This window comes from Perna viridis, chromosome 7 (genome assembly GCF_037379345.1).
Source record: "Perna viridis isolate PV_CMFRI_1.1 ecotype Kerala chromosome 7, ASM3737934v1, whole genome shotgun sequence".
NCBI classification, from domain to species: Eukaryota; Metazoa; Mollusca; class Bivalvia; order Mytilida; family Mytilidae; genus Perna; species Perna viridis.
In genome coordinates, this window is record NC_142451.1 from 44135932 (window position 1) to 44280110 (window position 144179).

Sequence of the window (144179 nt, forward strand, 5' to 3'; positions counted from 1 at the left end):
TTGAGGATTGAATTTTTGTATGTGTCTTTTGATTGGCATGGGTCACAAAGCAATTTCAGGAATGACAAAATGTGTCAGAATATAAAGAATATTGGTCAGGGCAGTTTCAGAAGTAAAAATAAAGGGGGGGTCTGTGACCCAGTAATCAAGATAAAGAAAGGTAGGGTGGTTTCCAGGCTATTAGTTTCTCAACTTTGCCTCAATTTTGCAATTTTTTTTTTTAAATTAAAAATTTCCCATAAAGTGGGGTTTAAGTCATGGAAACCTCCCCTAGATTCCCCACTGTGGGTGTTCTCAGGTATAAGGATGAATTGTCATCCTCATATGAAATAAAATGGACAGAAACTGCTTAAGAATAAGGCATTTATGGAACATTAATTGATACCCCGCCACTTTATGGTGAAACAAAAGGCTCCCAGGAGCCTGAATCGCTCATCAAGTTGAATTTTGACTTTCAAAGGCAATATATAAAACAAGAAGTTGTCCAACAATTTTGACTCAAAAGACTTTGGTAGGACTATCATAAGGATCATTTCAGCAGTTGAAAGTTTCTTTCTATGTATCATAGTTTTGAAGATATTGGCTGAAAACTACAAAAAAATGTCATTTTTCCCTATTCAAAGCAATAACTCTTACAAAGAGTCGTCTGACAACTTTTATCCCTGAAGGCTTTTGTAGTCCTAATAAAAAGGATCATTTCAGCTGTAAAAGAATTTGGCTAAACCTAACCGTTTTGGAGATATATGCGAAAAACTACTGTCTGACCACTATGTTCTATTTTTAGTAACAGTGGCCATGTTTTTCAATGGATCAAAAATCTATGCATAATACAACAAGTCGCATTCATACCAAATTTGGTTCCCATTGGTCAAGTAGTGTCAGAGGAGAAGATTTTTGAAAGAAATAACATTAAAAATAGTTAAAAAAAAACACCAAAAGGGGCAATAACTCCTACATGGCTCAATGGAGTAAATGAAATTTGACCACAGATAGATCTCATCATGCTAAACACTTTTCCAATTGGTCAAGTAGTGTCAGAGGAGAAGAGTTTTCAAAAATTGATAACGATGACAGACACAAAGTGATGGCAATAGCTCATAAGGGGAATGGCAAAATATTCAAAATGGTCTATCACGAAAACTACTTTGGGGAAGGACAGACGGACCGAAATGCCACTATTCTGAAGGTATTATATAATACCTTGAAACTTTGTGTGGTGAGATATAAAAACAACCATAACATGTTTAAAATATAACATTTTTTAATTTGCTTTACTGTATTGCACTGTTATAAATTAAAATAAAAATATTTGAGTATTTCAACAATATACTATTGCACCAAATATACGTGTATATATGCAATTATTGCACAATAATTCTCTAAATACAACATCACATAAATATGAATAATGTAACAAATGCTGCAAAAAATGGTCTCCTCATAGTAAGTCTTGTCACATGACTTTGAGATTTTATGGACCTCTAAATCTTATTCAAAAGCTGTTTATAGAATACAGACTACAATCCTATCAACAAAAACCTCTAATCTAGGACTTACCACTGGAATAGGTATCATTTTCCTGCTTGCAAATATGTGAATAAGTGGGGGAAACAAACATAATAATATGGTAAGTCCATAAAGTTTACATTACAAATTATATGGAACATCCTTGTCCTATCATCTTATGTAATTATTTTTGTACTTGTAGAATAAATGCATGACAAATATGGTTTTTATATGTCCTAGTGTATCATAATCAAGGGAACATTCCTTATATACATAAAATTAGGTCACAAAAGGTCTTAATTTTTTCAAAAGCAAAATATATGAATAGGGTGGGGTTACAAAATCCCAGCAGCACCCTCTATCAAATGACCATTACAGTGGCCATCCCTTGAGAATGTACCCAGAATCCCAGCAGCACCTTCTATCAAATGACCATTCTGTGTATGAATCAGGCAATGGGTGGCACATCATATTTCCTAATTTGGTCTTTTTTTGCCACAAATATACTCAATACATCTAGAAAACAACTGACAAGCTATTTAAGTTTACCCTGAAGCAACTGTGACATAGATATTTTTTGACTGCTTATATAAGGAAAAAGTGTGGGAAAATTTTCCCACCATTTTTCCATAATGCATTTCAACTAAATTTGACCTATCAATATCTTAAAACGGCAAACTTTACAAAGACTTTGATAGCTATTTCTGGAGGTTATCAGGTATGAATACTTGATTAATGCAATAAAATCTTTATGTGCCACACCTTATATACATTTTGCCTGATTCTTAGGCAGAGAAGTACTTAAAATTTAATTGTAAATATCAAAATCTGAAACATATTGTCTTCCACAACTATAAATTTGGAGTTCCTCTTCAAATATCAATGATAATACATGTAGATGTTTATGAAATATGACACTTATGAACACATGACACAAGAAACAGGTATGAAATACAGTATTGGTCAATAGATAAGCACTTTCATAAATACAGCAGCACACCTGTTCACTTCCTAGAACTCTACAATCACAATGGCAGTCAAGAGTTTAATGTCAAAATGCATCCTAAAAATGCTAATATCATTCAAATTGCCAGCTTTCCTTCTACCCATCTGTGGCAGTATTGTCAATATTCACTCTCTCGTTTCCTTTTGAATATAAGGCATTGTCAAATCCTCCTCCTCCCAATGATGGCGAGGGGTTCCGTTTCTTCCAATACAGAATGCCAATCATGCCAAGCACGCCGATGACGGCTACGACAGTTATTAAAACACCAACTAGTGCACCTCCACTTAAGCTATTTTTATCTGTAAAATGAAATTTGAAGATGATACAAAAGCACGTTTTTACCTCCTTCTTTTTTCTCTTTTTGTCAGAGAGAACTTCACACTTCTGAAGAACTGAGATATCATTTCAATCTAATAGAGAAACTGGGTAACTTACGAAAACAACTTTGTCATTGACAGGAAGACAGATAGGCCAAACAATATGTTTCTCTGTACAAGAAAAATAATAATTTTTAATACCTTTAGTGCCACTACCAGTATCTTTGAATCAGGCAGTGGGTGGATAATGGCTGAAAAAATAAGCTTCGAAAAAAAAAATAGTTGTAATGTACTGCATAAGATCACAAGACAAAAAAACTAGAGGCTCAAGAGAGCCTGAATTGCTCACCTGGTTAACCATTTGCTTATTTGAAAAACTTGAGGAATGAGACAGGCTAAGTTAAAATCAACTTAATTGTCAAATGCAGGAAATGCTTTTCATGACCTGAACCAGAATTCTGCTAAAGGCAACAATTTTTGAATTTTTTTCAAAAACCTGTCTTATGACCCTGAAGTTCCATTTTTAGTATAGGCAGCCATATCTATTCATGGATTAAAAATCACAAGTCATTTTAAGCACAATACACTAAAGAACTTTTAGGCTTATTTTCATTCAGTGATCTTAAATGGTTTTAGAGAAGAAGATTTTCAAAGTTGTACATGTGAAAAAAAACAACAAAAAAACTGTTTCAGGGGTCGTAACTCCTACATTAGTCAATGAATGGTTTTGAAAATTTCGGCATAGGTCCTTCTCATGATGCTTAACAATTTTACCCATGCAAGAAATTTGGTTAAGGCAACAGTTTTTGAGTTATTTGCAAAAAACTGCCATCTGACTCCTATGTTATAGTTTTAGTAACGGCGGCCATGTTTTTTCATGAATCAACAATCCCAACGGTCATTTTGTGTGGGATACCCTAAGGAACATAAATGTTAACTTTCATTGAATTCTGTGAAATGGATTTTGAGAAGAAGATTTTCAAAGTTGCACATGCGAAAAATGCAAAAAAAAACTGTTTCAGTGGCCATAACTCCTACATCAGTTGACCAATCGTTTTGAAAATTTTGGCGTAGGTCCAGCTCATGATGCTAAACAATTTTACCCAGCCAGAAATTTCCTGAAGGCAACGGTTTTTGAGTTATTTGCAAAAAACTGCAATCTGACCCCTATGTTCTATTTTTAGTAACAGTGGCCATGTTTTTTCATGGATCAAAAATCCCAATGGTCATTTTGTGCAGAACACCATAAGAAACAATCATGCCAAGTTTAAAACCTGTCAGTCCAGTAGTTTCAGAGGAGAAGATTTTTTTTAAAATTTGTCCATGACGACAACCACAACGATGACCACGATGACGGATGCCAAGTGATGGCATAAGCTCACATTGCCTTTGGCCTGGTGAGCTAAAAATAAGATCATAAGACCCTCCCCCCCCCCTAAAAAAAAAATATAGGGAGGCAGTTGTAATTTGAAAATTAAAATCAAAGATTATGTACTCACTGTTAACAACCCTAGTCCTAGCCTGGGGAGCATTAGGGCCATTAAGGGCTCCATTTGCCCTTGGAACTGTCACTACTTGTGGTGGTTTGTTGGTGACAGGGTTGATATTGGGCAGTGTTGGAATTGTTTGTCTTCCAGGATAAGGTGTAACCGGTTTAACTGTAATCCTTTTTGTTGTTGCTGGCTTCAAAGTATTTGGGTTGACTGGTCCCTGAGTTGGGTTAGTTGGCACTGTTGGGTTACCTGGTCCCTGAGTGGGTGGCCCTTGTGTAGGAGCTTGAGTGATTTGCGCCGCTCCTAGAACTAAAAATCAAAAGAAAAATGTACCGTAATCCCTCTAAATTTAAAAAAAAAATCCTATGATTGAGTAAATGATTGATTTCAAAAAAAGAATATATCACCTAAAATGATAGGTACTCATTTATTGGCAAATGAACTAATTAGTTTGTACTAATTGTGATAGATTTGATCAAAAACCATATAGCGAGTTTTTAGGGCGATGTAAAATTTGGTGATTTTGAAGCAAAAAGGTACACCAAAAAATTATTGGCGTTTCTTATTTTGGCCGATGATAAGTGTTGCACTTAAAGTACTTAAGCCCAGAGCCTGTTTTGCAGATTGACCATTAAAATGCACTAAAATAATCACCCTGAGTGCTAAACTAACCTGCTGTATGGTACGAGATCTACAATTGTATTAGATCGGAATGTGGTACAACATTTTTTTGTAGTTTTTTGTAATAAGATCCTGTTAGTATGAGTTTATGAAAAATAACCTACTAGTATCTTGTTCAGATGAGAAATAAACAACCACGCTAAAATTATTATGAAAAAATGTAAATTAAAAAAATAAATAACAGAAAATTTAATTAACTTTCTGACATGTTGAAATCAGGTGGTTTACAGTTTTACAAGAATACAAATGTTCAGAATGGCAGGAACATGCATTATTGGCATTTGTAACTCACCACTTATGATGTTGTGGATATGTATCCATGTTATTTTGAATCCTTAGTATCTGAATGTCAAACTGTACAGATGTAGTTTCTTCAAGTAAAAACTAAACCATAAACACAACAGGGAGTACTCAGATCAAACCTTTACAACATTTTAACCTCCAAAAGACTTGTCATTAACTCTATAAATTTATTTGATCAAAGGATTTTTCAAACTTAATCTGTACCTCATCTAAATATGTTAAGACAAACCTAATATCAAGTCAATGTCTAAAAACACTTCATAATGACTCCATAATATAGTGAAACAAAATAATGACCCTACAGATAAAATCTAAATCTGTCTTCACAATAAATGACATTCACATTCACTTGCTCCTGGAAAAGTTCTTAACTCATATTGAGGTCAACTGGGGTCAACAGGTGTCAGATCAGAGACTTTGCAATGAGAGGGAATAGGTAATAGAACTGATCACTACAAAGAATTTTTAAATGATGCATATATCATATAAGCATTTCAGATATTTTAATGTTCAGAATGCGTATTTCCACATAACTTTAACTGTATTTGTACCCTACAAATCCAATATCCATTCTTTGTCCAACATGATACCATTAACTAGTTTCCACCAGATTTGACATTAATGGGGGAATGTGAAAGTCGTCTATACATCCATTGTCTTACCTGCTCTTCCTTTACTGATAAATGACATAGTTTGATTACAGGGTATATCAGTCAATTGGGGATGTGAAAGTCGTCTATACATCCATTGTCTTACCTGCTCTTCCTTTACTGATAAATGACTTAGTTTGATTACAGGGTATATCAGTCAATGGGGAATGTGAAAGTCGTCTATACATCCATTGTCTTACCTGCCCTTCCTTTACTGATAAATGACTTAGTTTGATTACAGGGTATATCAGTCAATGGGGAATGTGAAAGTCGTTTATACATCCATTGTCTTATCTGCCCTTCTTCACAGACATTTGACTTAGTCTGAGTACAGGGTATATCAGTCAACAGGGAATAAGAAAGTTGTCTATACATCCATTGTCTTACCTGCCCTTCCTTTACAGGCATATGACTTAGTTTGATTACAGGGTATATCAGTCAATTGGGGATGTGAAAGTTGTCTATACATCCATTGTCTTACCTGCCCTTCCTTTACAGACATATGACTTAGTTTGAGTACAGGGTATATCAGTCAATTGGGGATGTGAAAGTTGTCTATACATCCATTGTCTTACCTGCCCTTCCTTTACAGACATATGACTTAGTTTGAGTACAGGGTATATCAGTCAATTGGGGATGTGAAAGTTGTCTATACATTCACTGTCTTACCTGCCCTTCCTTTACAGACATATGACTTAGTTTGAGTACAGGGTATATCAGTCAATTGGTGATGTGAAAGTTGTCTATACATTCACTGTCTTACCTGCCCTAGCTTTACAGACATATGACTTAGTTTGAGTACAGGGTATATCAGTCAATTGGGGATGTGAAAGTTGTCTATACATTCACTGTCTTACCTGCCCTTCCTTTACAGACATATGACTTAGTTTGAGTACAGGGTATATCAGTCAATTGGTGATGTGAAAGTTGTCTATACATTCACTGTCTTACCTGCCCTTCCTTTACAGACATATGACTTTGTTTGAGTACAGGGTATATCAGTCAATTGGGGATGTGAAAGTTGTCTATACATTCACTGTCTTACCTGCCCTTCCTTTACAGACATATGACTTTGTTTGAGTACAGGGTATATCAGTCAATTGGGGATGTGAAAGTTGTCTATACATTCACTGTCTTACCTGCCCTTCCTTTACAGACATATGACTTTGTTTGAGTACAGGGTATATCATTCCACTTAGAGCTGTCCCTGTACATTTCCACACATTCTTCATTAGTAGCATTAATTGGATCTGATGGCTCTCCTTGATTCCAGTATGTGTAACTAAATGCTGTAGTGTCTGACCACAAGAAACCACCTTCAGAAAAGGAAACAAAATTTGTTATTCCAGGAGTTAAAATTAGGAAATACAAGCTGGTCGCTAAGATCATATTTTTGAATAATATTTTCTATATGTTCAACTTAATTTTATCAAAAGTTTGGTACCCTAGCCAAACATCTAGTAGCCAAGCGCGACAGCTAATTTTTGTCCATGTACAATTTCATGGAAATGGGAAAAGAGATGGTGGAACTGTCCATGTGAGATCCTACAGGACTTTAAGAATCTCAACAAGCAATGGGTGGTGGAGCTGTCCACAACAAATCCTCTAAGACTAATAATCTATACATGCAGGATTCTTGTGGACTTTAATGATCCCAACAAGCAAGGGGTATTGGAATTGTCCTTTAGGACATTAACAATCCTCACAAGCTAGAAGCAAGGGAACTATCCATCATACAGGGTTCTTTATGACATTAACAATCCCCACAAGCTAGAAGCAAGGGAACTATCCCTCATACAGGTTCCTTCAGGACATTAACAATCCCCACAAGCTAGAAGCAAGGGAACTATCCATCATACAGGGTCCTTTAGGACATTAACAATACCCACAAGCTAAAAGCAAGGAAACTATCAATCATACAGAGTGCTTTAGGACATTAGCAACCCCCACAAGCTAGAAGCAAGGGAACTATCCATCATACAGAGTCCTTTAGGACATTAACAATGCCCATAAGCTAGGAACTGTCAAGTGGGATCTTTAAGAACATTTAAATAATCTCCACAAGTAATGGGTGGTCAAACTGTCAGTGACAGATCCTCTAGAACTTAAACAATCCTCACAAACTAGGGACATTGAAACTGACTCCATCATGCAGGATTCTTGTGGACTTTAACAATGCCAACAAGCTAGGGGCATTGGAACTGTCTATCATTCAGGATTCTTGTGGAGTTTAGCAATCCCCACAAGTTAGAGGCATTGAAACAGTCCACCATGTAGGATTCTTTAGGACATTAATAATCCCAACAAGTTAGGGGCATTAAAACAGTCCACCATGTAGGATTCTTGTGGACTTTAACAATACCCACAATTTAGAAACATTGATACAGTCCACCATGCAGAATTCTTGTGGATTTTAGCAATCCCCACAAGTTAGGGGCATTGAAACAGTCCACCATGTAGGATTCTTTAGGACATTAATAATCCCCAAAACAACGGGTGGTAAAACTGTCCACAACAGATCCTGGAGGACTGTCGACAACAGATCCTGGAGAACTTTTACAATCTCTAAATGCCAGGATGACGGACCTATCAATGAAAGATCCTCTAAAACATAAATAATACCCACAAACAAAGTGTAATAGAACTGTCATATGAGATCATCTAGGTTGTTAACTATGCCCATTTGAACATTTTAAGTTAACAATATGTAAAATATACCAAAAACAACCACAATAGCTACAGTCAGCTTCACAAATATCAGTAAGCACAAAATTCATCAAATGTTTTGACATCACATGTTCATTTATTGTAGTGACAAAAAGATGAAATCCAATACTGAATCATAATATGATCCAAATATCTGAAGCTACATGCATGTATACTGGTATATTCAGACAATAAAAACTTTTGTTTCCCTAACTTACTATTGATTCCTTTAGTAAGGCCAATCCAAATATTGTGAGCTGTTCTCTGTCCACTGGAATCACGACTGTTCATCATGACACTCCAGACCCATAGTCTTTCTTCATCTGATGTTATACTGACCAGATCCATCTGTCGTTTATTACAGTTAAATCTTGCCATTGGCCATGACTGGTAATTGAATGGACTAAAGAAATAGCAATAGTCTCCGTTGATGACTTCATCAGGGTTACGGCAGTGACCAAGTGGGGCAGGTGTGACTGGTGGAGGCTGGACTGTTCAAGAAAAAAGCACCATTTCTTTTTTATTTATGCTTCAGAATTTTTGATTATTTTTTTTGCCTCCAATTATCTAATGTTAAATTTCAGTCAATATTTTTTTGTATATAAATAAGTGTGATTAATTTCACAATCCCATCTGTTTATTAGAAATGTGCTAAATGTTTCAAGCTATAAAAATAGTCCATGCTTACTATAAACCAGAAAAACTGTGAGAAAAGCTAAAAAAGAAAACCCTGCTCCCCCCTCCTGGTTACCATATGGTCAAAATATTAACTAAATTGTCAAACAGAAAGATGATATCTCTAAAGCCTGAAATCAACTACTACAATATGACAAACTATAGTTTTTAGCTTAAACAGTATTTAAGTACCATTCTGTGTAAGAATCAGGCAATGGGTGGCACATCATTTTTGCCTAAAATATATTTAGCACATCTAGAAAACAACCAAAAAGCTTCTTAATTTTATCCTGAAGCATTTGTGACATAGATATTTTTTGACTGCTTACATAGGGAAAGAGTGTGGGAAAATTTTCCCGCCACTTTTTCATAGTGCATTTCAACTGAATTTGACATATCAGTATCAAAAAGGTAAATTTTAGTAACACTTTGATGGTTATTTCTGGTGGTTATCAGGGATAAATACTTGGTTAATGCAATAAAATCTCTGTGTTTTTTTTTCCTTCATGTGCCACACCTTATATACATTTTGCCCGATTCTTAGATGGAGAAGTACTTAAAACATAATTACATAAGTGATGCAAACTAGTATACATTAAATTCCAAGAAGGATTCAGAAACAAGTTTTGGAAGAACTTAAATAAATCTGTCTCCTGAAATATGTACAGATAACAGACAAATGGAGAAATGAACAGAGTGATACCATGAATACCTCCAGCAAAGCAAGGAAAACTCTAATTAGTAAACATACTTTTAAAAGTCTAAATTCTTAAGTGAAAGTTTTTGTAAGAATCAGGCAAATTGGGAAAAACCAGAAAACTGACCATTTGACAATATAATTTCACTCAAGGAAGCTTTCTCTATTTGAAAATACCTCTGTTCAACATAATGTAAGAAAAATGAGGTTTTTGACAGTTATCTGCCTTTAAAATGCTTATTTGCAGTGCATTTCAGTGAAATTAAAACCCAATTTACCTTTTTCCTTGATTCTGATGGTGCAAATAGTCAAATTAAATTTTCAAACACAGAGTTTTTTTTCATACCACGTTTCATCCACCACTTGATTCTTACAAAGACTGCTACCAGTATTTAAAATATCTTCAATCAAATTCTTTAAATTTCATGATCTTTATGAATTTTCCAAGACACCTAATTTTTCAAGTTCTGTGGTGCCAGACTATAACCTTACCAGAATTTATTTCACAAACATATCCTAGTGCCAAAGTGCATTGTGTGTTATCCCAGTTCCCATTTGTCATCTTGACACACATGTCATTAGGTCCTGTACTTGGCTCAGCTGATCCCCAACGTGTGAATAATACTGGCCAACTCTGTGGCCATGCAAATGCCTTAGAATACTGAAATAAAATAAAAATAATATTAAAATGGCTGAACAGCCTGAACAATGAAAACTGAATGTTTAGAAAAATAACATGAACTTATAGATCAGTGAGATGTGGTGAAACAATTTGTTTGATTATAGAGAAAATCCCTGAAAATCACTATAGCAACCAGAATTTCTGGATCCACCACAGCAAATACAAATAGTACAATATACTGGTACAATGTAATTTTCTTATGGACAAATCATCCTTTACCGGCTTGGTCCAGAATGAGTATACAAATTATTACCTTATAAATACATGCAATGGTTAAAACTGCTTTTTTCACGAAGTTTCTTAAAAACAATCATTGTGTTTTGGGATAAAAACTCCTACCCTTCACATGAAGGGAGTTTCAGTTATTAATTAATACTCCCAAATATGAGTGTAGTTTTTCATGCTTAAAAGAACTCAACCAAATTTCTTTTTAAAATACAAGGATGAAATTTCAGCCAAACCATGACTCGTACCCAGGCTTAGAAATCTTTACAATCTTGTGGTAAATTTACAATAAAGTACCAGTCTTCATAAATAACAGGCCAGAGGTGATACATGCATCTAAAAATCCTACAAATATTCTCTTTTATTTCTACTTCAGAAACAGATACAGACCACAAAACAATTTCTAGTTAGTCATTTGGTTGTTGCACTTTAGAGACATATCATATAGATTGTATACTGAATTGTCACATTGCAAGAGTTTATGATCGTCCTTGATTAAGTAAATTTGTGTGGGATATGGTTTTCTCCAATATACTGACCTGTATACATAAATCTGTAAAATTATGGAGTAAGTAGACTTTAAAAAAAGCATCGTTTGTTTGATGGGTTTTTCTGTATCACTTCTACCATTGGTATTGTCTGAATTTTAAAAGGAATGGTACTTAAAGGGTATTCATAGAGGATTGCAGAATTTTATTTAAACAAAATATACCATGTTATACTGCAGACCAATCCAGTAATCAAAATTTGGTCCCATCTGTGACTCAACGAAATAGTTTTCAGCATTGGAGTTCACGATAACAAGTGTTCCACCATCACCTTGACAAAGATTATTTGCCATCTGCCAATTTTGTCCTGGTGTCTTGACAAACTTGTAGCAGCTAGTTCCATGGGAAACATAGCCTGGCTTACAATTACCCTGAGGAGATGGAGTCTGTTTACCCTGACCTATAAAATACATTTCTTACCATAAGATTAAAAAACAAGTTTCCTCAATGGAAAGAAATAAAAAAATATAAACAAATTTACAATATATGAATAAACTCTAATAGGGGGTGCCTCACACTCCTACTGGTATGACATCTATGGCAACATCCAACCTGTCCAGCCTAGACATATATTTATATAGAAAAGGCATGACCTTCATCTAAACTGACAAAGAAGTATGTGACTTTGATATGTGTATTGCAAATTTGTATCATGTATCGGTAGAAATAATTTTTTTACCTCTTTACCATTCAATATGAAAAAACATTGAATTCTTCTTATTATGCAGCATGGTCTTTATATACCCATTTACCATGTGAAATGAAAAATCATTTTTACCTATCTTACCATATAGTATCAATTAATCTTTTGCATGTTTATACATTTAATACAAATCAAGTTTTGGCTTGCTTTACCTTGACATTTAAAGGTGTTAGCATGTTTTACCAGGCAATTTGATTCAAAAATGTCCTTCTGGTACATAGAACAGAGTTTTTTGTTTTGTTCAAATAGATCTTCAGGCTAAATATCATATCATTGTACTGTGACATTCATACAACCTTACAATTTTCTAATTGGATGATTCTTTACTATGTCTAGAAAGTTCAAGATAGATTACTGGTCATGGACTTCCTTTTTTAAGTCGCTAATAGTGTTAGCGACTTCTTGCACTCATAATTTCTGTATTTAATATTCGCATAAGATTGCATTAATGTGTAGTTATACACCACATAATCCAACAGATCTTCGCCATGTTCACTGCCACAGTGTCATAGTTCTAGCTTCATATGAGATAAAAATGTACCTCTTAAATATCATACACGTGTGTTCTATGTGTGTTTCTTGCTTGTATGAGAACGGGAAGTTTACATTAGCATGCCCTGATATTTATGAATATTCACTGCCAGCTGCTAAATCTGGTTCATAAACTGGTTCCCTGTCAATATCATAAGCGACCCAAAGATCGCTACAACGTACATTTTTAAAACATATCATACACATGTCTATGCATGTTTTTTGCTGGTATTAGAACAGGAATTTACATTAAAAGATAAAATGATTGGTTAGAATTGAATTTATGTAATATTACCCAGTTTCCGTTCAAACACAGGCATTTGTTACAATTGATTATATAAAGGTCATATATATTACCAGGACACCAATATCTATACATAGCCATTTGGGTCATAATGGTTACGAAAGAGTACGCAATAATATAAAGGGAACCAAGATTTTAGCGGAAGATCATATTGCATTCGTATCATTTCGGATGTTTAAAGTATGTCAAAATCAGTGACAGTGAATATTTGACGATTGGCGACTTTGAAGACTTCAGTCTTTGATGAATCCATTGCTGCTTTTTAACAGAGAAATGTTTCATTTAACAACTAAAAGGAAACAAGACATGTCCTTAAATCGATGCCTGTCAAACCCAGACAAAAAAGGACTAAGGTTCAAATTAGTGGTGGTCCAGGCCCTTCAATTTGCTGACCCAGGACCTTTAAAATTCATAATCCTGGACCTTCAACCAAATTCACTAACATTATATTGTGGACTTTTGGTGCTTCCCCTATGGTCCATTGATTTTAAACTTGGAAAAGTCTGACCCCTTTCTCTATTGAAAGTAAATTCAGACCCCTGATTAAATGGAAATTACTTTTGGGTCCTTGGCAAATGACATTCCTTGGTGTATTACATCTGAGGTCATTCCAGGCTCCAGTGGCAATACCCTTGGCATACATCTCCACACAATCTTCCTATAATAGGTAAAATTTTAAATTATTATTTTTATCGATGTTGTGTTCACGTCTCTGAAATTTCAATTAAATCAAAATGAAGTGTGGCCAATCAGTACCAAAAAGCAAGAAAACACATTATCAGATAGATAGTAGTGTTCTACCGAATTTTCCCTTTGTCAAAGTTTTTCGATAATTCACACCGTGAAATAAATTTGGTAATTTCATTTACAGACTTTCTCCAATCAAAACATCACAACAGGAATATCAATCTGCTGTTAACAAAATTTAAAATTAAGGTTGAAAATAGCAAACAATAATGAAGAAAATCTATGTAATATATAGGCTAATTATTTGCTTATTGTGAATTACACTGAAATATAATCACACGGATTATAATCTCATTACTGGAAAAAAGGGAGGCATTCAATCCATCCAAATCCTCTGCTTACAATACCAGTATTTACGTCTAAACATATATCAACAGCTTTGTGTTTGTTCAGAAAATAAAAAAAAAATCTCCCAAAATAAATGAAAAATTTAGAATTTCACACATAATCATGTAAGATATGTGGAAGGTTTTTGGTTTAAATTACTATGTTTTCTGTGAAAAATACTAAAAGATTGAATTTTTACATAAAAAAATTGCTTTTACATAAATGTCTTCCACATGAAGACAATGTAAATAGGAATGAATCTTCCACATAAACTGAAAGGTAAAAGGTATCAACAACCAATTTTTGTGAAGTCAGATATCAATTTGATTTTACTACATCAATTTTCACAACTAACACTCGATCTGTTTTACATGTATTCTATAATGAAAAGACTTATTTACAGATTTTTTTCTTGCTCCTAAAACTACCAAAAAAAAGATGGTTTACTGGCTGTACATTTCAAGACTGTAAATAGGAAAACTTACAGTACTTCCGCCTCCCTGTTGTGATCTGCCGTTAGGTTCTCCAGTATTCCAGTTTGTGTAGAGGAATGGTGAATTATCTTGCCAAACAAATCTACTATGATGTCTTACATTGTTTAATCCTATCCAAACATCACTGGAGAAACCTGCGATTAAGGAGGCGGTAAATGCTGAAAAAATTAAGAAAATATATTGACTACCTGTTTTTTTTACTTTTATACTGCAACATTCACTGACTGCATATTTACAAAATATGGACAAAAAAATATAAACCTAAGCATCTGCAGTGGGATAATTCAAATATACTAAAACATGGCCTGTGAGATCTGATGATGTCACGATCACCTCAATGTTTTGACAGATAATTTTGAATATCTTGTCTTGGGGAAAAAGTAAAGATTTCGAGTATTGTTTATATTAAGCCCTTTCCGCACTTCATTGGAGAAACACTGAATTAAAAATTGGAGTCAAATTTAAAAGTAAATGCTGATAATAATTAGAAAACCTTGATAAAAATTGATGGCATTTTGAAATCATATAAAAGTTTGTTTTGATATTAAAATGTAAGTCTCCCATCTATTTGGCTGAAAATTCAATTCCAAGAAAAGATTAGCATAAGAAAACTACAGTAAAACCTGCCTAAACCAATCTCCACCGGGACTTGGATTGTTTTATACAGGTGTCTGGTTTACTTATGTTTAAAATACTGGTACATTTGAATTAATACAATGGGACTTTATTGTAAGTGTCTGGTTAAGACAGGATTTTGGATTATTCAGGGTTTGGTTTAGAACGGTTTCACTGAATAGGCAAATGTTGTGGTGGACAGACAGACAGATGCACACACAGACACACATATAGGCAGGCAGGCAGGCTTACCCTGTTCCATTTCATTATTGATAGCAGCAATATCATATCCAGTACCAAAATTTGTACAGTATTTGCGAGCTGACTGCCAGTCCATTGGGTTGGTACTGTTACTGGCAAAGAAACATTTATTGCCTGAAAAAATACAAAACATTATAACAAGAGGTTTCATATATTCATGTGATGAGAATTTAAAAGTCAGTATGCGTGAGAATCAAATAGTAGGTATGACAAGGTATGAAAAACCCCATCATTCTGAAAGTTGAATTTGACAATTTGTACCATCAGAATCAAGGAAAAAGATACAAGATTTTCCATATCACTTTGGTAAAATGAATAATAATTTCATTGAAATATACTGAAAATGAATGTTTCAAGGACAACTCAGTCAAAGCCTCATTTTTCTAACAATCTATAGAAAAATTTTGGAGCAAATCCAGTGATGCAGAGTTAAAGAAATTGTCTTTTAAATAGAAAAAGCCACTTTGAGTGAAATAACATCGTCAGATTGATGGGTTTATGACATTGTTTGTTTCTGATTGTTCCCATTCTGCCTCATTCTTACAAATACTTACACTTAAGGATGGAAGGACAGACTGACATCATTACATGTATATTCATTTACCACTCTGCTTCTGAGCAGAATATATTCAAAGATTAATATAGAACATGTTTCTCATTGTGCTTGTTATTAGTCAAAGACTCTGATAATGGCCCAAAAGCCTAAGCCAAAATTATGATACCAGTTCAGGTTTCAGTGATATTTCAATAAGTTGGTGATAAACTGCAATAAATCAAACTTACAACCTATCATATCAAAGCTACAAATATACAATATTCTTGTTGTAAGTTTGAATTAGAAAGACATTACCAATTTTTTATCAAACAAATGGACAAGTAATGTTGTATAGCCCCCTATACTGAAAGTGGAACAAAGTTTTTCTGTTGATAACCTTTATTACTTTTTTCATCTGTTATTTCAGACTTACTGTTAACATATTCTAAATAAATATGTGACATTTGTAATACCCCATGAACCAAAATACAGAGCATCTATGTATCTTCTTCAAAAAATTCTTACCATAAGGATCTGGAGAGAATCCTGCTACTGCACAACCACCCGATATGAGCTGCGGAGGTTGAGGAGTAACTGGCCCTGCTGAACCTATGATTTTCTTACAAATAAATCCTAATGCCTCATTGCAGTTGTCATCATTCCAATTTCCTGTAAAAAAAGAGGAAATATTCTAGTTCTATTTCATTAATTCTAATACCCACCATTATGTTTCAGTCTATGTAAGAAATTGTCAATGAAGAGGAGGCACGGTCAATAAAACCTCAAAATCTCATATTTTTGCAACTTGATGATTATTTGAGGTGTAAAAATTCAAACCATCGATATAAATTGATTCAGTACTTTGATAAACATATTTGTACGAGTACGTAAATGACAATGTTTGAAAGTTTTCCATGTATTTGTATATGTTTATAAATGACCTTGTCTTAAAATTTTTAATGTATTTGTGTAAGTATATAAATGTGTTCCATGTATTTGAAATGACTTTGACTGAAAGTTTTCAATGAATTGTATTTCTATATAAATGACAACAAACCATTAAATGAAAGTATTCCTCCACATCTTTCTCCACCGAAAGCATCATTTGGTTCATTGCCATTCCAACTTGTAAAATCTAACACTGACCCATCTGTCCATCTAAAATACACACAGATATTACATACACATTTTGGTACTTAGATGGAGAAAGCAAGAGGGGAAGATGCATGGAATATGTTGCACTCTCACCCACTCCTCTTAGGAAACTTCTAATTCATTCCGAGCATGTGTATAAAACGCAGGTAGAAGTCACATGAAAAAAAATAGCGGCTTATACACCGGAATATACGGTAGTTTCAAAAGAAACTTTAACATCTAATGGCTTTATTCAATTTCAGCATCATAACAAATAAATTAATAACTTTAGTTGATAATTTGTGATTTTCAAATTTCTTTCATTATGAAACCTATTGTACACTTACTTGTATTTCCCTGGCTTCTGCAGTTCATTGAGACCAATCCAGAACTCATTTCTGTTCAATTTACTGACCTAAGAAAAAACTTTTAACATTAATGTAATATACATCATATGGAAATACACATTATGGGAATACACATCAAGGTAATACACATCATGGCCATACACATGGTAATACACATCATGGCAATACACATTATGGATAATACACATCATGGCAATACATATCATGACAAATCACAATAGGTATCAATATGAGAAAGGCCCTACCTTAAATTAGTTGAAAGATAAAAAAAAATAGCATAAAAAATTCAAATTAAAATCAGTGTTTGCATTGTGATAAAATTGAAATTTTATAGAGTAGGGCATATCTTTTGTAACTTTTGATAAAACAAGACATACCATACTAAGTAGAAGATTATTCTCATCTCGACTGTGTATACTAGCCAGGTTAGCACCATTAGTGATACAGTACTGCTGAGCTTGGTACCATGACAGAGAGGAATTAGCACCATAGGTTGGGCTTATCAAATAGCATGCATTGTTATACAAGATCCAGTTACCAGCTCCACACTGAGTTGCTAAAGTCATAGTAAAAAGGGAAATTTACTGCAACTGCTACTATTACCAAACTAGTTTCTGAAAATTCCACTAGTTATTAAAAAAAGTATTTAATAGACAATGTGACAAAATAATGACATCCTCTACTCCGTTTAAACTCTAAATATGGAAATCCTTGCAGTTGAATATTGCTAGCATCATATAATACATATCTTCCTTCGTGCACATCTAGATTTGATACCCAGTGTTTATCTAAAATTCCATTGAAATCCTTTGAATTGTTTAAACTGAGTTTTTTTTTTAAGATTAGTAAATCAATGGATGGACAGACAGCTACAGACACAATGATGTCTTCATGTCCAAGAATGTTTTTACAATGTCGACAAAAGTTTATTAATGACTGACAGACAGACAGACTGACTAATCGACACAAGAGATACCTGTATACCTACCAAAATTGTGTTAACAGGCACCATATAACAAGTTATTATGGCAGGTGAAAAATTTGGTGACTATGAAACAAAAAGGTAATTGATGTTTCTTATTTTGGCATATGATAAGTGGTGCATTAAGTACTTAAGGAGATAGACCTAGGGTAAGGGACACAACTCTTAAAAATCATTGGAATGTTTGTATTCAGCATTTTATATCAATCTTATGTAAGCATCAAATTAACTTGGATTCATTTTATTCTGTTTCAAACAAAAGCTTGAGTGGCTTTGGTGAAATTGAATATAATACAAACATATCACTGATTTCATGAGTGATGTTCCTTACCCTATTTCTACCTCCTTAAGCTAAGATATTTGCCAGAATTTTTTTTGGCCTTTTAAGACGCACCACTAAAATATGCCAAAATTAGCACCCCACAAAAATTACCCACTTTACAGCATATCAAAACAGCTTTGAATCAGAACATACATAGAGAGGCAGTCTGACAAGACACAGTCTAATTATAGTAAGACCCTACAATTTTTATTTGTTTTCCTTGTAAATAGAAAAAAAAAAACACAAGGTCTGGTTTTAATTAGACTAGACAATACAAAAATGGCTGGAAGTATGTATTAACTTACTAGCTTGTCCAGTAACTGGTGCTGGTGTTGTAATCAGTGCAGTCCCTACAAACATAAAATATGTAGTATAAAATTATATCTGTATTTGTTGGGAGAGGATACTAGTCCTGTACACAGAAAAAATTGCAACATATGTTTTTTTTTTGTACGTTTTGAAAAAAAAAGCATGAAAATATACATGAACATTTGTCATATGTTTAGGATCGTCATGACAAACATATGTTAGGACTGCCCTGACATACATATGTTAGAATCACCATGACAAACATATGTTAGAATTGCCATGACAAACACATGTTAGGACCGCCATGACAAACATATATTAGGACCACCCTGACAAACATATGTTAGGACTGCCCTGACATACGCATGTTAGAATCACCATGACAAACATATGTTAGAATTGCCATGACAAACACATGTTAGGACCGCCATGACAAACATATATTAGGACCACCCTGACAAACATTTGCTAGAACCCCCATGACAAACATATGTCAGGATGCCATGTCAAACATATGTTAGGACCACCCTGTCAAACATATGTTAGGACCACCCTGACAAGCATATGTTAGAATCGCCATGACAGACATATGTTAGGACTGCCATGACAAACATATGTTAGGATCACCATGACAAATATTTGTTAGGATTGCCATGACAAACAGATGTTAGGACCTCCATGACAAACGTGTTAGAAAAGCAATGACAGACATATGTTAGGACCACCCAGACAAATATATGTTCAAACCGCCATGATAAACTTATGTTAGGACTGCCATGACAAACATATATTAGGACCACCCTGACAAACATTTGCTAGAACCCCCATGACAAACATATGTCAGGATGCCATGTCAAACATGTTAGGACCACCCTGACAAGCATATGTTAGAATCGCCATGACAGACATATGTTAGGACTGCCATGACAAACATATGTTAGGATCACCATGACAAATATTTGTTAGGATTGCCATGACAAACTTATGTTACAACTGCCATGACAAAAATTTGTTAGGACTGCCATGACAAAACATGTTAGAATCGCCATGACAAACATTTGTTAGGATCACCATGACAAACATTTGTTAGGACCACCCTGACAAACATATGTTAGTACTGCCATGACAAACATTTGTTAGGATCACCATGACAAACATATGTTAGGACCACCCTGACAAACATATGATAGGACCGCCATGACAAACATATGTTAGAATCGACATGACAGACATTTGTTAGGATCACCCTGACAAACATGTGTTAAGACTGCTCTGAAAAACATATGTTAGGATCACCATGACAAACATATGTTAGGACCACCCTGACAAACATATGTTAGGACTGCCACGACATACATTTGTTAGGATCACCATGACAAACATATGTTAGGACCACCCTGACAAACATATGTTAGTACTGCCATGACAAACATTTGTTAGGATCACCATGACAAACATATGTTAGGACCACCCTGACAAACATATGATAGGACCGCCATGACAAACATATGTTAGAATCGACATGACAGACATGACAGACATTTGTTAGGATCACCATGACAAACATATGTTATGACTGCCAAGACAAACATATTTTAGGACCATCATGACAGACATATGTTAGGACTGCCATGACAAACATATGTTAGGAATGTCATGAAACAGATCAGCCCGAAACAGAATTAAAACATGAAAACATATGTTGATTTTTTCCCTATGAACCTGTGTTTGTTTTTTAACAGAGCTTTTGCTTCATCTGTTTATAAATAGATTCTCCTTCAGTAATCAGTGGTTGAGCCAATTTTACCATCATTTAAAATCAAGAAGTTAGTTTCCCCTAGGAAATCTACAGAAAATGTAAATTGGTGGGAAAACTCTCATACAAATTTAATCATATCCCAGTAGTTAAAAGTCACCTACATTAGTAGTCACTAGATTGAGAGAGAAAGAATGAACTTCACAACACTTTTATCCTTTGATGTTGACTGATGATGTCAATCTACAGATCACAAAATTTTAAAAATTACTTTCAGGAAATAGACCTAGAGTAAGGGACATAACTCTTTAAATCAGTGATATGTTTGTATCATATTCAATTTCAACAAAGTCTATCAAACTTTCATTTGAAACAGACTAAAATCAGGCCAAGTTACTTTGATGCTTACATGAGATTGATGTAAAATGATGAATACAAACATTTCAATGATTTGTAAGAGTTGTGCCCCTTAGCCTAGGACTACCTCCTTAAAATAACAAGAAAAAATTAAGTGAAACCTATCTAAACTTAACCTCTTTTAGACTTTAAAACTGGTTCAGTTCAGACAGGCATTTGGTTTAGACAGGTGTTTGGTTTCAACAGGTGTCTGGTTTAGACAGGTGTCTGGTTTCAACAGGTATTTGATTTAGACAGGTGTTTGGTTTTACAAGGTTCAAAATACATTGAATTGATATAAAGGGACTATACAGTGTCCAGTTTAGACAGGTGTTTGGGTTATTCAGGGTTCAGTTTAGACAGCTTTCACTGTATCATAAAAAGGGTAATTAAGTGGTTATCATAAATAATTCAAATATAATGATGACTGTTTAAGAACACAGATATATTGAGTGCACATAAAAAGAAATTCAGAAATGCTTTACCTCTCTGTATTTTACAGATATAAGGAAGAGAGAGGAAACAGTTGTTATCATTCCACTTTCCCTTGATAGAAGGATTTCCAATGATCTGTACACAATCTTCATTGTTATAGTTGTTTGGCTCATTCGGAGCCCATGCGGTGAAATCTAAACCATTCTGGTCACTCCACACATATCCTGTCTCGTTAACACGGTCATTGAGTCCAATCCAATAATTTGTGTCATCGCTAAAATGTAAATGAGAAAGAACTGTTACACAGTGTTGTGAATAAAACACAAAATTAATTGGACTTATAAATAACATATATGTTGTCTCTTTAGAAAAACATATGTTGTGACAATTGTAACATTTTGAACTTCTAAGTTGATTATATAACATTAATGTTTTACAAAACCATTAAAATGCCCCCAAACCCATCCCCCCTTTTCAGAATAAAGTTCCATAACATGAAAAAGAATATGAATGGTCAAGGGTATATCATAATATTTCCCGTATACAAAAACAGCTCACACAAAAAAAAGAGCGCAAACTTTAAATGGAGTAAATACATATTAACGTTTAGCTTCAAAACATCAGATAAAGAAAAAAATATGTTTCTTCTTACGTTAAAAGGGTTGTCTTGACATAATTTAACTCATTGTTGTCATGGATACTGAGTAAATCACCACCTATACCACGACAGAAGTCTCTAGACTGTTCCCATGTCAACTTCTGGCTACTGCTTGAGTATTTCTACAATCAATAATGCAATATTAGGTTCAACAACATCTTGTGAATTTGTCTACCGTTGACATGACATTTTATGAGCAACTCAGTGGGTGTTTCTAGAAAATCAGAGGGACTTACCCTACCGGTGCACCAGGTCCATGCTCCCAGTTTTTAGTGGAGTCCAAGTTGACTCATTTACTTTTGTTTCTTTGTATGTATTATTTTGGTTATTTTATATCCTTTGTTGTGTGTGTCTGTTTTCCCTGTCTAGTCTTTTTTTTTATTTCTTCTTCAATCTTTGTGAGAACTTTCATAGTTTAAACATTAATAAAATATCATTCTTATTATGGTTAATTTTTTGTTGCTGTTTTAATTCCATTGATAATTTGTTTCCATAAACTAAACAAAACTTAATTCTTAACAGAGAATTTTGCCTTTACAGTAACAAAATATGTATTTCACAATACCTTATAGCAGTATGATAAATATTGATTCCAGCCAGTAGGACATGGTACATTGGGCGGTATCGTAGATGGGGGATTAGTGAACCCAGTCCTTGCTGACTCACAGATAAAGTTGTGTGTAGAGGTACATGGTTGGTTTTCCCATAATCCTATTGGGTGTGACGTTCTCATGGCCACACAGGTGTGGTTCTCATTACCTACGAAAAAAAATCCAATTTGATAATTAAAGTCAATGTGCTCTAAAGTGATGAAGAAAGTTAGAATTTTATTCATCTTCTGATTTCAATAGTGCATACATTGTCTTTGAAGAAGAGTTTTCAATATCTTCTAAAGTAATCATCTGAAACCATTGGTGGATGGACAGACAGGAAGACAGATAGACAGATAGACACGTAACTTTCAGAAAGGTATCACATAATACCTTGCCACTTTCTGCGGCAGGGTATATTAAAAAGCTTTATGGAGTGAAGCAGGATACAACTGCAGTGGTTCAACCCTGAACAGTAAGAGCAAGTGTGGACACAATATTAATATTTTTAAAGCAATTGTATGTGCTAATATTCAGTAATTTTTTTTGATAACGAAGAAATTCTTATTCATGAATCTATATAACAAATATGAAAGTATATGACTGCTTGAGATGGGCACAAATGATCTCAGCATCATGAACTATTTGCTAAATAATTATCCAGTAAAAATCCTACCCGAATGTGTAAAATACCAATTAGTATAATAATCTGCCTGACCACTAGCCCAGCTGTATGTCCCTGGTGTTTGTTTATCACTCAATCCAATCCAAAAATAATCCTTTCTATGGTTGATATAGCTAGCGAGAAATGCCTGGACATATCTTAAAATAGAATAAAAAATGCTTGAACACATCTAAAAATAGAATAACATACTTCTAGCGATAAATGCCTGGAGATATCAAAAAATAGAATAACACACTTCCAGTAGGGAATGTCTGGACATATCTAAAAACAGAATAACATACTGGTTAGATTTACCCTATGTAAAATGAAAGAAATGCCTCAACAAAGCTAAAAAAACAAAGAATACCTGTAACAAAGTCTAATACCTTCAAACTTTTCATGTGTTTCCAATCTATTCATGTAATAAATTCAGGCGTGGAATCTAAAGATATACAAGTAGATAAAATAACTTAACCTTAATTTCTTGTTGTGGAAACAAGGCTAAACATACTAAATGACTTTAAAGTACACATCCTCGGCTTTTTTCAGCACAAAAATTATCCTCTTTCAATGCAAAGATCTAGGTTCGGTGTGTTTTTGGTACTATATAAGGGGTGGCCATTTGACCATGAAGTGGTAAGTGAGAACTAAGAACACTTTCCCACCAATTATCTCCCCTTAGAAAGAAATTTTCTGCCAATAATCTCCATTTGAAAGAGGGTTTTTACAAATAATGTTTTTAATTTTACTATTCTAATCTTTATGTAATAAAATCATTTGAAATAATTTAAATAAATAATTTTTACATCATTTAAAACACTGTTAATTAATACAAAATAGATGTCTGTATGATTTTGCAAGATGACAGAAAAGAATGCTATGTGTAATAGGTATGATCTTCCTTAGAGCCCAAAACAATAAAATGATAAAGATTAACAAAAGTTTTAAACAGTAATATAGAATAACTTAATGAAAAAAATTATTCTATCACTTTTTACATTATCTGAAAACCATAAAAAAGGGGAATATCAATTGTACAACACAACATAATGAAAATTACAAATGGGATAGTGAAGAAAATCCAACTTTATCGTATACAATGTTATACAAAACAAATATACAAAGTTTAAGGATGTAGACCTAGGACAACGGACATAACTTGAAATCAGTGATGTGTTTGTATCATATACAATTCCCCAAAGTCTATTAAGCTTTCATTTGAAACAGAATGAAACCAGTTCAAGTTACTTTGATGCTTACATGAAATTGATGTAAAATGCAGAATACAAATGTTCCAATGATTTGTAAGAGTTGTGTCCCATATCCTAGGTCTATCTCCTTAAATAAAATATTTGAATAATGTGAAAGAGCTGAAGAAGTTTGTCTGGTACCTATTCTGGTGGATTTTGTTGTTCTGTCAAACAATGAATAAGAATTCCTTTGAAATCTAGAATTAAAATTGAAACCTTAGATCCATGAGTTAATTTTTTCTAAGAAATAATGAAACTTTATTGAACCTAAATGGTAACATGATTATTAATAACTTCACAGTTCCTTCAGATGCAACAATTATTTTGAAAATATACAAAACAGCCATTAAAAAGAATGGCAATCTACTGCTGGGGAAGGAATTGTATAATTTTTAAGTGCAATAACTCACCTGCTATTGACAGTAGCCAATTGACCTTTGTATCTTGATTGGCACATGTTCTGTGCGTTCTGCCAAGTTTGGGCAGGTGTGTTGGAATACTGAGTATCAATAATAGCATAACAGTAGCCTTGGAATCCAATACCCCTCCACTATAATATAAAATAATAAAGATACATTACAGGTATGTATTGCTTCCAACCTGTCTGGACTCCCTATCACAATATTGTATTGTATGTAAGTGTCATTCACTGTAAAAATCAGGCAGTGGGTGAAACATGGCATGAAAAAACTCACCATTTTGGATGTGTAATTTATCTATATGCACTACCAGAATCAATTAAGGAAAAAGAGACAAAAATTGAGTTATTTCATTTAAATGCATTGAAAATGAACATTTCAAGGTCATATAACTCTGTTAAAAACCTCATTCTATTGAAAAATTTCTGAGCAAATCCAGTGATGCAGAGATGTAATAATGGTATTTTCAAATAGAGAAAGCATCCTTGAATGAAATAATATTGTCAGATTGGTGGGGTTTTCAGATGCACATTTCTGATTTTTTTTCCATTTTGCCTGATTCTTATAAAAACTTACACTTAATATTACCATACATGGGTCTAAGAAGCAGTACTGTTGTAACTGCTCAAATTGCACCAAAAATCAATGTAACAGTACAAACATATTGTATATGATGTATATAAAATAAAGTATTTTTCTGAAAATTTACTGTTTGTTCATACCAATAATAAAATTGGTCCTACCCCAGTGCCATATGAAAATTTCTTTAAAAAAATATTTCAAAATAATAGCAAGATACACCTGAGACTCTAGAGGGCCTGAATTGCTCATCTAAACCTCATTTCTTCACCTTATGAATATTTGGTGCCTTGAATAGAAAAAATCTTCCAGCACATAAACCTTATCCCTATCTGCTACAGTTCTTAAGATATATACCCTAAAGACTTCAAAAACCTTATGACACTATATACTTACTGGATTTCTACATCCCTGTAGCAGTGGATCTTGTCCTGTAGACGCAACAACCTGCAATCCTTTACGACAGACAAAACCTTGAGCAGCTGTATCACAATTAGCATCATTCCAACCTCTTGTCTGACAAAAGATAATCAAATATGTACCAGATAAATAACGTAGCTGTCTTTGTAAGAATCATGCAAAATCTGAAATATGTGATACATCCCAAAAAAGGCAACATATTTTAATTTTTGAAATTAAGTTGTTTTATGGATCTATACAATGAAATGTGTAATTATTCATTCAAACCTGCCTGCTCTTAGGAGATAATCAACATAGATAGATTCTTTTGTAATTGAGTGTCATTTACAGAATTTTCTCCCTAAATTTTTAAATCTACAATGCATTCTATATAATTTTCATCTCCTAAGAACATAGGTTATGTGAAAAACTGAATGATATTTTTTTGTTTACTATGGCAATTCAAACAAAATATAAAAATAAAAATATGTAGTTTTTTTTAATCCATGAATTACATTTTGCGTGATTCTTAGCTGGAGTGCTACTTAAAAATATTTTACAAAAATGTTCAGTATCAAGTACTATAAGGACTGGATGAACGAAGAGAGATATTGTTGGCCTTTTTCAAAACTTCCTCATCCTTTTTTTTTTATTGGAAAAATTTAAATTAAGAAATTTGGAATAGCAGTACAAAATCTTAAATTTGTAGTTAAAATAATTAATTCTATAGAGGATGTCAAGTAAGAGATAAGTTATAAACAATTACTCAGTGTTGTTTTTGAACAGAAAATCATAGTGCTGAGGCACTGAGTCAAGGAAGACCTCAAAGTAATCAAAAATATTCATGTAACAAAATTGTAAGCTAAATAAACCGATCAAAACTTTGTCCTTCAAAAGAATAACCATCTGTTTTCATGCAGCGTATATTTAAACAGTCCGTTTATCAAAATATATTTTGGATTTTCTTTTGTATTTTTGCTTTTGGTATTCCTGGCTGTACACGTATGTTGATGTCCTCAAATTTCCTAACACTTAAATCAGCATTTCTTACAAAATATGAGAATCACTGACTATCAATATTTGATGAATTTTTAAAGTAAGAATGGTTCAACACCTTGAAATTTCGGTTTGGAGATGCATGTAGTAGAAATGAATTCTGCAGACTGTAAGAAGTTCAACAAAGGCCTAATCACAAGGGAGAAATGAACAAAAAACTTTTCCTTGTTTGTGCTCACTTTGATGTACCGGTAGTATTTTTTTGTAATAAATTTTGTCCTTGTCATAGTTGTCTAGATTAGGCTATGGGTTTAACTCGTTGTAGCTGTGCATGTATTTACAATAAATGATTACCTTTTTAGGAACTTTTCAGTTCAAACAAGGATAAAAACTCTTGTTGTGAAAATTACTATTCAATTTATTTAAATATCATTAAACTAAAAACAAATTTGTAACTCATAGATTTCAGCAATTTAAGATTCCAATTAAGTTGGAAAGTCAATGGTAAAGAAATATGGTGAATACAGGGAATATGATGTCTTTATCACAAATGCACTTTGAGTATAAATCCATCTTTTTTTTTCTCTCCAAAACAAAAGTTACTAGTGAACCCATACCCCATGAGTACCACCTTTTTATGATGAATCACTATTGCTGAGTGTTTTATACCTGTCTGCCATTAATAATGTATGTGCATTTCTTTTACTTTTTTCTGCATGATTATTTCACTAATATGTATAAATTACAATACAAGTATCTCTTATGTTTTGCAAATATATATGTGCTTAGAAGTCAGGCTTCATGTTTGTATAGTTATTTATTAAGAGATGTTGACACACACATTTACAGCTGCTTCATGCTACACATACATGTACCAACACTTGAGAATCATGAACTTTCTTTCATGCTTAAATAGTATCCCAGTACAGAAATGGTCTGTATTACTTTTGCCTTCTTCTCACTTCATCTAGTGAAACTTCTAAGTGATAACCACTGAAAAGAAATCAAGGAAAAAAATCATAACAGTGTATGATATATGCAAAATGTTACATGTATTTTAACCATGATATGGAGAAACCTCCTCTTGTTGGGAAATACTGTTACATGTACATATAATTTCATGCAATCAGGCAAAAATAAAGGTTTGGTGGTTATAACAGTCCCAGGTTTTACTGGTTTTTAAACCACCTGGTCAATATTCCCACAGTGATCAATAATAGTCAATTTAAATTATGCAAACAATATTTCTGTCATTATTCATAGTTTTTGTCCTATATTAAAAATTTTTCATATAGTATAAATCTACTATATTTCAGTGTTCTAAGGTTTTCTTCTTTTAATATCTCTATCAGCTGTATCTATTAAAAAAATAAACATTTCCTTCTCTAAAATAATTCAAATTCATCTGAAATAACATAACAAACTTTACAAAAATGTAGTACAGTGTATTTCATGAGCACATCTTTGTTTCAATAACTATTAATAACAGGTAACATAAGTAAGAGTGGAACAGGTTACTTTTCACCTGTCATTGTTAAAACAACATACCCTCATAACCAGATAGATCATAAAAAGTGGTTTGAAGTGATGAGATTAAAACAATAAATTAAAGTCATTTCATTTACCAGACAAAATCATTCTAAATACAGAAAATGGAAAGCTTGCTAAGGATATTGCTTTAGGGCTTCTTCCATGTATGATTTTAGCTACCTGCTGATTTATAATAATGTTTGGACCCCCACTTCAAAATCTCTGGATCAATACCTGAATGTTGATTAACTATGAGCAATTAATGTCACATTGTAAAGTAGAAAACAAATTAGATACATGTACTACTATATTACCAATATCATAATTTCATGTATGAAATTGATACTGAACTGCATATGCCAGTAACCATAGTTCGAGTACATGCACATGCATGTTTGTAGTTTTCAGTGTGAATTTCTTGCTCACAGACATACTAATATAAATTGCAAATTTTGCTAAGAAATATGACTACACTGTTCTACACTAGTAGTTAAAACAGTATACCTATCACTAGTTTTGAAAATTTTAAATACCTGTGTACATACAAAGTATATGAATAAATAATGTATACCTTCAACACTTACCTAGTACATTGTACATGTAAGAGTGTCCATGAAAATCAGCTCTTAGAAAAGGTCAACCTTTGGTAGACTAGATATCCAACACATTTTCCATGCACTTTCATGGACACAGAATTTCTAACATAACAGTGTCTTTCTTGTGTCATGGAAATCCTGTTTCTTACTTTCTTACTGCATTCTAAATACATCTATCTGGTATATCTTGACAATGTACTAAAAAGAACCATATTGATAATCAGTTATGACTTAAATGGATATAAGACACATGTACTTTGTATTACTATTTCTTTAAATTCCATTCTGAATAGTACATGCCAATAGTACATACATATGTACCACAAGCAGTATCAACAGGAGACTCCTATATCAACTGAAGGGCCACTGGCCCGCTGTGTGATATAGGTTGAGGGTTGATACTGCATATCAAACAGATTTTTGCATGTCATGCTCATTCTTTCTTATATCTAATCTATACAAAATGTACTTCAATTGTGTTCTGTACAAGGTGTGATATATGATATGCAATATATGTCTAGGGGTGTGATATAGGGTATGTCACATAGGTCTATGGGTGTGATTTAGAGAATGCGATTTAGGTCCATGAGTGTGATATACAGTATGCGATATAGGTCTAGGTGTGTGATATAAGGTATGCAATATATGTCTGTGGGTGTGATATATAGGGTACTTGAAATGGGTTTAGGGTTTTGATATATGTCTAGGGGTGCGCAATATAAGTCTAGGGGTGTGATATACAGAAGGTAATAAAGGTCTAAGGGTGTGATATAGAATGCAATATAGGTCTAGAGGTGTAATATAGAATGCAATATAGGTCTAGGGATGTGATATACGGTATGAGATATGTCAGTCTAGGGGTGTGTTATATACGATATGTGATACAGGTCTAGAGGTGTGATACAGGGTATGTGATAAAGGTCTATGATCGGTGTGGAAGTTTGGAATTTAGAAACATGTACATGTGCACATGTATGTGTAATTTCATGGCTGATGTGTCCACTCGCGTCCCAAGGACATTACTTTACTTCACTGGATACCCCCCCCTTTTTGATAGTTCAAGATTATCTACTGAATGTGATGAATATACCACATGACCTCCTTTCATCCTGACCGTTGAAACTGAGACATTGTTTATGTCTCTGCTATGAAATCATAATAATTTAACAATTCTGTTTATTTTCTATTTTAAATACTTTGTTGTTTGCTACATGTATGTACATGTGTGTTTACCATTTTATTTATTTACGTACATGTAGTAATTAACACAGTATATGTACACAGTGCATGCATTTTATGTACAGAAGTTAAATTCCTGGGATCAAATTAATCACATATGAAATTTTCCACTAAAAAGGAGGGGTTGGCAACCCCATGTACCCTCCCCTGGATACTCCACTGTAATCTATACTTACTATACAAAAAGTGTACCTTGCAGCTCCCAAAATCCATCATTAGAAGCTCCTGACATCTTTATTAAAAGGGTCAGATCCAGAGAAATAAATTGGCAAATCTCGCTTAAGCTTTCCTCCCTACGAATGTTTGGGTCAATTTGACAAAATAGTCCAGTTCTCTGCGTCAAAGTTTCAATAGTTAATATCACTGAAATCTTGCAGCTCTACACATATTAAATAGCCGTAATATCGTTACACGCCCATGTCGTACACAAAGTAAACAGCACATATTTGACATCGAGTATGATCGGCGGCGAAGCGATATCTTAAAGCACTCTTTGCAAGAAGAATAACCTGCGGAGTGTTATTTTGGTAGTTATATGTTGAAATGTCTACCTTGGTTACGTAATTTGATTGCCAACGATCTCTAAGTCAAGTTCAGTCTATAAATAGACTTCCTTGACAAAAAGCCATATCATACTCTCTGACTACTAATTTGGAAATAGTTTATCTTATTTAGGATTAATTATGAGTCATTTTTTGACAAACTGGAAAAGTTCCATCTGGGGATACAGCCTTACTTTAGAGACAATTTAAGGCAGAGAAAAACACTAGCAAAATCTTATAAAAAGTCTACTGAAATTAAAGGTACTAACTCCTTTCATTAGAAAATGTAATACAATGTCAAGGTTTGTATGGGATGTATCATCCACTGGCTCAAAGAGGGTCAAAGACCCTTCTCTCACTTTTATAATTTGTAAAAAAAAGAAAAAAAAAATTTGAAATCTGTTTAAATACCTTTAACCATATTCCAACACAATCTTCATTTCTCTTTCTGTAATTGTTGGGTTCATTCTGGTTCCAGTTTGTAAATAGAACTGGCCTTCCCTCATCCCAAACAAAGGAATTTTCTGATACACGATCACTGAGACCAATCCAGTAGCTTCCTCCATTGTACGGACCTTTTATTGCTATATACAACAAATTAGAATGAGAGAAAACAACAATAGCTTAATTCACAGTAAAAATATGATAAACCATTGTTAACTATACCAATAGTATGATTAAAAATAAGGTTTCATAATGAGCTAAAGCTATGTATTGCAAAATAACAACCCAAGTTAATTAATTTCAACATCACAACAGTCTAGATGAGCTAATAGTGCTTATATGGTTACATTTCTACTATACTTCCTGGCAATATTGATAACAGGAACATTTATTTGACCTTGAGGTCACAGTTCAAGGTAAAAGGGCACTGCTACAGATAAACAATCCATAACAGAAAGGTAAGGACCAACATTAAGAAACAACCTTTTGGGAAGAGGTTGTTTGAAAGTATTATGGCAAATGATTACTTCTGAAGAAAAGAAATAGGAAGAATAGTGGTGACTTACGTCTTGGTAAATTGGCATTTATGAAATTTTGCTCAGATCTGCTGTTTACAGTTGCTAAGTAACCACCCATCCTTTGACACTGGGATCTTGCTGCAGTGGCAGTGAAATTTTTGCGATAAAATACCCAACAGGAGTCTCCAAACTTTTTCCAATAGGTTGGGCAACCATAGAACATTCCAGCTACAAATATATATAAACAGATGTGTAGGCCATAGGTCATTATTGTCAATTACTACTGCACTAAGAAACATCATATACAAACTACAGATTTCAGTATTGTTCATGTATTACCTAAACTATAGATTTCAGTATTGTACATGTATTACCTAAACTATAGATTTCAGTATTGTACATGTATTACCTAAACTATAGATTTCAGTTTTGTACATGTATTACCTAAACTATAGATTTCAGTTTTGTGCATGTAATACCAGGACACAGAATGTACATTTCAGTACTGTACTTGTATTACACAGACTATTGATTTTAGCTTTGGATATGTATTACTGGTACACAGAATGTAGATTTCAGCATTGTAGAGATATTTCACAGACTGTAGATTTCAGACTTGCACATGTATTACACAGACTGTAGATTTCAGACTTGCACATGTATTTCACAGAATGTAGATTTCAGCTTTGTTCATGTATTACACAGACTGTAGATTTCAGTCTTAAATTGTCATATAGAAACCAAATATAGAAAAATAGCTAAATACAAATAAACATAGATTCTAGAAAAAAAATTAAATGACAGACACACAAACAGATTCAAAATCAAGTTACATTGATGAAAAAGAGTTTATTCATTAATACTGGACTTACAAGGTTTCTGTGGAGTAACCCTGGGAGGAAATGTTGTCTGTGGTCCCCCTATACAACAAAGATAAAAATGTTAACATATATAAGTTACCGGTTTATCTATTTATCGGTGGTTACAAAATGTTTTTGTTCTGAAGTTGTTTTCACTAGTCACCACAAAAGTACATGTATTAAAACTTATGTGTGATGAAAATAATTTCATTCATTTATATGTGTGAGTAACAGTATTTCTTTGAACTTTATCTGAATTGTACCAGTGGTCCCTTTTAATTTAGTATTAAATTTTAAAAAAAATCCATAATTGAAAATAATTCAAGATCTAACTAAAAAGTGTTTGTAGAAATTTAAAATTAATCCCAAATCATTTAAGTACTAGTCCATATAAAATCCAGACATTGCCAATAGTAAAACAATTCATGGTGTACAAAAACCCACCAAACAAATGATGCTTTTTCAGTCTATATATGCTATATATTTATGTAACAATAGCCCTTTCTGTGTTCAGATTTGTATTTTTGAGAAAATTAAACATTTATCTCCCACTATAACAAACCACATCTGACCAAATCAAGAAAGATAACTCTTGCCTATTTCATACATAATCTGTATAACTTTTTTTCTCAAAAGTACAAGAACCAAATGAAAAACTAAAATCAACCAAATGAAACCAAATAAAGAACCATAACTCTTGCAAAATGACAATTTCATGTACAATCTAAAATTTTTTTTCTCTCAAAAGCGCAACAACCAATTGACAAACTAAGACTGGTTATGTGATCAGTATCTGTTTCTGTACAAGAAATAAAAGTGAATTTGGTGGGTTTTTGACATGCATGAATCACCTGCTGTCTGATTTTTTATAAAGACTGTTACATAAGAATACAATTCATTCTGTATTCTCAATACCCAATAATTGTGTACTTACAATGTTTTTTACAGATGAATCCATTTCTGTTGTTACATGGGAAATCGTTCCAGGTGTAAGCTCTACCCACATAGTACCCCATACAGTCCTCTCTATGTCTGTAATCATTTGGTTCACCTAGGAATCATCCAAGAAGTTTTAAGTACCAATCCATATAAAATTCAGACAATGTCAATGGGTGATTGGTGGTTTAGAAAAACCTACCAAAGCTTTTTCATTCTACAAATGCCATATTTTTACATAACTGAAACCCTTTTTGCATGCATATCTGTATTATTGTTTAGAAAAGCATACATTCATCTCCCACTTCATTAATCAACCAAACCAAGAATGATAACTCTTGCAAAGTGCCAATATCAAACACGATCTAAATTTGATCACAAAAGTGCCACAACTGGATGACAAACTAGGACTTGTATTTGTATGTAACTGCTCCTGAATTAAAAATAAAAATGAAATTGGTGGGTTGTTTACATGTATCACCTCCTGCCTGAAACTTCAGCTTTGTTGTAACCACAAGAGGCACATGTACAATGAATATCATTAAGAGTACCTACCTAATTTGTTAAATTTATTTATTATACTTCATGTCAATTTGCTGAATTTTGATTGGTTCAATACAAGGATAATGTTCTGCTCTATTGCATGGCTTAAAGGGATTCTAAGTCGCTAATAATGTAATAATTGTACTCATATTTCTGTACTGTAAATTCGTATATGATTTGCATAATTATATATTACTATACCACCATATGCTGCTGATTGGTGCCATAGAAGTGTGTATTACGGCTTCATACGAGATCAAAATGTACCTCTTAAATACCATACATATACATGTGTTCTACGTGTGTTTCAGAGTAAGGGAAGTTTACATTAAAAGATGAAATGATCCAATAGCATTGAACGTTCTGTAAAATAGCTGTCAGAGAAATGCCTAGTCTCCAAGTTGTTTTGATTGAGAAACATTTGGAACATTCTTAAATGTCAAATAAATTTTCCAAAAAGGAATACACTTATTTTGCTAGTAATGTACAAATGTATGATATGTCAAAAGATGTGAAATAGAAAAGAACATGAATGTATATTATCAATCAACCTAAAATCTTAAAGTTACAGCTCGCTAAAATTTGTGATTTTTTAAATTCTGAACCAAGTCCATACATATATCTACGCCAAGGTGGTGAAAATGAGAAAATCACTGAATGATCGGGAGTTAAGTTCAGTAGAGCATTGAATACAGCTGGATATTGAAAGCAAGCAAAAAATCAGTGGCATAGAATATTTAATGATTAGTGACTTCAAAGACTTCAGTCTTTGACTTTGTCTATTACGCTCTCCTGAAAAGCTACACCGGTTCTGGTAAAATTGAGAAGTCCATATCAATAACTGATGTAACGTTTAGACACAATAGACACAATTATTTTTTTTTTGAACTTATGATGCCAAATCTAATACGAATCTGTCCCCAAACTTTTCATATTGTATTTTCAAATTAAAAAGTGACTGAGGCTGAAACTGGAAAAGAAAGTGTTCAAATGAAAATACATGTCATAGTTGTTAAATGCCCATACACTGCATTCTTGACCTTTTTTTTATTTTTGTTAAGACCCATGGTAACAGTTGGATAAAATAACTATATACCCAGGTACAAGAAAACAGAAAAAAAAACCATCTTCTTGACATTTATATTTGTGAGAAGGAAAAAGGTCCACATCCAATGCATTAAATAAAGGCCACAAAAAGGGGTGTGAACCACAATTGACGTTTACAGTTTCAGATGAATGCAAACTTAAAAGAAAATAAAACAATTATAATGAAGAAAATAAAGACAATAGACAAACATATAAAACTGATTTTTAGGGCTTACTTCGAAAAAGAATGACAATGGAACATTAGGTATAATAATATAAATAACATATGACTTAGAGGGTGATAAAAAGTTTGTTACCCCTTGAAAATACATTGCCACCTTCGGCAAAGCCTCAGGGTAATAACAATTTTCCCAGGGTAACAAACTGCTCTATCACCCATTTGGCTATATGTTATTTATATAATGTCACCTTTTCAAATAAATCATTCTGCCTAATTGCCTTAAAAACATTATGTATATAAAGAATGCTTTGAAACTACTAAGAACAAAATTTGGCTAATTCAGATTTTCCTACAAAATCTGAACCCTTTCATCTGTTCTTGTTACCATTGACAACACATACCTGGTTGCCAGTTAACATAGTTGAATGGTGTACCATCACTCCATGTCCATCCCCCTTCTCTAGATCTATCTGTACCTCCAAGCCATAGAGCCACTGAATTCATCATTGCAGATCGTGCTAAAGTAATATGATATAGGTTAACAATTCTATATTTCTATACAAGACAATACCAATATTTATATAAATATACCTTGACTCCCTGTCAAAGAACTCACTGATGCAGATTGTGCTTAAGAAATGTTAAATGTAATGCAGTTCTTGTAAAAGTAGCATAGATTCTGTATATTAAGGTCAAGACAATTCTACCATTAGGGTTAGAAACAGTAGCAATTGAACAGGGAATACAAGTACAGGAATAATATAAGGATACATGTCTTAAAACACATACTATTCTCATAGATTGCCATTATTTTCAATGCTATATACTGTAAACGTATTATTTTCCAGGTTGCTAATTTTCGCGGATTCTGTCAAGTGAACATATCTCCAGATATTAATTTTCGCAGTTTCAAAAAAATAATAAGTGTTATATGGTGTTAAAAATCAATTTTGCATCATATACAGTATCAAATTTCAAATTTCAAGAAATGAGCCATGCCCAACTATATTTCACTGCTGGATTCATGTGGGACCAAATTTTTGCACAGATATTAAAACTTGTATCTTCATCTGATTTGGTTTGAGGCCAATCTATTGGACTAAAGATCTCTGTCCATTCTTCTACATGTACATAGTCCAATGTGCCACACATGAGAATAATATGGTCTGCAACATAAGGTAATTATATGAAAAGAATGTCATATGATAGTCATATGCTTCAGTTATCATATGATTATTGCATGAGTATCATGATAATCATATGTTTTTCACTAACAATATGATTATCATATGTTTCCAAGCCAAAATTTACATAACAAAATCATATGGTAATCATACGACTATCATATGACTGTCATATGTAAATAATCATATGGGATTACCGTATAGCAGGACATTTTCGCAGGGTGCTAATTTTGGCATATTTTAGTGGCCTGTTTAAAAACACTGAAATAAATTCTGTGAAATATTCACTCTGAGTTTAGGTATTAAGGGCATAATTTAGCTTCCGCCAAAATTAGAATTGCTAAAATGTTTGTTATAACTTTTTGCCTTAAAATCGCCAAATTATAAACCCGCAAAAATAACTGGCTAAAGAGTATTATATGAATTAAGCACCATATAGTTACCGTAAGTGGCACATTTGGCTGTGTAATTCTACACTGGATACTTACGAATAATATATTTATTTCTGTTTTATACTCAGCTCAACCAGTGAACCCCGCTTAAAAAATATCTTCTAATGATAAACCAGCACCCTCATCATAATATGGTTGGTATTACATACTTACTGTTGATGTAGACCTGCTCCTCTCTATTGTGTACACTGGCCAGATCTCCACCCATTCTCCTACAAGACAGCCTGGCGTCCATCCATGCTAACTGGTCATCATGGAACTGGTAACAGTAGTGTGAAGAAGGATCCTCTTCCCAGCCCACACCACATCTCAAACTAAATGGCCCTACATCATATAATGTTTCAATGTTTAGAATATCAGAAAACAAAATAATAGAATATTTTATGAAAAGTAGTCATTCTATTTTTGGCAGAAAGTAGTAAACTAGTAGTAGTCTTATAGGTCCTGTTGAAAAGACAAAAAAAATCTAAAACAAGACCATGTATGGTCATTTATGGCTCTACTCCTAAACTGGTTTTGGGGAAATAAAGCTGAGAGTATTTTCATGACACTACACCTTAGTTAATAGTTCCAATGATTCAATAAATATTTTGGACATATTTATCACAATACTATCTAAATTTTATACGTTTCCCAAGTATCTCAAAAATACAAAAGTCCTGCATTTTTTTTCAGGTGTATCACCCCTGCCTGATTATTAAAGAAACTGGTAATACAGTCACTTACTAGGAGTTGTAGTCATTGGTGCTCCAGTTGGTACACTTTCTGTAACACAAAGAAAATGAAGTGTAAAATACAAAGCTATCATTCTAATTTTGTATTCAAATTGGTATATTGATAAAAGATCAATTAACCTATCTAAAACATCATCAAAAAGGAAAAAAAGCATTATAATAAAAAAAAACATAACAAAACAAAACAAACAAAATATACAAAAAAATGAGAAATATGTTTTTAAAATCATTAAAAATCCTTTAAAGTAAGAAGTATAATTTCATGCTTGAAAATGAAAATGATTACAAATGTTAAATTAAATATTTATCAAGAATTAAGCCATGATATAAAGGTCAATGAATAGGATAAATCCAGATTATGAACATAGATTTATTAGTATGGTTGAGTCTAAAGTAATCATTATACTGTAAGCTTAACATTTTCTGCAGTGTACTAATTTTCTTTTTCTTCCATCGGTAGGCAAATAATTTTGAAAAAATTGGTATCTTTATAAATATATTTTCCATACAATTAAACACATATCATTATCACAAAACTCCATTTGAACGAAGTACCGAAAAAATTAGTAACCACAAAAAATGAATGCCTTAACAGAATAAACATTAATGACATGAGGTAAAGCAATAGTTAAGATGTGCAACTGTATCACTTACAATATTACCCACAATACTAATATTGTATTTTTTTTTTTTGCTTTGTACTAGTTTGCCACAACATGAGCCAGAATTTTATCGTCCTAGTTCACAGAAGTACCGTAACAGCCTGCAGGTAGGCATGTCATCCCATTCTACCACATTATTTTGACTATGATCCAGTCAGTCATCCCTCTATCTCCTACACACTGTGTGCTTGGAGGAAAATCACTGACTGCAAAGTTATTGATATCTCTGCCAGGGATTGAACCCAAAAACCTCCCATATTCAAGGCAAGCATGCTATCCCAAGACCATTGAATCAGTTCTTAGAAATGAAAAAAACATGCAAGGACAGTACAACATTATAAAGATTTTTTTTCTCTCAAACTAGTAATAATAGAACAAAATTTTAGAAATAATATGTCCAATAAATCTCAATGAATCAATTTGATCTAAAATACATTTTGCACATCTTTGATATGAGTAATAGTATGAGTATGATATAATGGTCAGTAGACAAACCTTTGAAGTATATGGCTATAATAACTTTAATAATCACACAAAATTAGAAATTCAAAAAATACTAAAAGTTAATGAACAAATGAGTTTTCTCCCATGTAATATATTTTCTTTTTTCTCCGCTTTCAATACAAAACCTATTAACCATAACTAAGAATAAATAATCAATAAAATATTCCTCTCCTTAAACAGAATAGCAGTCTTGACTTACACAGAAAACAAATGCACCACATGTGTTCATATGTTTTAAAACATGAGGAAACATATGTTTAGGACCAGTATGGAAATTTATATTTTTCTTCCTTCAAAAACACATTAAAATAAAAATTTTTATTCCTGTATTCCATACACTAATTCGTATGGACATAAAATTACTATATGTTTCATGGTGGTCCTAAACATATGAGAAACATATGTTGCAGTTTTTCATGTGTAGATATAGGAAATAGTTGTATAGTGATTCTATTTGTAATTCTAATGCTGTATGATTATTGGTAAGATGACTACTTTGCACAAAAATATGAGGGTTCCAAAGACTCTAAATAGCTGACCAAGAAGGAGTAGGATTTTAATAAAACAAGATTTTTTTTCATGCCACTGACACAACAGGATTCTACATTCATATACACTTGCGGGAGATGGGGCTCATATACACACAAATATATTATATATATTAACACACACATATTATATACATAACATACAAATATATAAGGGATAAATATATCATGTCACCAGGAGACACTTTACAGAAAAGGAGGGGGCAGTATACATATGGAAGTTTTATCAATGAATACTTGGCGGCTTTTGACAAATAAATTTTCTCGGATCACTACAACGTTGGTCATTCCAACATCTATTTTTATATTCGCCACAGTTTTCAGCGCCTGCATTATCATTAGGTTCTCTTGGACACCATTTAGTAAGTCTACCCTAAAAATGTTGAATGAATATGATGATATGTGAATTATGATAGTAGCAATATACAAACAGCATTTTAGTGTTAACCAGTGGTACATTTAATTTTAAATGATGCATAAGTACTTCTCATTAAGTATAATCATGTATAAAACTTAAATAAGTAAATTCAAATCTCAAATTGCAGTGATATTGATGCAAAGAGAAAAAGTGTTTTTCCTATATATATATTTGGAAGAAAATTTTACTACAAAAATGTAAATTACATGTAAATGAAAATGCAAACATTAAAGAATATTCTGCATTTTATGGAATGGAAATATTAGTAAGTGTTTTCCATTAAAAAATAAAAAACTTTAAATTACTGATTAAGAAAAAGCAAAATTTTTCAAATATTAAATTAGAGTTGAATGTTTAACTGTATAACTGAAAAATGAGAAGTCAAATAAATGCTGAATGCAAGGATCCCATTTTTAGATTGTTGATTGATTGACTGATTGATCTTTCAATTCTAAAATTGTAAGTTACCACTGAAAAACACATTCATTATAGGAAGAAAATGTTGAGCTCAATGTAAATGTGAGACACAAAATGCCACAACATACTTGGTGGTTTTTGACAAACAAATTTTAATCCAGTAGTACACGCTTTGTCATTCCAACATCTATTCTTGTATTCAATACAATTTTCAGTACCCTGATCGTTAGGTTCATGAGGGCACCATTTTGTTGGTCTTTTCTGAAATGTCAGATTTTCATACCTTGTCACATTATGTATAAGCCTTTTTCCCTAAATAAAACAGAGGCACTATTTCTGTCTATATCAACGAGGATGCCAGATTCTTCTAATAATTAAGTATATCCTAGGTTCATCAAAATCCATTGAAGGACATGGTATTTTCACAAAACACAGACAAAACATTTCACATTATCATATAGATAGCAGCGATTTACTGAATTTTCCATGTGTAAAAAATTTCGATAATTCACACTGTTCAATAAATTCAGGAATTTCACTTTCATACTATCTCCTGCCAAAACATCACCACATATCACAACACAAATATCTATTGGTCACAAAATTAAAAATCTATGTTGAAAATAGCAACCAATAACAGAGTAAATCTATATAATAAACAGGATAATTAATTGGCCTTTGTGAATAACCAAAATATAATCACTTGTGCCAAGAATGCAACAAGTTCCAACTCATTAAATCTAAGTATTCATCTGCACTCTTGATCATAATTTGGTTATTCACTCTTTCCAATTTATTATCCTAATATGGGGTAGGCATTGCCTAAACCAGCGAGCACCGTGAGCATTACTGTATATGTACCGTCTGCAAGACACGCAAAAATAATAATGGACATTACAAAGGGGGGGGGGGGCAACACGGAAGAAAATTTTTGCTTCGCAAGTGCAATATTTTTATTTATATTTAACCAGCAATATGTCTTGTTAATTGATGGGGTAGTTTTTTTTTCAATAAATGGATAACTTGAAAATTTTTTTCACCAAAATTCTAACCCCATACCCCCCTTTCCCCTCGCTCTCAAAATGGTCAGTAACTTTATAGCACTTCACAATGCTTTACATTTTTTATCCCTTAAGGGCATCTCCAGCAACATCCATTTTAGTTATGGCCTGTCAGATCAATTTGTACAGATACTGGAAATATTACAGTTCTCCATGGATGGTGGGAATATTTTACACATATCATGTGATGTAAACAAAAGTCAGACGACAGTTGAAAGTTCCAAACAAGAAAACGATTGCCTTTTCTATCTTAGAAATGCTATGCTTCGATTTTGATAAAATAATCAGTTATATTTTTTTCCGAGGTGGGCTAGGTTCTTGACAACAGCAACAGTGGAAGAGCGGAGATACACGTACGTACATCCATGTGGTTTTTCCTGAAGTTTATTTAAACATAACATTCACTTCTTTAAATGAGTAAAACAAATTAGAAAAGACTTGAAAACTATCAGAAAAGATGAATCTATTTTTACTGAAACATAATCTTAACCTATATTTTATTTGTTTGACTGAAGGAAATGATGAATTTTCTCTGTAAGGACAGTCACTTTTTGTTACTTCCGGAACATTACTTTTTTTTCGTTAGCATATTGGGAAACCTTAAGGGAAATTTAGAATATACACGTAATAACGGTAGAGCTCACACCGCTTCACAGTGCTCACTATTATTATTTGTTTCAAGTGTTCATGTAAAATTCATGTGATTTTCATGTGAATCATGTCATCTAGCAAATTTCATGTGAACTTTAGACATGAAATTCGTGCTAAGAAAATTTTACACAACTATCACACAATTTGTATTAAGTTCATGTGATTTTCATGTGAATCTTAATTCACATGAATCTCCTGTTAACAAAATTAGCTTATGTACATAATAACAGACAGACACAGATAGTTAAATATTCAATTTTAAATCACTTTACATTTTTTTAATTTTAAAGTTTAAGTGCCTTGAATATAGAAATTTCTTTAAACATTGGATCAAGTGTAACATGCTACATGTATATACTACAACTGAAACAGTGAATGGCTGTAAATTTTAATTATATCAAATTTTCATTATTGTCAAAAATGCAACAGGGTTATAAATGCACTACAGGCGTGGATCCAAGGACTGGTGTGCTGGGCGTACACCCCCCCTAAATCCGTAAGAAAAAAAATTTTCACCTCAATTTTAATCCCATAATACTTTTTTGCCTTGCTTTGCACGGCATTAATTTCAATTAATGCCCCCCCCCATAAACTCAAATCCTGGATCCGCCCCTGCACTAATTAAAACTTGTATCTTAATTATTTTACTTGAATGCATTGCATTGTATCTTAAGACCAATCAGCTCAAAATATCTTACTAACAAAACTAGACAGGGAGCAACAAAATACATATATTATAAAAGAAAAAGGAAAAAACCTGACTGTCTGAATGTGACTTACCAGTGCTGAACCATCAGCAGACCAAACAAATTTACGATTTTGTGTTCTATCGTTCAGACCTATCCAATACTCTGCTGTCCTTATACGACCTAAAAATATACAAATAGTTAACCAAAAAGTACAATGTGTATATAATATAAATCACTGTTGAAATGACAGTAAATCAGGAATTTTTTTATGTTGTCTTTTTTTTTGCAGTTTGTGCAATCAATCTACTTTCACACAGTTTTAAATTTGTGATATCTCCTAAAATATTCTTTTAACGTTCTTTACAAAAAATATTCAAGACAGTTTACATTTTTGTGCTACACGCCGTACCCCAAAATGGCAATAATATGGACGGAGCATCAGTGATGTCCTATATATGTAGAAAGTATGACCAGAACTGCTAATGGCAAAAAAATGTTCTGACAAAATTTGTCAACATGGAAGTAAAGGATAGTGCAAGAGCAGAGGTGCTGTTTTGTCTTTTAATACATCCATAAATATGATTTTCTACATATTTATTTAAATGTATGTTTAAACTGTTAATTCACAGCAAACAATTTGAAAATAGTGACAGAAAGGCAACCAAAATATAATGAGTACAGCTGAAGGTATTTTGAGGGCACACATTGAGCTCCGTCTATCTTAGGCATAGCCTAAAATCATAATAATACTGCTGTGAAAAATTTCACATTTTTACAGTGTGATTGTCTTTGTAGAATTATGTTGCACCACTTATCTCAAAATGTAAGCATAAATGTAATTCATAAAACTTAAAAAAATATCTTTAATATAATTAGATAGACATTGTCATGTCACTAGGTTATCCACTAATTGTAAGATTGCATGGTAAGGTCTACCACTGGCAAGAAAACACCAAGGTAATTCCTTCATGGGCCTCATTTTATAAATACTATAGGTAAATAGTGTTTTATCACTTCCCTGCATTTTGACATGTTAAAAAAATTGTATTGTGTGAACACAGAACAATTATTCAAAACCTGTTGTAAAAATAATTGATATATTATACAGATTACCAAACTTGCTGGAAGTGTGACATCCAAAAATTACTGGTAGACAAACAATCAGGTCACACTCGAACAGGGGAGGTAATTGTGTATACATGCCACTGAAGACAAGAGAAATACAGAATAACAGTGATGTCATTGTTGATTTGACACAATGTTATCGTTGGAAATTGCCAATATTTTTTTTAAAGTATTACTGTAGTAGCTGGAGAATGACAGGCAGTAAGAACAATGGAAAAACAAAAAAGTTGATACTAATAAGGTGAAATCAACAAGAGTTGTGTATAATAGGTTCCCGATTATGATTGGGAATCTAGTGTTAATACTTATTAAAGATTTTTACCAGTGGAGCACAGCAGAATGAGTGAAAAGACAATGAATTTCTCTCATAAGAGGAAGAAATTCAAGAGATTCCTTGCATGACACTATCTTCATGGCCTGTCTGCAGTGCAATTAACCCTTACCCTGAAGGTCAAAATTCAGGTTGTAAAATGAACTTACTGATGATGAAGGTGTGTATATCATTACTGCTAACTGTGGCTAGTTGTCCCCCTTGTCTCTGACAAATGGCTTGAGCTCCTTCCCAGTTCCTCCTTGTATCATTAAACTGGTAACAATTTCCACTTTTCAGGATCCAATGTGCATCACATCTCAGAGAAGCTATAGAAATAGTTATGAGTAATTTAATTTTGTGTTAAAACTGTTCAGGTACAAAAAGTATAACTTATATACGATGTTTGAAATAGAACCTTAATATATCTATGACATTGCATAACAGGAGAGCATAATTTGCCTCACAAAATTATACCTCCACCACCAAGGATCATACCTTAGACCCATAGGTAACAAACCAGTGACAAACCAATTTGACTCATGAATTAACCAATTATCCAAGTTAATTAACTGGCTAATTAAATCTTGCTACCTACAACAATGCAAGTTGGCCATACTACAACACCTGGTCATATGTTTACTACCAGGTTTTACCATGGATGTGGACATTTGAAGGACATCATACATATATTGTAAACCTGTACATATTCTACCAGTCTTTTTGTTTCTAATTTTTGTGATCAATCTACTTTCATACAGTTTTATAGTATAATGTACTTCTAAAAAAATATTCACTACACTTTTATTTTTACCCTACAGCTCTTATCCCGAACTCCCACTATAATTCCACAGTACACAGTATTAAAATCACTGATCTACACATTAAATTTTGAATTAAGAATTGAATAAAAAAGAATTTTATTTTCATCTATAAAAAATAACCTCAATGTTCTGAAAGTAATTTAATGTGTACTAAGTCACTGAGATTATTTCTTCATACCATGAAAAATATTACAATCATAACTTAAATAAAATTTGATAAAGGAGAATTAACAAACATTAAATTTATTATACATATCTGTCATTACTTAATATGATTTAAAACACCAATTGTGCAATTACACTTGACACTGTCTAAACAGAACCCAGAATAATAAGAAAACCTGTCCAAACCAGACACTTCTTAAAGTCGTTTTATCCCAGTTTAGATATATTTTGAACCTGTAAAAACAGAAAAATGGCTGAAATTGAGCAAATTACTCAATCCAAAGGTGATTCTGTTAATACAGGTGTGACTGTGATATGGTGGTAGAGAAATGCTTTAAACTGGAAGCTTGGGTAATATTATCGTTCCACAAGTTTTTCTAAAATATAACCCTGGGTCATCGGTTATGTCTTATGTCTTTTGATTGGTTGAATGAATATGACATTATTTTATGTATCTTTATATGTTGTAATATTCAAATTTAAAAAAAAAGAATACGTCAAAATTTTTTAAAAATTATTTATATTATCTTTTTCCATATAAATGCACAATGATTATGTTAATTTAGATAATCTCATTTTTGTTTTTATATTATTTTATAAGCAGCAATTTACTCATATATTGTACAAATTCGTCACTGGTGACCAGAGTGTAAATTTTTAGGAACTGATAATGTCCAAATTCTTATGAATGACTATCAAAAAGGGAAATTGGTTTTAATGGCCTACTACCTCCAGTATACATGAATTACTAATGAATGATTTCAAAGATTTAACATCACAGCAAGATAAGCAGAACTTCTTTACCTACTTAATGATTTTCACTAGCCTTCCAAATTTGTAATTGTACTTGAAAGACCTAAATATTCAATAGAAAGTTGGTCTTTTGCAGATAAATTCCTGACTAACAATAAAATTACCATCAAACCTGCTTTAAAATTACTTATAAAAGCGAAAACCTGTTTAATCAAGCCATGAACTGTTCTAAAGAATTTCCACAACAATGATTTCTATTTAAATCTCAACTGAAATATGTTTTTTTTTCTTAACCCAAGAGAGACATTTCATTCATACTGAATTATTTCTATTTGAGCAACCAAAATGCATTGACAGTATATTTATAGATGGTATATGGTCACTGACAATATATTTATTGATTGTATATGGTCACTGATAGTATATTTATTGATTGTATATGGTCACTGACAGTATATAACTTTTATGGAAAAAAATGCAATTAACATGTTATATCCAATTAAACTTGATTGATAAAATGATTGCAGTATAAAAACAAACAAAATATAGACTTGAAATAAAATCTATATACAAAAATTTGGAATGAATCAGAAAAAACACTAAATGAAGCCTTGTGTGCTAACCAAGATTCTGAGCCTCATCCAAATTTTGTTTTTATTTCAAGTCAATACACTGTAGTTTTTCTTTATATTAACAGGTTTGACTGTATTACTGTAAACATTTTAATTTTTGCAGTGTACCAAATTTTGCTATTTTTCACAGTGGACAGAAACCTGCAAAAAATAGTACCCGTGAAATGAATTTTATAACCATATAGCACTACAAATTTTTTTGAAACTGTGAAAATTGATACCTATTAATATGTTCATTTGACAGAATCCTCGAAAATTACCAACTGCAAAAATTACCAACTGCGAAAATTATCAACTGCGAACATTACCAACTGCAAAAATTAATATGTTTACAGTATACCCCTTTTACAATATACTGACGTCTTGGTGTAGCTCTCATTGGTTTTGGTTGATGACCAAAATCTATAGTACATATAAAAGCCTTCTTCACGCCACAGGCTCTTGTTGGCCGCCATAATCCTCTTCTGTCATCTAGAAAACACAGGTATTATTGGTAAATACAACTCCGTATAAAAATCATGCAAAAGCTGAGAGTAAGTTATTCATGTATATCTTAACATATGAACACTTGGAAAGGAATACCAGCAGAGGGAATAAAAACAATGTTTTCTTTCAGCCCTAAGAGTGCCAGAGAAAGTTGAGTTAAGTATATAATTCCTATCAAATTCTAGTTAATTTTATCAACTCTGAAAAAGTACAGGAATATTTTAAGCTAATATGTAACTGTTTTACACAACAACCAGTCAGAAATATCTTAAAAAAGTACAGCCTTCCTTAGACAGCAGACTTTGCTGGAATCATTTACAGGGTCTTATTAAGCTACTTGGACAAAATATTCTCTAAAATGGTGAAGCCTCATCAGAGAACTTGAAATTATACCTTGGGCTGAAGAAAATCTGTTTTGCACTCTCAGCAGTACTAGATTCTTAATGTCAGGATATTATAAGTTACAAGATGCACATCAGCCATTCATGATTGTTTGTAAAGGAGTGAAATAGTTACAAGTTTATTCATCAATCTCAGTATTCCCAAAATGTTTGACTAAATACTATTTTTTTTTTTGGATTTAAAGGTTCTCAGAGTATGCTGTGGAATGATATAAAACTTCAACACAAACTGGAAACTATTTTTTAGACCTCATTCATCAGGCTTGTCTTTTGAACTGGCTTACTTCTGTCTTAATGTAGTTGTAACACTTAAAAGTATTGATACACACACAGTCTGGTAAGTTTGCTGTATTTGGGGATGGGTTATGTACCCAGGGTTGGTAATTGTAATACTCACACGTATTGATAAACACACAGTCTTGTCTGTTAGCTGTATTCGGGGGTGGGTTAAGTACCCAATGTTGGTAATTGTAATACTCACACGTATTGATAAACACACAGTCTTGTCTGTTAGCTGTATTCGAGGGTGGGTTATGTACCCAATGTTGGTACTTGATAGCCGCCCCAATAGACCACTTATAGGTAGTACTATTATTATCTGAAAAGGTAAACAATCTTTTTAGAAAAGTAATAACTCCAAAAAATTCATTTTACCATATGCTCTTTGTCATTTTTACAGTACTAAATGTCAGCCAAATATACCGAGGAGTCAATGGACAATTCAGGAATAAGAAAATCTAAGTACATAGCCTGAACGTGAAATCAGGCACTAAAAACAATCAACATGTAGCGAAACAGAATCAAATACAATTACAATAAAAAACAAAAAGTAAGGACACTACACAAATATAAATTCCCACAAATAATGGGCAGTGATACTAGGCGCTCTGGAAGGGTAAACATGTCCTGGTCTGACAGCAGCACCCACCACATTACAAGAAAGTATAATCTAGTAAGAGACTACAATAATGTAGTTTGACAAAATCACTAAATCATGTTACAACACGTACAGGGGAGGATCCAGGATTTCTGGTTGGGGGGAGGTGGGGTATTAGAAATAACTGCCTGTTCAATAAATTTTTAAGGGTAGAAAAACCAATATTTCATGCAAATAAATCTTTTTTTCCCCAATTTTAGAGGGGGCATGCACCTGGTGTGGCCCTGCTTTAATCCATCCCTGATGTATAATTACAGCAAAACTTCTTATTTTTGTAGATACTTTTTTTCTGGCTTAAGGATGTCTACTTGATTTTGCTATACCTATCACTAAAACGAATATCACTCTATCTAACAATAAATGGACATGTTCAAGATGGTTTTACTTCATGGTTTATCTTTCCACACGAAATGTGTAAAAAAATATGTTGGCTTACAGTGAAAAAATTAAGGCCAATTCATAAGCCTGTCAAATAAGAATAATAGTTCACTCCAATAATTTAGTTGGTTGTGACTGAGATACACAATAAATCAGACTGATTTCTATTACCAGTGGCTCCAATCCAAAAGGAGTTGATTCCAGCGGATCTTAACTCATCCAAATACGAGTTCAGAAAGTTGGTGGCTGTAGTACTGAAATGAAAGAGGGGATGAAAACTGAAATTAGATTTCATTAATAAACCATGTAAGTATTAATCATTACATAATAACTGCCCAATTAAATACCCTTTATGTAATCATTACATAATAACCGCCCAATTAAATACCCTTTATGATTTTTGTAATAAAAAAACAAGTCATATCTTTTGTGGTAATAAAAAAAAGAAAAAAAGTTGCAATAATACAATATAGCAGGTAGCTTACACGGGTGCCCAATTTTGTGATTTGCACTTTGAGTTGGGGTATTAAATTTTTGCAGTCTTTACTTTTGGCATCTTCAGCTTTAGTGGAATGCTAATTATATGTAAAATATCTGGACATTAATTTAGCAAACTTATTTTCGCATATCTCAAAACCTCAAGTATACAGTGAAAATTAGAACCTTACGAAAATTTCCTGCTTTATGGTACATCAATAATAAAACAATATAATAAAGAAAAAGAGCTTCGCTGAGCACAGCATAGTACGACCACAGTATGTTAAACTATGTTCACTTAGGACAAGTGTGGACACACTTAAGCATAGGGACTTATGGACCCACCACTGGTTTGAACACAATATAGCATGAAATTTGAAATCAATTAAAGGTGAAAAAAGTACTACTTTAAGGATTTGAATCAAAGATCTTTGCTTGTAATCCCTTGGCCCTTTATAACTTGAAAAGTGTAATTTCTGGAATCTTATTGAAAAAATCAGGCAGTTATTTTCATAAGGAATCCACAAAAAAAAATTTCAAAATTTGACCAAAAATAAAAAAGTCAATTTTTATGGGTGTGGCCCTTTTTGCCTTTTTTTAGGTGAACTAGTTAGTGTTTTATTTTGCATAGTGTTTTTTTTTAATACTTGATTTTTAATTTGTTATGTTTCGTCAGTGTGTAATACATGCGGATGAAACATCAAAAATGAGTTGACCGTTTGCACATTTTTGACATAAAGCCCAAGTGCTTCATTGAATATGTGCTATGGTCAATGCTATTATACACCAATAAAACATCTACTGGTAAAACTAAACTTCAATTATTTAAAAAACACTACATAAGATAAACACTGAAGTGTGGGTTACAAACTACATAATTAAAGCATATATTACAATAATTAAAGCATATACTACGACAAATATTGTGCATCAGATAAAATTTCAAATAATATATATACATGTATGACAAATTTGTCCATAATTCAAACTGCACATTTTCAATATGTATATAAGCACTGTGCCAAGTTTGAATACTTTTGAATGAATACTCTTTGAGTTACAGAATATACAAAATATGTACCATCAACAATATGATGTGACAAAAAAAGTTAAGCATGCTAAAACTGTAGGGAAACATTTGTTAAATTTCTCCATGTCTTCAATATGTATATAAACACTTGCAAAAATTTAATAATATTTGTTCAATACTTCTTGAGTTACTGTTTACACAAAGTAGGTACCCCCTCTGCATGCTAAGAAAACCAAAGTCATGAATATGAAAAAGGACTATTAGTGTTGTAAAGCCTCAGTATAAATACAATAAACACACCCATAAGATTCTACCATCCGTGCACCTTGCCTTTGACAAAAAGCTTTAGATTGTTGCCATGACAACAAGAACTTGGTATTGAACTGGTAACATCTATTTTGATGAGCAACCCATCCTGGTTGACAGGAACCTTAAACAAAAAAAGGTTAAACTCTGTGATATTATAACAACAAAACTATAACTACAATGATCAAAAAAATTTGCAATTAACAGCAAAATCTTATTCTGAATATAGTGTTTAAAAAGCTACACATTTTTTTTTATTAAGTTGCTTTATAGGTCTATATGATTAAATGTATTAGTCATTCCACTCTGTCTACTCTTGGGAGAAAACCCACATTAAAAATCCAACAGTTTCTTTTGTATTTCAATGTCATTTACAGAGTTATCTCCCTTAATTTGGTCTTCTATAGTGCACTCTATATAATTATTATCTTTTAAAAACAAGGCTTATATGGAAAGCCAAATGTTAATTTCTTTTTAGTATAACATTTTAAACAAGATATCAAAAATAAAAATATGTAGGCTTTCCAACCATTCAACAGAAGTGTGCATAACTGTGCTTCAGAAATAAGTTTAGCAATTCCATCAATTGAAAATACTTATTGCAAAATGATTATTAAAAAATGGCCTATTTCTTAATTCTGACAATGCAGTGCATTTAAAGTGTCGAGTGATGGACCTCTGATGACCATGTTCCACTACATAATCAGTAATACGTTTATGATAAATATTCAACAAAGCCTTACAATGAAGAAAAATAAAGAGTTCTCACCGGTAGTTTGCTTTGTAAAAATCTAATTGAGACAGTGACCTTGACTTTTGTCCTCTGTTTTAAAATAAATATCTGTCTTGTCAGCTTTCATAAAATTTCATTTAAGTAGCTCTTCAGCTAAGAATCATGCAAAATATGATTTTTGATATTTTATCTAAAATGCTTACAGTAAGTAAACAGAAAATATCATGTGGTTTTTCATAGAAACTGTGTTCTTAGGAGATAAAAATTATATAGAATGCACTATAGAATACAAAATGAAGGGAAATAACTCTGTAAATGACACTAAAATTCAACAGAAACTGTTGTGTTTTTCATGTGGATTATCTCCTTCGAGCATATAGACCTACAAAGAAACAAAAGAACAAAAATAAAAATTTGTAGCCTTTTTTGGGTGTATTAAAAAATTACAGAATTTGCATGATTCTTGAAAAGACTGATAATTAAGAACATCAATACAAACTAAAGTTTTAAGGTAGAAACCAATTACTGACATAGAATGTAGGTAGAATGAAGGAAGGAAGAACTGATTGAAAGTCTAAAAGGCAAAATTATTACACATAGTTTTTACATGAATTGAGCAAATTGAATTTGTGTCAGAGTTCACATTATTTATGTGAATCATGTGAATTAAGTCTTAATGAGAAGTTCATGTCATGTGAATTTCACTCGAAAATCATATGTAGTTTTCATGAATGATTAACATGAATTTCTTATGAACAATACCTGCCTGTGTAATTCAATGAAAAGGGGAAGGAAACAATTTTTACAGACAAAGGTCAATACAATATCTTCTCACCTTCAGCTTTTTTTACAGACAAAAGTTAAAATAATACCTTCTTACCTTCAGCCTTTTTACAGACAAAGCTTAATATAATATCTTCTCACCTTCAGCATTTTTACAGACAAAGGTTAATATAATATCTTCTCACCTTCAGCATTTTTTACAGACAAAGGTTAATATAATATCTTCTCACCTTCAGCCTTTTTACAGACAATGGTTAAAATAGTATCTTCTTAGCTTCAGCCTTTCTACAGACAAAGGTTAATGTAATATCTACCCACCTTCAGCATTTTTACAGACAAAGGTTAATATAATATCTTCTCACCTTCAGCCTTTTTACAGACAATGGTTAAAATAGTATCTTCTTACCTTCAGCCTTTTTACAGACAAAGGTTAATATAATATCTTCTCACCTTCAGCATTTTTTACAGACAAAGGTTAATATAATATCTTCTCACCTTCAGCCTTTTTACAGACAATGGTTAAAATAGTATCTTCTTAGCTTCAGCCTTTCTACAGACAAAGGTTAATGTAATATCTTCCCACCTTCAGCATTTTTACAGACAAAAGTTAAAATAATATCTTCTTACCTTCAGCCTTTTTACAGACAAAGGTAAATATAATATCTTCTTACCTTCAGCCTTTTCACAGACAAAGCTTAATATAATATCTTCTCACCTTCAGCATTTTTACAGACAAAGGTTAATATAATATCTTCTCACCTTCAGCATTTTTTACAGTTAAAGGTTAATATAATATCTTCTCACCTTCAGCTTTTTTACAGACAAAGGTTAATTTAATATCTTCTCACCTTCAGCATTTTTACAGACAAAGCTTAATATAATATCTTCTCACCTTCAGCATTTTTACAGACAAAGGTTAATATAATATCTTCTCACCTTCAGCCTTTTTACAGACAAAGGTTAATTTAATATCTTCTCACCTTCAGCATTTTTACAGACAAAGCTTAATATAATATCTTCTCACCTTCAGCATTTTTACAGACAAAGGTTAATATAATATCTTCTCACCTTCAGCATTTTATAGACAAAGGTTAATATAATATCTTTTCACCTTCAGCCTTTTTACAGACATTGGTTAAAATAGTATCTTCTTAGCTTCAGCCTTTCTACAGACAAAAGTTAATGTAATATCTTCCCACCTTCAGCATTTTTACAGACAAAGGTTAATATAATATCTTCTCACCTTCAGCATTTTTTACAGACAAAGGTTAATATAATATCTTCTTACCTTCAGCCTTTTACAGACAAAGGTTAATATTATATCTTCTTAACTTCAACCTTTTTACAGACAAAGGTTAATATAATATTTTCTCACCTTCAGCATTTTTACAGACAATGATTAAAATAGTATCTCCTTAGCTTCAGCCTTTCTACCGACAAAGGTTAATGTAATATCTTCTCACCTTCAGCATTTTATAGACAAAGGTTAATATAATATCTTTTCACCTTCAGCCTTTTTACAGACATTGGTTAAAATAGTATCTTCTTAGCTTCAGCCTTTCTACAGACAAAAGTTAATGTAATATCTTCCCACCTTCAGCATTTTTACAGACAAAGGTTAATATAATATCTTCTCACCTTCAGCATTTTTTACAGACAAAGGTTAATATAATATCTTCTTACCTTCAGCCTTTTACAGACAAAGGTTAATATTATATCTTCTTAACTTCAACCTTTTTACAGACAAAGGTTAATATAATATTTTCTCACCTTCAGCATTTTTACAGACAATGATTAAAATAGTATCTCCTTAGCTTCAGCCTTTCTACCGACAAAGGTTAATGTAATATCTTCTCACCTTCAGCATTTTTTACAGATAAAGGTTAATATAATATCTTCTTACCTTCAGCCTTTTTACAGACAAAGGTTAATATTATATCTTCTTACCTTATGCCTTTTTACAGACAAAGGTTAATATAATATCTTCTCACCTTCAGCATTTTTACAGACAATGGTTAAAATAGTATCTTCTTAGCTTCAGCCTTTCTACAGACAAAGGTTAATGTAATATCTTCTTAGCTTCAGCATTTTTACAGACAAAGGTTAATATAATATCTTCTCACCTTCAGCATTTTTTACAGACAAAGGTTAATATAATATCTTCTCACCTTCAGCTTTTTTACAAACAAAGTTCATTCTTCTAGTGCAAGGAATAGCTTGCCATGCAATAGAGGGTGAATTTCTTGAGTACAACACAACAGCACATGTTTTGTTGTACTGAGCTCTGAAAATGTGAATATCAGAACAATAGAATGAATAGACTTTAGATTGACAGATGGATTGTATCACTAACATCCTTATTTTCAATGCACAGTGAAACCTGTCTAAATCAAACATCTTTTGGACTGTAGAATTTGTGTGATTAAGACAGATGTTTGGTTTGACCAGGTTCATTATTAAGTACTTCTCCAGCTAAGAACCAGGCAAAATGTGTATAAGGTGTGGCACATAAAGGAAAAAACCCGATTTTATTGCATTAACCAAGAAGTTATACCTGATAACATCCAGAAATAACCATCAAAGTGTTTGTAAAATTTGCCTTTTTAAGATATTGACGGGTCAAATTTAGTTGAAATGCACTATGGAAAAATGGCGGAAAAATATATATATATATATATATATATATATATATATATATATATATATATATATATATCATACTTTTTTAGTCCTAAAAGTTATAACTAACAATTCATCTCACTTTAATAAATACTGAAACATATCAGATACAGTAAGACAAAAATTAAACTTCATGCCTGAGACTTAGACAAATTTCACTGATTTTTCACTGGTACTTAGACTCTTGAGTACCAGTGAAAAATCAGTGAAATTTACAACATGGGAAAAAACACATCTTGCTCAATTTTTTACGAAAGATAATGCATTTGTGTTAGGACTGAAAAATCTTTCAATATTGAAGCCCTTGATTATGAAATGATGTTACTTACAACCAATTAAGGAGGTAGACCTAGGGTAAGTGACATAACTCTTACAAATCATTGGAATGTTTGTATTCACCATATCACATCAATCTCATGTAAGCATCAAAGTAACTTGGACTGATTTCATTCTGTTTCAAAGGAAAGCTTGAAAGGCTTTGGTGAAATTTAATATGATACAAACATATCACAGATTTCAAGAGTTATGTTCCCTACTCTAGGTCTACCTCCTTAAACAATCTATCACAGATCTGTTTATGCTACTTTATGACCTATCATATTTTATGCCGTATTTTAAGAATACAATCTGTTAAATCCTGAAATTAGTGACTTTTTAATATAGATAATTTGGAGGGACTCACAATCTGTACAGTGTAATTTGCAGTCAAAGTTCGAGGAAAATACTGACATCTCAGCCTTCATCATTTCTCATATTAGAGACCACATTTTCATTAGAATATTTGACATCATTTCTCACATTGAAGAGAATGACACATTCATTTGAACTCTAAACCTTCCAACATTTCTCACATTTGAGAGGAGGACACATACATTGGAACTCTAAATCTGCCATCATTTCTCACAATTGAGAGGAGGACACATTCATTAGAACTCTAAATCTGCCATCATTTCTCACAATTGAGAAGACCACATTTTCATTAGAATTCTAAACCTGCTATCATACCTCACATCTGAGAACCCACATTTCCATTAGAACACATACATTTTAAGATGAAAATAAATAAACACTTTATAGGTACAGACCTTTGAACTGTTGGTTTTCTTGCCCAGTATGACAAGCTTGGATCTAGAACTGTGTTGTTTGGTACAGTCAACCAGGCATATGAACTTCCCTGCAGAAAAAAGAGAAATGTAATGTACCTTGCCCAAAACTTCAATTTCTAAGGGAGATTTAACTTTCATAATAAACATTTGTAAACTTGTCAAAGAGTTTCAAAGCAGTGACCTTTGGCATAATTTTTTATCAAAATCTGTTGAGTAGGTATGATAGCTTGGACAGACAGACACAATGAAACTGATGGGGACACATGCACAACCAGATGGATTCACAGCATTTTTAAGTTCTGTGTCAAATTGCACCACCAGTAAGAGCAAGATAAATATGTAAGTTGTGATTTTGTATACTGGCACATTTTATTCTATGAATTCATAATTTCAGCTTAATCCAAGTATAGGTACAGTTAAGTAGTAGTCTTTGCACAATCTGAAAAATGTGATACACCCCAAAAAAAGGCTACATACTTTTATTTTTGTAATTAAGTTGTTTTATGGGTCTATATAATGAAATGTGTAATTATTCATTCCAATCTGTCTGCTCTGGGAAGATAACCAACATTGAAAATCCAATAAATTCTATTGTATTTGAGTGTCATTTACAGAGTTATCTCCCTTAATTTTGAAATCTACAGTGAATTCTATTTAATTTTTATCTTCTATGAAAAACTGAATGTTAATTTCTGTTTACTATGCCAATTTAAACATAATATCAAAAATAAAAATATGTAGCTTTTCGCCCATAAATCACATCTTGCATGATTCTTAGCTGGAGTGCTACTTAATTACCTCACAAAAATGTAACCTTGCCAGAATTTGACACCAACTTTTCATGTTAGGTAGCTCACAAGACTTTCTGATAATTTTATTAAATTAGGTAGTCCTCAAAATTATCTTGTGGTCCAGTCCCTAGGACTAATAAAATTTGAGAGTTATTAAGATAGCCCAAAGGACTACCAGTTAAGACTTCAAGGTAGTCTTCTCTCAAATTAGGTAGGCACAGGACTACCAGACTTAATGTAAAACCCTGGACATGCTTCACCAAACATTCACAATATAAAATACCTTAAGTTTGATTATGCCCTTGTAGGCATTTAACTTCATACAAGCTAGATGATGATGTACAATATGACTTCATTTATTATTGAATAATGACCCAAAATGATTGTCTCATTTGACATGAACTGTGATTAAGTTACAATCAAAAACAAAATGTCATTTATTCCAGATCTATTTCAAATTTGATTGTATTCCCCCAAATGGAAGCTGGACACAACCAAAAACTTCCATCATGTAACAATGAAAGAACATAAAATTCAAGTGCACCCTTTTTATGAGTGCAGATTTATTACCTGTTGGTAAGCCTTGACACCAATCCAGTAGTTCTTCTGTGTATTTTTAGAGAAGTCATGTATGATTTGTTCTTCACCTGGTTTTTGTACAGTAAACAGGTTACCACCTTGTTGGTCACATATCTTTCTGTAAAAGCCATTATTTCATATCAGAGAAGAATAACTTTTTCTAAAAAAAGGAATAAAACATGTGGTATTAATTATTGTGTGTCAGGAAGCAATCTTTGTAAGAATCAGGCAAAATGTGAAAAATCAGAAACTTGCATATAAAAACTCCATGGATCTGACACTGTAATATCACTCAAGGATACGTTTTCTATTTGAAAAGACCATTATTTGATCTCATTTGCATCATTGACTTTCTTCAGAAATTATTCAGAAGAATGTTAGGAAAATTAGGTTTTGACGGAGTTATCTACCCTTGAAATATTCATTTTCAGTGCATTTCAATGAAGTTATAACTCAATGGTCCAGTATGATATGGAAAGTCTGGGTCTGTTTTCCTTTATTCTGATGGTGCAAATAGTCAATTACGTAATCAAAATGATGTATTTTTCATACCATGTTTCACCCACTGCCTGATTCTTACAGAGACTGACACTTAAAATGCCAAGAGGTCAGTGGATAATGACCTGGGTATTACATGTGATAAAGCTGCTTCATTTCTTCAATGAAATAGTCACCAAAGTTGTTTATGTAGATGGCGTTATTGATAAATGATCTGCCTTTGTGAAGTGATATGGTATTCAACATAAATAATGCCCTCACATATTTCAGGCAATATCACTGTTCTTTGGGCAGTCAAACTTATCATGACAAAGCCTCCACATAAGAAACTATTGTATAAGGAAGCAACAAATTATCATTAACAGAATGTTGTTCAATCATCATGTGATGTTTTTTTTTCATTCAAAAGTTTAAATTAAAATCACACATGGATTTACCGGTATATGCAGTACATACTATAAAAAAACCCTTGTGCAAATTACAAGAACAAGAAAAAAATTAGAATTATAAGCTTAACCTGGTCCCAAAACAAGTGTATAGAATAAAAACAAGTGAGCACTGGCCCTGGTTTTAACAGATAAGAGTGTTTACTGAGCACCTACTCAGGTGTTAACAGATTAGTGTACTTACTGAGCACTTTCCCAGGTGTTCACAGATTACTGTACTTACTGAGCATCTGCTCAGGTGTTAATAGATTAGTGTACTTACTGACCAATTGCCCAGGTGTTAACAGATTAGTGTACTTACTGAGCACCTGCCCAGGTGTTAACAGATTAGTGTACTTACTGAGCACTTGCCCACGTGTTAACAGATTAGTGTACTTACTGAGCACTTTCCCAGGTGTTCACAGATTACTGTACTTACTGAGCACCTGCTCAGGTGTTAACAGATTAGTGTACTTACTGACCAATTGCCCAGGTGTTAACAGATTAGTGTACTTACTGAGCACCTGCCCAGGTGTTAACAGATTAGTGTACTTACTGAGCACTTGCCCACGTGTTAACAGATTAGTGTACTTACTGAGCACTTTCCCAGGTGTTCACAGATTACTGTACTTACTGAGCACCTGCTCAGGTGTTAACAGATTAGTGTACTTACTGACCAATTGCCCAGGTGTTAACAGATTAGTGTACTTACTGAGCATCTGCCCAGGTGTTAACAGATTAGTGTACTTACTGAGCACCTGCCCAGGTGTTAACAGATTGGTGTACTTACTGAGCACTTGCCCAGGTGTAAACAGATTAGTGTACTTACTGAGCACTTGCCCAGGTGTTAACAGATTAGCGTACTTACTGAGCACCTGCCCAGGTGTTAACTGCTCTTGTATCATAGTAAACTTTATAACAGTACCCACTAAAAGACTGCCAACCAGAATCTCTATTACACGTCAAAGGTATTCCTTATATAAAAGAAATGGTTTATTAATCTGATCACTATATTAATATGTTGATTTATGACCAATACTACTGTACTTAACAGTCTATTCATGCTCCTTTACCACAAACTCAATATTTCAATTATTTTCTATACAATTCAAGAAAGTTGAAGGCTTTGAACAGCACTGTATATTAATTGACTTTTAAACAAGTGGCTTCATTACTGAAACTGTGAATCTGTTGAACTGTACTGATAAAAAAGTACTAATTTACTTCAGCTTTTGAAAGGATAGAGTAATCTAGGTAAAAAATGGCACTCTAGCATGTTAGAGACAAATTTGAAGAAACATTATGCACATATAAAAATAAATTATTATTAATTTATAAAAAATAAAAATGACTTAAAAGTGCTGGGGATGACACCCTCCAAAACTATCTGTAGGGAGCATTATCATAGAGACAGGAGTTATACAAGTTTTTGATGGTTCCCTAATGATCACTTCTTCCCACTAATTAATCAATAATTAAAATATATTTAAAAAAATATATAAAAACTTTTCAATATATCTGCATGCTTACCTATATGTCGTTCACAAATGTATCCATATTTAGTGTTGCAGTTCACATTCATCAGTTGATTCCCCTCTACTTTAACACAGTGGTTTGATGTACTTGGATAAATTTTTTGACCTTGTCTGAAAAGGAATACATGTATTACAAATATGAAGTAGCATGCATTGTTATACTAGGTAAGGTTCAGACGCTTAGCACCCAAATCTCAATTGGTACGGCAGTGATAAACAAAAGGCGCCCAGGAGCCTGAATCACTCACCTGGTTAAATTTTGCCTTTCAATGGCAATAAACTTAACAAGATGTTGTCCAACAATTTTGACATGAGAAGACTTTGGTAGGACTTATACTAAGGATCATTTCAGCAACTGAAAGTTTCTTTCTACTTATCATAGTTTCAAGAAATTGGCTGAAAACTGTAAAAAAAACGTCATTTTTCAACTTTCTAGAGCAATAACTCTTACAAGGAGTCATCTAACAACTTTTATCCCTGGAGACTATTGAAGGCCTTATAATAAGGATCATTTCAGCAACTGAAAGAATTTGGCTGAACCATTTAAACAGTTTTGGAGATATAATATGTGAAAAACTTCTGTCTGACCCAAATGTTCTATTTTTAGTAATGGAAGCCACATTTTTCAACAGATCAGAAATCCCAACATCAGTTCTATGCAGGATACCACAAGGAACATTCATACCAAGTTTGGTTCCAATTGGTCAAGTGGTGTCAGAGAAGATTTTTTTTGGAAATAACATTAAAAGTGACCCAAATTTGTTAGGGGGGTTAGAGGGCATGCCCGCAAAGAAAATTTTGAAATATTAAACCTCAAATCCTACATTGTGAGGGTATCTTGAACAAAGTTTTAAAAATTGCAATTATCAAAGGGGCGGCCTGGGCATCAATATGATGTATCTTTCATTGGTCCATTGAAGTATAATGCCTACATTTTATACTTCCATGGTCACATTAATTGTTGGCTGTATTAAAATGAACATTTTTTGTTGGTTTAAATTATCCATATTCTATTTGTGAAATACTGAGAAGTTACTTAAATCCTCCTGGGTATCAATTTCATAGAAGGTCAAAATTTTATTTCAAACTTTTAACAGAAATTTTACATTATGTTGAGAATTTTAATTTATGGCTTGCCTCAATTTAAACAAGAACTAAGATATATGGTATCCTCATGAGTCTTAAATTGAAATTATTTTTGTTTGCCATTTGCCTACTTGCCCTGAACAAATTGCTCAACCCCCCCCCCCCAAAAAAAAAAAAAAAATTACTCTCATCTTTCAGGTATTTTTTTTTATCTCTGAAAAGATATAAAAGACTAACATTGATTGTTTTAAACCTAATTTAGGATTCAGAATCCTTAAATAATAACAGGATAGTTAATTAGAAGAAGTGGCAAAAATGCTTAGATTTAATGAGTTGCAGAACTCCACGCAGGAGTTAAACCTTCAAGCCTTCTTGGCACAAGTAATTATCTTTTGGATATTCACAATAACTAATTAATTATTCTGCTGTTTATATCAATTTTCTCCACATTTTCAATATGAAGTCTGAATTTCGTACTGGCAGATTGAGATTTGAGGTATGACATTTTGACAGGAGAAAGTCTGAGTAAAATAACTGAATTTATTTCACATGTGATTTATAATTTATTACTAAGGAAACATTTGATAAATTACTGCGATCCATATAATAAAATCATTTCTCTGCATACCAATAGTGAACATCATGAGTTGGGAGGGAGCAAACAAACATAATTTCAATTTAAGGAGGTAGACCTAAGGTAAGGGACACAACTCTTACAAACCATTGGAATGTTTGTATTCAGCATTTGACATCAATCTCATGTATGCATCAAAGTAACTTGGATTGACTTCATTCTGTTTCAAATGAAAGCTTGATAGGCTTTGGTGAAATTGAATATGATACAAACATAAAACTGATTTCAAGAGATATGTCCCTTATTCTATGTCTACCTCCTTAAGTCTGAACTAAAATTCTTCCACTTTAATGTAACCTACGTGATCCTGGGGTCAACACTAGACCCATCTGCCCAAGTGTATGACGATGTATTGTAGTTACTCAGTCCTGTCCAGAAACGTAGTCTTGGCTGATGAACTTGTGTTATGATTTTGCCAATTCTGGTCATCATCCAATTCTAAAAATATATAAACTGATTTTGACAAAAAAACTCAATTTAAGGCTATAGGATGTACATCAGAAACAAAACTTGATTCATCGATAAAATTCTGAAAAACTTAAGTCAAGAAATTAAGAAAATTTGCTAAAGACTGAATATTGTAAGTGCCTTATATGATATTATATGGACAGGTAGCTATATCAAAGAAAGAGAACAAAGAAAGATATAAAAATATTAAAATATAAAATTTACCCTTTCATTAGTATTTTCAAACTTGACCAGATGGGCTTGCTGTTGTTTACAATAATTCTCTGCATCATTCCATGACATAAGATTTCTGTATCTGTATCTGTAACATATACTTCCACGCTGTTCCCAATACAAAGGGCATTTCTGTCCTGAAACTAATAAGCAAGTCGAGTCATTTTTTTTAATCAAATACACGATTTCATAATCAGGGGTTCAAATAATCAGTGGTGTTCTGAAGTCCAGTAACCTCAATTTCTGATCTTGGACTTTTTAATTTTCATTTATACTGGTGTTCGACCTTGTGATTAAATGTCACTTTATTGTGGACTTATGATTTTCTTCAAGTGTACCTTTGATTTACCTTCCAGTCTTGAAAGTTAATTTGAGCCCTTGTCAAAATACTGAAATATGAAAGGGGTCAAATTAACTAAAAGAGTTTTTTTACACCGTATTTTAAGGAATTTTGGATTTTCTCATGAAATATGCAATTCATATTACTTTAATTTTATTGCTTCTCACAGATGATATAAAAGCTTTAAAAGCAACTCTATTGCATAAATCATCCTACTTCCAGGTATATATGACCAAGTGTGCAGTTTACAAGATGGCATTTAGGGAGTGAAAAGTTGAGTGATGGAAGAATGGAATATCAACCTCTTGTGTCATAGGAAAAAGTAAGAAATTCTTCCTTAGTTTTATGATCCTTGTGAATAAAATAGAAAATATGAGGTAATACCAGCACAGATCTAAAAACCAGAATTTTGAAAGAAAATAGAATCTTTACATCATGGGCATTGAACATGATTTGAGATTTTATATTAAAAGTGAACTTTTATGTTTTGTAAAACCTTATTCAAGCTATATCAATCTAGGGAGAAAGGAGAAAAAATAAGTTGCTAGCCCTAACCAAACAGAAATGTTTGCTGTAAGCTTGTGGCATACATGCCACAAATATGTGGCAAACAATTTTGTTTGCCACGTTCGTGGCTTGCAGCAAACATTCCACTAACATCACAGCTTTTAGCGATTTATAAACTGTGAGTTAGTCATAATTCATAGTCACCATTCATGTTAGCGGTAACTTTGCCAGAAACTTAGTCAATGTTTTGTTAGCCAAATTGTCTAAACTTCTGGCGATGTTTCGGTGAACATTTATTGAAAGATCACCAGAACTTTCAAATTCTTTTGAGCATGCTCAGTACTATTATGAATTTGAATCATAGAGGAAATTAAGCATCTGAGCATTTTATTTACCATTCTGTGTATTAATTACCATATTATGAACGCAGTATATAAGCAAACAGATTTTACATGTACTAGTTACAAGTAGAATTATCTGTATTGCTATAGAATAGTTATGGTAAAATTTAGATTCATTATTACAAGCAGTTATATATTTCCAAGTGAGGTTTTTTGTCTTACTTATTTGCTACAAACCTATAGATTTGACTGTATGCATTATACTGGTAGTATAATTGCAAATTAATGTAATCAGAAGCATTTTTTATCTAAAATCTGAAAGCATGAAACCTACATTTCAAAATTTAAAAAGTGTTTCAGCAAAAAATTAGTACACAAATGTATCAATTAAGGCTACATTAATCAAGTAATTAACTCAGTATTATCTATAGAGATATATTTTGCATTAATCTGTCTCTTGAAATTAGGAGATATTAACATTTTTAAAATAATGTAAACCAAAATTTGGCACAATTGCAATGGTAAATTTTAGATTGTTTTAGTAATGATTACTGGATATCTAGCTAGTACATGAGCGTATACCTTTATTGATTAGTGATAATTGCCGTAACATTGCAGCAACCCAAATAAGGCCAATGGTGTTCGCCATGAAATTGCAGCGAACCTCATTTGCATAACAATACATTTTGAAGTAATGATTTTCGCCAAAACGTTGCAGCTTTCCATGGTAGGCTATGGAGTATTTGCCCCAAGATTGCGGTAGTAAACCAGGGACGGATCCAGGATTTTAGATTAGGGTGGGGCACACAGTTAAAATTTTTTAGGTTAAATTTTTGAAATATTCTTCTAGAGTGGGTGCAATGTTGATATCTTTTGATGTAAAATTAGCGAGAAATTAAAGTTTCAACCTAAAACCGCCTAATTTTTCTCCTGACAACCCAAGCTTTGCAAAATTTTAGGGGGCGCACACCTGTCACGCCCCCGCCTGTATCCGCCCCTGTAAACTTCATTTGCATGGTAAATTGTTTGCAACAAACTGGCAGCGAATATTTGCTGAAAGTTTATGGTAAACTTCATTTGCATGGTAAATTGTGTGCAGCTAACTCGCAGCAAATATTTGCTGAAAGTTTGTGGTAAAGTTGTCATATATTTGCAGCAAATGTTTGCCAGTGAGCCATATTTTCAGTAAGGGTGAGCATTCATGTTGATTCTGTAACATTTACAAATTTAAGACACAAAATTCCAATATTTTGTTTTTTTATTATTGTTAAATTAAGCTACATACAGTTTACTTTCCATTTCTTAAACTGTTATATTCAGGGGCAGATCCACACACTTTGAAAAGGAGGGATGCCAGCCGGGGTTCCTCAGAAAAAGGGGGTACTAGGACAATATTTGCCAATTCTTTCAATTTTTTTCACATGAAAATGACAAATTTTCCAAAGAAAAAGAGGGGTACCAACCTCTGCACCCCCACTGGATTTCTCACTGATATTATATTTTATATATAGAGTTTTCAAGTATATACAAAACATCCGCAAAACTGAACTTGACTCGAACAAGACAATTCAAAGACGGGTGCATATGGAAATCAAGTGGCGATCTTTCACCAAAAAAGTAAATGATACTTAACAGCCTTGCTTTAAAGGATGACAAAGTCATGACAATTTGTCAAAGTTTCTGTTCACGGTTTACATTCACTGCAAATAAAAAATGTCTAGGTAAATTCCTGGGCATTACAAGGGAGTGAAACGTCAGATGTTGTACATGCCATAGATACTGACTATTCAGACCATGCAAATACAAAAAATATTTCATCCAACATAAAACAAACAAACAAAAATAAACTATCACAAAGTACAATATATACAGACCTATGTGGCAAGCCAAAGTGGACAAAAATGAGCATTTTCTAATAATAAAAAATGATTTTTTTTTATATTACAAATTCATTTTCTAATATTACAAAATATTGATTTTTGTCCACTTCGGCTTGCCATAGATCTATATCAACAACAAAACAAAGTGGTGTTTTAGTAAATTGCCTTAATAAATTAAAAATCATTTAAAAAAAAAACTAGTTGATGACATTTTAAATAAATCGGACAGAAAATTAATCTACAGTTTAAAAAAAAATAAACCAAACAATAAGAATTCATTTTAATTGTTATACAAACAAACCTAATACTTAATTAGATGTTACACGCGTTCGCATTTCGCCTTAGTTCACTAAAAACCAATAAGGCGAAATGGGAATAATTTCATTTATCAAATTTAACAGCTAAGGCGAAATGGGAACAAGCCAACAACTCCACCTAGATGAAAATGGCAGCCCAAGACCATCCATTGGTCTCCACTGAACGAGAAACCCTAACATCACAGGGAGCTGGGCCCAAAACATCTATCATTATACACAGGTACTGCGAAAGAGTTGCCCCTATATACGCAAGTAACATAAATATAAACATAAGGTGAAAATTAAATAAAACACACAGAGGCCAAAAATTTCTGACTTGGGACAGACGCAAAAAAATGTGGCGGGGTTAAAATACTTTGGCGTGGTCATATTCATGTAACCCCCTGGCTACAACTTTCAAAAGCTTGGTCTGCTATCGCTCCTACTCTCAAATATGCAGCCCAACTATTATTTTAATTCGTCTTCATATACTAGTTCGACTGCATATTGGATAGTGAGAGCAAATCCCCTGTGATCCATCCCTGAGATCTAAACTGTAACCAGTCCTGTAAAATCCGACATGTTTCATCAGACCTAATCATGGTATTCAATAGCGTCAACAGTCAATACTGCATTCTAATCAAATATGTTCAAAATAAATATAACGAGAATAGGTATGGTGTAAACTTCAAAAAGACAACAACCCCTCCTCGATGAAAATATCAACCCATGCCCGCCTATTGTTCTTCAATGAAGACCACAGGGCAGGCTGCAGCTGGCCCAAAAACATCATTGCACAGGTACATACTCAAGTAAATAAAAAAACAAACTAAAGGTGAAAACGAAACAAGACATAGAGGCCAGAAATTCCTGACTTGGGATAGGCGCAAAAAATGCTGCGCAGTTAAAGTACTAAGGCGTGATCAATAAGTATCTAGCTTTGAATCTAGCTTTTCGATAGTGTATTTATATGCAGGTAAGCAAGACATTTATAGTCCTTTTTTATCAATTTAGATCGAAGATCAGAATTGATATAGCAGTCAGCAGAGCCTTTAGATTTATAAGACCTGATAGCATCTGCAAATATCTTACACTACCGCATGAAAATAGTCCCATTGGCATTACCCGTTCAGATTCAAATGCAGATAGTAAGGTCCACTTTGTAGGTATTTCTAATATACCATATTTATTTCTATGTTATTCACGCCAATAAACAAGTCCAATGAACAACTTTTATTGCGAACTAGATGTGCTGATTAATTTGGTTTGTATTAACAACGATCCAATTAAATGTAGTTGACCTCTAACCTCTTATCAGTACTGTACCTGTTTATTTCTATGCATTTACCCGATTAAACCAGTCGTTTAGTGTCGATATATTCAAGTTGTTTATATTTAGACGCATAATAAACTATTTGGTGACTAGCTAGAAATGAAGTGCGAGATCATAAATATTGAAGTATAAAGAGGAATGCTGAATACCAACTGGAAGAGCTGTCTTCAAGTATTTTAAGCAGGCCCCGGTGCATGGTTCCGCGATAAAAAAAATCTTGTATGAAGAAAGGGCTTTCAGGCTATTACTTGCCTTCATCGTCTGGCCATTTTTTTTTTACAAAAGGTAGCTTAACCACCGAAACCATCCTGACAGTATCACCCACAGTATTGTGTATTTTTATTACGGTTACCGCCTCGTGATATCGGAAGCCTGCAGATAACAAAAGTGAAACTTCGCATAGGCGATGGCATATAATTTCGATAATGCATTTCTGGGAAAATGTGTCATTTATGGGTCTGGTGTTATAGCTTTTTGCAATAATCATTCTATTTGGCTATTCTGGACATTTGTATGTTATGTTATTATGATAGAGATGTAGGTGGTCAAGGGCTTAAAAGTGCATGGCTATAATGTTTCTTGCGCCAGACACGATTGGTTAAATCATATCATAAGAGGTTATCGTTTATGTTAATGTACATGTCTCTGGAGCTAGGTGCGCAGAAACTAAGCGCTTTCACATAACACATAAATGTCTATGGAATAACTTGTAACACTTGAGCTATAAATCTTACCAACTGAGAAATATAACTAGTTGAGAGAGCATGTATCTAAGGATATGATTAATTTCAATGATTGTGGACTAAGTTTGAATGGTTTAACAGACTGTTTCGACCTAGCTGATTTTTTTTAAAACTAGAAATGCCCAGGTACTAGTTAATTGTATCTCAATCATGCATTATGTCCGAGAATTTTGTATTCATTCATCAAGATGTTCCATATAAGCCGATATAAAACCTGAATATTACCCAAACTGGCGCATTGCTACGATGCATAACGCATTTGTGTGTGTGTGTGTGTCGTACTCAGAATAGTTAATAAAAAAAAAATAATAAAATAGTTCAATATTTAACACGTACATTTATAATAACATTACTCTTCTGTTAAGATGCGTTTGAATTCGATCCTGTATTTTCCATTTTATCACATTTTTTTGCAGATTGCCGATTATTTTAGGCATAAAAATTCAAACGATCGATGTAAATTGATTCAGTATATGATTACTTTAATTTTATTATTTAAATCAACTACACATAAAGCATGAGCAACTTTGAAAATTGCAATTGTGTTGATGTCACCCCTACTCCACCCCCACCCCCCCCAAAAAAATACATATTAATTGATAAATCGATAGCCATTTAACCTAATATTTTTAAGTAGACTCAAACAAAAACAAATGCTTAATTAATGCACCTTGACGTAAGGCTGTTACCTTAAATAGGATATACAACTCTAGAAATCGTTCTAGTTTCATTTTCTGTACCGGAATTTCCGATGTAGAACGTATTGAAAACCGAAGACCGATCTGCATTTTATTGTTTACTTCCGGGTACTCGAAACGCGGTATAACATTGCAAAATCTTCCATTTTATGTTTTATCTGAATACCTTTATCATGTAGAAATAGATATTTGTCATTTTTTATCGGTATTTTTTTTTACACAAAAAGATGTTTTGTCCTTAACACTTAACTCAATGCTCTCTAAATGACAAATCTCCATGCTTTTGAATGATAGACTAGGACCCATTCTCGTGAAATCACAGGGTCACATGACTAGATTTACAAACGCTATTCATAAGTAAACCTTTCTTCCAGTTCACTGTAATCCATTTCCTGTTTCAGAAATGAAAACTGCTGCAGACAAAACTATGATCTAATAGGACAAATCGAATTAACGAATGAAAATCTTCAACATTAGTGAGACTTTACGTTATAACATAAAACCATTGAGAATGATTTTGACGAAACTACATGCGGAAGAACACCGAGACAAACTATAAACATTGAAGGAGATATTACCAGGAGACAATACGAAAGCATTGATATACTTCGTGCACCTTCAGGGGACCCGGATGCCATACCAAACATGTCATCTTGCCACAAGGCACTACGAAAGTCGATTTCCGAAGAAAAAGTGAAAGCTGTAGTAGACCCAGCAACACAAACCGATACACTTTCGGACAAAGGAAACGTTTCGTTATACGAGATTACATTTGAAGAACACAAGAATTTGGGTGCAAAACCTAAGCTTTCATCTGGACTGAGGAAAGCAAAATATGGAGATTTTTACGATGATACCAAGCAAGAGGAAGACCGTCAGACATAAGTCCAACATGAGAACAATACCAAATAAATTGGAGGTGAAAAAACAGTGGCATTGTTATTGAATCCGTCATAAAACCCGAAGATGATTATGACTATCCACTATGGGCAGTCCGTCCTCTGTTGCCAATTCCCGAAGAGCATCAACACTAGTTGAGATGGGCTTAGTCTTTGCAAGAGATATCGAAATGAATATATTTCTATCGCATGAAAAGATCAAACAAGAGGTTTTCCGAGTTCTCGACAGAAAAGCAATGAAATACGAACAAGAAATATTTAGATTTTCAAGTCTTCACCGATTTCGTGAATGACTCAGAAGAATTCCCATGATGGTTGCCAATCCACAGGAAAAAGAAGGAGAAATTTATATTCCAGATAAAGTCGCATAACAATACGTATCAACGGATTCATGTGGAAATCAATGACTGGAAAAAAATCCAGCACCAGTCCAATCATTTCCTGGATGTTTGATTCCTGTAAGAAAAACAACACTTCAAGGAGAGGAGTACACGACTCGAAAATGACAAAACGGAACAAAACAAAATTCCAAAATATCAAGGAATCAGTCGTGAACAAAGAGGTATGAGAACTGCCTTTTCACGAGTCAGTCGTTGTTGATTCTTATGAGAATGGGCATGTACAGTCGCAGGAAAAGGTCGAAAGAAACACAATCACTACAACAACTAAGAAGAAAGGTAAACGAAACCGCAATGAAAACGGTATCGAATCAAAGAAAATTTGGAACCTCAAAACAGTTTTCCAAAACCCGTACAATTACCCCCAATTGGAAATACCAGCCCACCAGAAAAGCTATTAAATCACAAAAAAATGTTAGTTTTTCGCCACCATCTGCACCACTGGCTGTACTTTGATTAGTCCACACTGGCTCGCCACGTTGGCGACATCAATTAGCCGTCCCACCGTGAGTTGTCCAGCACCATTGACTAGTTACCCAATACTTCTTCCGACAGGTGGCATTGGTATGGGGTGAGCAGCAAGTAAAACAGCACTTCCTACAAACATCAGTGGTCCAGTTTCTGCTGCTGGATATGCAAAGTTACCACCCATTTCAACAATAAAATGAACTTTCGTTATATATTTTATATATATATTTTTATCTCATCTCATTTTATTTAGTTTCCTGTGTAAGTATTGTACGTATTATGTTAATTAAATACATTATATTTTGAAAAACTTAGTTCTTAATTCCTGAAATATCACTTAGCATCTGGCTTTCTTTGTGTCTAAATATGTTCGGTTTCTATTCATAAATTTCAGCAATGTATAAAACCATATTGGTATCTTCTTAATACGAAATAAAATCTTGGGTTGTTGAATTTCGATGTTAGCATTAAGGAATTTAACCCAATACAGTGTTTACATTAGAAAACGGATTTCGATTGATTGATTGATTGTTTGGATTTATGCCCGAGCAGCAATATTTCAGCTATATTCAGGCGATGAACATGAAAGGGATGATAAAATGAACAAGAAATGATGATGAAAAGAAAAAAGGGTTGGAACACAAGGAAAATAGGGTCGACAAATTTTGATTGCCACAAGAAAAAGGGAGGGATGGGTAGGGTCGGACAATTTAGCCTCCTGTGGTGGAGCAATATGGTTCCTACTCCGGGAGAATACCACCATAGGGTTCTTTAACGTGCGAGGAACGTGGCATCTTTCCCAACACGGTGCACCACTATGGTTTGCGGTCAGGTTTCCCGTATTACAGCCTGACAACCCCAGCATGTAACACGCCATAGGTGCCCATTCTACCACCTGGGGCACACAACCCAGTTGCTCTGTGGGCAGAGCGCCCTAGCCCCCGGCTAGGGTTCTGAGCACTATTTAGTCGCCTATTTTTTTGACACCCGCACCTACACGGGGCAACGGAAATAGTTGATAAAATTCATTGTGAGAAGAAATTCACTGATACTCATACCGGTATAATATAGTATAAAAATAGGAAATGTGGGATGATTGCCAATGATATAATCATCCACAAAATGCCAAGCAACGAACAATTAAACTATCAAGTTTCATTAATTCCTCTTTTAAATTTTACTCCTATGCTCTATATATTTTCTAAAATTGAATTGGGAAATTGAAAACGTAGTAAGGTGATCAGTTTGCAGACACAACATCCACAATAGGCCTACATGTAGTCACCGGGTTAGGTCACTCTAAACTGTTTTTTTTCCATTCTGTTAAGTGAACTGACCTATCGTAAAACCGTCAATTTTCATGGCAATCAAAATGTGATTCAATCTTTTCTCGGAAAATTGTGGTAACCATACGATCATCTGTATAATACTGCACTGTTGAGTGTGCTTATTTCTTCTTGGCTGCATATTTTTTATTCTTATTTTACTAATTCAGCATACTGACTCACCTGCAGTTATACATATAAAGAAAAAAGTGATTAATATCCATGGAGATGACGACCAATTAAGAACAGACATCATTACATCCTACGGAACACCAAGTGGCAGTAGATGTGAACCAAGACTGCGATTAAATTTTAGACAGAAATTTAATGAAAGGGGCACTTTAAATAATTGGGGACCGTTATTATGAAATGAAATATAACATTTTAATCGGACTTCGAAAAAGATTTATGTTGTTCAGCCTGGGCTATCAATCTCGGAACATATTGGTTAAGTTGTCTTTGGATTTTCAGACAATTTGTACCCTGAAATATTCAACGCCCCTAAAAAGACCTCATGAAAAGCACTTCTGATGATAAAGATACAAAGTTTAAAGTATGATATAAGATTGTTTGATATTGATGATATCTGGTCGTCCACTGATTGTTAGTTTATCATCTATTTGTATTGATACAGGATACTATGAACGGATTGTTACAGAATACGTTGCAAAATATTTCAATTCATATAAGACGCACTGAAAAAAAAAACACAGCGAAATTAAAACAAAAAACAACAGATAAGATTGATGGACCGTCACTGATATACATTTTGGATTTTAGTAAGAGAGCAAAAACCGGGATCATCTGCGTTTATGTGAATTGCATTAAATAATCCAAGACTGAAAGCATATTTATTTTCACAAATCAATAAAAACAAATTTCGCAATTACAAATTTTCCGTATTTACATATATCATCTAAGAATTACAATGAAGTGCGAATTCTGTTACTCCCGTTACATGTGAAGCCAAAGATTGTTATAGTGGACTGTAGAATATTATAGTTGTCCTTGACAAAACAAACAAACAAAGAAACAAAAACAAAATGTTTGCTTATACCCGTGTCTTTTCGAAACTGTAATTTAGTATACAAGTATTTCATATGTTCGGGTTCAGTATTTTGTTCATTATTACATAATGTACTAAGTGTCTTGACATTGCTATTTAGTCTCTATAGAAATTGCTTCAAAACAACGAGAAGTAGGGGCTAATGAACGATCGGATTAATTATCAAATTGAGACGTCGTACCGGGGTTGTTGGTTGGGGATTGACAGTTTGACAACAGGGAGTATAGACTAGGTGCACCGGTAGGGTAATTGTTCTCTGTTTTTCTAGAATTACACGGTCCACGGTAGAAGAAAGAGGAAAGAAAAATGATATGGTGAACAAATCTGTTCTCGCGTTGCAGGTTGATAAACCATAACCACCCACGAGTTCATGACGACAACCATAGAACTTCTGTAATCTTGTTGCAACATAACCCTGTTCCAGAGACGTATTGGTAGGAAGTCTAGTCTAATCATTATATTGTGTACATAAATAGGTAACTCAAGAAATACAATTTCTGTATCTTGTTATAATCGTTATTATTTTCTAACACTATGTAATGTCTGATATAGAAAAAAAACTGCGCTCTTTATACTAGTTTTTCTGCCGTTAAGACTTATATATCTGAGGGATCGGGCAACTAAGGAGAATATGTTGAAAGTGAAGCACAGGGTATCGATAGTGTGCTCCCACCAACTTTTCCATCGATAGTGTGCTTCCACCAACTTTTCCGTACTGAATCAACGTAAGTGCCCAGCATGGGTGCAGAGATTCTGAAAAGGCGGTTGGGACTATTTTGCTTATTTTTACTAAAATTTTGTACGAAACTTACAATTTTTTCCAACAAAATGGGGTTTCAAAATTTGGACCCCCTAGATACTAGATCCGCTACTGAGAACAATCTCTCACTGAGAACCATCTGGTCCTACACCTATGTATGTAATTTGTTTTTATTCAATCATTAGTGGTGTTGTTTGTATTTAGAAGTACATGTAAATATGTTTATATATACATGTATGTATCGGTCAAAATTTTCTCACCTGTCCACGGTGGACCGGAATGATAGCAATAGATATACATTTTGACATTTCAGAAGCGTTCGCTTACTTATAGTTGTGGTCAATATGTGAATTATTTATCAATACAAATATAGGCTACTGGTACTTAATTTAAATCAAAGTTTATACACTATCTCGCCCCGACATGATCCAAATTGATAACTAAATATTTGATAGGTTTAAGGATGATACATTTGAAGTCAAGATATCATATATGTTGCAATAAAACTATCTTACTGTCATGTATATTCCATAAACTGCACACTGTTTATACAAATTGATTTGGTGTATAATAATAAACTGTTTTTTTTTTCTTGCTTTTTTTTACAAATGTTCAGGCTTAACCTTAATTTAACATAGATTATTAAAGAAAACACCCAATTTCATTTTTTAAAAAATACCTGAAAAAAAAAAACGAGAATCAAGCATTTTAAACAAATATTAAGCAAACTGTTGAGCAGATCAATACAAATTAGAAACATTCGTGTGTAATAATTAAGCGCCATTACGAAATTGAAAATAATACATATATCCATGCAGGGAATGTATTCATATGTGATATTAAGTCCCTGATATCTTGCATTAATTATAATGATGGCACGTGTCAAAGAACATATATGGAACAACTCGCTGACCGACGAATAAAAAAAAACCCTTGAAAGTTAAATGAAATATCATTCTTCATTTACATTGTTTAGCAAACGGCTCTGAAATAATTTAACAGCTAGCGTAAATCACAATAAAATCTAAATAAATAATACCGGCATTTCAATTGTCAAGTTATTTAAAGTGCCCATACATTATTTAACCACAACAAAGACCCCCAAGATAAGACTAAGGTTTGAAAAAATTACACTTTTCTGCGTATTTGAGTAATTTGAAAGTCTATATATATATATATATATATACATATACATATACAAAGTCTCAGAATGTGACGACTCTATTCGCTACACTGCTCCATCGGATCAAATTGATACAGGGAAGACAACGTAAACTTATAGAAGGGTCTGAAAAATTCCCAACGATGTTAGAACTGTCAAATTTGCGAAGCAAATGTTTGGTCGTTCCCTCCGCGGGACTCGAACTCGTACCGCTGTGACATCTATGGCAACACCGCCTGCACTAAGTCCAGCGCCCTAGACCACTCGGCCAGCTAGGCTATAAAATATAGCTTTCGCTGGCCGGGTCATTCCTCCTCGTATGATTAATCTAGGGCTGTAACTTAGTACACGATGTATGCCAGTCGGGGTTTCGCAGAAAAAGGGGGTGCTAGGACATTTTTGTCAATTTTACACATGAAAATGACAACTTTTTCAGTGAAAAGGAGGGTTGCCAAGCCCCTGCATCCCCGGGATCCGCCACTGAAAGGGACTTCGTTTCATTATTTTTCTATAAAACCTGCGTAAAATCAAGGAGTTAAATATAGATTTAACTATACAACTCCTTGGTATAGCGCTCACGAATACATATTTTTACTCAGTACATTCGCATGCACGGAGTCTGGGATTAAATATTACCAATGTTGTTTTACTAGTCCCAGATAGAGTCGAGCAAGTCTTCTCCGCTTGGTTGACTAGTATTCCAGATTTTCATCCATTCCAGTTCGTTTTTTTACTACTACTCCAGATACTGGTATCCAGTTCAGTCCCGGTTTTAGCATATATACTAAATAAACTCAACAATAGCACAGAGTAAACATAGCTTACAAAACTATCAAATTTTACACTTATTGGTAAAATGGTTCTAAGATATTTGCTACAGTTCTAAAGAGGAGATTTTGTTCATTTTACGATCGTCAGTGTGGTCCATATAGAGCACTTCCGGTTTTTCAGTGCGGGATTGTCAACTTGCGCATGGAGGGCAGAAGTGGCACGTTTAGCCCGTTAAACTACGTATTTGCGTATTTCCTAGGAGATTTTCATCTGTCAAGAAAAAAGAAACCTGCACAGAATGGAGGACTCAAGTCTGGATGACTTTTTTGCTAAAAAAGACAAAACCAAAAAGAAAAACAAGTCAAAACTAACCCCAAGTGAGCTACTTGCTCAACAGGAAGCCGGTACTAAGAAAGGCAAAAAGAAAAAAGACAAAGAAAATGAAGCGCAGTCAGAGGAGAGAAAAGCCACTAATGTAATCTTAAATGAGGTCAATATTTACTAACAATTGGTATCATTTCACCAACATTTTGCTTGTTACAGATCTTTATTGTAGTCTAGCATATGTTGACGGTGCCACACTTAATTTGCATAACCAGTAACAGGTGTTCATCTACTCCAGCAATGCTAGAAGTTGTCTGGCAAGCTATTTTGTGACTTGGTGCCATCCTAACCTCTAGCAGCTGACATGTCGAAAGCCACTGCAAATGTTAATTTGCTAAACACATTTTAAAATACTTTAAAAGAAGTTTAACCTACCGGAAATCGTAAGATAAAAATCCTAAATATTTGTTGAATACCTAGAAAACATTTGTAATGAAGACAGTTGTCGAAATGACCAGCAATTTTGAATTAGGTCACTAATTTTACGGAATACAATATATTTTTGACAAAACGAACTTAAAATTTGTAAAGGCAATTGGTGGTTAATTTGATATGTTCGTTTCTCAAATTTTAAAATCCGTAATTTTATCAACCGGAATTACACAATCAAAGGCTAAAAACCAAATACGAAGTTCCTTTTCACTGCTTTTACAAAGGATTTCCAGGATTGCTGGATTTCTCATCAGGTAGGTCATTGTTTTTCTTTAGTATAGTCACCTTCTCCTGTGGAATGATAAAGAAACTGTATAAAACGTTTTAAATGAAAAATAGTTTACTGTAATTCTGCCGATTTCAAGGAACTTCGAAACAAGCGTTATGCAATATGGTGCTCAGAAGTAAGAGGTTGGGGTATGGAGGAACGGAATTCCAATCTCTTACGTTGTAGGAGTAGTGTTCAGCATGCTTCTGTTTATTTGGTTTTCTTTTGATATTATTTTGATTTGACCAAATATGTTTTAATATGGGGAAGGCATTCATAGTTCTCCATGATCTCTTTTGCATGGCGCTGGGCCATGTATTATTTTCTTTGCATGAGTTCAAAACAAGTGCCATTTGTTCATTTGGTGTGTGCCATGTATTTAAAGTTGCATCATGCATTGTAAACTGGCACTATTTCCCAATTTCTCTTCCCTATATATTACTAATACCTGTCATATATCAATATGATTGAGGCATGTGTTTATTCTAACAGTAATACAATGTTTTTGATTGGTAATGTCCAGGAGATTAATGTGTCAGGTAGTGAAACTTGTATGTAAACAAATCTTAGATCTGTCAAATTGGTGTTTATCACTGGCTAAGTCAATAAGATTCAATAGGATGAATGATTTCAACTGTTTTATTCAATTAATAAAATTTAATAACTTTTTTTTTTTAATTAAATATAGAATAGAAAGTTTCGGGAGTAGAATTCAATTTAGCTAAGATCCATGTGATTGTAGGGAGAGGAAGACATTCTTAAATTCATTCAACCATGTTTTAACAATCTTGGCATTTATCTGACACAAAAGCAATCTAATTTGCTTAACTTTTTTGAAAGGGTGATGGATCGACTACCAAAAACTCCAAATGAATGTTTAATGACACAGATCTGGACAAAAACTATGTATGGCTGTCTAAGCACCTTTGGCTAAATTATAAAGAACTTGTTTAATTGTATCAACACAATAACCACCTGTCAGTGATTTTAACTTTTCTAGGGCTGTGGACCTACATGTACATTTATGGCAAAGCCTGGGGAAGGAAAAACTTTACCTTGGAATAATTGAGTTACTGGAAGACGATACAGATAGAAAGATTTACCATTGTTGATTGTTAATTTCTATGTTGTAGCTTTTGCTACTCGGTATATTTATTAAATATGCCTCATTCAACCATATCAAACTTTCTTTGACAATTTATCTTTGCGCGAAAGGACATGTGCCACAATGAAAACTTGTCCAAACTGAGAGTGAGCCATTTGTTCATTTTGATCCATGGAGATCCCTGGGCATTTGCCTTCAAGTGCAAGTGTAGCATTTAGTAGGTTTCCTTTTCAGGGCTTCAGCTAGAAATTAAAAAGGGCAGGGCACCAGTGGAGGAAAGGGCACTTATTTGCATTGAAATTTTTCAAGTTGTGCCCACATTTTGTATTTGAGGTTTTTTTTCATATTTTCTCTTCCTCATTTTGTATTCAATGCTTCTAGTATCTTGTAAACATTTATGTTAACTTGGTAAACATCTTGTAAAGTCTGTATACTAAATACCCAGTATGTCTTTACATTTTTTTCATCAATGCTAATTTAGCAACTACATATTCTTGTTCATTGATTTGAAACACAGTAAATTTTCAGGTTTTGGTACAGGTATTTCACCTATATATCCAAATCTTCTCATAGATTTTTGCAAATTGTCTGTTGGTAAAAGTTTATTTGAACTTGCGCTAAAATTGTCAATGAAGTGAAACATGAAAACATTTTTATTTATTTCTCAAAAATATCATTGATCTCCATACTGATTAAATTTCATTTCAGGGATATTGAATGAGCTGATGCATTTCAAATCAAATGTGTATATATAAGTAGTGTCAGCCTTTATGATTTTGTTATCTTAATTTTTGGAAGATTTTGATGACATTGTCCTGTTTTTCACACTTCTATTCCATTTAATACACTCACATGTAAGAGATTCAATCATGAGAAATTTACTGGACCTTTGAAAAAAAATGAATATAACTTTCATAACATCATCATGTTTACAAAAAAAAGTCAGCATGTACATACACATGTAATAATCTTTGTATGAACTAATAAGGAAAAGTGTATAAATCAGGAATTATTTTTAGAATCTACCACATAAATATTATAAGCATGCCTGAACAGGATTTAAAAGTTAAAGACAACTGCTACTGTTGAGTTAAACATTGAGGGACTTGAGTAATAAGTATTGTGTTTTGAGCACTTATGAAGATTGAGCATGTCAAGTAAAAATTCTCCACAAATTGTGCACTTTCATCTTGGAAGAGAATAACTTTTTTTTGTGTATTTGTTTAATTTTGGTCAAGTTTTTGGTAGCTTTGCTCGCACTTAAAATTATTTCTTACTATATCTTTCTCTAGCATTTGTAATATGTGTATGCAACCAAAAACCAGCTGTCAGGTTGTTATTTCTTTTTTCGCATTTATTTTTAATGTCCTTTAAAACCAACAAAGAATTTACACAATTACAGCAAAATTGTTTTAATTCATAAAATCGATAATTTACCTCCAACTATTATATGGCGTGCAACAAAAATTCCAAAATTTTGCAAAGTTGCCATTTGATACTACTAAATTTGAAATTGGATAATATTAAAATATGGACAAAATGTATCTTATAAAAGTTATTGACACAAAATTAAAAATTGTTTTTGTGTACTTACCTTACATGAAATACAACGGGATATAATGACACAAAAACTTTTGGTACGCCAGTATATGGTTACGCTGAGCCTGGCATGACACAGCTCATTTTGCCTTCCTGCAAAATTATAGCACAGTGCCCATAGTGCATTCTAACTAAAATTAATTTGTGATAGTACAGTGCTAAGAAATCATAGCGCTGCAAAGGACAGCCCTGGGGAGAACACTGATTTGTTTGGTCCTATAAATAGCTTTTCTGTAAGCGTGTGTATTCTATTTATTAATGTTGTTTGGTAATCCCTTTGTACATGAGGCGTATGTGTTTCTTTAACCAACTTCAACAACTGTAGGTATATTAATTGCATCATTCGACTTTAAAAATATACTTAAACAGATGCAATAAGACAAACTGTGACTAAATATAGTGTAAATTTAATGCCATATTGCGTTTTCAACTTTTGAGGCAAAGTTCCAGCTACAAAATGTATATTCCACCATTTTGACCCAGAGACTATTCTTGGCTGTGTAGTTGATAGGAGTTAGGAGAATTTCACAGAAAAAAATGGCAAACCTCAAAAAACTGTTTACAGTACAAAATCATACATATCAAAACAATTGAATGAGTTATAGGTCCTGAAATGGATTTTTACATAAAATCTCTTAGACAATTTGTATGATGAATTGTAACCAAACTTTGCATGAATGTTTGTTAGGATATCCTTAACAATTTTTTATCTGCGGAAAACGTAGCTACCACTAATGAAAATTGATGACTTGTTGAAATAACTTGAAAACCAAAGGGTTTAACCTAATTTTCTAGAGAGAGGGGAAATTGATCAGCATGGTGAGACTAACCTCTGCCGAAATTTTCATTAAGATCTGTTGCTCAATGTTGGAGTTACTGCCCTTGAAGAGAAGATTTGTTTTATAAAATGAAAAACAGGTGGATAAATAAGATACTCTGTATTGATTAAATGATTCCTGTGACAATAGTATGGTAAGATCAAGAGTCCACCTTTAGAAAGCTATGAAGACAATTTTTGACGAGATGAGCAATTCAGGATTTCTAGAGTCTCTAGTTTTGTCAACACATTGTCTACATTTTCATTTTGGTTGCACAACCTTGGTCATCTCATGATAGCAGGGTTCAAATTAGTACAGGTCTGGGACCATCTTGTTTCAGATGCAGGACATTTGAAGTATCATTTACCTAGGTCATGGTCCTACATATACTCTTATTGAGGAATTGTCACTTACTTACAGGGGACCTTTCACTGGGGATACGAAAATGTCCAGGACCTTTTACCCTTGAAAGTAAATTTGAACCAGTATAAAGTACCTAACCAAAATGTAGGGGTTATGAGTTTGATCCCTGCCCGATTTAAAATTAGTAGTAACTTCTTCTCCACCAAGAAGCAGTATTTAAATGGAAATAGTGATGACTGGTTGGCTTGGATTTGGAATGTATCCAAATGGGATGGTGTACCTACCTTCGAGAGATTGCTTTTAAGCAAGCACAATAAAGATCTGGCTCACCTTGTCAGACTGGTACAAAGCAGAATCTGTTTTATAGGCCAGCCATTCTTGTTCTGAAACATATGACATGTCTACCATAGGCAATTTTTATCTTTATTTGTGGATTTTTGATCTTGCAAAAAAACATGGCCTCCATTACTTAACATGGACCATAGGGGTCTAATTGCTGAATTTTGCAAATAACTTAAAACATTTGGGTTTAGCTGAAACCTGGCAGTAATAAAATTGTTCAGCATGATGGGATGGACTTGTGCCAAAATTTTCAAAATGATCAGTTGACAGATGTTTGAGTCCAGAAATGGATTTTTATGTTTTTTCGAATTTTACATTTCCAACTTTGTAAATTATCTCCCCTGAAACTAATGGATGACCAATTTTAACCAAACTTGGCAGAAATGATATATGTAAAAGCTTCTACAAATGATCCACTTTTGGTTCTGCTTGATTAAACAAGATGGCTGGCAGAGGCCATATAAGCATCTGTTTGGCCAGTTTTCAGTGATATGATCTCCTCTGAAACCACAGCTGCTAATGTGTCATTTAATGTTCCATTAATGCCCTATTTGTATAATTTTTTGTGTTCTAAAGTTCATGTTAGCAAGTTTCTTGATATGAGAGTACATATAACATGCATGTTAACTCAAATAGAGTGTATTGTCCTTATAAGGTGGTGGTTAAACTAAAAACCCTGTAAGGGGATGTTGTATGGCACAGTTGAAATCTTAGGAAGAGTGTTTTACTGATAAACTGAACTTACAAGTCCTTGACATTGGGGCAGAATGAACACAATGAAAGTATAGGTTATTAAGTGGAAGTGTTTGTAAGAATCAGGCAAAATGGGAAAAAATGCATGTCAAAACCCCATGGATCTGGAAATGTAATATCACTCAAGGATACTTCATCTTTTTGAAAAAGACCATTATATGATCTTTGCATCTCTGGCTTTGCTCAGAATTGTTTTCAATAGAATGTTGGAAAAATGATGTTTTAGACAGTTATCTGACCTTGAAATGTTCATTTTCAGTGTATTTCAATGAAATTATAACACAATGGTCCAGCATGATATGGAAAATTTCAGTGTATTTTCAATGAAATTAGAACACAATGGTCCAGCATGATATGGAAAATATTGTCTTTTTTTTTCTTGATATTGATGGTGCAAATAGTCAAAGAACACTATCAAAATGATGTTTTTTTCACACCATGTTTCACCTAATGCCTGATTCGTACAGTGACTGAATTAATTAGCTTCTATAGAAGAAATACATGTTTTTCACTTCAGGATGATGATGAATGGGTAGACTTTGAACAGGAAACAGAAAAAGACTATTCTGGTTTGAGAATCCAAAACCTCCAGATTAAAAAGTAAGTGCATTGCTCAAACTCTCCTCACCCGGACCTGATTGAATAGTGGAAAATGTTTCACTCACTGCTTAACAATATATTATTTTTGGATTTGTTGAGTGTCATACAAAATATGGACCCATTTTTTCTTATGTAGAGTATGAAATTGCACGATCAAGATAGTGCAATATTATCTCTGCTCATTCTCTGCACTATTCATCAGTATGAATTCAGTAACCCTTTACTTTGTTGTGAATTTCAATTGAAATATTTTTATTCAATTTGATGAGGTGAAGTCCAGTGTTTTTGGATTCCACTTTCCTGTTACCCAGAGCAAGTGCAATTTTGGTATGGGAAAGTTAATTATTATGACCCACTTTCACTTTGGCAGGTATCGTCTGAATATAGCTGAAATATTGCTGCTCGGACGTTAAACCCCAACAAACAAACAAACAAACACTTCGGCAGGTGGAAAGCTAGAATTTTTTAAAGGATGTGTTAAGTTTGGAAAGCAAACTTCAAGCATGGGAAAGTTAATGTTCATTTAGACATGGAAACATAAAATTTTGAAAAAGTCTTAGAACACTGTGAAGAAACTTGATAATTGAAGAAATAAGTACAGAAATGATAAATAATAAATATGTTATTGCAAAACAAAAATCAACTGAAGTAAAAGTATGAAATGGAATGAGGATACATGGACAGACTTTATTAATGTTATCCCATTGTGTCGATGCAGTAAGGAGGAAGAAGAGGAAGAAGAAGAAGTGTATGAAAATGACGATGAGGATGGAGATGGAGAGAACCGAGAAAAGAAGGATGCTGCATCAGGTCCATGGAATAAAGCTCAGCAACAACAACAACAACAAAATACACAACCAGGTAAACACTATATCAGTCAAATTAGAGTTCAAGTTATAGTGCAGCAGTGTAAGGTCTCGGTGGTCTCATGGTAGCGTGCTAGTCCCAAATTCAGGAAGTTGTAGGTTTGTTTCCCAGCCAAGTCACATGTAAGAACTTAAAATTGGAAGCCCTGCTTCTCTGCTAAGCACATTGTATTTAAGGGAAAAGAATTTCATCCGGTTTGCTCTGAGTCTGAATAATGTATCCGAGGTGGCTGGCATATCTGCCTAAACTATGAAATCAAGAAGCCCAGAAAATAGGTTGGTAGCCCAGACTTTTTTGGACAAAATTGTGCTACATAAAAATACTTGTTTGAGTTTATTAACTATTTGTTCATTGTTGCAGACCCTAATGCAACATCAAGATGCAGAACAGGAATAAAAGCCTGTTCCTTGATCATTTTTATTTTTTTATCACTGTATCTTGTGATTTGTTGTCACACACACATTCACTCATTCAGAATGGTCGTCCAGGCACATTTCTGGTCGCCATTGGTGAGTGGGTGACCGTTAATCGTTTCCCTTGTGGAACTAGTACAAAGCAGAATCTGTTAGATTGATAAATTGTTCTTGTCCTGAAATGCATGAACTATCTGCAATAGGAGGTTAAACATAATCAACAAATCAATGTAGTCCAACATGTTCAATTTTCTAAACATTTATTTATCACCATAACTAAATTTTATGTTTTCAAAAGTATTCTTTTAAATTTCAATATCTTCTTGATATTATCAGGAAGAACTTGACTTCTGTTTTGAAAACTGCTAGTTTGAAACATACTGAAAAGATTTTTAAATTGTTATGGAGAGATAAAAAGTGATCTACAATATTTCTTGTTTAATGATAGTGGAAGTGCAAAATATGACAAAGGGCAAAAGAATATCACATTTTCCGTCACTTGCAATATTCCTCATCACCTTACTGATGGAATAATTCATTAAACAATATATTGTTACACTCTTGGAAAAGAAGTTAATTTTGTCCTTGTCTATTTGAACTGTGTTTGCCCAATTTAATATCAACTTATATCTGTACAAGTGCACTGAGAAATAAATTATGATCTTTTTTCTAGCACCAACAGCAGTACCAGAACCTCCTCCACCTGAACCAGAGCCTCCTAAAGAAGACAAACCAAAGCCTGGGAAATATGTCCCCCCTGGTGCAAGAGCAGCTCAGTCATCTGGATCTACTGGTCTGACCCCTACCAGATTAACAGGTGGAGTCAAGAAGAAAAAGGCTGCCCCTAATCTTCAGAGTGAGGATGATTTCCCAACCCTAGGAGGTGGTGCTGTACCTGAAATGAAGGGATGGGGAAGCAGGTAGCTACTTTTATACCCTTGGTGTTTATTCTATGGTTCCTGTGGTATACTTTTATAGAGACAAATTTGTTTTGTTTTTTTTTCAGTTGTGAAAAGAAAAGCTCGGAAGGTTTTACACTTTGATATTACAAATTATTGAATTTGTTTTTGAAAGCATGCCTATACAACACCCTTACACAGCCAAATGTGCCATACATGAGAATTATATGGATTGGAACACATGGTTATCATATGAATTGAGATTGATATGATAATCATATTTTTCAGTTTCCATGAAATATTGTATGGTTATCGTATGATAATTTGTTTTGTCACAAACATGATTATCATATGTTTTCAAGTCAAAATTAACAAATGAGAATCATATGACTATTATTTGTAAATATCTTATGATTATTATGTTTTCAAGCCAAAATTAATATATGAGAATCATATGACTTATTTGTAAATATCTTATGATTATCATGTTTTCAAGCCAAAATTAACATGATAATCATGTGATAATCATATGACTATCATATGTAGACATCACATGATTATCATATGTGGCACATTTCAATGTGTTTCAGTACCATATAAAAATAAAATACTATCTCATGCGCTCATTGTCTTCTTTTTCCGAGTTACTGAAAACAGCATAAATATTTGTAATGATACTGCAACACTTTATGATAAAAAACTTTAAAGATACGAATAACTACAAAAAATAGAAAATGAGCTGTTAGTATGATTGATTGGTTTATAATAAATGGAGAAAATTTACTCTTTCAAATTGGGCTTTGATAGTTGATATACATGTACTACCCCAAAAAATTCAGTAGGTTCTTAGTCATGCTAATTCTTAATGTGTATTTACATTTTTAATTGTGCTCTCTCCGTTTTCAAATTGCTCCGCATTTAGATTTAAACTTAATTGGTCCAAAATTAAAATAGTTTAATTTTTAAATCAAAAAAATTTCCTGGAGAAAATTTTAAGATGCTGTAATTAACTGTTTGTGTAGATTTCTTAATTTTAACCCAAGTTGAAAGTTGGACACAATAAGAGTCCATATTCCCCAATGTTTGTATGATTTCAACACATTGTGTCTTTAAGATTTGTTAGATTAAAAGAATTATTTTATCATTTAGTAAAATTATATGGATTTTCCACTTGGTACTCTTTATTGCAGTGAATCACGAGGAGATTTTGAGAGAGTGCAGTCAGGTGGTCGTGGTATGGAAGATCCCTCAAAACAGAGTCAACAGTTGACATTAGGAAACAGATTTACAACATTACAAGATTAACAGAGGTTTACCATAGGGTTGTTCTTTTCTCATTACTTAATAGATCATCTGTGATGTAGAGACTTTTCTGCTCATTGTTGACTTATAAGACTTGACACTCTGTGTTTTAGCCTACACTAGATATTGCTTGATTGTCCATCTTAGATATCATTCTTTCTTTAAGATTCAAGGAGCTGGAGAAATCTTTTATTCAAGATGCAGCAAACTCCAGAAGTCATATAAATTAAGGAATTCAGTTAGCATTGAATCATTTTCATTGCCTTAAGTTCTTGCACTAACACGATAAGGAAGAAAATATTATTCCCAACTTTGCATCCACTTTATTTTCTCCTTTTCTATGCATAATACATTGACAGTAATATCTAGTGTATACGTATGTTCTCTGTGTCACCTATCATCAAGTGAGTGCTAGTTGTTATATGGGGTTTTACAAAACATTGTTGTGATTCAAGAAATAATTTAGAGAATTATGGCAAATTGAAATATAGTGATACCACATTCTTTATTTACTTCAGTGGGCCTGGAAAGAATTGTAATTTTGTCATAATGAGTATTCTTACACAGTTAATAAAACTGGACAATCTGATCATGAATGCATTTGAAGTGTAGCCAAAAGATCCAATAGGTGGTTGATGTAGTACACTTTCCTATAATGCTGGGTTGAATCTTTCCTGGAAAACTTAGCATGTAAATTGCTCAAATGCTTTAGTGAGAGGTTAATGAAAGTGATACCACTTTAATTTAGTTTGCCATAATATGTATGTATGCTCATTTTGAAGTGATTGTTGATAATATTATTTCTATAAATATGATAGATTTTTATGTTTTATGGTAAAAATGTTTCCAGTTGGATACATTAGTATAAGCCTCACAAGAAAATGTACATCCAAGAAAACTTTCATTTCATCTTCACAGTGTTTCATTGTATTAGTATTGCTTTTGTCTACATTTTATTATGATTGATATCAATTTATGAAAAAATGATCTTTGTTATTTAGATGATTACGGTGTAAGAAGGATGTAAAATCAGCCTTTCACATTACTGATACTTTTATTTGATGTTTGGTTCAAACATTTTACAAACTACTCTGTATTTGTTATTTTAATGTGGCCTAACATAACGAACGACTAATAAATTGAATTGTAGGTGCTATATACATGCATGATTAAGACAGAAAATGTCTATACCTGTCTGTTGGAATTAGCAGGCTACATCTTGTGATATTCCCAGATTTATCATTGTTACAACAATGAAACCTGTCAGAACCAAACAAATTTTGGACTTTGTTAAAATTAGTTCGGTTTAAGCATTTCAAAGTACATATAAATTGATAAAGGGATTTTTAGTAATGTCTGATTTAAGCAGGTTTAGGGATTATTTTGGATTTGGTTTAGACAGGTTTTTAGATTATTCATAGTTTGCTTTAGACAGGTTTTTGGGTTATTTTTGGTTAAGAGAGGATTTTGTCAGGATTTGATTTAGACAGGTTTCACAGTTGTATTTGTTACTCTATATTTTTGTTGTTACACGTGCTTAGAAACTGTTATTCTTAAAAATTGTTTTGATAACTCAGATAGATTAAAAAGTGGTATTATATGTAGAAAATATATTATTGAATTGTACAGTGTTAATTTGTGACTTAATTACAGCAAATTCACTACAACGGTCCTCATTTTAAAATCCATTTTATTTGTTGCATGCTGAATTTTTACAGTAGTAATTGATTTAACACTCAAAATTTTAACTTTTATGAATGCACTAAAACACTTGTTGATAGTTTTATGAAATTTTGATCAGAATTTAACAAGAAAACCAAGAAAATTAAATTGATATCCACTGTATTATGGTCTGTTTGATTGAATCTGCTGTAATTACAATGATATTTAATTTCATGCCTGGTGAATTTGTTTATAATCAGCTTGATTTGTTCAATTTTTGGTTTAATGTATGTCCTGGTGAGCTAGGTTTTTCTTATTCTTGTAATAGGTTTTATTGTTGATAGAATAAAAGTGATTGTACATGTAATGTCATTTGAAGGTTAATGGTAGATAAGATCTGTTCTTAGTGTCAAGTAAGTCATAACCATAAGTTGTAGCAAGTGGGCATTAAATAATGTTCTATTCCTGTGAGATGATCACAAAACTACTTTAAAGTATGTTAATCTGAATGAAACTGTAAATGAAAGTTTCTACTCCTTCAGTTATTACTGTTTTTCCGTTTATACTTTCTGGCTTGATTGATGTTGATAATGAGAGAAGAAAATTATTAACGAGTGTTTGACTCTTATATCAACCAACACATCCTATCTTTTTCAACCCTAACTTATCCAACATTTCTTAGAACTCATAAAAAAATTAGAGTTAGACTTATCTTTGCTGTTAATAGGATTTTATGGAATTGAAATCCTTACCATAAAAATATATTGCAGAAAGACAATACTATTTGCTTGTTAAATTTTCATGATGATTTATGATTTGCACACTATTTAAAGTTGGGACATGCATGTATTTATTGGATACTTAGGAAAGGATGGACTTTTTTGATAGCCACTGTTATCTGGAGTGTTAAAGCAGAATTTAGGGCTAAATAATTCATGCTGTGTATGCAAGTGAGTGTATATGCTGAACATTCAGCTTGAAAAAAATATCGAGGTATGGTTTGTCTTCAAAATCCTTTATCCTCACCAAGAAATGCTAGGGCTCTTGTTTTTTCTGTCAATTTAAACTTTCATTTGTCTGAAATACGATAAATGTAGGTATGCTTAAGGAATCCATTTGTAGCTGTTTCATTTAAAGCATGATTATTTCATTTCACTCCTATACACATATTTAGTCACATAAACTTTGACCATGAATATGACCTTCTTTATACTGATTAGATGTGGGAGTTACTAGTTATATTCTAACCCTTTTCATAGTATAATTATGTCTCCTCCAACTTTGATGGGGAGACTTATTGTTTTTGCCTTGTCTGTCATACTTTTGTAAGTGCTATTCCTAGGAAACTACTGGGTCAAATGTCATGAAACTTTGTAGGTAGTTTATAGGATATGATATGTAGTTTTGTGTATTACCAGGAATTTATGATTCACTGATTTTTGTGGGAATTATACTCCTTTGAACAGGAGGAGGCATACAGTTTTGTAGGCAAAAAGTTACTTAAATTCTTTGTTTATATTTAAAAGGCAACATGTTTCAATTTATCCAGATACCATTTTTGGCTTGTTTCAAACATTAGGCCATTCAAAGATATTATTTGGTTCTCTTAGATAATTATGCATGAAAACCAATTAGAGAGGTAGGCATTTGTTTTAATTTGTTTATCTCCCCAAAGAAAATGATGGTGTTTTTTTTTCGTTTTTATTTTATTAGAATGATGAAAAAAAAAAGTTGAACTGACAGGCTTGTGAGGCGAAGGAGGGCCAAAGAACCCAAATAATAACTTGGAATGGCCTAGACAACTTAATCACATGTTTACAGTTGTATGAATTCCTGTATGGGTCATAATATTAACATTTTTGTATTGTTATCTGTGTAAATTTCCATTAATGCAAGGTACTACTTTTAAATAATCTTGTATCTGAAATTTTCACAGAACTGCCCCAAATTATAACAGTAGATGTAATTGTCTTATGTTAAATGCTTTTGATGTACATTGTAGTAATGGATATTTTGTGTTTTTGCATTTTGTGTAATATTAATACTAATTCATTGTATGATTGTGTGCCATTTAAAAGTATCATATAATTTTCAACGATTATCAAAGTTTGTCTCCTGCATTGCATACTTTTCAGTATTCCCATCTTTTAGTATGTCGGCATTTAGGTAGAGTAACATGCCTTCTAGTTGTTTTTCCCCTCTGTAGACTTTTGTCTGTATAGAATCTACTGTGCGTCTGTCCAATGATTCTTAATCAGTGAAAACTTTAACCCCAAATGGGTAATAATAACTTTTGTTATGTACTTCAACACGTGTACTGTGTTTAAATTCCTGTCAATTGTATATTTTCCTAGAAATTAAGTGGTCAACAAGAAAGCATAGGAATCTGTGTCCTATGGACACATCTGTTTTAAGTTCTAGTTGCAGGGATCCAAATTTACTTTCAAGAGTGAAAATTTCCGAGATTCAAATCAATTTTCAACTTCAGGAAAACCTAAATACAGTTTTAATGTTCCAGAAATAGGTAAAATGAAATTTTAAAGATCCGAGGTCAGAAACAGAGGGTTCTGGACCTCTGACTTCCACTAACTTGAACCCCCTGTTCTTTTAATGACCAAAACCTCATTGTAGAATTTCTATTTTAAAACCTGGTCTCAAGTGTAAGAACTACAACAGGCATTTAATGCCGAAGTTAAGTTAAGAAAGTTATTAAATGGATTTTAATAATGTCACTTCTTTGTTTTGATTTTCTGGTGGATATAAAAATTCAATCCATTCTTGCATAAACAGGTTCTCATTAAAAAAGTTATACAAAATTTATTGTGTCATGTTGTTTCTGTTCTGACATTATGACTAAACAAATTAAGCTTCAGCTTTTTAGCTCACCTGGCGGCCGTTACTAAAAATAGAACATGGGGGTCAGACATTATTTTTTTGCATATATCTCTGAAACTGTTAGGTTTAGCCAAATTCTTTCATGCTGAAATGATCCTCATTATAAGGCCGCCTAAAGTCTTGAGGGATCAAAGTTGACAATTCCTTGTTGTTTTTAGCAGTTTTCAACCAATATCTTGAATATTATAATAGATAAAATAAAACTTTCAATTGATGAAATAATCCTTATGATAAGTCTTACCAAAGTCTTCCTCCAGTCAAAATTAAAGTTATTGCCCTTGAAAGGTAAAGATGTAAGCAGGTAGTGATTCAGGCTCTTGGGAACCTCTTGATTTTTTTTCTATTTTGAATGTTATTTCTTTCAAAAATCTTCTCCTCTGACACACCAACTGGAACCAAACTTGGTATGAATGTTCCTTGGGGCATTTTTCATAGAACTAACGTAGGGATTTTTGATCTGTGGAAAAACATGGCTGCTGTTTTTAAAATTAGAATAAAGTGGTCAGACAGAAATTTTTCACTTGTTATATCTCAAAAAAAAGACATTAGGTTTAGCCAAATTCTTTCAATTGCAGAGATGATTGTTATTATAAGGCCTATAAAAATCTCCAGGGATGAAAGTTGTCAGATGACTCCATGTAAGAGTTGCTGCCCTTGAAAGTTGAAAAAATGGTGTTATTTTTACAGTTTTCAGCCAATATCTTGAAAACTGTAGTAGATAGAAACTTTCAATTGATGGAATGATCCTCATGATCAGTCCTACCAACATTTTTGTGAGTCAAAATTGTAGGACAACTTGTTTAAGTCTCTGCCCTTCAAAGGCAAAAACTAAACCAGGCGAGCAATTCAGGCTCCTGGGACCCTCTTGTTCTTAATTTGGTCTTTTTTACCTTGGATATACTCAATACATCTAGAAAACAACCAAAAAGCAATTTAAATTTATCCAGAAGCATTTATGACAAAAATACATGTAAAATAAGTTTTCATTATGAAATTTATTTATTAACAATAATCATAGCATAATCACAGATCAACTTATGAAAATAGGAATTCTGCAGTAAAAAATTATATATGAAGGCCAACTGAAAATATGCTTTTTTTGGTTCTCATTTGTTTCATTATTATTTATTGCTTTATCAATGAATAGCATATACAAATTTCTGACAAACAATAATGTAAAAAGCACTTCCCTCAATCTCTTGAGACAAGTAAGTGATAAGTGCTCTAATCACATTATTTTTTTTTAAATGAATGGTGAACCAAAAAATATTTTTGAATGGCCTAAAACAATCTAGCACATTTAAATTATAATAGACACCATCTCACCCCACGAGACATCTGACAACAATATCAATACCAGTTTATAACACATATTCATTTGCTCATAATTTACATATGCATTCATACAAATACCTACCACCATCCAGAATACAAATGATGTAACAGAGTAGCATTGTATAATAACAAGGTAACATTTTTTTAATTATGTGTCAGTCTCTGTAAGAATCAGGCAGTGGGTCAAACATGGTATGAAAAAACCCATCATTTTGAAAGTGTGATTTGACTATTTGGACCATCAGAATTAAGGGAAACAGACAAGATTTTCCATATCATGCTGGACCATTGAGTTACAATTTCATTCAAATGTTCTGAAAATGAACATTTCAAAGGCAGATAACTCTGTCACAAACCTCATTTTTCTAATGTTCTATTGAAAAATTTCTGAACGAAGCCAATGATGCAGAGATCAAATGAAGTTCTTTTCAAATACAGAAAGTATCCTTGTATAATATTACAGTGTCAGATCAGTGGGGTTTTGACATGCATGTTTCTGATTTTTCTCATTTTGCCCAATTCTTACTATCACTTACACTTAAATGATAAATAAATAAAAATATCAATGCAATTACAGCTTGGTAAGGATAAGAGACTTGACATTTCTACAAAAAAAACCTATAATCTCCACAACTGAGTAAAAAAAAAACAAAAAAAACTTGAAACTGCCAGAGTTTTTTTACGTGAACTTGAAAACTAAGATAATGTAACACTACAGTTAAGTTCTGATCATAATTTTAAAATTATAAGAAATCTACTATCAGGGCTGATTTTACGAGATCAACAAAGTGAAAATTGACCAAATCAGAATTAAATATAAAGTAAATAAAGAATTGAACGATAAAATCTGGAATTGAAATAGCGGAATTCTGCTAAAAAGCAGGAACAAAAATCATCCCTGTTCCATTACTGGTAGTTCTTGTCCATTTGAAATAAAAATATATTTTTTCAATTGAATGTACAAACAATTTTATGATGAGAATTTTGAACTTCTTACATTTCATCAGTCATTTGGGCGTGAAAGTGTAATATTTTAAGTTCAAATTTGCTCTTCAAAAATATAAAAATAAACATACATGCAACTATAAATTGTAAAAAAATTAACTGTAGTTTTTGGCAGTGATTAAAATTACAGAATTTATTATTCTTTGAAAAAAGGTAGACAATTTCAACGTTTGGTTTTGTTTGTGACATCATCAATTTCTAAGTCTTTCTTTGGAATTACAATGAAGGTAAAGAATATTCTCAGACTTAAGTATTTTTAACTTACGTGGCACTGGGATCAAATGAAATTAATACATGATTAACGTACCCCATAAAAATTCTAATTTAACCTCCATGATTTGTAAACAATGTAGTATCTGTAATTCTGTATATATGTCCATGTACATCTTTACCATGAGTTGACATTACAATACCTCATATTTGTAGTGAAATAAGAAAATATATTGCATGCTATGTTGTGCTAAGAATATCCTACTCAATCATTTCTGTAAAACCTGGAAAGATACAAGTCACCATGCAAAAGCAATAGAAGAAATATCTAAGCATTCTCTCCAGTAGAAGCAGCAAAATCTAATTAAAAAAGTGTACAGATAGACAGACAAGGTGATTGTAATGTAGCATTGAATGGAAGATCCACACAACATTAGCATACATTTAAGGAAATAGACCTAGGGTAAGAGACACAACTCTTAAAAATCATTGGAACGTTTATATGCAGAATTTTACATCCATCTTATGTAAGCACCTAATTAACTTGGACACATTTTATTCTGCATCAAACAAAAGCTTGAGAGGCTTTGGTGATATTGAACATGATACAAACATATCACTGAATTCAAGAGTTATGATACTAATCTGCATATATACTATAACTATCTACAAACAGACTAGAAATACAACATTTGATTTTTGTGTGATACTTTCAACATAGTAAACAAAAACCATAACAAAGTACACAAAACTACCAACAAATATATTTGGTAATGACAAAAGAAAACTAACATGAGAAAAAAATGTTAATTGACATATAATTCCAAAACATAAATCCATAATTGGTCAAAAAACTACTCCAAGCAGCATCAAAACCATGTCTTGGTTTATGGGAACCAAACCCCTCCCCTTCCTACCAAAAAAAAAAATAAATAAATAAAAAATTAAATTCTTTTTTGAGAGATAAAAGAGAAATAAATCTTAGTAAAGGCTGGTTAAGAAAAATTACTATTGAAATTTGCCATTCTTCATTAATATAAAACACAAATTCTCCATAAAAACAGTGACATTAAACAAAATGTCAATAGGGTAAGTCATGTGACCCTGTGATTTCATGAGAATGGGTCCTAGTCTACAATTCAAGTGCATGGAGATTTGTCATTTTCAGAGTGTTGAATTCAGTATTAAAAACAAAAAATAAAAATTTTTGTGGAAAAATGCCAATAGAATTGACAAATACCTATTTCAACATGATAAAAGTGGTCAGAAAAAGTACAAAACAAGATTTTACATTGTAATACAGCGTTTCAAGATCCAGGATGCAACAATAAAATATAGACCAGTCTTCGGATTTCAATATGATCTACATCAGAAATTCTGGTTAGGAAAATGAAATTAGAACGAGACTTACAGACTCTAGATATTTTTGAAATTGTACACAAATAAAACCATAATACAAGTTCACATCTACACTACATCTAACTAATGATAATTTTGTACTAATTACATGTTGAACGGTGGAGTTTTTCTATTAATTTATATATTATTCATTTACTAAACTAGTGTTTAATTAATCAAATTGCAATGAGGTAAAGTAAACTGACATAACTGTAATGAAATCATTAGTATCCTCCATCACTAAGTTGTCATCTTAGTGAAACTAACATGTCTTATGGACATCATTTCAAGTTACATTCTGACTCAATTAAACATGTTAATGGCAAGAATTTTGCCATTATATATATATACATATACATGTAATATCAACTATACTTGGCGTCACATAAATAACATACTGTTAAAATTTGAATAAAAATATTTTCTACGACTTTATTAACACCTACCGTCGTTTAAATTGTCTTAAATGACTTGCTCATTCGTTTAGCCAAACGGCTTCTCCCTAAACGAGTCGCTTAATAGCTTAAATCATGCGTAACAAATCCTTACGGGAAAATCCCATACTAATATCCGCCATGTTGGTTTCTACGGGACGATTTGTTTACAAACGAAATTCGTAAGTTCCCGTCGAACTCCGGTGACAATTGTCTGCTTGATCAACTTCTCGGTATTGTACGTTGTTGGCGTAAAATAAATCCGAAATAACGCCGAAATACATTCTGGGTTCTTCGGTTTTTGGACAAACCATTTAAACGTAAACAACATCTCCTAGCAACCCGATCACTGTAAACATGGCCGACTTTTTACAATGTAAATATTGGCACCAAGAATTAAAATCTGACCGGAATTTAACGATTCAATGTTTAGGGAGAAGCCGTTTGGCTAAACGAATGAGCAAGTCATTTAAGACAATTTAAACGACGGTAGGTGTCAATAAAGTCGTAGAAAATATTTTTATTCAAATTTTAACAGTATGTTATTTATGTGACGCCGAGTATAAATAATTATAAAGTATTGAAAAGTAATATCTTCAGACAAAAGTAACAATCAATAATCTTTAAAAAAAAAATACAAACAATATGGACTAGAAATACTGACTAATTAACCCCCATTCCCCCATTGGATAATATGTACCTTTTGACCTCCAAATTAATTTGGATCGAAATCTAAAATATGATTGGCCCAATGAGAATGTAAGAAAGTGTCTTTACATTCAAATCAGTAGAGTAGGAGGAGTAACAGATAAGAAATGGGTACCCCTAAGAAGGGACAAAAAATAGACACCATTATCGCTAAAATTGATAACTTGCTTATACATAAACCAGCTGATTTTACCAGGAACAAGAGGGGAGTAGAAATTACATCAAAACAAAGAATCTGATTATAAAGAATCTGTTAAAAAAATACAAGTATATGTAGAAATAAAAATAATGGCAGTTGCTTAAACTTCTTTGGATATTAAACAAAAAATAACAAAAATAATGATTTAATAAAATAAAAAACAATTGAGGTTAAGATAATGGCATTTTCTTGTCTTTCCCACCCCAAACAAAGCTGTAATTTTCTTCTTGTTCTTCATGTTTATTGGCTTCTTCTGCGGCTTCATGATCACCACCCTAAAAAAAATGAATTTCTATGTTTATCTAAGTAACATAATATGTAAAATGTAATAGAAGCAGAAGTCTTTTTAGGCAACATGTAGACAAACAGTTCTGCCACTTCATGATCACCTCTCTGAAGAGAATAAATGTCCTTGTTTATCTAAATAACATACTATGTTAAATACGAAGGATGCAGAAGTCTTTTTAGGCAACTACTGGACAAACAGTTACCTCCATGTAATCAGATATCAGATACACATATTTATCATCTTTCCATTGTTCTTTCTGCCTGACATTTTCTCTTTCAGGCTACTGCTATACTACTAAAATTATTAGCAATTTCCGATGACAGCGTTATGTCAATTGACCGAGGCATCAAAGATAAACAGAATAACAGCAGTTTTAAATGTCCATCAGGCTCAATGTAATATTTTCTGTCCAAAATACATAACTGCTGTTATTCTGTATATATTGGTTAATTGTAATCACTTACAACCGTTCCGACGATTTGTAAGAGTTGTGTCCCTTATCCAAGGTCTACCTCCTTAATTAGAATCAGGTATTTTTGTTTAAGGAGGTAGACCTATGATAAGGGACACAACTCTTACGGTTGTATACAGCATCTTACATCAATCTCATGTAAGCATCACAGTAACTAGATTGATTTCATTCTGTTTCAAACGAAAACTTGATAGGCTTTGGTGAAACTGAATATGATACAAGCATATCACTGACTTCAAGAGTTATATCCCTTACCCTAATTGTATCTCTTAAATCATTAATGAAAACCCTATTTTTTTACTGTGTTAATTGAAAAGTGATGTCTGTTAGAGTATATTGACAAAAATAACAAAATGATATTATTTGTAGATCTGAATAGAAGGATATTTCTTTAATCACATAATATCTTAGTTTCAAAGCAAATGTGGAGAAAAGTACGTATGATAATGAGTAAGGGTAAAACAATACACTGAAATTTCGATGAAATGTGATATTTTTAGTTTTTTCTAAAAAGACTGTTTCAGAGTGTTATTATTCCCATCAAGAAATCAAAATATTTGTTACAAATTGTATTTGGGTCATCAGTAGACGCAAACGAAGTTGTTAAAATAAATGTTCAACCTACAAAAATCATGAAAGTAACAAACTTTCAATAAAGATGAAGGTTAGATACAGATAATGTATCATACCCTCACTCTTGTATCATGATACATGGATTGATTGATTAATGTTCAATGTCCTATGGCAGTTATTTCATGCACTTCAGCATGAGAATGATTGACCAATTAAACAGACCCAGTTTTGTGCTAATCAGACATGTTGAGTCAGATTTTTACTGTGCTAGCTCACAGAAGCAACAGCAAGCAGGTAGGCATACCACCCCACTCTGTAACATTATTCTGACTTTAACCCAACCAGTCATCACTCTATCTCCTTAAATACTGCCTACTTGGCAAAGAAGCAGTGACAACCAATTTTCAAGTCTTTGGAAAGACTCAAACAGGGATAGAACTGATGACCTTCTGTTCTTGAAGTGAGCATGCTACCCTGAGACCACCATGGCTGCATGTCATGATACATATTGTATTACTAAGTAGGTATATCATTACATACAGAATAATGAGTTAGTTACATGTTTACAGTAACTCTTGCTTACCAGTATTGAAGTGATCATATCTTTAAATGCATCAGAATCTTGTGCAGTCAATGTTTTGATTGGTTCCCCTTTTTTGTCATAGTATCCAGCTGTTATTATCTTAACTTGTACTTTACCACCTACAAAATAAATAGAAATTAACCCAACATTGATATGACATCAATCTGATACACATATGAGCCTTAGCAGGCTGATAGCCAGCTATGTTTTGAGGTTTAATGGCAGGCTATTTCGGTAAAATTTTCTCTGACTTTAATAATGCCTGACCCATTTCATTCTTGTTTTAAAAATTTTTTTAAGTTTTTTTGCTTCAAAAAGACGAAACTGTAACCTGTAAAAGACCCTGGCTACAGACCTGTTCAGTCTCAGGAAGAGACTGTTACCTGTAAAAGGCCCTGGCTACAGACCTGTGTAGTCTCAGGAAGAGACTGTAACCTGTAAAAGGCCCTGGCTACAGACCTGTTCAGTCGCAGGAAGAGACTGTAACCTGTAAAAGGCCCTGGCTACAGATCTGTTTAGTCTCTTCCTTTTCTTTTTTTTTTTTTTTTTTTTTTTTTTTAGATATTTTCAGTTTGTCAAACAGCAAGTTTAAGTCCTAGATATAAGAACTATTAGAAAACATAAACCTCCCAGTGATTATTGTAATGAAGTTTTTAGATATTCTAGAACATAATGTTTTGGGCTAATACTTCTTGGTTAAGTGTACAAGAAATAAGTGTTTATTTTAACAGAGCAAAAAAAAAATGATGTTCAAGACATCATAGTTTTAGTGAGTGAAGTTAGACTGGTTTCTATAAGATTGGTTTATTTATAAATAGGACCTAAAAAATGTCATATTTACATCAGCACTGATACTACTCCTGTCATAGACCTTCATTATAATTTAAAACTTTGTCCCTTTCAATTTGAAACATCAGTATAAAAATAAATATCAGTATACAATAATAATTAATACCTGCTAAGTCCAAGCCAGCTTTTTCTAATTCATCTTTTAATTGATTTTCTACAGAATCTAAATCACTGCCTTTTTCTTCTGTTTTGGGCAAGTCCTTCCTATTGACCCTTGTCACACGTACCTTAACTCTATCATCATCTTTATCAGGGCCTGGAAAAGAGATTGATAGCATATCAATTAGGACACCAAAACAAATCATTAATACAACATAAGCTGTATTCCAATGTTATCAAAATCAAGAGTTTTCTGCATAAATTATGTTGATTACTGAAAACAAACTAGAAAAACTGTGAGCAAGCTCATTAAAGGATATATCCCTCTGCTCCCAATGCCAATATGGTCAAAATAGTCTGAAATTAAATCCCACAATAAGTTGTTGACAGAAGGACACCCTGATTACTATATACCTCTGGCAAAGGAGGGGAAGTAATATCAGTGAATAGCACTTTTATGGAGTGAAGGGGAAATTGACATTTGGAAAATGCTATAATCAATATGCTCCTCTGTAAAGTTGTTGTGGGGAAAATCGAAGACTAAATAGTGCTTTGATTCACCGACTTTTAAGTTATATTTTGCAAGGAATAAACAACAATAAATGCACAAAACAATGATGAGAAGATCCAAAGGATAAAACAATGATACAAATACCAAAAGGACAAAACAATCCTGTGAAGACTCAAAGGACAAAAAAATGCAAGGAACACCAGACAAAACAATGCAAGAAACATCAAAAGGACAAAACAATACTGTGAACACTCAAAAAGACAAAAAATGCAAGGCACACCAAACAGACAAAACAATGCAAGAAACTCAAAAAGGACAAAACTCTACTGTGAACACTCAAACGACAAAAAAAACAATACTGTGAACACTCAAAAAGACAAAAAATGCAAGGCACACCAAACAGACAAAACAATGCAAGAAACTCAAAAAGGACAAAACTCTACTGTGAACACGCAAACGACAAAACAATGCAAGGAACACCAAACAAAGCAATACAAGAAACACCAAAAGGAAATAACAATACCGTGAACACTCAACGGATAAAACAGTGCAAGGAACACCAAAAAGACAAAACAGTCCTATGAACACAAAAGACAAAGCAAGAAACACCAAAAGGACAAAACAATGCAAGGAACACCAAAATGACAAAACAGTCCTATGAACACAAAAGACAAAGCCAGAAACACCAAAAGGAAGAAAACAGTGCTATGACCACCAAAATGACAAATAATGCCAGGAACACCAAACGGACGAAATAATGCTACCAATACCCAAAGCAAAGAACAAAACAGTGCTATTAACATCAAAAGGACAAAAGACCAAGCCTCACAACACAAAACAGAAAAAAAATGAACTGCAGAAATGAACTCAAGAGAGTTGACGGTTCATACTTCTGTTAATACACCTGTCAGGCTGTTGGTTGAATGAAGAGGAAGATACAACTACCGAAGTCTACCATATTTACCTTTAATGTTATCTTTTAAATCTAATCCATCTTTGGTTGTTATATCTTCTGTAACTTCTTCTATATGTTTGTCTACTTTATCAATTTCTGAATAAAAATAACAAATGATTTCAATGAGACAAAATGTCAGTCTCTGTAAGAATCAGGTAGTGGGTGAAACATGGATAAAAATAACCCATCACAGTGTAATTTGACTATCTGTACAATAAAGACAAGATTTTCCATACCAATTTGGTTATGTATGTTATAACTTCACCGAATTGCATTGTAAATGAACATTTATAACATTCAAATGAAAATTTCCAAATACACCCAGAGATGTACTGATCAATCTAAGTTCTATTCAAATTGAGAAGACTTCTTTGCGAGAAATAATAATGTCAGCATGGTGAGTTTTTGAAATCAATGTTTCAGATTTTTACCATTTTGCCTGATATTATATAGATTTGTATACAATTTCAAAAATAATCAAAAGATATGCAGACATCACTGGTTAAAATATAAGCTTTCTTCATTCAAACGTTTGAACTTCAATGACAAAAATGTCTTCTGGAAAAAAAGCTTGAACCCTCTTTAAACACTCATTTGAATATATGCATTAGTGACAGATCCGGGGTTCAAAACTACCCTACAGTTGCACATTTTTTTGTTAATTTCACATGCATTTCATAATAGCATGGAAACCACTTTCCTTAATCTCCAGCTCCACCACCATGCATGGAGCTTGTTACACATTTTGTAGATAATATTATTAAAGTACTCTCTATGTTCTAAATGAATAATGTGGTCAGTTGTGGGTCAAGAGAGAATTTAGGTCATGACTGACTAATGAAAACCATGAATTATGTTAAATCCTAATAAACATACCTTCCTGTGTATTGTCTAACCTCTTCATTAGATTGTCTAACGTCTGTGTTAAATGTTTATAGGATTTCTTTCTATCCTCTAAATTCACTCCTACCTCCTCTTCTGCCTGTTATACAAATGACATGATTAACTATAAAAATTGTTCTATGACCCTTCTTTCTTACTAAGAGTTCCCATTTTAATTATGCCAAAACAAATTAGCCCAAACCCAAATCAAATTCCAAATAGAATTTTTAAAAATATATAGCAAAAACAATGATGTTTTAATGGAAAAAAAAAAACAAACTACAAACATTGATATCCATAAAAAAAATTAAAAATTCCTGGTATGTATATTACTTGATCTAATTACACTAAACAACTTGTCCTAGTTTCAGTATCTTACTTGACCTTCATCTAAGTATATTACTTCATCTCACTTTAATTGACCTAATGATAGAACTAATGTATATTTTGCTGTCATCTTTTTTCACAGTTTTAGCAAATAATCAGCTTTCACACTGTTTTAAAAGTATAATCATTCCCCAAATTGTATTTTAATGTTCTTCAAGAAAACACTAATAACATATTTTTCTTTGTGTAAGAGGTTGGGCAGCAAATATTTTACTGCTTCCAGTACTTGACCTAGTATCAGTTTGTTATTTGACCTCATTTTTATATATTTTATATATTACTCTACCTCATTTATAATGTTATCTAGCTCATCCCGTACAGCATCTTTCACCTGACTCTGAAGCTCTGATAAACTTTCTTTGTTTCTCTGTAGTCTTGATTTTAAATCTGAATGTTTTGATGCTTCTTCAAGACCTATAAAACAGGAATTATTAGTGAATACAATGGATTGAAATGAAATTCAGAAGTAAACATACATGTACTTAAAAGTGTAATATACCCTACCACGATACAGTCCTTTTCTTCAAATTTCTCAATGACTAGCCAGAATAATAGAGGACTGTACAGGATTCAACTAGTACGAAACAAGAAATGTACACATCATTTCACTAGCCCCAGGCTTCGGGCTTGTGGATAAAGGCAAGCACTGACAGTATATCACAGTAATTTTCCTGATAATAATACACAGTACGATTGTTTGTTTGTTTAATGGTTTAACGCCCGAGCAGCAATATTTCAGATATATTCAGGCAATACACAATATGAGTGAGGCTGCTTATTATACTGATGATATTGATTTTTTTTCTAAGAATGTACAAAAATGTGCTGTATCATTAATTCAAACATTGATAAATCATTTAATATTGAAATTGTAAAAAAAAAAAAATTACCTTTGTTTTTACACTGTGTGTGAAACTCATGTTCTGTGTAATTTACTTTTTTTCATGTAAGCAGCTTAATAAAAAAGAATGGAAACTGAGAGGAAATTAAAGCCAACACTGTCTCATGTCAAATCAGAAATATGGCAACACTTTGTTCACAATACATATCATGATACATATTGTCATTTGACCACAATATAGCAATACATATCATTACAGTTCCACATATACTGCAAACCAACTTCTCTTCATAATTTCTTTCTATCACATTTTTTAAGATTAACTATTCCTTAACAACAAGTTATGAACAAAAAATTCAAGCGTGTGAAAAAAATATAGGTATGTTAAAAACTTACTTTTTTCTACAGTTATAAGTGATAATAAAATGTTCATGAAAACAATTGTTTAAATGTAAATAACCAAATATATGATCTCATGGGTTAATTAAATACCACAAAAGTTCAATGTGCCAGCAAAACTTTTTCTGTGTACCATATTTGGAGGTAGACCTAAGGTAAAGGACACAAGTCTTTAAAAATCATTGGAATGCTTGTATTCAGGCTCTTTATATCAATCTCATGTAAGCATCGAAGTAACTTGAATTGATTTCCTTTCTTTTTCAAGTGAAAGCTTGGAAGGCTTTGGTAAAATTGAATATGATAGAAACATATCACTGATTTCAAGAGTTATGTCCCATACTCTAGGTCTACCTCCTTAAATGTACTAAGCATGAGTAATCATATTTTGGCTATTCATGGGTAAAAGTGTAATCAATTTTATCCTTCTTCTTATTTATTAATTTGATCAACACTTATCTTGTTATTTCTGGGGATAACCTGATTTTTTTAAATTGGCCTATGAATTAACTACAGAATTGTATTTACCGTTTTACATCAATCTCATGCAAGCAACGGGAAAAAATGTTACAGATGGAAACACAGACAAGGGTAAAACGGTGTAACCCCTTCTCACTCAGAGCAGGCGTCGAATTCACAAAAAATCGCAAGACTAAAGTTGATCGCAAGTAACGACGTCACAACCTAAAATAGTATTGTGATGTCATAACTTACGATCAATTTTACACTTATGACTTGTGAATTTGACACCAGGGAATTAAAAAAAAAAAAAAAAAAATAAAATAAAAAAAAAAATGAAAAACTAGAATATGCTCAGTTCTGATCAAAACAAACTTCCTTTCAATATAGAATCAAAGTTTCTAAAACCATTCTTGATTTACAAAACATATAAATTATTAAGTAAATGGATCAATCGCCATATACCATATGCCCATCTTTAAAATGCACAAACCTTTATCAAAGTCATCCATAAGATCTTTCATTTCTTCATCTATCTCATCGTGTTTTTCATCATCAGTACTGTCGTCTGCCTTTGAAAATGTCTCTTCAGCGGGAGATTTTTCATCTTCCTCTGTACTATCTAGATCTTCAACTACCTCAGATACCATAGATTTAGACTTATCTTTTGGTTTACTTCTATAAAGGAAAAGTGGTCTGGTAAAACAGCAATCACAAACATTAATTTGGTGATAATTAAATTTGAAACAAGCTGATTCTGTTTGAGCAAACCAGCTTATTCAGTATAACATGATTTGGTACTGTGATGTCATTTATGTCGAATGATTTGCTATTAATTGTTCACAACTAAATAAAGATTTGATTGAGAGCAAATTTTGAATTAGGACTACACACTATAAGAAGTCAAATTTTAATTAATATTTCTTAAGGTCTAGCATTAAAAGTAATTTGTATTTTGTCCATGGATGAACAATATTAAGTGTAAGTGTTCGTAAGAATCAGGCAAAATGAAAAAAATCAGAAACATGCATGTCAAACCCAACCCATCTGACAATGTAATATCACTCAAGGATACTTTCTCTGTTTGAAAAGACCATTATTTGATCTCTGCATCACCGGCTTTGTGCAGAAATTTTTCAATAGATCTTAGAAATATGTGGTTTTGACAGAGTTATCTGCCCTTGAAATGTTCATTTCCAATCCATTTCAATGAAATTGTAACTCAATTGTCCAGCATGATATGGAAAATCTTATGTTTTCCTCGATTCTGGTGGTGCAAATAGTTAAATTACACTATCAAAATGATAGGTTTTTTCATACCATGTTTCACGTACTGCCTGATTCTTACAGGGACTGACACTTAAAAAATTGATGTACACTTTATCACGTGTGAGCAGATAATTCAATTTATGAATATCAAGGGAAAGTCCATGATAAAACGGGTACACATTTAAGACGTGCATGATATATTTGGATTTTAATGTTTTTGAGCCCCTTATGATAAAACAAAAAATCTTTTTTATTATGTTTAAAGAAATATTTTAATACATCAAGTACAAATATTTTGAATACTAGTATACCACTAAAAATAACACTGAGTACTTTCTAACCATAGATTTTAAAAAACTGAAATAATAAATTTCACCAAAGAAACTGTACACCACCAAACAAACACTAAATGTAGTGGTATATTTATTTGGTGATACCTTGTTTGCAGATATTCAGATGTTCTGTTAAGCTGGAAATTAATGCATATTCAAATATTGTAAAAATAAGCTTGGGTGTCTGTATAATCATTAAACCTTATTTAATAGAATTTTGGATGCAGTATGTTTATGTATGTTGTCAAAAATAAAAATCTAATCTCTGTAAAAAATAATAATCGAAATTTTAAATGCAATATAAATTGAAACAATAATCAATGAACTTAAAGGTACAGTATTTACAGTCCGTATTCTTATTTCAACTCTAGTTGACATGGTTTCCCTTCAACAGGTTTCACAACTGATTATTAAATATTCCAAAAATTCTAAATAATCCGGCATACTTTTCGAAAGTGAGAGTAGTTTTATCATGACTTGACAAATCTTCAGTCACATCTTCTTCTGGAGCAACATTTCCATCTTTCCCTTCTGTAGAAATATCTTTACTTTTGTCCTTATCAACCATATTTGAATCTAATGGAACTTTTCCTCCAGCAATCTCAAGCTTTTTCAAGTCTTTAAATACTCTTTCCAATTCTTCCACACTATCTATAACTTGAACTTTGACCTTTAACTCAGCATCTGTAACACAATGGACTATAAATTTTATACATACAAAGGGTTTATTCCTCATGTCAATACTGGTTTACACTATTATTGTTCATATGGTAACCATGCCAACCTGGTTTAAGTTTACCAACAATGATGTTAATAAAATCAACAAAAGCCCCAATATCTTCATCCATGAGTCAAATATCCTTTACATTACACAAACTTCATTTTAAAACAAGTGTGAATGGATATGACACTGTATTCATTGTCTTGCATGTTCCAATGTTATTAAAATGTTTGCTTAGACTATATATTGCAATCAAAATTCTGTATATAAATTTTCTGATATATTCGTTTTGTGGATAAATCATATATCACCTTTTAAACTATCAGTGAGAGAGCTACTTGAAGTTTTAGGTTCTCCATTGCTGTCCATATATGTTACTGAGCCATCGTCATTTATCACCTTGAAGCCTTCGTCATCAGCTAAGGTTTCATCTTCACTGTACCCTGAAATAACAAACAGTCTACTTATAAAGATGGAAAGACTTGATTGAATAAAACATGCCCATGACATAAATTTATTCAAGTTTGAAGAAAAAGCAGTACAAGAGTTTTTTTCATGAAACCAGACAAATTACTAAGGATAACAAAATATTAACAATTCAACAGTAAAAATCTACATAAATCTACTTTTGAATAAAAGGAAAAAATTTTAGATTCTTCATAGGAATGAATTTAGGCGAAGTTAGATAAGTTCTCAAACATTATTTCATCAAGTAAAAATATTATAAGTTCATATCTTTCATGTTCCACAATTTTATTTTTGCAATTAACTAAAATGTTTTGATGAGATTGATACACACAGAATCTCAATGTTTATTTTGATGATTTTAGAATTTTTAAAAAGTAAACAGGTTGATATACAGTATTGTATTGTCACTTTGTTCTTTCACCCTCATAGACATTTAAAGTTGATCCATAACAAGAAAGGATATTGTGAATATATCAAAGAGACAACAATCCCACCAGGATAAAAAAAAATATCAGATCAAGGCCACCCATGGGTCTTCAATGACCAAACAGGAAACCCTCACACCACAGGAAGGGCTGCAATTGGCCCCAAATGATTCTCAGACCATTAATTTCTTAGGAAAAGCAATGAAAGAAAGAGGCATTATTTTTTACCTTTCCCTGCCCTCATAAGCAGATCCAAGGAGGAGTCTTTTATGCTTAAAAAGTTTGTTTGATTAGATAGAAAACAATAGGTTGTCAATTTGATAGCAAATAGGACTTTTCTGCATTGAAATTAAAACTGTGAATGATTTACTCCAGGAGTTTTTATTGAGTATTCTTAGAACAGAATCTGCAAAATATTTTTTTAATTTATTATGGGAAAATGGTCAAAATCCAAATTTTCACAGGCACAAAAAAAATGGCCACCAATCAAAAACAACATAAGCCATATTTGTCATATATTCATTGTGCCACATAGAACAACATACCCAAATTTAAAATCTGTTCAATACATTTTAATTTATTGCATGTTCAATGTTTGGCAGCCACATGGTGCCCATACATCTGTAAAATAATAAACAATATTTTCCACCAAAAATCCCAGTTAAAAATTAGAAATCACTGGAGCCCCCTCTTTTCTGAATTTCTGGATCTGCAACTTGCACTGTAACAGTGATTCAGTTGAATTTCACATTGTTCTTGGCCAGAAAAAAATTGGAATGCACTTTTTTTTAAAGCAGACAAGGGTGTACCTCAGAACCTTTTTGGAGAAATTTGTTAAATGTCTCCATAACAGTAAATAAATGTAAGAACTTATGATCTGATAATGCAGCAGACGTCAGATGTACTTTATACTCATCAAATCATACTAGAATGAACAAAACATCTGCTACAAGTTAATAAGATATTGTGGTATGCTACCTTTATCACCACATAGCAATAATAATCAATATTAAAAATAAAATTTTACAGAATAAAGTCATATACAGTACTGTACATGTATTCTTAAATCAACAGCACGTGTTATATTCATCAAAGTATCAACACTGCAAAATTGAGCTTTTTGCAGAAACTTTAATGGCAATGCTACTATGTTACGCATTTGTATAGATGAAATGTGTAAAAAAAATGAAATTCAAAATAAGCCTTAATATTTTTTTAAATGTTTATTTTGCATCTAATGCTTTATAGATTTATCTATGATTTGGTTGTTTTATCTTGAACAGCTAGAGATTTGCAATCATACAAAGACATGATGTGATACCAACAAGTGATATGAATAATTCTGCATTGTGATTGGTTGCTGTGTATCATTTTCTATAAAACCTGATTGCTAGCAAGCGATGTTGTGACATTTCTAACATTGTTCAATGGACTTAATTAACAACAATCATCTTCCGTCAAACACATCTACCATGTACATATGATGCCTTAAATTCCTATAAAATTTCATCAAAACCCGTTGAGTAGTTTATATGGACCTGCGCTTATGAAATTTTATCACAATACTGTGTGGACAGACTGATGGTAGGACAGACAGACAGAGTAATTCCTATTTACACCAAAAACTTTACTTGTGGGTCTATAAAAAGGATCACAACATAATCATATGTGAAGTTTTTTGCATTATTCAGGGTTCAGTTTAGACAAGTTTTTTGCATTATTCAGAGTTCAGATTAGACAAGTTTTTTGAATCATTCAGGGTTCAGTTTAGACAAGTTTTTAGCATTATTCAGGGTTCAATTTAGACAAGTTTTTTTTGTATTATTCAGGGTTCAGTTTAGACAAGTTTTTAGCATTATTCAGGGTTCAGTTTAGACAAGTTTTTTGCATTGTTCAGGGTTCAGTATAGACAAGTTTTTTTTTGCATTATTCAGGGTTCAGTATAAACAAGTTTTTGAAATATTCAGGATTCAGTACAGACAAGTTTTTGAATTATTCAGGGTTCAATTTAGACAAGTTTTTGGATTATTCGGGGTTCAGTTTAGACAGGTTTTTTGCATTATTCAGGGTTCAGTTTAGACAGGTTTTACTGTAGATGGTTTGATTTATACAAGTTATACTGTATAACGGACAGACAATAAGACATAACATAAAATACACAACACAACAATTTACACTTACTAGAAGTAAAATCTATAAGTAAACTAATAAACAGAAATAACATGGTCATTTGAAAAATTTGTACATGTATGTGCAGATTTTAAATAACCAATCTCTGAAACCCATGGGTACCTCTGGCATTAATAAGCCATAACAAATTTAAAAAGTATTGTAAATTAAAGTATAAGAAAGAGTTATAGCTCAAACAACCTTTCTCCATTTTGTAGGGTTTCCCAGGATGTTTAAAATATGTAATGAATAAACAGGCACTGTGTTACCTAGCAACAGCAAAATCTCTTTACTCTGTTACCTCAAAGTTACTAAGTCTTGTTTGATTTTACATTTTGTTGGTTCTATCAGTGGCACTTCATTTGCCTAACTTATCATCTTTTTCTTGTCCCTATCCAGTGTTAGACAGATCTAAAATTTTGACATTCAAATTTCAAACCTACCAATTGTTTAGTCCAACAAAACTGAAAACAGTATGAAAAAGTTATATACCAGTAGAAAATGTATAATTATAAAGTAAATCTACACTCAATTATCACTGACAACACCTTTCACATCAATACAAAATAAACACACTTAAGTACAATTCATTACCAACTTCCACAGTAACTTCTGGCAAAAAAATTAAATTGTTGCAATGATTACAGATATTCAATGTAAAATACTAAAAATACTGAATTGCAGGATTTATATGGGCTTGGTTAACCCACAAAATTGAATAATCAGTGCTTTCTAAAGCAGACAAAAAGTGGCAGTTTTCACAAATTACATTTAAATGTCACTATCTGTAATAATCAGGCAGACGGTGAAACATGGTATAAAAAAAAAACGCCATTTCGAAAGTATAATTTGACTATTTGTACCATCTGATTCAAGGAAATAGGAGAAGAAATTCCATATCATGTTGGTAAATTGAGTAATAATTTCTACGAAATGCACGGATAATGAACATTTCAAGAGCAAATAACTATGTCAAAAACCTCATTTTTCTAACATTCGACTGAAAAATTTGTGAGCAAATCAAGTAAAGCAGAGATCAAATAATGGTCTCTTCAAGTAGAAAACATCCTTGAGTGGAATTATATTGTCAGATTGGTGGGTTTTTGACATGCATGTTTCTGATTTTTCCCATTTTTGCCTGATTCTTACAAAAACCTACACTTACATAATATCACATTCTTAATAGATAGGGATCTCCCTACTTTGGAATTTATGGCCAGCTACTACTAAAATAAACAGCCTTGACTACTTTACAATATTAGAATGAGCTACCAGAGTCTATGTATTAGATAGTCAAGAAAATAACACTTATAGTAAACTGTCAGTCAAATCGGTTTCATACCTGTTAACCAACCCTCTTTTGGAGACAGACTCCATCTCTTATAATTTGACACTGTTCAATATGTTTATAAAAAACCTAGGATAATCATACATGTATGTATACTGAAACATATGATAATCATGTGTAAACTAAAACATAATTTAATCACATGTAAACTGAAACATTTTAATCATGTATTAACTGAAACATATGATAATCATGTGTACATATAAACTGAAACATATGTTAATCATATGTAAACTGAAACATGTTATTCATATGTTAACTGAAACATATTTTAATCATACATATAACCTGAAACATATGTTTATCATATGTAAAATGAAATTTTATGTTAATCATATGTAAACGGAAGCATAAGTTAATCATATCAGGCTGGATTCATATGATAATCATATGTTGCATTTTATTTGTTTCCCATGTGTTTCACTTGTGGTAGTGTACTACCATGCATCAAGATCTTCAAAGCTCTTGATATCATAGTCTTCTATCCACATATGTATAATACATACATAACATAGGCTGGATTTAGACCAAGTAGTCCATTCACACATCTTAAAATTAACTCTTACCAATTTCTTTATGTCAGTGAACAAGCTTTGTAAATGTAAGCATATAATGTAAGAGCATATGAATAGTCATTAAATTAAAGTACTTAAAAAGCATTTCAAAGTAATCCTATGACAAATGGATGAACAGACAATGGTACACCACAATAAAATAAGGCATATCAAACATTCCTGATTTCACTTACGTAATTTCTTTTCCTCCAATTGGCGTTTTCTTTCTTCTTCTTCCAATCTTTTCTTTTCTTTTTCCTCTGTGAATACAAAATTAATAATCATGTTATTAGAGCTATTCCAGAAAAAAAGTGTCTCCAGGGGGCAAAATGGCATTGATTTATTAATGTGTTGGTTGGAGGTAAAGTTAGTGAATTTTCTATTAATCACTTGAACTGTGACTTAATTCTAATGTGTTGGTGGTACTGGTGAACCATATTTTGTCTTTTAACCCTTACCATGCAGGAACCGTATATATACGATCATGGACTGTTTTCTGATTTTTAGGTTCTGACAATTTATTTTTAGCTTTGGAAACCACAATTTGATTTAACATACAAGCAGAGTGAATGTGCTTTAAAATGAGGCTATCTTATACAGAGTTTTAAACAAAAATAGGGACTTGACAGCTGAAAAAGAGGTCATGAGTTAAGAAGGCCACAAAAAGTTGTGATTTTTTTAGGGGCAGGGCTCAATTCTCAGCCCATATACTAACCACTTTCAGTTTTAGGCCAATCTGAAGCCAAAAATTGCAAAAATCCTCACTTTTTCTCATTAGTGATCCCTCTGGAAACCCCTGACCTTCCACTTACGACTGTAATGAACAACTTTTTGCTTAAATGACCATCAGAGGGACCAAGCTTTGAAAAAAATTCACTTTGGACACTATTACCCCTGCTGAGCACCGCATCTGGTGAAAAATAACACAAAATCACCAAAAATGACCATTTTCAGGCAATAGACCAATTTTCCTGTACATGCCCATGCACCCTCCCACTACCTCCTCACCCCATCCACCATGTGATCACCTACTTTTAAATTATATAAGATAATCAGCATCAGCATCATGATGCAACTAATTTGCATAAGTTTGCAAAATATCGAAATCTAGACATTTTTTGAAACAATTCAGCACGGTAAGTGTTAAGATTTGTTCTGTATAAACAGGTATTCTCCTTACCAAGGTTCAAAATACATGTAAATTAATGTAATAAGACTTTAAAAAGAGTTTGGTTAAGACAGGTTTTTAGATTACTCAGGGTTCAATTTAGACAAATTTCACAGTATCGACTCCATTGATGCAAATAAAGTATTGACAGATGGTGCTGTAACATAACATAACAATCCAAGATAAAAATCAGAAAGGAGATCAAATCAAAAAAAAAAAAAACATTGTTCACAGAAATTTAAGAAAATTGACTTTTGTATGAATAAAGTTTCATTATTCATAAAATATAAAATTGCAATGTGAGCTCACATCAACAGAAAAAAAAACAAACAACTGAAGTTTTCTGAAAACTTGTCCAACCACTTCAAAATATTGTGCATTACAGACAGACTGCTGATATACCACAGTTAGTGCTGTTTACAGAGACAGGCATAAAAATTAGTATTTATTCCATCAACACCCATAGTTAGTGCTGTTTACAGAGACAGGCATAAAAATTAGTATTTATTCCATCCACACCCATTGTTAGTGCTGTCAACAGAGACAAGCATAAAGATTAGTATTTATTCCATCAACACCCACAGTTAGTGCTGTCAACAGAGACAGGCATAAAAATTAGGATTTATTCCATCAACACCCATAGTTAGTGCTGTCAACAGAGACAGGCATAAAAATTAAGGATTTATTCCATCAACACCCATAGTTAGTGCTGTCAACAGAGACAGGCATAAAAATTAGGATTTACTCCATCAACACCCATAGTTAGTGCTGTCAACAGAGACAAGCATAAAAATGAGTATTTATTCCATCAACACCAACCTTCAACCATCTGTTGATATTCATTATATTGTTCCTCGTCAAGGACAGGATTACATGTTATTGGTACAGCTTGTGCCTGTTTGAAAGGTTTAAGATATGGATGGTGACATATCTTGTTTGTATGCACTGTCATGACGTACGAACAGGTTTCTGGTTCGTCAATCCGACCGATATGATCCCCTGCTCCTTCATCACATACAAACTAGTATAAAAAAAATTTCAAACAATATCAACTTGGATTAGATAAAATTCCTGCCAATTTACTGCAAATTTAAAAGAATTTCTACAGACATTATAGCAGACTTCATACTACTTTAGGACCACCTGTACTTTTAAGTTGCAATTTTAACATGAAGATGAATTGTAAAATCTTGAACTTTGTGCCATTTTAACATAAATATTGTGGAGAGATTCACAATTCACAGCGCACAATTTGTGGTGAAATTGTAATGGTAAACAGCTCTGTTATAGTAGCTTCAGCCTATAACAGAAAATGTAATGTTTGGAGTACAGGTCTAGTTAAAATCAAGCAGAGTGAAAAATCCAAATCAATGCCGCTAACAATCTTGAAATGCATCCAATATATCCTTTTACTGATGTAAGAATCAATGAATAAGTTTGGGAAAGTGAATAAAATGTCAGGTGGCTAAATAGTTACCTGCAGTGAAAAAAGTGGCAGGAAATATTTTCAATTTAAACAAAATTCAAATGTTTTGACAAGTTTCATTACTTTCTTAACCCTAAAAACATGTACAACTTGTATTGCATGTATTGTTCAGAAAAATGAACAAAATTTTCATCTCACCACCTAAATTTTGATGGTTTTTGCATGATTCTTAAACAGACCAGTACTTCAAATTTGAAAATATACTTTCAGTAGCGCTACAGTCATATTTTTCTTCCATGAAGTCACTGCATTCGTGTTAACCCTGCAACCCTTCTTGGCAAGGGATATTAATGAAAAAAGTTTAATTATCATGTAAAGCTAACATTGGAAAATGAGGAGAATCATCAGCAGAAGACCACATTGAGATAAAAGGGTGTTCCCTTTCATAATATTTTTTTTTTATGTTTTCCTCTGTCTGTAAGCCATTTATTGATTTAAAAACTGGGATGTATTGGATCCATTTCACGAGTCAGCTTAAATGATTACATTTTCTGTTCATATGCCAGTCTGACTGGCATCAACTCAAAAGTTTATAAAACAAATGTTTGAATTTGGCAAGCTTGTATAGTAATCTCTGAAAAAATCTGAAAACAGTTCATCATGCAGATTAAAGGATTAGTAACGATTCTTTTCACCTTTGTAATTGATCTTTGGTTATATGATATTTAAATGACAATGAGCCCGATGACAGGTTACCACTACTCTTATTGTGTATTTGACGTTCCATCGAACACCGAATTTAGTTTTATTTCTTGTTCAGAAACAGTTACTGATAACATAACCAGTCTTTGTTTTTCATTCGGTTGTTGCACTTGCGAGATAAAAATTATATATACATAAAATTGGCACTTTGCAAGAGTTATTGTTCTTGATTTGGTTTCATTTGGTTGATTATAGATGGAAATGAATGTATGATTTTCTAAAAAGTGCAGATCTGAATGCAGAAATGATTATGTGAAAATATAGCACAAGGAAACTGAAAAAAGCATTGTTTGTTTGGTGGGTTTTTTCTACACCATGAACCATTAAAACATACCCTAACTTCAGTTTTCCTTTGGTTACCAGTAAGATCACATTTGCTTCCATTGACATATGACTGACTATGATACCTATTTAACCTTTCATTTGGCTGTAAAACAAAACAAATACAATGTACATATAAGGTCATTCAAATTTCATTTCTCGGTTCGAAGACCAATCTTCAAACCTATTTCTATTATTGTAATTGTTAAGGATTTAGAACAGAAGATGTTAAAATCTTATAGCTTGACATCACAAATATTTTACCAAATTCAATTAATCTAAAGTTAAAGAGGCAAGCATACTACCCCAAACAACAGGATCAATGAAACACAACTGTAAATGAAATTCATGAGGAAAAAATTCCGACTTTTTCTGGCTTTACATGTTAAAAATTAACAACTTCCTTTGGAAGTGCCCAATTATAATTAATTGAAAATTGTGGACTTGATTTTCAGATTTAATCAACCTCTATTTAATTTATTTTATAGTTGAAATTCTAAAAAAAAATTATAACTGTACTTATAAGAAACATTATTTTTGAAAAGCCATGATACAAATGTATGTTAATGATCAAATGGCTCTTGAACTCAATAAGAATAGAACCAGCCTTCCTTTTAATTTCAAAATACATGTATGAAAATGCATTTTCACAAAATACTTCATTTTCTAATGTCGCAATTTGCGATTTTTTATTTTATCTGGCGACAAAAATAGCCAGTTGGCAATTTTCTTGGCGCCTAGGTTTTGTATATTGAAATTGACAGGAAGTTCATCAGCAACGGATATTCTCTCCAATTAAACAATTGTGTTGACAGTCAGAGTTAACTGACTATGACCAACTTACGACCGAAGGCAATTACAGGTAATTAGATCAGGCGACTGGACTGACAATATCCTCATAGGAGGTGTCAATCAAATGTAAATATATTATTGAGCCAATCAAAACTCTCATCATCTGGTCAAAGGTAAACACAATTAAGGCCATGTGCACGTGGCTACACACAAGTTTCACGAGCCCTACTTAACCATGCAATACATTCAGAAACAGACTTACGTAATAACAGAATAAATTAAATCCAATTAACAATGATTATCCCATCAGGAAGTGTCTAAATACTTCGAACTGAAAGAGTTGATAAAAGAAAATGGATGACATTTGTTTACACTTTTGCCATGTGACTTTTTTGGCAGGAAAATCGGTAAACAAATAGAATGGGGATTCCCAAAATCTAATTAAGGAAATGCTATTAAAATATCAAGATAATTAAACAGGGACACAATTAATGGTCCATGGTACAAACTGTAGTTTCATAGAAATTTTATCACTTGACAAAAAGAATCAAGTTTGTCAAAAATAATAAGAAAAAAAAAGTGAATTATATTGTATTAGGTAAATTAGACCATAAAGAGCAACTCAGGGACTGTATGAGAATAGTAATATAGTCTTTGATGGAAGTAAAATACCTGTTTCTGGAGTAGTACTTAATATTTTATGCATATGAAAGTGACAGACTAGAGCGAAAAACCTGCTTTATACATGCATCAAGAGTGAATCTTGGGTACATGCATGTCATGAATGGAGAATTGACAAAGATAATTCACCAGTGAACTTAATACTGCCTTTTTTTAAAAAGTTTTTTTTTTGGCACCCTTTGGCTCTAATTTCTGAAAACAGGCGACTAAAAGTGGCAGCTGGCGATTTTTCTGGAGACAGAATTTTGGAAGCCAGAGCAGCCCCTGCAAGGGATATAACTCTTAAAATCAGTGATATGTTTGGATAGTATTCAATATCACCAAAGCCTACCAAGGTTTCATTTGAAACATAATGAAATCGACCCAAGTTATTTTGATGCTTACATGAGATTGATGTAAAATGATGAATACAAGAGTTCAAATGATTTGTACCCCTTTCACTAGGCCTACCTCCTTAATATACAATAAAAAATAAGAATCGTCACAGTAAATGAAAGGAAAATACATCTGGGTCAGGCTAAATTTAAAAAAACTTCCAATTCAGAATTTCTTCATATCTTTGATTTCAAGCAATTTGCTTAGTCAAAATTCGAAGAAAATATTAATGTGACATTTTTATGAAACTATCATAAATAAGCAAACCTCCTCTTCTTCAGCCCACTTCTTCTCAGCTTCAAAATACCCCAAGTATATGATATCTCCTAGCATCCTTCCATCTGTAGAAAGTTTAATTTGAGTTGTATAATGAGGAAATGGTGTAAAAATTAAAGTTACTTATACATCTCTTAGCATCCTTCCATCTGTAGTATGTTAAGTGTAAATTGTAAACTGAGGAAATGTTGTGTTTAAAATAAATAGTACATGAAATAAATTTATAATCTAAAATAAACCATTTTATGAATCTTTGATGTATAGAAAACTTGACAATGTCAATGGGTTTGTAGAAGTGGTTTTTTTTATGTTTTGTTGGATTTCAACTGCAATTGTATGCATCCTACATGTACATACATGTATGTGTGTTGATGCATATGTACATGACTGAATTTTCTTTGTTATTTTTTTCTTTATTGCTTTTCCCTTAACTACATGTATATTTCAGGATTTTCATCTTACTGAAGAAAGCCAGATTTAAGCTACATGCACATATAATAAAAACATTCATAATAAACCAATGCATTCTGCTACATGCATGTGTAAGTACCTTCTAGATGGAACTGTCTTATATATTTTCCATAACAGAATTCATAACTCCACCAGTCTTTAGCCTACATAAAAGCAGCATATTGCACTAATTCAAAACATTTCAAATTCAATATGTGAAGAAGCAGATTTGTACAAGACTATACATAAAAGTATTTACATACATGTACAAGGTATGTTGAGCACTAACATGTAGCAATGCAATCATGACAAAATATGTTCAACCAAAGGCAAAATTTCATAAGATAAAACATAAATTTTCTCTTTTCCTTGTTGAAGATATATGTGTGTAGGGAAAAAGTCAAAACATGCCATTTGTTCACATAGACTAAAACTCTATTTTGCCAAGTCAGTGATTTTTCAAGTGCTCATCACTGACCAAAGACTTTTCAGGAATGTGAAAAAAAAGTTTGCCTCATTTTGCCACCTGAAATCTTTGAAATTTTTCTTACTTTAAGCAAACATGGACCAGTTTCCAGTGGTTTTAACAATTCTGGAATACCAGTTTCTAAGGCTTCCTTCTCCTTCTCTTCTGTCTTCTTCTCAGATTCTATTTGATCAGGGAAATAACACTGGTATCTTTGTCCAAATTTAGAAGTCAGGTGGATGTGGTTAACTGGTAGTTCATCCTGAAAAAAATGGCATGTTCTAGATTTGAATTACGGTTTTACACGTACCAATTCATATTTGCAAATTTAATATCATAAATGAGCTGAAGGAGCTACATATGCAAGTATTAAAGTAAAAAGACAACGGTGTCATACCTCAGTCTTCAATAAAACTGGTTCTTTTAAGATATCGATTCCATAGTCAATATTGTTGATTTCTTCAATGTCTAGCATTCCCGCGAATGTCAGAACATTGCTAAAAGACAGGAAAAGGCAGGTACATCCTATCCAGATGTGGATGCTGAGGTCCATGTTTGTTGACATTCTACAGCGCATGCGTAACATTACGCAGCATTCCGAATGGAAATTTAGCTTTGTCTTATGACCTATGATCAAGTCTTGTCGACACTAAACTGGGACGGACATTTAAACGGACGGTTTCGAGAAGTGACACCCCACAGTCCACATTGACAAAATTGTTATGCCAAACCACTCAGTGTATGACTACCTTAGAAAAAAAATCAATTTCTTGGAATACTGCCCCTGCATGTATGAAAAAATTAAGCAACACGATAAATAAGCAACTATTTACTGCATGAGCAGCAAAGATCTTTTTATAGACCCCCATAAATGTTTATACAAGTGCACGGAAGAAAACACTTTTGTAAAATACTTATCATACTTACAAAATAGAATTGGTTTCACATGCTGTTTTGGGTCAAATATCACCAGGATTATTCGAACGTATTACAAATGACAAATTGAAATGTTTCAAATTAATTAAAGGGAGAGAGTAATCAAGGGAACAAAGGTTATAGCGGTAATCAAAAGAATGTAATCAAGGGACGAAGACCAGAAATGGAAAACAGACATACACAACAAAGAACATAAAGTAACTAAAATCATACATACAAAGCAACAAAAGTAAATGAGCAACTCGGACTTCACCAAAAACTGGGAGCATGGACCAGGTGCACAGGTAGGGTAAGCGTCCTCTGCTTAATTTATGTGATATAGATAATGAGTTTTATTATCCTTTCACCTGTAAATTCTTTTGGGAGGAAAGAAAAAAATTTTTTGCCTAGTATGGTTTATATCAATCCAAATAATATAAAGTTTTGGAATCTTTTTTTTTGTTCATATGATTATAACACATTAGCCAAACTAGCAAAATTTTGTAAGATTATATTGTCAGTTATAAATTAGATTTGCTGTGAATCAATTGAACACATTTTATTGCATAATTTAACAGCAAAAGGATCGGACAAAAGTTATGTCAACTTAAAAGCGTCCTCTCCTAAATATAAAACATGAATATGGTATATACGGTATGAATAAGATGCATGCATCAACATGCAATTATGACAAGTAATGCGTTTTACAACAATTGAACAGACAAAATAATAAGGTAAAAATATATACATAAAAATACGCCTGTGCTTTGATAAAGTTTTACAATACAGTAGTAAAAGGTTATTCACTTTGAAACTTTGTAATAGTATTTACAGATTAGAAGCGTAATTTGCTTTGTTTAATAAATTGTTGAACTGCTTTGAAAATGCTTTCATTGTTTTCTTCATTTAACCCATTATTACCAAATGAAAGAGTTTTTATATCCAATGCATCGAGAAAATTTAACCGAATTCGTAGCTTTTGTCTCAAATTCTGATAAAGAGGACATTCTAAGAAATGGTGAATAGAGTCTTCAATAACCTATCCACACGAACATTTTGAATCATTTATTAAGTTAACTCTAAAAAGATCAGCATTTAGATTGCTACAACGATGTCTTGTGTGTGTGTGTGTGTGTGTGTGTGTGTGTGTGTGTGTGTGTGTGTGTGTGTGTGTGATTTTTTATATAACATTGAAATACCTGTTTCTATAAAATTTAGGGTATTTTGAAAGTAATGTACTTATTTTTTGTTTTAATGAATGGGTAGATGTAGAGTTTCGAATAGTCACATCTAATCTATTCCATAAATTAATAGATGAAGGAAAGAGGGAATTTGAGTAAAGCTGAAGTCGAGTAAGTGGAACTCTGTAGTCACCTTGATTTTTTAACTCATAATTCTTATCAGCAAGGTTGAAATCTTGTAAACAGTCTTTTAAATAATTCGGAGATTCCCCATTTCGAATTTTGTACATTAAACAAAGCTTCCGATTTTCCCGTCTATCTCGAAGAGTTTCCCAACCCGTTGCAAAATATAATGATTCAATACTGCTAAATTTTGAAAGTCCGGTAACTATTCTTGTGGCTTCATGTTAAAGTAGCTCCATTTTATCTATATTTATTTGACCGCACTCACCCCAAATTTCACATCCAGATGCTAAAATTGGTCTTATATATGAAATATATATTTTTTTCTAAATTTTCTCTCCTAAGTGTTAACTTGAATTTTCTTAGCATTGATATTTTTTGTAGCGCTACTGGTTATAGATTCAATATGACAATTCCATTTACTGTTGCTAGAGAAAAACACACCAAGATGTCTATGATCTTCAACATAGTTAACATTTTCACCACCAAATTTAACAATTAGTTTATCTACATTTGTTCTAGTTGTAAAAATATACTTTCAGTTTTGGCGGGATTCAAATCAACTAACCATGTCTTAGACTAATTAAGTACTAAATTAAGATCGTTATTTATTTTATTTTCTAACGATTGGGTATCAGCTGAAGAGCAAAAAAGTTATGTATCATCCGCAAACAACCTCGATAGACTTTCAGTATTATCAACAAGATCGTTTATGTATATTAAGAATAACAAGAGTCCCAAAACTGAACCCTGAGGTACTCCACCTTCAATTAACCCCTCCTGAGATGAAACATTCTGTATCAGAACTTTTTGTTTCCTATTTGAAATATAAATTTCTAACCATTTTAATAAATTGCCTGAAATACCATATGCTTCAATCTTTTAATAACCCTCGATGCCAAACCTTATCGAATGCTTTTGATATGTCACAAAATACCGCGCATACCATTTCTCTATTGTCTATAGCTTGACATATGTTATGATATATTTCTATTAGCTGATGAATTGCAGAGTGGCCATGACAAAAACCAGATTGGTATTTATATATCAAATTGTTGTGAACAAAAAGGTGATTATGTATATGATTGTATATACATCTTTCATAAACTTGACCAACGCAGCTTAAGAGTGAAATAGGTCTGTAATTGGAAGGATGTGACTTATCTCCCTTTTTGAATAATGCAAATTACAAGAGCTGATTTCCATGTGTACGGGTAAACAGAATTTTGTCACGAAAAACTAAAAAATATGTTTAAGGGTTTACAGACAGTTCTAGCTGTGTTTTTTTTTAACATATGGTGACTAATGAAATCACAGCTTACTGCTTTTCCAATTTTTAATGTCTCTAAAATATCACGCCCCGTGCAGGTCCGGGTGTTAAAAGAATAAGCCTGCAGCAGCGCTAAGCTTGTCGTAAAAGGCGACTAAATAGTGCTCAGAACCCTAGCCGGGGGCTAGGGCGCTCTGCCCACAAAGCAACTAGGATGGGTACCCCTGGCGTGTTAAATGCTGAGGTTGTCAGGCTATAATACGGAAAACCTGACCGCAAACCATAGTGGTGCACCGAGTTGGGAAAGATGCCACGTTCCTCGCACGTTAAAGAACCCTACTGTACTCTAGACGTACCAGTCTCCGGTTCCACAACATTACAGTACCTGTCGATCAAAGGGGAAAAATAGTTCAACCTGTTGATACGGATGACATTATCGTTGATTTGTGCAACAGACAGCTAGGTCTGAGCTTATCGGCCTGTGATATAAGCCGTAGTCATGTCATCGGTAAAGTCAAATATGGAAAGTGCCAAGTAATTGTAAGATTCATGTCCTACCGTACCAGGGCTATGGTCTACTCAAATAAGAAATATTTGAAAAACAATGCAGATGGTATTTTCATTACTGAAAATCTTACCAAATTTAGAACGGACTTGACCAAAAAACTCTTTCAATTGAAATACAATGACAAAATACACGCATATTGGACATCAGATGGACGCATCTTTGTTAAAAGATTTGAAGATAACAGGAAAGGAATCGTAAAAAAACTTTGAGGACATCTCTAACTTTGAAAGAGGTATTGACCGATCAGCTTGCCACGCTCGATCAGAATCTGGCCGCAATCCAGATACCAATGAGGATAACGACTCTCGGGGGATAAACTATCCAATCAAACAAAATTGTTAAATTAACTTGTTGTCTCTATTTTTTCGAATTTAAATGACTGCCTACTATAATTTACAACTTAAAATGCCTTCAAAATACTAATATAAAGACTGATATTATTAACAGTTGATATACATATATATATATTTATTTTTCTAATTATGGTCCAAGTAATAGAGTTGTGAATATTTATCTCATGTAAATTCAACTTTTGTAATGCTGTCTTTCGCAAATAGTAATTTATTTTTTTTTTCATTTCCATTTTTTTTATCTAAATTAATTGCAATTAGGATGACTATAATCAAAATAATCATAAGTAATTATTTGTTCCCTTATAATCATTCCATATTAAATATCACCACATGAATAAATATAAAACTACAATCAATTATTGTGTACTCTTAACACTAAAGAAACTGTTTATTAGACTTATTACCTGTATCTAAGCACACTTTATTTTTATTTCTCTCTTTTTGTTCTCTTTAAGTAAAGACCTTGACCCTTTTCAATGTTACATGACTAGACGTACTATACTGATCGATTTCAATACACAATCGAAAGTAGTGTCATTGAATACCTATCAAAAATGTACGTGTACAATTAATCGACATTGAGAGATGGCAGTTGCTTTTTCTCCCTCGCTCTTTTTAATCTCTTCAATCTCATATATTATCGTTAGGCGTATCAACTTCTTATGAAATTTTTAACTTAATAATATGCTTTCAATCTTACAAATAACAAACTTATCATTTATGGTTTAATATTGTTTATTTCAATCCTTTAGATGGCCTCTTTTAGTTAAATTAGGGGGCGTCTCACAACGTAACGGGTATTTGAAAAAAAAAAAAAGTAGTCAGTTGAATAACCAATTGTGATGTGTAAAGTATATATGATATTTATATCAAAATAAAAGAACTACTAGAATAATATATTACAGTTATCAAGTGGCTTTGATTTAAGAAAAAGTTTGTTTTTGTTCTTCTGAATTTATTAATCATTGTACATTAACTGCGTCTTTCATTTATATTTGAACAACTTATAATAATTTAAAGTCAGACCTAATACTGTAAAGTATCATAGTATGTACCTTCACAAAAACCGAAGTAAAAGTAAAAGTTAACTATATTTATTTTTCGACGATGATATTAGAATATTATCCAAATTCCCAAGAACCCTTCACGACACTTATTTACAATGCAAACCGTGTTTTTTCATTTCTGTTTAGTTAGAATTTGTATTTCTTTTTTTAATTTTACTTTCGTGAAATCTGATGATGTGTGTGGTTGCGTAGTATTGTTTGTTTGTTTGTTTTTTTTTGCCGTTTAGCCGCCCCCTTGTGTGTATTTTTCTTAAACTGAGACCAAATGGGTAATTGTATTGAACAATATAGGGCGGCTATTGGCTTATTCAATCTTCGTGATTATTCATTTAAGACAGTTTGTTATACCTCGAAAAGTAATGATAATTCTATGACAGAAATATTACTTACAAATTTTAGGTGTTCATTTCTTTTCGTCTCTCTTTGCATTCTCCAAAGCTTAAGTCCCAACATTAAAATTATTTTCCTGTTGTTTGTTTTAGAACACGTCAAATCCGGGTCCAAATTCGGAAAGTGGATCTACCTCTATTGTTAACGAATCCATTTTCTCCATATGCAATATCAATATCCGTAGTCTGAGAAATAAGGTCAACTTTCTAGAAAATTTCACAGATGAATTTGATATAGTAACTGTTACTGAAACTCACTTAGATCCAAGTGTCAATAATGACTTGCAGCTTCATTCTTTTTCTAATAATATTATCCGTAAGGATCGTAACAATACCGGTGGCGGTATACTGATCTTTGTAAAGGATGGTATATCAATGATACGAAAAGGTGAACTCGAAAACCCCATTGACGAAATATTATGGGTAGAGATAAAAGGTAAAGAAAGGTCAATGTTTTCTACTTTGTTGTATTTATCGACCAGAATGGACGGACGCTGACTTTTGGACAAGGCTAAACAACTCAATAGAGCACAGTTACCAATTTAACGAAAATATTGTGATAACTGGTGATCTGAACTCGAATTTATTTAGGCTCCACAATAATAGATTATATGACACAATGAATCTCTTCAATTTAAAAAATGTAATTGATAAACCGACAAGGGTGACTGTTCACAGTAGCACACTGCTAGACCCAATATTAATAAGTGATACAATTCAACATTCATTGACAGATGTACTTAAAGTACCATCAGAAATAAGTGATCATGATGCCCCAATAATATTTCTAAAATGTCAAAGATATGTACAAAAATCATTCAAAAGAGAAATTTGGCAATATGATAATATCAATTTAGAACATTTTTCGTCACAACTTGATAATGTTGATTGGGACGAACTTTTGTCTAACACCGAGGATGTCGATGATATTTGTAAAACCTTTTCCCAAAGGTTTATTGGTATTGCAAGGGAGAGTATCCCAACAAAATTAGTTCAGATACGCAATAATGATAAACCGTGGTTTGATAGTCAGCTGAGAAAGGAAATTCGAAAAAGGGACCGATTTCGTAAAAAGGCCCGAAAAACTAAAAGAGAAACTGACATTAATAAATACAAAAAGCAAAGAAACAAAGTAAATAATCTTAAAAAATACTTAAAAAAAAATTCGAAAAAAGTTTGGATAATATTATACTCAATAATGCTGCTAACTCAAAAACTTATTGGAAAATAATGAAGATGCTTATAAAATCTCGTAAGGGCTCTGGTGAAATACCCCCACTTAAAAATATTATTAATGACGAAAATATTGGTGATACCGCATACGGAGACGACGATAAATGTCATTTGCTTAATAAATACACTTCAGTCTAATTTCCTCTCTGGAGGACGAGAATGTTCCTCTTCCTGATTTTGAAGAAAAGACAAATATTTTCTTAACAGAACTTGAAATAAATGAATCTGAAATCGTAGACATAATAAAAATATTAGATCCCCATAAAGCATCTGGCCCTAGCATGATAAGTCATAGAATGTTGAAAATATGCCCCGAAAAAGTAGCAATTCCTTTAAGAATTATATTTAAGAAATCCCTAGAACAATGTAAGTTTCCCACCAGCTGGAAAATTGCAAATGTAATTGCGATCTTCAAAAAAGGAGACAATTCTCTTCCATCTAATTATAGGCCAATATCCCTGATAAGTTGTGTTGGAAAAGTGATGGAACGCATTGCTTATAAACATGTGTTTAACCATTTACAAAGAAATAAGCTCATTTATGAATATCAGTCTGGTTTTCTTCCACAATGTTCAACAGTTCATCAACTAATAGAAATTTATAATTGTATTTTAAATTCTTTAGAAAATAAGGAGGTACGTTGTTTTGTGTTTTGCGATTTTTCAAAAGCTTTTGATAAAGTATGGCATCATGGGTTATTACACAAAATGAAGTCATATGGTATATGTGGAAATTTATTGAATTGGTTTCAAAGTTATTTAGACAATAGAAAACAAAGGGTGGTGATCAAACAATCGTCTTCACAACCTTGCAACGTTACAGCTGGTGTGCCTCAAGGCTCAGTTTTAGGTCCTCTGTTATTCATAATATATATCAATGATATTGCTGAAAATCTTTTGTCCTTATGTAGACTATTTGCAGACGACACGTCTCTGAGCTACTCTGATCGTGACTTATCACACATAGAGAGAGTGATTGGCCATGACCTCAGAGAGCTAAGTGATTGGTCCAAAAAATGGCTCATGTCTTTTAATCTTGACAAAACGGAAATTATGTTGTTTTCTAATATTGAAACTCCCGAAATAAACTTTGTATTTAATGATAAAAATATACCAGTTACAGATATGCATAAACATTTAGGTGTAACATTTAGTAGCGATGCAAAATGGAATAATCATGTTGAATGTATAATCAAAACTGTATCGAAACATTTAAATGTATTACGGAAACTTAAGTATAGTTTAGGAAGAAAGAATCTTGAATCACTATATCTTACTTTTATTCGACCGTTATTTGGATATGCATGTGAAGTTTGGGACAATATGGGCGTGGGTTATTGCAATAAACTTGAACAATTGCAGTTAGAGGCTGCTCGAATAGTAACTAGACTTCCAATCTTTACTAGTGCACGAATCATTTATAGTGAAATCGGATGGAAAACTCTAGCAGAAAGACGTGAAAGAAGAAAACTACAGTTGTTCTATAGTATTCACCATAATAATGCTCCAGAATGTTTATACAATTTGATCACACCAACAATTCAGAGTACCCCTTACGTAATGGAAATGACTTGATACATCCTTTTTGTCGACTGTCTTTGACACAAGACTCGTTTTTACCATCAACTATACGGTTATGGAATAAACTCAATTAGTCTATTCGTAACATTGAATTTATAGGTAAATTTAAAAATGAATTAAAAAGGAGTAAATCAAATCCAACAAACAGAGTTCCTAAATATTTCGAGTTTGGAAATCGTAAATTAAACATTATTTTAACACAAATACGATGTTCGGCCTCCTTTTTAAATTATGATCTCTCGAGAGTTAACATTATAACTGATCAATCCTGCCGATGTGGTGCTAGCATTGAAGATTCAAATCATTTTTTCGTTGAATGTCCTCACTATTCTGATATTAGAAACAGACTCCTTATTAATCTAAATTGGTTACCGGAAAATTGTCGAGTAAATTTAAGTACCTTAACGTGTGGTCACCCGGCTCTTACCGATGAGCAAATTACAATAATTTTTAGTCATGTATATAATTATATAAAAGGATCTAAGAGGTTCCATATTGTATAATCAGTATCATTGATACTGTAAGTATATTTAAAACAACCACATACATCATCACATCATCACAATATTTGCTAGTTATATCATGTCAATATTATGTTTATATATTTATTGTATTGTTTTTGCATGCTTTCAATATGTATTGTTACACACTGTATATGGGAGAAGACTTAATAAGTTTCTCAAACTTGTGTCTAATCCCTTTTGCATAATTACGTAAATAAAATATGTTTAAACTAAAAAACCGTACTGTGGTATTCTCCCGGAGTAGGAACCATAGGGCTCCGCCACAGGAGGCTAAATTGCCAGACCCTACCCACCTCTCCCTATTTCCAGTAGCAATCAAAAATTGTCGATCCCATTGTCCTTGTGTCCCATCCATTTTTCATTTCATCATTTCATGTTCATTTTATCATCAATTTCATGTTCATCGTCTGAATATAGCTGAAATATTGCTGTTCGGACGTTAAACCCCAACAAACAAAACAAACAAAATATCACGTATTTCGTTCGTGTTCAAGGATTGGATTATCTAACATGTATTCCGTTCGTCTATCTATGATTGGTGGTGTTGAGTTCGAGTTAGGAATTTCAATTATTGAACAAAAGAAGTTGTATAGTATATTTGCTTTTTCCTATTTTGGTTGAATAGAGGCGGAATGTTAGTTGATACATTTTCCCTACCCATCAAAATTCTAACAAGTTTCCAATATGCCTTAGGATTTTGTTTGTCAACATTTAGTAATTCATTAGTATTTACGAAAAATTGTTCTTTAGCATATTTGATCTTGTTCACATTATTTCGCTGAGTTTTGTACCTAGATAAAAAGCTGCGTTGTTTCTTGCTTGCTTATGTAATCGAGCTCTTTTTCCTATTTCAGTTCGTATTTAGGAATTGTACCATGGCTTATCGTTCAGTCGGATCATAACCGTTTCACAAGGAATAAACCTTTTAGCTATTTTTAAAAACTTGTCCGTAAATTTCTTAGTCATTTCATCTATATTGGAAGATAATAACAAGAAAGTTTTCCAGTCAAACTGGTCAATAGCAGCGTTAAAGCCTTGAAAGTCGGCATGTTTATATAACCAGACCTCTCTTAGGTATGAGTAGTTAAATTTCTTTGGAATTGCAAGCATCATGATCGCTAATGGAACTGTTAACATCAAGTGTTTCTGAAAAGTTATAATTTATTTCGTCTGTAACTAAGATTGGGTCGAGTAACGCATAAACTCGACTAAATTTTGCTGTAATTTTGACTAAAACTCTAAAAACACAAACTGGTCTAAGTTTTATATAGAAATTTCCTACTGCCAATCTATAGGCTGCTATATCAAAATTAACCATATTCAAAGAAGGAAAGCATGTTTAAAATTGGCGATAGGATTTAACCATGTGTTGTATGAAAGAAGAACATAATGAATAGTAATATCAAAGCGAACTCGTACAATACATAACCAAAACACAAAAATATTAATTTAAATGGGGATTTTATGATTATAGACGCACAAATATTAAAAAAAAAAAAAAAAAAAAACAAAATAAAACAAAATTTACAGAAAAAAAACCAAAACAAACATACATAATATACATGTACATAAATAACAGTTGAAGGGAAAAAATAAACAAAAAAGGAATTTATTTTGATATTTTCTTAAATTAAATTAAGTGATATAACTCTCTTGATAATGAATATGTTTTCCCACGTTAAACTTAAGAATTGACGAAAGTGAATATTTGAAAGTTATCCCCCCTTGTTGAGGTTATATGTGATTTCTTTGCTGTAAATAGGTCATTATCAATGCATGTAATAGAATGTATCAAATGTCATTAACCAACTACCCAAAATATGTTCAAATTTGTCAAAAATGACCAATTGATATGAATTCAAACCGGGTATCAATCGTTTGACACCGCCATTTTGAGTTAGAATTGGATTTCATGAACTTTGATCATCAGGACTAAAAGCAGCAGAAACACAAAAAAATCTTCTATTTGATACAAAAAGGATATTTAAGACTGATTAATGCAAATAAACCTACATGTGTTTGGTAAAACACGAAAACAACTTTTCTACAAATCATCTAGTTGAGTTGGTTAATAAAATTGTCAATAAATATGTAATTTCATATTGGCCCCGTTATAGGTTACGGTCGATCATATTGGCCTCGACAGCCGTATGAGTTCAATGCTGAACAAACGTACGTTAATAAAATTCATTGGAAAATTTAAGTTTTAATCGACATATCTAATCTAATCTCGCCCGGGATAGTTTAAGATTGACTTTAAGGATTCAAAGACTTGCTATCTTCTGTATTATTTAACAGTAACTTTACATTTCATTGTAATTATAATCATACCATTCATCCTTCAATTGTTGTATGTATATTGTTTCACTGTAAATGTTCACATACCCTTGATAGGTTTTGAGAAATAAAAGTTTCAGTTTCAAAGTTTCAAAAATTGCAAGAATCTTGCAAAGTCGGATAAAAGCGAATGATCTAAGGCGACGTTATCCGACTGTCAAACGACGTTTGATATGAATAATGTCCGAGAATTTCGAAATGCTTGTCTTCAGCGGCTATTAGTAAGACAGGAAACGAACGTTTGCCGCTGCGTGTAGCTTGAATTTTCAAATGTAAAAGCACTTGATGGACGGGTAATGGATAATTAAGTATCCTTAGAAGCTAAGCAAGAGCAGGATGTTCAGTTGGACATTAAGCCTAAATAGTGGACGTTTCTTAAACATTTAAAGACGAAGGTAACAAGATTCAGTATACTTTCAATGAGGATATTCTTTCTGATTTCCTACTGTGGTATTCTCCCGGAGTAGGAACCATAGGGCTCCGCCACAGGAGGCTAAATTGCCCGACCCTACCCATCTCTCCCTATTTCCAGTGGCAATCAAAATTTGTCGACCCCATTGTCCTTGTGTCCCATCCCTTTTTCATTTCACCATCATTTCATGTTCATTTTATCATCAATTTCATGTTCATCGTCTGAATATAGCTGAAATATTGCTGCTCGGACGTTAAACCCCAACAAACAAACAAACAATCTTTCTGATTTGAACAAGTTATACAAGATTGTCTGCCAGTCTCCAAATGATAACGTTAGAATCTAGATATTGCTAGATTTGGTCGATACGTTGGAACAAAATTATTCGTTAATGGTAGGGTCAAAGTTGAAGGAATTCAACAATTAAGCAACAGTCTGAATAATTAAAACAAGTTCCACCAAAAGGAAAGGAATTTGATTTCATTTCTTATATTCTAATTTTGTGGTTTGTTTCTGTTTATTTTTTTTCTGGTTCAACTCTAATTTTGATGTATTATTTTGAGCGAGGTTCGTTTTGACTTTTAAGAAGGTTTGTATGCGAGACAGATGCTTTATCAAGGCTGACGGTCGTGTTTTACTACAAGGTTGGCAAATTAAAATTACGCATTTATGATATGCAATATAACAAGTGTAAAATGATGAATGCAATAACATTAAGTGCGAACGAAGCTCATCACAATCTCTTCAATATATTGCAATGTAGTATTTGCTTTGACAAAAGTTTTTCAAGTGTCAGTATGATAAATTTTAGACCAATTTCTATACACTTGATAGCGAGCTTCGCTAATGATACTATGTAATGCATGTAATAAAAAAAGTTCATAATTTTCTGACATGAAATATGTATTTGGAAGTAACAATGTGGCTCACAAGCAGAGACTCTTATGTAGTTTTGTTTGAGAAGAAACTAAGAATTTTTCAACTAAGGACTAATATCTAAAAAAAAAAAATTTGTACGAGACCTTTGAAGACGCATTTCTTCATATCCCCGATTCAGAAGTCTGTTACGCAGATGTTTAAGGCACTCAAGGAAATGAGAGTAGTTAGTACTTGTTTTAGCGTAGCGCAAATCAATTGTGAAATATAAATACATATAAATGAGGAAATCAAGCATATCGCAAACCTGCTTTTCTGTGATATTTTAGAAAAAAATATGTGGATTTGTAACCAAGAACAACATAATTTTTTGAAACAGCAAAAGATTTACGAATAAGTCCTTTCAAACGAGATTTCAATTTATCATGTGGTAACGTAGTGTAAAGAGTTGAGAAGTCAAAAGTTGGAAGAGAACTAATTTCCGAAAAACTGTGGAATTTTAGGATCTGAAGTAAATCTTTAGAATTTTTGAAGCATCCACATATGATTAATGCCACTATGTGATGTTTTAGAAAAATATGTGGAAGAACAACATAAGAGTCTCTGCTTGTGAGCCACATTGTTACTTCCAAATACATATTACATGTTAGATAATCCAATCCTTGAACACGAACGAAATACGTGATATTTTGTTTGTTTTGTTTGTTGGGGTTTAACGTCCGAGCAGCAATAGTTCAGCTATATTCAGACGCTGAACATGAAATTGATGATAAAATGAACATGAAATGATGGTGAAATAAAAAAGGGATGTGACACAAGGACAATGGGGTCGACAAATTTTGAATGCCACTGGAAATAGGGAGAGATGGGTAGGGTCAGGCAATTTAGCCTCCTGTGGTGGAGCCCTATGGTTCCTACTCCGGGAGAATACCACAGTAGGGTTCCTTAACGTGCGAGGAACGTGGCATCTTTCCCAACACGGTGCACCGCTATGGTTTGTGGCCAGGTTTTCCGTATTATAGCCTGACAAGCCCAGCATGTAACACGCTAGGGGTACCCCATTCAACCACCTGGGGCACACATCCCAGTTGCTCTGTGGGCAGAGGGCCCTAGCCCCCGGCTAGGGTTCTGAGCACTATTTAGTCGCCTTTTACGACAAGCTTAGGGCTGCTGCAGGCCTATTCTTTTGACACCCGGACCTGCACGGGGCTTATTTGCTGAAATGACTTTCCATGTATTAGCATCCTTCCAATCCAGTGTCACTGATAACTACTTGGTGACTATTATTTATTTAATTTGTTGAAAATTTGTGCGGCTGAAATATTTTAACTAGTCACTTCACTTGAACGACAGCCACAAAATGCGTTCAACGATAATGAACAGCTTTATATATGCAAGGTAAAAGAGTCATTCACTGTGTTTAAATGAATTGGAAGAATTAGCCATGGAACTCAATTTTGCGCCAGCCGATAAAGTCTAAATTATAAGGGATGATATTATCGAAAGGCAAAAATAAATAACATAAAATTAAATATTTATACAAATCGAGAAAAATGTATTAAGAATAAAAAAAAGAATGTATAAATTTGATAATTATCAACGGGTTGATATAAAGAGCTCAAAACATTTATAAGTCTGGAGCGAATTTTGTAAAGTTAAACTTTAAATTGACGAATCCGCAGTCGGCTAGAAGAAGTTTATCCTTTTCGATAACATTATAATGAGAAATTAAACTATAATATTTTCTGAAGCCTGCGTCCTTAAACATCTTGAATATCCTGAGACGATTGACAATATCTGCCTTGGGTGTCTCAGGAGTGATATGAAATTCTATGGCAATTTGTCTTATCCTACTTGCTAAGCCATCTCGGAATATAGACTCCAGTGATTCCCATTCGTACTCCTCTATGTCCAATTTTAACCAATCAAGATGCCTCTGAAAAACACAATTGTCACTCAGTTACCATTTTTCGTTTGAAACAAAAGAATAATTAAGTGAAAGTCTTTGTAAGATTAAGACAAAATGGAATATATCAGAAACATGTATGCAAAAATCACCCGACCTGACAGAATTATTTGACTTAGGGATAAATTCTCTGAAAAGGTCACTATTTGATATCTGCATTACTGGATTTGTTCAGAAATATTTAAATAGAATGTTACTAAATGAGATTTTTGACAGAGTTATTTTCCCTTTAAATGTTCATTTTTCGTGCATATCATTGAAATTATAACTCAATTTACAAAAAAAAAAATGATATGGAAAATCTTCTATTTCCTTGACTTTGATAGTGCAAATAGTCAAATTAATCTTCCAAAATGGCGGATATTTTGTACCATGTTTCATCCTCTGCCCGATTCTTACAGATACTGACAATTAATATCCAGCCAAATTAGAACATACAACACTTCATTGTAGGTATATACTTAAAAAAAAACTTATTAAATAATAATATTCAGTTTCTAGTATACATTGCATTATGACAGCATGCGAGAGAAAAGAACCCCAGTAAAATGTAGTCAATCAAAGTGTACTAGTACAAGGCATCGGTCATACATGAGTGTAGAAAGGTATCGGCGAGTAAAAGGCCAAAGTTCGTTCCCATTCGAATGCTTATCGTTCGTTAGGGGATACTCGAGCAGTTTAGTATTTTTATTACAACTTGGCTTCTAATTTTCATGTTTTTAGGTTACACATACCAGTGCACACCACAAATTCAATCAATGAGCATTTGGAACGCAAAAATAGTCCTATGCAGAATTACCCCGTTCCTCATAATGATGTAAAAAAGATCTTATGTTATTTCAAAAAATTTAAACTCTCCGAAAAGAAAAGAAAACATTTCTGCACATTTAAATAAGGACATTTGTCTAAATGTAAATTCTAATCTCCATTATGATTTCTAAAGGCTAAAAACCACTAATTCCACTTTCCATAGGCTTCTATGCTAATTTCACAATATTCAATGGCTTCTCTGGACTTTACCTTAACTTTAACCTGCAGAGGACTATATATCAGCATGATTCTACATATGTCAGCTCACAATCCTCAGAATGGCATGTGGGGTTAGCAGACTTGCAGTGCAGTACTGGTCACCGGAAGTGAAGGGTCTATAAATAGCATGGGAAATCCCAGTGTTTTCACAAGACAGGGGTATATTTAAAAATCATTATGGAGATTAGGCTTCACATCACAAGAAGCAAAATGCACCTATAAAATGTACAGAAATGTTTTTCCTTTCAGAAACTGTTTAAATTTTTAAAATAAGATGAGAACTTTTTTCACAGCACTATGAGGAACAGGGGTAATTTCTGCGTAGGACTATTTTTGCGTACGTTCCAAATGCTCATTGGTTGAATTGGTGGTCTGTAACCTAAATATATCCATATCTTGTGAAAACCCTGGAACTTTCCATGCTACTTATAAACCCTTGATTTCCGGTGACCTGTGTTGCACTGCAAATACATGTATACCGTTTTGGGGATTTTGAGCTGGTCGACATGGGTAGAACCATGCCGATGTATAAGCTTCTGTATGTTAACGTTAAAGTGTAGCCCAGGGAAGCCATTTAATACAATAATATTGTAAAATTAGCATTGAAGCATATGGGAAGTGGAATTAGAGGTTAATGGAACTCAATTATCAAACAAAAGACTGCAAATATCAGTTAAAGAATACCGAAACGTCAATATGGGACAACTCTAACACGTCAAAACACAAGTACATGGCCTGAACGTGAAAACAAGAAACAACCAGTATACACAATGTACCGAACCAAATAAATTAAAAACTGAAAATAAAATAAAAAAAAAAGAAAAAATTGCAATACTAGTATTTACTCCCGAAAAAAACTGGCCAAGTTCTCCGGAAGAACAAGCATGTCCTGCTCCATCAGCATTATCCGTCATATTGCAAGGTAACTTTGACATTTGTTAAACTCGTAATATCTAAAGTACCAGTTTCTATCGAGTACGATATATTTTTAATTTATGTTTGTTTGTTTGTTTGTTGGGGTTTAACGTCCGAGCAGCAATATTTCAGCTATATTCAGACGATGAACATGAAATTGATGGTAAAATTAACATGAAATGATGAAATGAAAAAGGGATGGGACACAAGGACAATGGGGTCGACAAATTTTGATTGCCACTGGAAATAGGGCATCTTTCCCAACACGGTGCACCACTATGGTTTGCGGTCAGGTTTTCCGTATTATAGCCTGACAACCCCAGCATGTAACACGCCAGAGGTACCCCATTCCACCACCTGGGGCACATTTCCCAATTGCTCTGTGGGCAGAGCGCCCTAGCCCCCGGCTAAGGTTCTGAGCACTATTTAGTCGCCTTTTACGACAAGGTTAGCGCTGCTGCAGGCCTATTCTTTTAACACCCGGACCTGCACGGGGATATTGTTTATTGAAAAGAATATATTTGACTAAATATGGATATACGGATAAAACTGCCACATCAATAGGTCAATAAGAGTTTCTACAGGGCTAATACGCATTTTTCCCGTAATGGTCCATGTATTTAGTATATTCGAGTACGTCTAGATTTTTCCAGGTGTCATTGATGAAAACTACACAATTTTAATAAAGAATTGAAAAGAGTCCAAAGAAGTATAAGAAACGATCAACAAAAAGCTTTCATGAGTTTACCTTTCATCTCACCCTTTATAACATGTAACAAAATCTGTAGACCTTAAGGGTGACTTTGAAGGTTAAAAAAAGACTTCATTGCAACAGTTGAACCTTATTCTAAAGACAAACATAAGTAGAGGAAAATCTATAACATAAGTCATTTTTTTTTTCAAAATGTATTTGGGCAGTTTACGCTACATGAAAAAAAAATAGACATAACCTATAGTTAATAATGGTATCATAGCGGTTTTTATATTGGCTGAAATACAGGTCCTAGTCTCGTCATAATTTTTTTACCTAAGGCCGAAATGACAAGCATGACTAAGCCAATATAAAAATCACTATGTATTAATACCATACTATCTAAAGTGAACATTTCATGTTTACTTAGTTATACATTTTTTGATTTCGCACTGACGCAATATTTTGAAAACTATTTTCAAATTACATTTTTATACATACATTTTGATGACCCAAAAATATCATGATGTCATGAAGGGTTTTGATTTCCCACTTTTGACTTGGATTATGCTTTGTAAAGTAGTCAATTCTTGGAGAAAACGAAGTCATTGATCTCCCTGCAATACCTATCGGGAAAAAGTTGACTCCACTTTTTCGCGTGTGTTTAGGTGTTTTTGTCATGCTGAAAGTGATAAGCAAACACAACATTTAATATTTAATTATGTAATTCACACAATACAAGCTCCCAAAACGTGGTTCAAATCAAAATAAAAAAAAGGTTAAAGGCTAAAATGGTATTTTAGAAGCCTCACTGATATCACACACACATACACACGACTTCATGACAAATACATGACTTCAGTAGAAAATAAAAGCTTGAAGTAAAAAGTAAAAGAAAAAGATGAAAAAGTTCAGAGACAAGCAGATAAGGTAATAAAATAAAATCTCTAGTAAACTAAACAGTTCATTATATGCAAGCACTGAGAAATCTACTACAAGTACACTGACATCTTAGACTCTTTTGAAAGTTCATGAACAACTTGGATACAAGTAAATTGATAATACCTAGTCCGAATTTCCTCTGACCATATAATTCGCCTTTATTTATTTGAATATTGATAAGTCGGGTTGGGGTCAGAACGATGTGCCATACAAGGAGTTGGAGATTCAGCGATACCGTTGAGTACCGCCCTTCAAACGCTTCTAACGTCTTTCAAATCGTGCATGTCACGCCTACTTAGTTCGATTCCGGAATCATTTTCAGTATGCCGATAGTAAATTTGTTACAAAATTAACATTGTTATTGAACCAACTCTACTTTGACATTCTGAATCGTAATGCATGCGATGTCGCGCAAGACGACAGACAGCTACCGTTCCGTTCCAAAAATAATAAACACCGTCTCTTGACATCGCATCTATTAAGATTCAAATTGTCAAAAAAGCAAGGTTTCTGTCAAAAATGATCAAAATTTCAATAAAAATTGTATTTTTTGTTACAAATTTGTCATTGGCGTACAGGAAATTTATTCCCGACATATCAAAGAGGAGGGTTGCAGAGTCAGAGAAAATTCGGACCAGGAAATACCCCTCTCCCAACAAGAAATAAAGGTAACAACAAAGTTGCTAAACACTAATCCTTAATCAAGTCAAGTCCAGGATAAATCTGGCTAAACTGATATTACACCAACGGAGCAGCTGGTACCGCAATAGTCCTGACTTGGTACAGGCATTTTAAAAGAAATGACGGGTTAAATCTAGGTTTACAGCGCTAAACGTCTGTCTTCCATTGCGGCGTAAATGTATAGGTGGTGATTGCATACAATTGCGTTATAATCGGTGAATCAGCAGTCACGTGAGCACAAAGAACAATTTACAAAAAATTATCATTACTAATTATTTTAGAAGAAACTGAGTATTTTTCAACTAAGGACTGATATCTAAAAAGAATTTGGTAAGAGACCATTTGAGACGCATTGCTTAATACCCCTGACTCAGGAGTCTGTTACGCAGATATTTATGGCGTTCAAGGAAATCAGTGTGGTTAGTATTTGTTCTAGCGTAGCGAATCAATTGTGAAATATAAACACCATCTGCAGGAGATGAAGGTATGTTGCTGCACAGGAAAGGACAATTTATGGTATTAAAATTAAAGTAGATTTATGTTGCTGTACAGGAAAGGACACTTTATGGTATTAAAATTGAAGTCGTCTCTTTTATCATAAATCTTATGACCATAGTTTTCAAATTCGAGATGTAGATAAAAAAAATAAAGATGCTGAACAAGCTGTTTCTGTAATCCCCTTTATCTCGATCTCTGGTGGATATACTGAAGGATTGTTGATGGACAATAAATCATCAATATATTTGTTTATAAAGTTGAAGGATTTAGCAACTTTTAATTTTTTATTCTTCACGAGATTCTGAAACATCCAGTGTCGTATAAATACAGAAAACAACTGCAAAGCTATCTAAAATAATCTTGAAGAATCTGTGACGTAGAAATTTTCCGCCATTTTTTAATCGTGCTTTTCAACTAGATTTTACCTATCAAAATTTAAAAATGCAAATTTAACAAACACTTTGATGGTTAATCTTGGAAGTTATCAGGTATACATACTAGGTTATTATACTGCGTTTATTTTTCTTCATGTTCCACACCTTATACACATTTGCCTGATTCTTGAATGGAAAAGTACTTTAATATACCTTTACTATAAGATAACTAAAAGAACACTTACCTTGGATCGAAAGAAAACACTTGACAACCAAGAGAGGCAAATGCATCATCAGGACGAAAATCATAATCTATACTAAAACAAAAACTAAGTAATGACATATGAACGCAAAAGTGTTTTAAAGATCCATTTTCTTTATCAATCAAAATCATGCGGAAGCCTCAAACTTTCAAATATATTTAGAATAACCAAAATAAACTTTCAACATCACATATTAATATGTCGAAATTTGCAGAAATTTTATTTTTACAAACCCGTTGCCATGGAAACAGACATTTAGTATTTACCTTAACTACGAAAAAGGATTTTTTTTCTGTTTTCGGGGTTCTTGTTACCATAGAAACAATTGATGAAGATATTATAAATATATGATTTAGATAGTTTGACAACTCCATGATAACAATACAACCAGTTGTTGTAGGTAGTTACATCCACATCTTCACATACTAAGGTATTAAGTGTCTAAAATGGTTTCTAAAAATAGTCACTTCTTCCATTTTAAAATCCTGTTCTATGTAATGTTCATTACCAAACGAGATGTCTTATTTTTTTAATTTTGAGAAATGGTAACCACGGTAATTTTTAAGAAAAGGCAAATTTTATATACTAATATTTTTACAACTTGGTGGAAATAAAATATTATTTGAAGATCAAAGTTTTGGGTAAAAAAAAAACATTTAAAAAGATATTTTCGATTTTGCCATGGTAAACTAATTCAAGATCATTTTTTTAAAGACAGAAAATAGCATATGTCTATTTTTCTTTCATGATAAAGTTAATATTTTGTAACATCTAAAGGAATTAAGTACCATTCTGTGTAAGAATCAGGCAAGGGGTGGCACATCATAATTCTCAATTCGGTCTTTTTTGCCTCAAACATATTCAAATACATCTAGAAATTTTGGTTTGTTGGGGTTTAACGTCCGAGCAGCAATATTTCAGCTATATTCAGACGATGAACATGAAATGATGATGAAATGAAAAAGGGATGGGACACCAGGACAATGGGATTGACAAATTTTGATTGCCACTGGAAATAGGGAGAGGTGGGTAGGGTCGGGCAATTTAGCCTCCTGTTGCGGAGTCCTATGGTTCCTACTCCGGGAGAATACCACAGTAGGGTTCTTTAACGTGCGAGGAACGTGGCATCTTTCCCAACACGGTGCACCACTATGGTTTGCGGTCAGGTTTTCCGTATTATAGCCTGACAACCCCAGCATGCAACACGCCAGGGGTACCCCATTCCACCACCTGGGGCACACATCCCAGTTGCTCTGTGGGCAAAGCGCCCTAGCCCCCGGCTAGGGTTCTGAGCACTATTTAGTCGCCTTTTACGACAAGCTTAGCGCTGCTGCAGGCCTAATCTTTTAACACCCGGACCTGCACGGGGCTAGATGGAGTAGTACTTAACTTTCTATGTGTGCAATTTTATGCAGTTGCTTTTTGAAATTAACTAAAAATTCTTTCAGTGCAAAAATGACCACTTTTGAAAGATACTTTTTTACCATGAATTTTAACAGCAGTACTACAACTATGACAAATAATTGTTCATGATGTTAAAATGTAGGTCTTAATTAATGCAGAAGGAAGTTATTACGTAAATCCAGTAATGGTTTCAATGGAAACAGAACAAATGAATATGGCATAGAATGATCTTTTTAGCGGTACAGTGAAATTTTTTTGATAATTACCAAGACAACTTGGCAACCAAAATAAAAAATGTTACTGTTTTCTACTTTTTACATGCCATGGTAACTTCATACAGTAAAAATATGCAATATTGGACACATGTGTTTTCGAATTTTGTCCTTAATTTATATCCTTTCAGAGAATTGCTCTCGAAAAAGTCGTAAGGTATGGCGCTAACAACCAATTCTTACACTAACGACTTTTTTTTTAAAAACTGACTGCTGTTTGGTTTGCACAACAAAATTAAGTAATAAATTATACCGTGTCAATAATATACACAAATTTTCAGTGTCTGTACTCCCTCCGAAAAAAAAAACCAAAAAAACTTAACACTACCAAAACTTTATGACCATTATTTTAAGGGAAAGGAAATCATGTCTGCTGAGGAAACCAAGCAACGATGGCCACATATATTATCACAACGAAATAAACTGATTTGGTTAAATGAGCTGTTAATCAACTTACTTACAAACTTCAAAAATAAAAAAATAAATATGTCCCTTAAGAATCCCTGTAATAACCAAACTCCTGTGTAATAATGTCAGAGAAATTTTAATTTCATTTGTATTGTTTCATCTGTATATGTATGTATTATATATGTATGTTGCATATCCCAGAATGGCCGATGATTGGCTTAATAAATAATTCTTTTATTATGCTATTCTACAAGAAATATAACGAAACCTGCAGATCAGTATATTATCTGATACATGTAGACAGGTGTATTGAGCGTTCTCGGCTTTTCATATACCTCATTACTTTCTTGGTATAATTGCTTGTAATATTTAAAAGGATATTGTTTTTGCATAATGGAGATTAAAATGCGACTTGAAGTTTCAAAACAAAGTACCAAAAGTTTCTTCAATAAACTCTTGTTGTTGTTGTTTGTTTGTTTGTTGGGGTTTAACGTCCGAGCAGCAATATTCCAGCTATATTCAGACAATGCACATGAAATGGATGATAAAATGAACATGAAATGAAAAAAAAGGATGGGTCACAAGGATAATAGGGTCGACAAATTTTGATTACCACTGGAAAAAGGGGGGATGGGTAAGGTCGGGCAATTTAGCCTCCAGTGGCGGAGCGCAAAGGTTTCTACTCCTATCGAATACCACAGCAGGGTTCTTTAACGTGCAAGGAACGTGGCATCTTTCCCAACACGGTGCACCACTATGGTTTGCGGTCAGGTTTTCCGTATTATAGCCTGACAACCCCAGCATGTAACACGCCAGTGGTACCCCATTCCACCACCTGGGGCACACATCCCAGTTGCTCTGTGTGCAGAGCGCCTAGCCCCTGGCTAGGTTTCTGAGCACTATTTAGTCGCCTTATCAATAAACTCTTAAATTGGTTTGAAATGATAAATGAATCTCCAAAACCTAGGCATGGAGGAAAACAAAATTACCCAAACGAATAAACTAAACATGGTTTTCTGACCACAAAAGGAAACGTGTTACAGTCTACCCAATTTCCTCGCTTTTTCATATTTTTACATTGGAATTCTTCATTTCCTCTTAAGTCCCTGAAATATATAAATACATTTATGCGCTTATTATAATAAGCCTACTCATGTTTCAAGCATTGTAGATTATAAGGTAAATTAAACCGATCTTGCTATACATAATCATTAGATCAAATGTTGTTACCCGATCTGTTTTTGCTATTTAAGAAATATATGAGCAATTACTCACGGAAAGGCAGGTTAACCCACCTTACCCCTTGTCAATTAATCCTCTCTGTATCGTATTTGCTGCGCGCTTGATCATATGACGATTGATTGATTGATTGTTGGGGTTTCACGCCCGAGCAGTAATATTTCAGCTATATTCAGGCGATGAACATGAAATGATGAAGACGAAATGAAAAAAGGAAACGGACACAAGGATAATAGGGTCGATAAATTTTGATTGCCACAAGATAAAACGCAGGGATGGGTAGGGTTGGGTAATTTAGATTCCCATGGCGGAGCGCAAAGGTTCCTACTCCTATCGAATACCACAGCAGGATTCTTTAACGTGCGGGGAACGTGGCATCTTTCCCAACACGGTGCACCACTACGGTTTGCGGGTTTTCCGTATTATAGCCTGACAGCATCCGCATGTAACATGCCATGGGTACCCGATTCCGCCAGTGCAGGTCCGGGTGTCAAAAGAATAGACCTGCAGCAGCGCTAAGCTTGTCGTAAAAGGCGACTAAATAGTGCTCAGAACCCTAGCCGGGGGCTAGGGCGCTCTGCCAACAGAGCAACTGGGATGTGTGCCCCAGGTGGTGGGATGGGGTATCCCTGGCGTGTTACATGCTGGGGTTGTCAGGCTATAATACGGAAAACCTGACCGCAAACCATAGTGGTGAACCGTGTTTTGAAAGATGTCACGTTCCTCGCACATTAAAGAACCCTACTGTGGTATTCTCCCGGAGTAGGAACCATAGGGCTCCGCCACAGGAGGCTAAATTGCCCGACCCTACCCACCTCTCCCCATTTCCAGTGGCAATCAAAATTTGTCGACCCCATTGTCCTTTTGTCCCATCCCTTTTTCATTTCATCATCATGTCATGTTCATTTTATCATCAATTTCATGTTCATCGTCTGAATATAGCTGAAATATTGCTGCTCGGACGTTAAACCCCAACAAACAAACAAACAAGTACCAAATTCCACCATCTGGGGCACACATCCCAGTTGCTCTGTGGGCAGAGCGCCACGCCAAGCCCCCTTTTACGACAAGCTTTGCGCTGCTGCACGCCTATTCTTTTGACACCCGGACCTGCACGGGGCGATCATATGACGACCATCGGTAAAGAACTTAAATATTTCTTGGAAATTTTACGACAAACACACACAAAAAAAAAAGAACAAAGACAAACTGAGTTATCATGTAATAAACTAGTTTTAAATTTACAGTATATGGACCGGACGTTAATCTTAAAGTTTTTTTCAAAAAAGAAGAACTTGTACAGCTAACTGACCTCCAGTTTAGTGAATTACTAGTAGTAGTTAAGTTTTTTTAATATCTTACCTTTCGATTTCCGCCATTGCTTTTTTCCAATCTTTTATTGGAACCAAGGAATCAACATTTACTCCTGCCAACCGAGATACGGAGAAATCAAAATTGAGTAATTTGTTTTCCCTCTTTACCTTAATGAAAAGTTTTCCTAAAAAAAAAAACCACACACTTACTCACTGAGATCACAATATTAAGCCACCAACCATGATGTATTTCATGCTTTAAAAGACGGTAAAGGATGAGCATGAACCTTGAACTGATTTTTAAGTTAGGTAACTATTACTTATTTTTTGTAGTACAAAGATGGTGGTAGCCAGTGTTAAGCGAAATATATTTTTTATATCTTGCTGCCATTTGCCATATTATATCAGCAACGCCTACATAGACTGAAACCAAACATTTACTATTTAGAATAATTTTCCACAATTTCCACATTATTTACAATATTAACATGATAATACTCTGTTGACCTCCTAATGAGAATATGTTTGTTTGTTGGGGTTTAACGTCCGAGCAGCAATATTTCAGCTATATTCAGACGATGAACATGAAATGGATGATAAAATGAAAATGAAATGATAACAAAAAGGATGGGTCACAAGGACAATAGGGTCGACAAATTTTGATTGCCACTAGAAAAATGGGGGTGGGTAAGGTCGGGCAATTTAGCCTCCTGTGGCGGAGCGCAAAGGTTCCTACTCCTATCGAATACCACAGCAGAGTTCTTTAACGTGCGAGGAACGTGGCATCTTTCCCAACACGGTGCACCACTATGGTTTGCGGTCAGGTTTTCCGTATTATAGCCTGACAACCCCAGCATGTAACACGCCAGGGGTACCCCATTCCACCAGCTGGGGCACACATCCCAGTTGCTCTGTGGGCAGAGCGCCTAGCCCCCGGCTAGGTTTCTGAGCACTATTTAGTCGCCTTTTACGACAAGCTTAGCGCTGCTGCAGGCCTATTCTTTTAACACCCGGAACTGCACGGGGCCCTAATGAGAATAGCATTTGACGGGATCTCTTTGTGACTCGTGTGGGGGAGTTTCATTATTGTTGCTAAATTATTGCCGGATTACTAGTTTACTTATTTGCAATATGACGGGTGCCACCGACGGAATAGGATATGCTTACCCCCAGGAGCACCCGATGTTCGTAGGAGTCCATGTAGCTAGTACTTCAGTTTTTTGTGTGACGTCTTGTTTTCTTTATCTTCAGTTTTATTTGTAGTCCGTTTCATTGTGTATGTAGATCGTGTTTGTTTCATGTGTTAACGTTTTGGATATGTTTTGGATTTAAAGTTTGACATATTTGAATTATCCCACTGCTCACACTTCGATATTTATTGCCGATATTAAGTCGTACCTACAATTAATCCAAGAAATAAAATATGTTTCAAGAGTCAGAAGGTAAGGTATCTTGCTAGACTTTAATTTACATTAAAACTTACCTCTGTCACTGTTGAACGATAAAAGGCCAACCAAGATGAAACAAAAGAAAATCACTACCAAGTACGTCGCAGGTTTTCTCATTGTACAATAATTAATACTCCTCAGATATGTTAAATGAGCCATGTAAGCAATTTGAATGCAGATATTCTGAAAATAAAACCGCACGAAGAGCTTTAATTGTTTCCAACTATGTTTTCATAACTAATATAATTTATTCCCGTTTTCTTTATACGATACAAAATTCTTGCTCTTATAACTAGTACGTACGGTGGTACTACAGAACATTAAGAAGTATCGTAGTGGCACAAAGTTATAAGGTCAATGAAATGGCGGGACAAAGAAAAAAAGATTTTTTAAGCGCACAAAATTATATCATGTTCGCATAGGATATTTATAAAATGCACAAAATATACATGTAGTATAAAGTGCACACGAAATATTTTTTTCCACTTCAGGAATGACTGCTAATTTTTTCGTTCTATGAAGAAACAACCTGAATCGTAGCAGTTTATCTTCAAATGTGCATACAACGCGGGCATTGAGGTTTATTTCAAATAGACCGAAAATTTCAACGAGTAAATCGCCCCGTGCAGGTCCGGGTGTTAAAAGAATAGGCCTGCAGCAGCGCTAAGCTTGTCGTAAAAGGCGACTAAATAGTGCTCAGAAACCTAGCCGGGGGCTAGGCGCTCTGCCCACAGAGCAACTGGGATGTGTGCCCCAGGTGGTGGAATGGGGTACCCCTGGCGTGTTACATGCTGGGGTTGTCAGGCTATAATACGGAAAACCTGACCGCAAACCATAGTGGTGCACCGTGTTGGGAAAGATGCCACGTTCCTCGCACGTTAAAGAACCCTGCTGTGGTATTCGATAGGAGTAGGAACCTTTGCGCTCCGCCACAGGAGGCTAAATTGCCCGACCTTACCCATCCCCCTTTTTCCAGTGGCAATCAAAATTTGTCGACCCTATTATCCTTGTGACCCATCCTTTTTTTTCATTTCATGTTCATTTTATCATCCATTTCATGTTCATTGTCTGAATATAGCTGAAATATTGCTGCTCGGACGTTAAACCCCAACAAACAAACAAACATCAACGAGTAAATCATCGGAAAAAGGTTGATGAC

The 144179-nt window shown here is 33.1% G+C and overlaps 4 protein-coding genes across 9 annotated transcripts in view; 1 reads left to right on the plus strand and 3 right to left on the minus strand.

Annotated features, from left to right (window-relative positions):
* Positions 1 to 1238: 1238 nt before the first annotated feature.
* LOC148612854 (macrophage mannose receptor 1-like) lies at positions 1239 to 71955 on the minus strand. Of its 2 annotated transcripts, none has more exons than XM_088594687.1 (42): positions 71824 to 71955; positions 62404 to 62555; positions 62033 to 62169; positions 60007 to 60122; positions 59345 to 59450; positions 57545 to 57671; positions 56163 to 56251; positions 54567 to 54682; positions 50877 to 51006; positions 49241 to 49323; positions 48236 to 48352; positions 47228 to 47338; positions 44664 to 44822; positions 43150 to 43238; positions 40060 to 40195; positions 38101 to 38139; positions 37528 to 37698; positions 36140 to 36256; positions 33927 to 34043; positions 33005 to 33052; positions 32181 to 32360; positions 31582 to 31754; positions 26265 to 26384; positions 25281 to 25420; positions 23633 to 23778; positions 22932 to 23125; positions 22361 to 22488; positions 21759 to 21982; positions 19118 to 19162; positions 17886 to 18064; positions 17488 to 17555; positions 17064 to 17164; positions 16532 to 16675; positions 15463 to 15585; positions 14587 to 14753; positions 13586 to 13685; positions 11654 to 11889; positions 10527 to 10695; positions 8881 to 9153; positions 7096 to 7272; positions 4329 to 4631; positions 1239 to 2811 (listed from the first exon to the last, which is right to left on the minus strand). In XM_088594687.1, the coding sequence occupies exons 1-42, from the start codon at positions 71894 to 71896 to the stop codon at positions 2609 to 2611; spliced, it is 5826 nt and encodes a 1941-aa protein (XP_088450813.1). In that variant the 5' UTR covers positions 71897 to 71955; the 3' UTR covers positions 1239 to 2608. The 2 variants fall into 2 exon arrangements, with proteins under 2 accessions (XP_088450813.1, XP_088450814.1); XM_088594688.1 differs by lacking the exon at positions 40060 to 40195 and adding an exon at positions 40786 to 40918.
* Positions 71956 to 75577: 3622 nt separating this feature from the next.
* Positions 75578 to 90022, plus strand: LOC148612855 (protein CDV3 homolog). 2 transcript variants are annotated; one of them, XM_088594695.1, is made up of 5 exons: positions 75578 to 75889; positions 81981 to 82063; positions 82782 to 82924; positions 84017 to 84263; positions 85433 to 90022. In XM_088594695.1, exons 1-5 carry the CDS (start codon positions 75698 to 75700, stop codon positions 85545 to 85547), a joined length of 780 nt encoding a protein of 259 aa, XP_088450821.1. In that variant the 5' UTR covers positions 75578 to 75697; the 3' UTR covers positions 85548 to 90022. The 2 variants fall into 2 exon arrangements, with proteins under 2 accessions (XP_088450821.1, XP_088450822.1); XM_088594696.1 differs by having other exon boundaries at positions 75578 to 75874.
* Positions 90023 to 91077: 1055 nt separating this feature from the next.
* Positions 91078 to 117275, minus strand: LOC148612856 (uncharacterized). 2 transcript variants are annotated; one of them, XM_088594693.1, is made up of 17 exons: positions 117087 to 117275; positions 116775 to 116951; positions 116324 to 116387; positions 115765 to 115838; positions 113663 to 113755; positions 111960 to 112161; positions 110167 to 110232; positions 108665 to 108682; positions 105320 to 105451; positions 104734 to 104971; positions 103180 to 103364; positions 101277 to 101404; positions 100598 to 100703; positions 99731 to 99817; positions 98263 to 98412; positions 97308 to 97426; positions 91078 to 95665 (listed from the first exon to the last, which is right to left on the minus strand). In XM_088594693.1, exons 1-17 carry the CDS (start codon positions 117273 to 117275, stop codon positions 95561 to 95563), a joined length of 2133 nt encoding a protein of 710 aa, XP_088450819.1. In that variant the 3' UTR covers positions 91078 to 95560. The 2 variants fall into 2 exon arrangements, with proteins under 2 accessions (XP_088450819.1, XP_088450820.1); XM_088594694.1 differs by lacking the exon at positions 108665 to 108682.
* Positions 117276 to 131150: 13875 nt separating this feature from the next.
* The window catches only part of LOC148612857 (putative methyltransferase-like protein 24), a 16543-nt gene continuing 3514 nt past the window's right edge, over positions 131151 to 144179 (minus strand). For 2 of the 3 annotated variants that reach the window (XM_088594697.1, XM_088594698.1), the window contains exons 2-7: positions 143056 to 143203; positions 141622 to 141757; positions 140010 to 140126; positions 136919 to 136990; positions 134680 to 134860; positions 131151 to 131513 (exon numbers count right to left, since the gene is read on the minus strand). In XM_088594697.1, the coding sequence (XP_088450823.1) occupies positions 131205 to 131513; positions 134680 to 134860; positions 136919 to 136990; positions 140010 to 140126; positions 141622 to 141757; positions 143056 to 143203 (963 nt within the window). In that variant the 3' untranslated portion in view covers positions 131151 to 131204. The remainder of the gene's footprint in view (positions 131514 to 134679; positions 134861 to 136918; positions 136991 to 140009; positions 140127 to 141621; positions 141758 to 143055; positions 143204 to 144179) is intronic. The other variant, XM_088594699.1, reaches the window with a different exon arrangement.

Coding starts and splice junctions, on each gene's coding strand:
- LOC148612854 (XM_088594687.1), bottom strand. CDS start 71,896: ATGATGTCTGTTCTTAATTGGTCGTCATCTCCATGGATATTAATCACT. Junction 54,683..56,162: donor AGAAAACCAACAGTTCAAAG/GTCTGTACCTAT, acceptor TCACATTTTCAG/AGCTCAGTACAACAAAACAT. Junction 17,165..17,487: donor CAGAAGCCAGGGAAATACAA/GTAAGTGTACAA, acceptor TGTGTATTTTAG/ATGGACAGATGGGTCAGTGT.
- LOC148612855 (XM_088594695.1), top strand. CDS start 75,698: ATGGAGGACTCAAGTCTGGATGACTTTTTTGCTAAAAAAGACAAAACC. Junction 75,890..81,980: donor CTAATGTAATCTTAAATGAG/GTCAATATTTAC, acceptor TTTTCACTTCAG/GATGATGATGAATGGGTAGA. Junction 84,264..85,432: donor ATGAAGGGATGGGGAAGCAG/GTAGCTACTTTT, acceptor TCTTTATTGCAG/TGAATCACGAGGAGATTTTG.
- LOC148612856 (XM_088594693.1), bottom strand. CDS start 117,275: ATGTTACGCATGCGCTGTAGAATGTCAACAAACATGGACCTCAGCATC. Junction 116,388..116,774: donor CTGGTCCATGTTTGCTTAAA/GTAAGAAAAATT, acceptor GCTTTTATGTAG/GCTAAAGACTGGTGGAGTTA. Junction 113,756..115,764: donor AGTGGGCTGAAGAAGAGGAG/GTTTGCTTATTT, acceptor TTTGTTTTACAG/CCAAATGAAAGGTTAAATAG.